Source organism: Bos javanicus, chromosome 3, assembly GCF_032452875.1.
Source record: "Bos javanicus breed banteng chromosome 3, ARS-OSU_banteng_1.0, whole genome shotgun sequence".
Classification (NCBI taxonomy): domain Eukaryota; kingdom Metazoa; phylum Chordata; class Mammalia; order Artiodactyla; family Bovidae; genus Bos; species Bos javanicus.
Window position 1 is genome coordinate 53493632 of NC_083870.1, and position 121896 is coordinate 53615527.

At 39.1% G+C, this 121896-nt stretch overlaps 1 protein-coding gene across 5 annotated transcripts; it reads right to left on the reverse strand.

Annotated features, from left to right (window-relative positions):
* Window positions 1-82981: 82981 nt before the first annotated feature.
* Window positions 82982-118544, reverse strand: ZNF326 (zinc finger protein 326). Of its 5 annotated transcripts, XM_061411281.1 has the most exons (12): window positions 118140-118544; window positions 115627-115671; window positions 107614-107649; window positions 107406-107517; window positions 104899-105304; window positions 102339-102537; window positions 96214-96325; window positions 94253-94400; window positions 93002-93101; window positions 89191-89321; window positions 88048-88143; window positions 82982-84157 (listed from the first exon to the last, which is right to left on the reverse strand). In XM_061411281.1, exons 1-12 carry the CDS (start codon window positions 118153-118155, stop codon window positions 83819-83821), a joined length of 1740 nt encoding a protein of 579 aa, XP_061267265.1. In that variant the 5' UTR covers window positions 118156-118544; the 3' UTR covers window positions 82982-83818. The 5 variants fall into 5 exon arrangements, with proteins under 5 accessions (XP_061267265.1, XP_061267268.1, XP_061267266.1 ...); XM_061411284.1 differs by lacking the exon at window positions 115627-115671 and having other exon boundaries at window positions 118140-118323; XM_061411282.1 differs by lacking the exon at window positions 107614-107649 and having other exon boundaries at window positions 118140-118323.
* Window positions 118545-121896: the final 3352 nt, after the last annotated feature.

Genomic DNA, 121896 nt, shown 5'->3' on the forward strand with positions numbered 1-121896 from the left:
GCTAATCTTTGCAGAAGTACATTGAAAATTACAGCAAACTGGCAGCAAGCTAAATATACATCAGCAAGCTAAATAAAAACAAAATGCGGTACACTCATACATGAAATACCACACACAAAAACGAACAGAATAACCTGGAGATAGCCAGATATAGACACATAAATGTAGATGCAGATATTCTTGTGTCAACATAGATTTCAAATAAACTATAGCATTGAGTAAAACATGCAAGATGCAGTATGAAATACCGTTGTCCCATTCATATTTTTATGAGGCCCTCAAAACAATATGATAGGTTGTTCGTGGATTGTATATAAATATATACATACAAATTGTTTAATGGACAGTGGTTGTCCCTCAGTAGAGAGGGAAAGAAACAAAACTCAAGGTTAGAAGGTACTTCAGCCAATTATATAATTATTTTAAGAGACTGGAAAAGAATATGACAAAGCTAACAATTTCAAGTGCTAGGAATAAGATTCCACTCCCCTTATTCTCTGGTACTCTCCTATACATTTTAGACTTCTTTTTTAAATTATTTTAAGCTGATAAAATAAGAATAAAGAACAAGAGTAAAGCCCTCAGTAAAAAGATTGAAATAGTGCTGGTGCAGTGACCATAGATTCCTCCAATCTTTAAGATCTTCATTGGTAGATGAATATATGTCAACTGACTATAGGGTCAATCCGTATTTAAAAGAAGATGCAAGAAATATCTACATATCCTAGGATCTACGTGCAGAGATGCATTCTTCTAAAAGTCAAGTTTTGAGATACAGAGCTTCAAAAAATGATCCTTTTTCTGGTCTCTGCTTCAAATCTTCAAATAAAATCAGGACTCCCATAATTTAAAAAAAAAAAGGGCTCAACCAAATCCCATTGCATTCATGTTCATATCATCTTGAGTTGGTTTTTTCCCAATACTCCTATCCAAACATTTTAAAAACTAACTGGAATCTCTAATGTCAAAGCCCAGATTCATGAGCTTATAGAATCAAGCTGGAAAATACAGGTTTGGGCTTGTTCAACAGAAGTAACTGGAGATATAAACACATTGTTCACAGGAGATAACATACAAATGGCTGTTAAATACATTTTCAAATGTGTCCTCAACTCTAATGGGAGGATTGTGATTTAAATTATACTGAAGTATCTTCTTTTTACCTATCAGGTTGACAAGATTCATTGTTTAACAATACCACTTACTGCATGCTCAGGATGTGAGGAATCAGACACTCTCATCCAGCACCAGAGGGATTATAAATCAGTACAACCTCCATGGAAGATAACTTGCTAACATCCATCAAAATTACAAATCTACAGTTTCTTTGACCAGCAATTACATATCTAGGTATTGTTCATACAGATGTTTTTGCATATGTGTGACATAGCATATGTACAAGGGTATTCTTACTGCAGTGTTTTTAACTGCAAAATGTTAAATTTCCATCCTTTGAAAAGTAAATTTTGTTACAATTATAATGGAATAGTACTGCCCACCCCCCCACCAAAAGGAGAAAGCTCTCATGATTTGAAATGGAAAATTCTCCAGGATCAGTTAGTAAGAGAATGAAACCAAAGTACAGAACAGTGCGTGAACACTGTCATTTGTAGAAAAGGGGAAAAACAAAATGGGCCTAGGATGTTTCTGAAAGCACAGACAAGAAAATGCTAATTCCAGTTACTTCTGAGGAGGAGCACAGAACCCGGCATCTGGGACACAGGGCTAAAAGCTAGACTTTTTACACTATATTCTGAATATTGAGCTATGCGAGTATGCTGCTTTTTAAACTAAGTTAAAATTTCAAGTGGCTACATAATTTTAGTTATAGTGGTGGGAGAACTTTGAAAGGTATCCTAAATTTTAACTAGAGGCTCTAGTAATATAAAGCGTTCCCCTTGCAACCTCTCCACCCACAAAGTGTATGAGAAGAAGAATTATGTCCCAAGGAGGAGCTAGGCAGGAAAACTTCCTCAGAGCGTGGAATAATTTTGTCAATTCTAGTAAATTATCTCTGGAGAAGGAAATGACAACCCACTCCAGTACTCTTGCCTGGAAAATCCCATGGACAGAGGAGCCTGGTAGGCTGCAGTCCATGGGGTCGCTAAAGAGTCGGGCACAACTGAGCGACTTCACTTTCACTTTTCACTTTCATGCATTGGAGAAGGAAATGGCAAACCACTCCCGTGTTCTTGCCTGGAGAATCCCAGGGATGGGGAAGCCTGGTGGGCTGCCGTCTATGGGGTCGCACAGAGTCGGACACGACTGAAGCGACTTAGCAGCAGCAGCAGCAGTAAATTATCTCACCTGAAGCTTCCACACAATCAATTCGTGATTTCTTAAAACCATGCCTGACTCAAGATACTAAGCCAACCCCTGCTAAATGAAGCCCAAATTCAAATCTGTAGCAAAGTTTAAGAGAAGCCTGGCAGGCTACAGTTCCATGGGGTCACAAAAGAGTTGGACACAATGCAGCAACTAAACAACAATAACAATAAAGCTTAAAAATCCGATAGACTATCCCTACCTGGTTTTCAGTTTCATTGTGAAACTCAGCAGGTGGAACATAAAATACAGAAATTATTTTCTCTTTTGGAAAAGCAAAATATTCATCTTCTTAGCTCAAACATCCATCAACATCTGTTGTGTAGAACCAATAGCTAAATCTAAACAACGTGAGCCAAACGTTTGAAGTAGATGAAATACAGCACTCACGAAGCATGAGCCATATAACGGGTCACCCTGAAGCAACAGGGACTGAGGCTTTATCTTAAGTAGCCCTGGGGGAAGCTGTTCACCTTAGCAGATAGTTACTGCTAATTTGCATCTAAATATTGGTATATGTTTTATTTTAGCCCATTAACAGGAAGGCTATTACAAGGTTAAGAATTCTACAAAAAAATTAATAAATAAGAAATGGTTATCTCCTTAAACTGGAAACCTCAAAGTGGATATTTCTGTTTTCTGGTATTATATTTGACTATGTTTTTATTACAGAGGAATCAATTGCTTTTGAAATGTCTGTATCATCCTGCCTTGTCATGGTTATTGTTATTTTTAATTTCTTCAGATGTATTGCTACCCAGTAACATGTCATCATCCAAACTGGAGAGCCAAAAATTATGAGCCCTGCCTTCCAGCTCTGACTGCTGCCATGGGTCTCCTGGCCGCCATTTGACAGTCTCTTACTGGATGAGGGCAGTTGAGTTTTTCTTCTGCTCTCAAGAGCAGTCAGTTCCTGTTTCCTTTATGAAGAAATTTCTCTTTCTTTGTGAAATTCCAGGCAGGAAACCCTTCCCAGGGTCTCCCTGAGAAGCTCGGTATGGAAAGGGAATGCCTTGTCTGTGAATTAATCAGCATTGACCTGACAGAGGGAACAGAGGAAAGAGAAGAATCTTATCGACTGACCTCAGTGTCATAGAATTAAATCTATATTAAAGGAAAATAGGAAAAATTTCAGTTTCCAATAAAATGACATTTTTCTACAAATTGCAAAATGTAATGTCCTAGAAATACAATGACAATTTCCCACACAGGCTTTCTTTTTAGAGACATAAAAAGACTTTTTAAAAATACCTGCCAAATGGACACCCGCACATCTTGAGAGTCACCCATGGAGCTGGCTTTGCAGTAAACTTTCGGTGCTTTTACTTAGAATGATACCACCCAGCACTCATTCATTTCAGCAAGCTTCTATCCTGTAAGACTTTAAAAACGAGTTGCCCGACCAGTCTTTGCCACAAGCTCCCACCCCACCACTTCCTCACTTTCGAAAACCCCACAGTCTCCCTGATTGATGCACCTGGCAACCTGGCGCTGCCTATGATAATAGCTGTGACACTCGCTTTTCTTCTTCTGAAGCTGTGGATTCATTTAAGAGCAAGCATTGCATCTTGCTAGAAAATGGGGTTGAGCCCACATTGAATGTTTGTATTCCTTGGCTACAAATGACAAATATAAATGACACACACAACCACATCGAAGCCTTCTGCAGATGCTACAAATCTGCTGCTACCCATGGGTGCCAACCTGAACCAGGACCTGTCGGTGGACTGCTACTCACAGTGTACACTTAAAGGTACAGTCTACATTTAAGGAAATAAATCCCCTTATCGTCTTTATTGACGGTGCTTGATGCTTTTCTTTTCTTATAAAATTCACCCCCTGCAACCTTTATCGCTTTCTTTTCTCGCTGTTCACTTTTTGAAAGAAACTGGAGTTCTGTATACAAAGTGTATTTCAAACCTGTGTCCCCCCGGCCACTTGCCTGGGCTAAAAATGGCCAAACTGACTTGTCATTTGGCTAAATAAAATAAATAAATAAATAAAATGTTCCCAGGTTAAGACCCTGCATTGCAAGTTTCAGCCCAGAGTGAATTTGAACGGCCAAGTTATAAACCCCTGAAAATAGGAAACTAATACCATGAGGATTTAAAATAATAGAAAATGTTTCACATAATATAAATCCATAAGCAGTGTATTATATTTAAGTCTTAATATCTACATACTCGGATTATCTTCTATCTTGACAATCACACAAAGTAATCGCGCTCCCTCGCCCCCTCCCTTTGACTCTGGGTTTCATTCCTATGTTTTAACAATGCTGTGGGCCATAAAATACTGTATTAATATTAGTTTGTCACAGCAGACTAAATTTAGAACAACTCATTAATATGAGAGAGTTAAAGGCAGTCAGCCAAGACTACCAGGGACTATAAGCTCTTAAGGCTATAAGTTATGCAGATATGCCACTTGAACTGGAGAGCAGCCATTCTTTTTGTGACTAATAAGAGATTCTATTAGTTCTAAGCTGATTCTCATTCTAATTAAGAAATGTGGGAAAAGGCAATTTTGCCATTGTAGGTATAGTTGATGTGCGACTAGCGTCAGCCTTATATCATCCCGCCTGGCTTTCTGGTCGCATAAGATTAGTGGCACGGGCGTAGAATGAACATTCCTCCTACATCCACATTAAAAAAAAACACACACAACTTTGTTGCTGTATTTGTGATGCTGTAATCATAATCGATGTTCCTGGAAGAAGTCTAGTAATCAGTGATTTTTCAAAGCAAACCTTTTGTGGCTCAGAATCACCCCAGTTGGACAAAAAGTTTTGACTTTTTACAAATAAAAAAGCTTTCAAATGGATACTTCTGGACCTGTTATGCCTTTCTTTGGGCTTGTCAAATATTAATTTTTTTTAAATTTAGTCCCTTGCTAAGCTACAAATATTCATGTTTAACACCAAGTAGCAGTTCAGGGGCTGACAACTTGGTATGTACCTTTTGAATGATGCATAGAAAGCAGCAGTTAGCACAAAGAAAAAGCCACCAGATTGGTCTCAGGGAAACCCAGTGTCTGAATTTTTCATGACTCCTCTAGCACTTAAAGAATAAAAAAACTGGCTACTAGTGTTGGGAGACCAACGTCGGGAAGGTCAGAGCCTGGAAACGTGCAAGAGATTCCAGACTTGCCTGGGGAAAGTCAAAAGGGATTTAAGCTGCTTAAGAGAATTAGAAGGGCGGGGGGGAGAAATTTCTTTTGCTTGGTTTTAGTATTTTATGAACACCTGAGTAGCAAAATAAAAGCTATAAAAAGGTACACAGTCCTCTCTCTCCCTAGGGCTCCTTATTTTTATGTCTCTAGGGACCCCCAAAACTTACCTTCACTTGTGGGTTTATGAGGATTATTGTTAAACTTCCCCAAATCATACCTTTGCTGGCGTATGTGCTCACTCATGAGTTCTTTCTCCTAAGGAAACCTGCGAAGAGTGGGAGAGGAGAAACAAGTCAATTATTTGTTTCCTTGGATGTGCTTGCAAACATCTCCCATGGAGGTAAGGGGCAAGTGGGGAAGACAATGTCTTAATCACCTAGATGCCCGTCAACTCGGGACTGAAAAATGTTCCCCTTTTGATGAACTTTTTCTGCGTTTGATAACAATGGATAGGAAATCTAAATCAAATCCAGGAAAACAAACGAGTGACTCCTACAGAAGGAAAAAAAAAACAACTATACAGTGTTTAAGCAACTGATGACTTCACCTGTCACCATCTCATTAAGCTCTTAATGAGTTCTTTTCTATTCTTGGTCACATCTGATTTTTTTTTAATATAAGTCCCTTTGAACAGCTGGGAGTAAGAATCACCTTTGATCACTGAATTCTTCTGAATTTTCAGTCAAAACGAGGCCATTTTCATCCTGACTTGGGGTATTTTTATGAGTTTATTTCCCCCCAAGTACCTTCCTGGGCATAGCTTTCCAGGCTGAGAAGAGCCTGAACAATTAATGTATACATTTTTACATAAATGTTTATAAATTTAACAAAGGGAGAGAGCTTTGCCACAAGAAGCCTCAGCTCTTTTGAAGGCGGTTTTCTAATGATGACCCTTGGCGTGTTGGACCACATGGGATTCCTCTGAGAAGAGTCGGATGAAAATGAGTCTATTCTCATTTCAAACAGAATTTTGCTGAAGTCCTGATCAGAGCATCAGCATGGAGTCCAGGGAGACAACACTCGCTACTTGATTCCCTCTGCAGCCTCCCTCTCCTGCTAATTGTTGCAGGAACACACAGTGACAAGGCTCCAGGATGTGAGCGGTCTGGATGTACTCCGGCTGTTACGCTCTGTTTAAAGATTTAAACCATCAGGGTATGATAAGGCTTTTTGATGTTCATTGAACACGGAGCTTGGGTACAGAAGAAGGGGAAAGGGCTTCACCAGAAGGCAATCATCTTTCAGAGCCACAGTAAGACAGAGAGAGGTGGGGAAATCTCAGCCTCAGCATAGACACGGAACAAAGGGAGATGAAAGGGGCAGGGTGAGGAAGGGGCCAGCTCTGGCTGTGAGGCAGAACTCGCTCTCTGAGAGTTCGACGCCTTAAAATGCAGGCAAAACATTTAGTGATCCTCTTTCATTAAAACACACTCCTGTTTGGATACGGAGGGGATAATGCCAGCTGCAAATTTGGATGGCTTCGGTTGACCCTGGATTTTAAAGAGCCTGCCCGTGGCTTATTTTGAATTTATTTAATGAGTATTTATTTTGAGTCAGATGAATGTCATTTCCAGCGCTCACCCCTGCAAATCTGGAAGAAGACCTTGCTGAAATTATGTTTTTAGGACCCTCACAGTGTTTTCTTCCCCCAAAGGTAAAAACCTGAATATTTGTCTTAAAGAACATAAACATCAGGAATGGGGAGGAGGGGGGAGTGCCCCCTACAAAACCCAACCCTATTTCTTCATATCCTCTTCTTTAGCAAAATGCTGGCTTTTTCATCCTGCTCACAGCCCTACCATGCCATGCTAACCAGGCCTGCACTTTGACTGTATTAATTAGACAAGAACCAAGATTTCTCCATCTTTTGTCTCCCTAGCCCCTGGCAAGCTTGCTGCACATACCAAAGTCTTAACAAATGTGTGTTGAATGAATGAATGTAAGACCCTGAGAAATGACAGGATAGATTTCAATTTATTTTCTGTGCCTCCATTTAAAGTTTCAGAGAATTGTTGCACATAGAAAGCAAAAAGTTGTGTTTTTTTCCCTCTTGCAAACTAGCACCAGCAAACAGCATGGCCAAGGCATGAATGCTGAGAGCTGGTGCTTCAGCTTCAGACATATCTGGAATTGAAGGAGGCATGGCTACTTACCTTAGGACTCTGGGAAAGTTATTCCACTTTCCTGAGCTTTGTTTTCCCCATCTTCAGAATAGGAATATTAAAAAAGAACTCCCTCTTTGGAGTGAGAAAATCTATGTAAATATCATGTACAATGTTTGGTGTACATTAACTTTCCCCCCAAAATGTAAGTACTATTATTAGTATTATTTCTATTATTAGTATTGCTCTCCAAAATGTTTTTAGACATGGTGGCATTAGAAGGGGATTTTAGAAATATACAATCATCAGTATAATTAAAATGGAGAATATTATAATGACATACTGTATTGAAGAGTTGTTTCCACACTTGTCTCTATCGTGGCATGAATAAAATATGCTGTGACCTGCTGACCTCCCCTGGTTTGACAATGTGCTCTTGTTCACACCTCACATAGATGTTCTCTAGAGAGGAAAGATCCTCTTCTCTTGGCTGTCAGCAAAGGAGCTAGAAGTGAGTTTGACCAACCAAACACCAGGAAACCAAAATGCTTTTTCCAGTCTCTTTGAACCTGGAAAGGGATAAACCAATCAAAAACAACACATACAGTGCTGCACCCATTCCTCCACATATTCCAGTTGAGTACAACATGATCACTGCTTCCAAGCAGGCAGAAAGGAGATGAGAGTCAGAAGACAATTCCATCCCATGGTGGCCATAGCCCGCCTGAGCCAGGTGCCCATCCCCAGGGAGCTGTGTCCCAGGAGAAGCTACCCAACACCACCAGAACCTCTCATCAGTCCTTACAACAACCTTTGAGGAAGGTAGAGTTCACAGATGAGATAAGTGTAGAATAACAATATCAAAAAATGACTTTTACTGCCATTTTTTATTCCTCTTTTTACATTTTGCTTAGCTCTCTACTCGGAGAAGGCAATGGCAACCCACTCCAGTACTCTTGCCTGGAAAATCCCATGGATGGAGGAGCCTGGTAGGCTGCAGTCCACGGGGCCGCTATGAGTGGGACTCGACTGAGAGACTTCACTTTCACTTTTCACTTTATGCATTAGAGAAGGAAATGACAACCCGCTGTAGTGTTCTTGCCTGGAGAATCCCAGCGACGGTGGAGCCTGATGGGCTGCCGTCTATGGGGTCGCACAGAGTCGGACACGACCGAAGCGACTTAGCAGCAGCAGCAGCAGTAGCTCTCTACTAGACTGGAGTAGAGCGCTCATTCTCTCTGACCCTCTGTACAAAGCCCTCAATTTCCCTGGATCACAGTGTCTTCATCTGCTTCACTGGGGTAGGAAGAGGGCGATAGGCATGGGGGTTTGTTCGAGCTCCACAGTCTATGATTCGTGCCAGGCAGCTGAACAACTCTGATGACACAAAAATCTCTGTGAGAACCACAGACTTTATATCATGATTTTCCCCTCTAGTTTCCCCTCCCTTTCCCACCTCCCATACAGGAAATGGGAGCACAGCAGCCATTACCATTACATAAAGAGTTTGTTTTAGCAGAGCTCAAATCTAGGGAGCATTACGGCCAAATAACCTGCCCCATGATTGAGACATAAGGGAATTACTATTTCCTTTTCTCTAGCCTGCCAACACAGAGAAAGCCAATCCTCTAAAAACAAATTGATTGATGATATAGCTTTAATATCTTCATCTGATTTCTAGTGGCAGAATCAATCAGCTGCTAACACAACCATCCAAGGTGGAGAAAAGAAAAATTGCACCAGTTGCTTTTCTTTTATTGCACTTCCGGGTACTCTAAGAAAAAACTCTCTCCAGAAAATCAATAAGGCAGATTGTGCCCAGCAGTGCCCCATTACAGAATTAAATCCATATGCCAACACAAAACAATGAAGAGACTCAACTAGCAAGGGATCCATTTGCTTTGTTTGACTTTGGCTGCCAGAGAATGAGACCACAAGACTGGCTGTAATTTAATGCAAACCTTGGCCTATCCTGGTCGTGCGTATGACTGACCCTCAGGGCACGACCATCAATTTTCTATTAAAGATCAGAGATTTGACATATCAAAGTCAACATCTAGCTGAATAACTGCAGTAACTTGATAATAATTCTTTTGTGGATTTCACAGTGGCTTTTCAGTAAAGTATCAGAAAGGTAGCCGATTTCAATCCTGACCTGGCAAGATCTGAATATGAAATAAAGGATTTCAGCTTGATCTCCCCATGATGTGAGGATGAATGTTCTGGTAAATGTTAACTTAGTGCTCTGAATAGCTCAGTAATAGATGGGTTTAGGCAGTAATAGGTTTAAAATGTCAACTTATTGAATAATAATTTCATGTTGTACAAATACTATGTGTAAGAAGGGATTTGTTTTGCAAATTTTGAAATAAATGAATGGATTTATAATGTCCTTGACTGTTTCATTGTTCCCATCAGAATTTTACAGGAGAATCAAAATTAGTTTTTTCTTTCTCTAGTCTTGCTGTTTTGCGGCATTCATCTCTATGCAGATTTCATAATTACTGGGTCTCCCTGAATTCTGGTCATTAATTGAGCTCTTCCTTGCTTTGGTCCCCAAAGCCAAGCTGATAACATTATTTTCTAGTGAAAAAATAAAAACTCAATTATCCCTCACTGTAAAATGTTTCATGACACCAATAGCATAAAAACCTTTCACCAACCCAGCCATAAAATGCTCAACTGTTTGAAATACAAGAACCGAATAAAATTCTGTTTCCATAACTGAACTCAGACCTTCTGTCCAATTATAAGCTGACAGCTCTATAAATCCTGGTGGAACACAGTGTGGGTAAAACAGTATTGTGATTGGGACCCTGAGGACCTGGGACAAACACTTCCATCACAACCTGTGGGAAAAGCCTTAGGTTTTGCAACTGCCCACGATATACACTTCCAACCGATCAGCTAAAGTAAACATGTTCTCAGGGAAATGGGAGAGGCCAAGAAACCATCAAGGTGACCTCTCTAAATACTTCAAGGCTGATGCTTGGCCCTTCAACTTCCTTCAGTTTCTCAGAAGACTCAGGAGGAGCCCACTCTTGCAGTTCACCAGCCTAGCACTTTGAGCAGAGTTTCTCTAAGGTATAAAGGATGTCTTAATTTCCACAAACCAAAACATCCTTCAGAGGTTTATAAGTGCTCACACCTGGAAAATACCTGCATGAAATGGTCCTAGACATTTCTGCTCAACCGTTGAGTTAATTGGTTGGCTGCAACTCTCACCTTGAAACCACAGAGAGGCTCTGTCCTAGTCCTTGTTCTTCCAGCAGCCATCAGAAGACAAGGATATGGGTGCTTGTAGTATCTGGCAGGTGAAGGAAATATTGGCAAGAGGGTAAAGGAGTAAGTCAGAGGAGCAAAGGCAATCAACAAAAGCCATTATCGAGCCACTTACCATTTAGATAACTGAAACTTAGTCCCCCTGGGGAGACTCTGAGACACTGTAGGCGCTAGAGTATTTTTACACCACCTCCCCTGTCAGTCACTGGTTGAGGGTGCTCCTGAAGGTCATTCATTCTTTGATAGTTCCAGCCTACCATATGGGTAAATGGCTTCCCAGATAGCTCAATGGTAAAGAATCTGTCTGCAGTGCAGGAGACACCAGAGATACAGGTTCAATCCCTGGGTTGGGAAGATCTCCTGGAGGAGGGCATGGCAACCTACTCCAGTACTCTTGCCTGAAGAGTTCCATGGACAGAGGAGCCTGTTGAGCTACAGTCAGACAGAGTCGCACAGAGTCAGACACAGCTGAGCTCACACACACTTAAGGGTAAGTAGAGAGCTTCAGAGGCCAAAGAAAATGCTCAGGAAAAAAATCCAGATGTTGGACTCTTGAAGTCAGGCAGTGTGCACCGAAATGGAAAGGGAAAGGAGTGGGAAGGGCACTCATAGCCTCTGTTGTAGACTCTGGCCTTTTACTAACTTTTGTAACTTTCCTAACTTGTTTTTAAGTTATGAAAGCTTATATGGCTCATGTAAAACAGCATCAACATATTTAATCAGTATAGAAAAACATAACTATCATTTATTTATTTTTTGACTGTTGGCTTTTCTCTAGGTGCGGGGAACAGGGGCTACTCTCTAGTTGCAGTGTGCAGGCTTCTCATTGCAGCGGCTTCTCACGCTGTGAGCATGGGTTCTAAGGCACTCGGATTCAGTAGTTGTGGCACACAAGATTAGTTGCCCCATGGCATGTGGGATCTTCCCAGACCAGGGATCCAACCCATGTCTCCTGCATTGGCAGGTGATTCTCTACCACTGAGCCACCAGCGAAGCCCAAGCATAACTAGTTTTTAAGGGACTTCTTCCTTCCAGCCATTCAGTCTGATTCTCAAGGATAACAATCTTTTACAGCTTCATTTTTCTCTGTATGTAAAACCTATATGTATATAAACCCACATTAGTTGAGTATCCTGTTTCTGCTCACAAATAAGGTCATATTTGACATTATTTCCTCTGGTTTGCTTTTTTCACATAATAAAATATCTTAGATATCCTTGCATATCAATATCTCTATATCTGTCTCAAACCTTTTTATGGATACTAATATGAACATATCATAAGTCATTAGGCATTTAGTTATTTGTTTCAACTTATGTGTGTGTGTGTGCATGTATTCAGTTGTGTCTGACTCTTTGCAACCCCGTGGACCACCAGGCTCCTCTGTCTATGGAATTTTCCAGGCAAGAACACTGGAGTGCGTTGCCATTTTTTACTCCAGGGACCTTCCCCATCCAGGGATCAAACTGTGTCTCTTGCTTCTCTTGCATTGGCAGGTGGATTCTTTACCACTGTGCCACCTAGGAAGTTTATATATATATATATATATATATATATATATATATATATATAAGCTGAAGCTTGAGTACTTTGGCCACCTGATGTGAAGAGCCAACTCATTGGAAAGGACCTTGATGCTGGGAAAGATTGAAGGCAAAAGAAGAGGGTGGCAGAGGATGAGGTGGTTAAATAGCATCACCAACTCAATGGACATGAACTTGAGCAAACTCTGGGAGATAGTGGAGGATGGGGAAGCCTGACGTGCTACAGTCCATGAGGTTGCAAAGAGTTGGCCACAGCTTAGCGACTGAACAACAGCAACGTGTGTGTGTGTGTGTGTGTGTGTGTGTGTGTGTGTAGGGCTTCCCCAGTGACTTAGTGGTAAAGAATTCACCTGCACTGCAGGAGCTGTAGGATATGTGGATTCAATTCCTGAATCAGGAAGAACCCCTGGAGGAGTAAATGGCAATCCACTCCAGTATTCTTGCCTGGAGAATCCCGTGGACAGAGGAGCCTGGCAGGCTACAGTCCAGAGGGTCGCAAAGAGTCGGACAAGACTGAAGTAACCTAGCATGCATGCATATAAATATATACTTGTATATACATGACGATGGACTGGAAGAAACACAAACTGGAATCAAGATTGCCGGGAGAAATATCAATAACCTCACATGTGCAGATGACACCACCCTTATGGCAGAAAGTGAAGAGGAACTCAAAAGCCTCTTGATGAAAGTCAAAGTGGAGAGTGAAAAAGTTGGCTTAAAGCTCAACATTCAGAAAACGAAGATCATGGCATCCGGTCCCACCACTTCATGGGAAATAGATGGGGAAACAGTGGAAACAGTGTCAGACTTTATTTTTCTGGGCTCCAAAATCACTGCAGATGGTGACTGCAGCCATTAAATTAAAAGACGCTTACTCCTTGGAAGGAAAGTTATGACCAACCTAGATAGCATATTCAAAATCAGAGACATTACTTTGCCAACAAAGGTCCGTCTAGTCAAGGCTATGGTTTTTCCTGTGGTCATGTATGGATGTGAGAGTTGGACTGTGAAGAAGGCTGAGCACCAAAGAATTGATGCTTTTGAACTGTGGTGTTGGAGAAGACTCTTGAGAGTCCCTTGGACTGTAAGGAGATCCAATCAGTCCATTCTGAAGGAGATCAGCCCTGGGATTTCTTTGGAAGGAATGATGCTAAAGCTGAAACTGCAGTCCTTTGGCCACCTCATGCGAAGAGTTGACTCATTGGAAAAGACTCTGATGCTGGGAGGGATTGGGGTCAGGAGGAGAAGGGGACAACAGAGGATGAGATGGCTGGATGGCATCACTGACTCAATGGACATGAGTTTGAGTGAACTCCGGGAGTTGGTGATGGACAGGGAGGCCTGGCGTGCTGCGATTCATGGGGTCGCAAAGAGTTGGACACGACTGAACGACTGATCTGATCTGATACATATATATAATTCCTGAAAGTGGAATCTCTCAGTTAAAGAATATACATATTTTAAAATTTGACAAATCATGTCAGTTATTTCTAAACAACATTTCACCAATTTACACTTCTACCCACAGTGCAGAAGTGCATTCTTTTTTCTTGTATGTATGCCAACAAAGGAAAAGATCACACTTTTTAATCTTTGGCAAATAGGTTAAAATAGTATGTCACTGTCTTTGTGCTTTTTAAATTATGAGTGAGGTTCCTCAATTATGCTTCTTTGCATCTTCACATACATCTTACTAACGTCCTCTTAGTCTTTTTCTTAATATTTCAAAAGCACTCTTTATAAGCAATTACTTTTCCAGGTTGGGTTTTATTTTTTATTAGTTTGTGGCTCTTTTATCTGTAAAAAAGTATTAAATATCTATGTTTCCAAATTGTCAATATTTTTATGTTTTCTGGGATTTTGTTTCATAGGTAATATGCTCTTCCTCATTCAAAATGATTTAAAAAATGCAACTATGAATTCTCTAGAATATTTACAGTGTGATTTTTATATTTAAGTCTTCAATCTTTTTTTGATGTAAGACATGAAGTAGAAATACGGTTGAAATTTTTTTCCAGTGAGCACTTGTCTCCAACCAAATCTTTTACTAAATTTTTTTTCAGCATTGATCTAACTCTTTTATCAATAATCAACTTCCATATTGGTTTAACTCTTTTTCCAGAATATCTATGTTGTTTTAAATGTTACAGATTTGTAGTATAGTTATCTCATAATGTTTGTCTTTTCTTTTTAATCCCTAGAATTTTTCCAAGTTTATTTTTCCAAATGAATTTATAGTATCATTTTGTTAAGATCACAAAAAAGCTTGGTGTTTTTATTTAATTACTTGAATATCTAGGTTAATTTAGAAATAACTGTCATGTTTACAACATCCAGTCTCCCTATTTAATAACAAAATGCATTTTTCCATACATTAGTCTTCTTTTATGTCTCCTGGCAAAGTTTTCTTTTGGCCTTTTTTGAAAACTACCAGAAGGGGTAGTGCCCACTTTAACAGCTGATCTTAGGCCAGAGAAGGAAGGAAGATTCTCTAGAGGACACATAATTTCTCTTGACTTGACCACAGGTATGGAAATGGGTGCAATTCAATTCAAAAATATGTATTGAGCACCTATGTATGTGATGAATCTATATAAGGGGGAAAAGCTCTTGAAATTAGTATGCAAGGCAAAAAAAAAATCTCACATGTTACTCTATCAAACTGTTGAAAGGGACTTTTCAATTATCTTGAAATTTAAACTGAAGCCCAAAGCAGAAAATAACAAATATTCATTTTAAAAAATATAAATCCTTGAAAGATACAAGATGGAAAAACTAGTTTTTTATTTGTGTGTGTGTTCAGTCGTGTCTGACTCTGTGACCCTATGGACTATAGCCCACCAGGCTTATCTGTCCATGGAATTTTCCAGGCAAGAGTACTGGAGTGGGTTGCCATTTTGGCTGTGATCAAAGTCCAGGTTTATAAGAGAATGTAAGATATTAGAGATGAAGATTGAGAGAATCACTGAAATTAAAAAGCCATCAAATGAGTCAGTTATACTGTGGCGTTTCCCCTAACTCTTTTCCTAGGTGACCCCTCCTAAGCCAAGTGAGAAAGAAGATTCAAGAAAGTCTTCAAGAAAGAAAATTCAAGAAGTGAGTAGTCTTACAAGAAGAGACAACAGACACGATAGCCTCCAAAAGAAATGCTGAGGTGAAGAGAGTGTTTGGTGACCCTGGACCAGAGCTGAGCCTGGGCAGTTCTTGGGAGACACTGACAATGTCCTTGCAAGGGAGATAAAAACATGTGTAGACCACAGTAACAAAGAAAGACAGCAATATGAGTGGTTTGTCCTTCCAGAATTTGGTGGGGGCAAGGTTGCTGAGCTTTCCTCTGAACTAAGGGTCCATCTCACTAGCTTCTGTCTTGAAAGGTCTCCACTGAAGGAAGCTACATGTCAGGGCAAGGCAACACCAGCAGAATGAGACTGTCAGTCTACCATCCTAAGCAAGAGCTGAGAGAACAGTTGTAGGAGCCTAATTAGAGAATGAATCTCCCACACTGAGCGTCAGTGCAGTGCCAAAGATCCCCAAAGTGATCTCTGAAGAACACACAAAAGTTTCCCAGAAGGAGAGAACCAACTCTCAGCTTTCTGCCACATGGAAGGTACCACAGCCAAATTTCATCCCCACTCATCGAGTACAGCAGTGCCTTAAACTCTCATCTCACCCTGCTTGCCCTAGCACAGGAGGAGCTGGAAGAATAAAGGGGTAAGAAAGATAAGTGAATAAAGCAGAGCAATAGTGAAGAAGCAAGATACTATACATCTTCACCTGCTGGATCTACAGATTATTGAATGGGGCTGAAGTTTAGTGGGAAGTGGATAAATGGAGATGCTTGAAACCGGATGAGAGAATGAAGCTGTGGTTTGAATGGGACTGGCCATTTTAGCACCTTAAAATGAGAGAATTCTGAAGTCAAAAGTCCCTGGAAAAGCTATGGGATATGCCCAAGATACTGCCAAGGTGTGAAGGAGACTCAACAGTCCATATTTGAAGGCAGAGGTGAGACACATGGCATAGTCAAAATTATGCTTGAAAATCTCTCAGGAAGGGTTGACGTTGGAGATTGACACCTCCGCATCTTTCAGTAATTCTGACAGAACAAGTTTTTCTTCAGCAGTGGAACAGATTGCAGCTATTTCAGCTGAGCAGAGATGAAGTAGTTGGCTGAGTTTAGCAGCCATGGTGCAGGAAAATTATGTACCTTTAAACATGAGAATCACACCCAGCACAGCAATATGCTCACTCTACAAGAAGCATAAGGACAAGGGGACTGCACGAGAGAATGGAAGCTAGAGGTGAGAGACTCCTAAATGCTGCTTATTCAGACCAGTAAATGCAATAGTGAGCGGTATCACCTACTTTCCATAATGAAATCTGCCTCCTTCCAGTTCTCAGCCTCTCTCTCTCGCTCCACCTCTCTCCATCTCTCCCTGTTTCTGTTCTCTCTCTCCATCACCACCCCAGGTACGTACAGTGAGATGCATCTGCACAGGAAGGATTCACATACAATGCAATTCCACTTTACCTCACCATTCGAAGGCTCGAAGATGAGTAAGCCTTGCTTCTCAACAAGTTCCTGGATAAGTGAGAGAGAAAACTATGTAAACAAATGTCTAATAGGTCCACTAGTAAGCGTAAGCTTAGAGATACAAAGCTTGTCTTCACCCTGAGGAAGAGAGAGATTCTTCAAGAAAAACAAAGTGTTCTAGCACAGCCCACCATCCTGAACAATCAGTGCCGACGCCCCACAGCAGCAGTCTCTTCCTTCCTATTGAACTTGGGAAAGTCTTAGAATGGATAGCAGCAAAAATGGCATCTTTTATTTAAAAAGATTTGACAGTAGTTTCTCCATTCCTTTCAAGGGGTTGGGTGAAAAAAATTGCAGAAGAGATTGAGTTTTGCATGAAGTTGGCAGATTTGGGAACCAGATTATGCAAGCAAGCCAACTTCTGATTCCATGCTCCGTATCTCACTGCCTCTGAAGCAGAGAGCCATTAACAAAATTTTTAAAACTTATTACTCCTAGAATAATATTGTATTGACAGCAACTGTAATCAGTGATTCATGTAACTACAAAGAGAAAAGAATGTGCAAAGCTTCAAGCATTAGAGGCTCCTAAAATGACGCTAATGGAAGCATAAGTCTTATGTCAAGGACAACCTCATCTATGGGAATATCAGGTCTCTTTTTTCAGCTTTGTTGATGTATAATTGACAAATAAGATACTTAAAGTGTATATCACGATGATTTGACATACATGTAATACATTGTGAGAGAATTCCCCTCATTTAGAGAATTAATACATACCTCTATCACTTCACTTTTTTTTTTGGTGAGAACATTTAGGCTCTATTTTGTTAGAAAATTTCAATTATACAATACATTGTTATCAACTGCAGTCATCATGTTATGCATTAGATATTCAGATCTCACTCATCTTACGGCTGAAAGTTTGTACTCTTTTATCAAACTCTCCCTAATGTCCCCACCTGCCCCACCCTCTGGCCACCACTTCAGGTCTTTACTTACAACCTTATTCCCACCTCCATGTAGCAAGGTCAGATGTACAATATCAGTTCCTTTGCTCTTTTGGAGTTGTTCCTCCAACCACGTGGGACCTCACTTCTGCCCTCTGACCTCCAGCACCCCTTTGGGAACACTTGGAGAACAGGATCCTGGCTTAGGAGTCTCTCTTTTGAGAGGTCGTACAGTGCGGCCTGGAAGCTTCAGTTCTAGCACAGGCCTTGAACTAGCCAAACGATTCAGGTAAATTCTCTGGGCCTCCGTCTCATCATCTTTAAAACTGAACTAATAAACCCAGAATAAGTATTATCGTAAGTATCCCTGAAATCCAGCCACTGACTTGTTCCATCAACAAGTTCAGGGTCTTTACCTGCTATCTCCAGGAATAGAAAGAGGAATGTGCCCAGGATTGTGCCAGTCTGAGAGTACCAAAAAGGTACCAAATCAGTAGCCTTGTGGAGAGAGACCCCCTTCCTGGCCAACCCCAGCTAGCCACCTGTAGAAAGCATACAAGAAGCCGTGTCTTCCGTTGTTGTTGTTCACTCACTAGGTTGTGTCAGACTCTCTGTGACCCCATGGACTGCAGCTCACCTGGCCTCCCTGTCCCTCACCATCTCCTGGAGTTTGCCCAAGTTCATGTCCTTTGAACTGGTGGTATCTTCCAACTATCTCATCCTCTGTTGCCCCCTTCTACTCCTCCTGCCCTCAATCTTTCCCAGCATCAGGATCTTTTCCAATGAGGTGGCTCTTCACATCTGGTGGCCAAAGTATTGGAGCTTCAACTTCAGCATCAGTCCTTCCAATGAATATTCAGGGTTCATTTTCCTTTAGGAATGACTGGTTTGATCTCCTTGCAGTCGAACGGACTCTCAAGAGTCTTCTCCAGCACTGCTCTGCGTTTCTTTATGGGCCAACTCTCGCATTCATACTTGACTACTGGAAAAACCATAGCTTTGACTATATGGGCCTTTATTGGCAAAGTGATATATCTGCTTTTTAATACAGAGGTTTAAAATTAGGTTTTAAAACCTAATGTCTAGGTTTGTCTTCTGACTCTACATCAACTGCTCTGCCCACTCTACCTCAGAGTTCAAACCCCTTAGTATGGAGTTTAGGTCCCCACTGATTGATCTTGATTTTCTTGTCTTGCTGTCAATCTGCATGGTTTTATGCAAATTTTTGTGGCCTCCTTACTGTGTCTCATTCTCTTTGTACCATTCATAAGCCTTTCCATCTTGTACATAACTGTCTGACAAAACTCTAATTGTTCTTTATCAGTTCAGTTCAGTTCAGTCGCTCAGTCGTGTCCAACTCTTTGTGACCCCATGAATCGCAGCACGCCAGGCCTCCCTGTCCATCACCAACTCCCGGAGTTCACTCAGACTCATGTCCATCTAGTCAGTGATGCCATCCAGCCATCTCATCCTCTGTCGTCCCCTTCTCCTCCTGACCCCAATCCCTCCCAGCATCAGGGTCTTTTCCAATGAGTCAACTCTTTACATGAGGTGGCCAAAGTATTGGAGTTTCAGCTTTAGCATCATTCCTTCCAAAGAAATCCCAGGGCTGATCTCCTTCAGAATGGACTGGTTGGATCTCCTTGCAGTCCAAGGGACTCTCAAGAGTCTTCTCCAACACCACAGTTCAAAAGCATCAATTCTTCGGTGCTCAGCCTTCTTCACAGTCCAACTCTCACATCCATACATGACCACAGGAAAAACCATAGCCTTGACTAGACGGACCTTTGTTGGCAAAGTAATGTCTCTGATTTTGAATATGCTATCTATGTTGGTCATAACTTTCCTTCCAAGGAGTAAGCGTCTTTTAATTTCATGGCTGCAATCACCATCTGCAGTGATTTTGGAGCCCAGAAAAATAAAGTCTGACACTGTTTCCACTGTTTCCCCATCTATTTCCCATGAAGTGATGGGACCAGATGCCATGATCTTCGTTTTCTGAATGTTGAGCTTTAAGCCAACTTTTTCACTCTCCACTTTCACTTTCATCAAGAGGCTTTGGAGTTCCTCTTTACTTTCTGCCATAAGGGTGGTGTCATCTGCATATCTGAGGTTATTGATATTTCTCCCGGCAATCTTGATTCCAGCTTGTGCTTCTTCCAACCCAGCATATCTCATGATGTACTCTGCATATAAATTCAATGTACTCTGCATATAGTTCAATATTAGGGTGACAATATACAGCCTTGACGTACTCCTTTTCCTATTTGGAACCAGTCTGTTGTTCCAAGCCCAGTTCTAATTGTTGCTTCCTGACCTGCATACAGGTTTCTCAAGAGGCAGGTCAGGTATTCCCATCTGTTTCATAATTTTCCACAGTTCATTGTGATTCACACAGTCAAAGGCTTTGGCATAGTCAATAAAGCAGAAATAGACGTTTCTCTGGAACTCTCTTGCTTTTTCCATGATCCAGCGAATGTTGGCAATTTGATCTCTGGTTCCTCTGCCTTTTCTAAAACCAGCTTGAACATCTGGAAGTTCATGGTTCACATACTGCTGAAGCCTGGCTTGGAGAATTTTGAGCATTACTTTACTAGCATGTGAGATGAGCACAATTGTGCAGTAGTTTGAGCATTCTTTGCCATTGCCTTTCTTTGGGATTGAAATGAAAACTGACCTTTTCCAGTCCTGTGGCCACTGCTGAGTTTTCCAAATTTGCTGGCATATAGAGTCCAGCACTTTCACAAAATCATCTTTCAGGATTTGAAAGAGCTCAACTGGAATTCCATCACCTCCACTAGCTTTGTTTGTAGTGATGCTTTCTAAGGCCCACTTGACTTCATATTCCAGGATGTCTGGCTCTAGGTGAGTGATCACACCATCGTGATTATCTGGGTCATTAAGATCTTTTTTGTACAGTTCTTCTTTGTATTCTTGCCACCTCTTCTTAATCTCTTCTGCTTCTGTTAGGTCCATCCCATTTCTATCCTTTATTGTGCTCATTTTTGCATGAAATGTTCCCTTGGTATCTCTAATTTTCATGACGAGATCTCTAGTCTTTCCCACTCTATTGTTTTCCTCTATTTCTTTGCACTGATCATGGAGGAAGGCTTTCTTATCTCTCCTTGCTATTCTTTGGAACTCTGCATTCAGATGGTTATATCTTTCCTTTTCTCCTTTGCTTTTACTTCCCTTCATTTTACAGCTATTTGTAAGGCCTCCTCAAACAGCCATTTTGCTTTTTTGCATTTCTTTCCCATGGGGATGGTCTCTGTCTCCTGTACAATGTCACGAACCTTCGTCCATAGTTCATCAGGCACTCTGTCTAGCGATCTAGTCCCTTAAATCTATTTCTCACTTCCCCTGTATAATCATAAGTGATTTGATTTAGGTCATACCTGAATGGTCTAGTGGTTTTCCCTACTTTATTCAATTTAAGTCTGAATTTGGCAATAAGGAGTTCATGATCTGAGCCACAGTCCACTCCTGGTCTTGTTTTTGCTGACTGTATAGAGCTTCCCCATCTTTGGCTGCAAAGAATATAATCAATCTGATTTTGGTGTTGACCATCTGGTGATGTCCATGCGTAGAGTCTTCTCTTGTATTGTTGGAAGAGAGTGTTTGCTATGACCAGTGTGTTCTCTTGGCAAAACTCTATTAGCCTTTGCCCTGCTTCATTCCGTACTCCTAGGCCAAATTTGCCTGTTACTCCAGGTGTTTCTCGACCTCCTACTTTTGCATTCCAGTCCCCTAAAATCAAAAGGACATCTTTTTTGGCTGTTAGTTCTGAAAGGTCTTGGAGGTCTTCATAGAACCATTCAACTTCAGCTTCTTCAGCATTACTGGTTGGGGCATAGACTTGGATCACCATGATATTGAATGGTTTGCCTTGGAAATGAACAGAGATCATTCTGTCATTTTTGAGATTCCATCCAAATACTGCATTATGGACTCTTGTTGACCATGATGGCTACTCCATTTCTTCTGAGGGATTCCTGCCTGCAGTATTAGATATAATGGTCATCTGAGTTAAATTCACCCATTCCAGTCCATTTTAGTTCGCCGATTCCTAGAATGTCAACGTTCACTCTTGCCATCTCTTGTTTGACCACTTCCAATTTGCCTTTATTCATGGACCTGACATTCCAGGTTCCTATGCAATGTTACTCTTTACAGCATTGAACCTTGCTTTTATCTCCAGTCACATCCACAGCTGGGTATTGTTTTTGCTTTGGCTCCATCCCTTCATTCTTTCTGGAGTTATTTCTCCACTGATCTCCAGTAGCATATTGTGCACGTACCGACCTGGGGAGTTCCTCTTTCAGTATCTTATCATTTTGCCTTGTCATACTGTTCATGGGGTTCTCAAGGCAAGAATACTGAAGTGGTTTGCCATTCCCTCCTCCTTGGACCACATTCTGTCAGACCTCTCCACCATGACCCGTCTGTCTTGGGTGGCCCCACAGGGCATGGCTTACTTTCATTGAGTTAGACAAGGCTGTGGTCCCTGTGATCAGATTGGCTAGTTTTCTGCGATTATGGTTTCAGCGTGTCTGCCCTCTGATGCCCTCTGGCAACTCCTACGGTCTGACTTGTGTTTCCCTTACCTTGGACATGGGGTATCCCTTCACAGCTGCTGCAGCAAAGCTCAGCTGCTGCTCCTTACCTTGGATGAGGGGTATCTCCTCACTGCCACCCCTCCTGACCTTGAACATGGAGTAGCTCCTCTCAGCTCTCCTGCGCTGCACAGCCGCTGCTCCTGGGACATGGGGTAGCTCCTCTCAGCCGCTCCTGTTGGGTAGCTCCTCTCCGCCAGCTTCTGCGCGGTCCGTCGCAGCCGGCGCGCTTCTGCGCGGTTTTTATAGCGCAACTCAAGTGACAGTTCTCTAATGAAGCCTTTCTTGATAGCCTTGAGGGTGGGCTTTCTCCCTTATGCTGTTCCCTTGGACTTTTTACTCCTCTCAAAGCACTTAGACATCTTGCTTTGTGTCATGATTGCATGTCAGTAGACTGCAAATTCCTTAGATCTATCCCAGTAACCAGGGTAAATTCTTCTACAAATAGTTTCAGTCTCAGGAAAACACTGCAACAATCAAGATAGACTAGGCTCTGCCAGAATTAGGAAACAACATTGCAGTGTTTCACTCAAGGCAAGTTTATCAGAACATCACGCAAGGGTTTCCCTGGTAGCTCAGTTAAAAAAATCTTCCTGCCGATGCAGGGGACATGGGTTCGATCCCTTGCTATGGAAGATCCCACATTCTGCGGAGCAACTAAGCCTATGAGCCACAACTATTGAGACTGTGCTCTAGAGCCTGGGAACTGCAACTACCACACTGAAGCCCACATGCCCTAGAGCCCATGCTCCTTAACAAGAGAAGCCACTACAATGAGAAGCCCTGGCACAGCAACTAGAGAGTAACTCCCAGCTTGGCCACAACTAGAGAAAATTCCGCCCAGCAACAAAGACCCAGCACAGTGAAAAAATATAAAATAAATAAATAAAACTATTTTTTAAAGAAAGAATCTCACGTGAAATGCTCAGTGCAAATTGTAAGTATGCTTTCATGATAATTTCTCAAGAATTAAGGAACATGCAGGATCAGTCTCAGATAGATTTACCAGAGCGTCTGTGATGCCTGCAAGGGACGTGAATGTGGAGAGCCAGTCCAGCACTGGCCCTTCAGTTTTCTACCCAGGGGTAACTCATGCCGTTTCTTCTCACATTTCACTGACCATGGCAAGTCACATGGCTATGTTTACTGTTAGGGCAGAATGGAGAAGGGTGATCCTTCCATGTGTCTGGAAGGAATAGGAAAATCTTAATATGGATGAATGTCTTAATGATACTACCACACATACCACAGTCTCTCACCCTTGACTTTGAGCCATCTTGTCTCCTGTAACTGGCACACTGCACCCACCTTGGTTGCCCTTCATCTGAATAGCTTCTTCTCATCCAGATGGTCTCATTTAGAGTTCCTCTAAAGACTTTGTTGGCCCCACCCTGAACTTACAACCATTACCACCTCCAAACCTGGATAGAATGTCCCTGCAATGTGTCCCAGTAACACCCAATAACTCCAAGGGAACACGGTCAGACCACTGAGTTGTGTTGCAGGTATTGTAGTTTGGCTTTTATTTGACTCCTTCCCACTAAACCAGAAACTGGCAAACCAGAGCCCAGGAGTAATTCCAGTCTGCTGCTGGTTTTTGTAAATAGAACACCATCATGCTCGTTTATTTACATGTTGGCTATGACTGCTTCTACCCTACAGCAGAGTTGGATATTGATACAGAGCCCATCAGGCCCCAAAGCCTAAAATATTTACTATCTGGCCCTATAAGAAAAAGTTGGTCAGTCCCTGCACTAGACCAAAGCCCTTTGAGAATGAGGGTTACATTCTGAGGACCTCCTATAACCCAGCACTTAACAGAATAATTGGCTCATATTCAGCATTTGATAACCATTGCTTAGATAACTGAAGAGTGGGCACACAAACGTTCACTGAATTAAAATCACCTTCAAGAACAAAGGACAGAAAAACCAGGGAACAGAGAGCATCCTAACTTCAATTTTTGGCAAAACAAACTCTTATACATTCTCTGTTACAGTACATATCCTATCACTTTTTAAAAAGTGAGTAAGTACTGGGAACCAACATTAATCCTCTAAGTGTCAAGGCAACTAGAATTTGCCACAGTCTAGTTAAAACAAATTAAGCAACTGTGACACTTACCAAATGCTTTAAAATTACAAAATTACTAAATCCACATTCATTTGCTCTGTAGAATATTTCATTCTCTTTGATTAACAAATCTGACTTAAATGAGGTACAGACCTTTCACACAGTATTGTACCGTTTTCAAAAGTACCACAACCGGTACGAACTGCCTGCAAGCTGAGTGTCTGTGAGGTAACGTCAGTACACTGGCTCAGAGCTTCTAGAAGTAAACATACAGTGTCTGGGCCCTGGTGATTTTGCAGTATATGGGGGGAAAAAGTCTTAACATACAGACAAATCTGGAAAGTACAGCACCCCAGCTTGTTTATAACAGCAATTTTAGCTAGTACAGATCCACAATTTATTTGCAAACAGATTAATTAATGTTTCAGCAGCTGTTTGCAGCCAGTCTGTGATCTCACTGAGCACAGATGACACTTTTTTCCTCTTCTATTCCATAGGGGCAATTTCAGCAACACTTAGATTAGGTTTTTATTATATCAACCCACATGATAAAATAAGCTGAATCCTGAAGCAGCCAAACTGGCTTTACAAGATCCCCAGGCCCGCCGGGCTCTGGTGATTCCCCCATGCCACCTTTCCTGGGCTTCCTTTTTATTATGCCCCCCGAATGCCAGTTTGCAAACAGATCTGCCAGATCAAAACCTGACATTTTAAAAAAATGGTTTTTTTCCTTCTACTTTTGGGTCCCTTAGGGTTGGTGTTCAGCAATGTGCACCACTGGGTGTAATAAAAGCAAATGCTTGAATATTTTTTCAGTAACCTGACAGAGAATAAACAAAGAGAGGAACAAATGCCAAAGAACTTACAAGAAACACCGTGTAAGCCGGGTAGATGGTTCCCGACAAAGCAGTGCAGCTCTTCTGATGATATTTCTCTTCTTGGAGGAAAAAGAAACAGGGAAGACGAGACGAAATCCCCAAAGCCTCACTAGGCTAAATTTCCTTCCTCTCCTTTGAACAGACTACACAGATTTTGTTGACTAATTGAGATCAATCCCAGTTGTAAATCGCCTCACTATCCTACAGCTTTAATTAAGCTACCAGAGGGAGCTGTTTATCAATTAACACTTGTTACAAATTATTAGTAATTATATGGACTTTGTGTGTATATACCATAGCCTGCAAGACCAAAACCACTTCCTGGTTGTTAGGGAAACAAATCGAATAGTTAATGGGCTGTTTGGATGAAGGCACCAGTTATCACCATAATTACAGAACTCCTTTTCTGGCAGAAAAATGTAAGGTAAGTTCCAGCACTATCAGCACTAGTTAAATAAACACCATTTTAACTATTTGTTTTGTCAGGGCTTTGCCAGATTGTATTAACTGGTGGACTTTCTGATATGGATTTCGGGTCTGTATTTACTTTTCTGAGGAACAAAATAATGAAGATGGGAATGTTAGGTAAAAGTTGATAATGTATTCAAGCATTAAAGCTACCTATTGCGGTCTGCACTGCATTCTGTGATAATTTTAATTGGCTTAATTGAGATGCGCAAGCCTGATTAATGTTTAATTCCTTTATATTAAAAAAAAAGAGTCAAGTAGTTCGACATTTCTTCAATTATGTTAGATCTTTCTAGACTTCAAAGGAATGTTACATTAGACAGCTAGATACGGGCGAACTGATTAAAGAATAAAGACTGCTCATTATAATCTAAGAGTACAAAATTGGTTTGTGTAGCCTTTGAAAGTCAAAATTATGAGCTAAAACTTGAGCTACAGTAATTAACCCAATTTATAGTCATTCTTGCTTATCTATTTGCTTATGATTAGTAATTTTAAATGATCCATGAGATTGATTTACAGATCTAACACCCATTCGGGGACCCAAAATGCTTTGTTCATTAATCTTAAAAATGTTGGAGGAATGTATTTAGTAGCATTGGTAAACACCTATCAGTCAGTAAAAAAAAAAAAAAAAGTATAAAAACACTTTATAGTCAACATCATTATTCTAGATGATACAATACTAAAATATTTGTATGATGTAATCTACTTGCAAAAAATTTTAATTAAACTTGCATTTTCTGTGACTGACTGGAAAAAAAGAAATCAGTATAAAGTGTGGATTTCTTAAGGTTCAGATCAGATCAGTCGCTCAGTCGTGTCCCACTCTTTGTGACCCCATGAATCACAGCACGCCAGGCCTCCCTGTCCATCATCAACTCCCGGAGTTCACTCAGACTCATGACCATCGAGTCAGTGATGCCATTCAGCCATCTCATCCTCTGTCGTCCCCTTCTCCTCCTGCCCCCAATCCCTCCCAGCATCAGAGTCTTTTCCAATGAGTCAACTCTTTGCATGAGGTGGCCAAAGGACTGCAGTTTCAGCTTTAGCATCATTCCTTCCAAAGAAATCCCAGGGCTGATCTCCTTCAGAATGGACTGGTTGGATCTCCTTGCAGTCCAAGGGACTCTCAAGAGTCTTCTCCAACACCACAGTTCAAAGCATCAATTCTTTGGTGCTCAGCCTTCTTCACAGTCCAACTCTCACATCCATACATGACCACAGGAAAAACCATAGCCTTGACTAGACGAACCTTTGTTGGCAAAGTAATGTCTCTGCTTTTGAACATGCTATCTAGGTTGGTCATAACTTTCCTTCCAAGGAGTAAGCGTCTTTTAATTTCATGGCTGCAGTCACCATCTGCAGTGATTTTGGAGCCCAGAAAAATAAAGTCTGACACAGATGAGCTCGATAAAGGACAGAAACGGTATGGACCTAACAGAAGCAGAAGATATTAAGAAGAGATGGCAAGAATTCACAGAAGAACTGTACAAAAAAGATCTTCATGACCCAGATAATCACGATGGTGTGATCACTGACCTAGAGCCAGACATCCTGGAATGTGAAGTCAAGTGGGCCTTAGAAAGCATCATTACGAACAAAGCTAGTGGAGGTGATGGAATTCCAGTTGAGCTATTCCAAATCCTGAAAAATGATGTGAAAGTGCTGCACTCAATATGCCAGCAAATTTGGAAAACTCAGCAGTGGCCATGGGACTGGAAAAGGGCAGTTTTCATTCCAATCCCAAAGAAAGGCAATACCAAAGAATGCTCAAACTACCACACAATTGCACTCATCTCACAAGCTAGTAAAATAATGCTCAAAATTCTCCAAGCCAGGCTTCAGCAATATGTGAACTGTGAACTTCCAGATGTTCAAGCTGGTTTTAGAAAAGGCAGAGGAGCCAGAGATCAAATTGCCAACATCTGCTGGATCAGGGAAAAAGCAAGAGAGTTCCAGAAAAACATCTATTTCTGCTTTATTGACTATGCCAAAGCCTTTGACTGTGTGGATCACAAGAAACTGTGGAAAATTCTGAAAGAGATGGGAATACCAGACCACCTGATCTGCCTCTTGAGAAATTTCTTAAGGTTACCAACTCTTAATTTCTCTGACAAACATGTTTTTTAAAGGAATATAGATTAAAATGTTCTATGCAGTGGCATTAGTTTGTATGTATCACTAATACTTCTACTAGAGTCACCTCTCTGACACTCACGTATTTTCCAAAGTGTTCTAAGTTCATTTCAGGAGTTGGGATTACAACAGCTTATGGTAGAAGTTGGGGCAGGAACCCTTGGGGAATCAGGAGATAGTATGGATGTATCTGTCAGAAATAAATATTTAGAGTGATTAGCACATTTGTTCCGGTAGTCCTGGGCTTCCCTGATGGCTCAGACAGTAAAGAATCTGCCTGCAATGCAGGAGACCTGGGTTCGATCCCTGGGTTGGGAAGATGCCCTGGAGGAGGGCATGGCCACCCACCCTAGTATTCTTGCCTGGAGAATCCCCATGGACAGAGAAGCCTGGCAGGCTACAGTCCATGAGATCACAAAGAGTTGGATATGACTGAGCAACTAAGCACAGCACAGCAGCACATTTGTTAAAATTTAAACATCTCCACTACCTCATTATTACAGAGACAGGAAAACCCCAAGCCTTCCATTTGATCAGGGACACATAGAAACCTGGGTCAGAGAGAAAAATATAACTAACATTTTTTGGGCTTCTTTCCTCTACAGAAAACACAAACCACTTCATCAGGTCTTCATTCAGGAGAGTTCAGGGGCTCAGAGCAAGTTATGTTTTCTGGGACATTTTTGTATTATGACTCTATGTGAGTGAATGAGTTATGTAACAGCATTTTCCAAAGTGGTTTTCATGGAACACAAATTCATCTAGATGATCCATAAAAAGGGGATTCCACAGAGAAGTGAGTCTGGGAAATTTTGCACTATATCCTTTTCTTGAAAAGTGATAATACCATATTTGGCAGAAAACAACAAAGTTCTGTAAAGCAATTATCCTTCAATTAAAAAATAAATTATTTTTTTGAAGTTGAAATACCCACTAGCATATTCAATACTCCTGAGATATTTCACCTGAAGCTGAATCTCCAAAAATTTGGCTATCTAATGTGAAGGGCCAACTCATTGGAAAAGACCTTGATGCTGGGAAAGATTGGAGGCGAAAGGAGAAGGGAGAGGCAGAGGATGAGATGGTTAGATAACATTGCCAAATCAATGGACATGAATCTGAGCAAACTCTGGGAGACAGTAGAGGACAGAGGAGACTGGGGTGCTACCGTCCATGAGGTCACAAAAAGTCAAAAGTTGGAAATGACTTAGCAACTGAACAACGATGACATATATTTTGCCACAGAACATTTTTTTCATTGAATATAATTACTGTTAACCAACATGTATATTATAATAATATGTATCTAAATAAAATACTGTTCCTTGTTTTTTTCAGATCAATATTGATCACGTAGGTCAAAATAATTGAACTTTTCCCATCTCACCTGCCTCATCAAGGGAACAAGATCAAATATCATGGCATATTCTGATGCCCATAACCTTCTGCAATCAAACCCTGGAGACCAGTGAGACTTGCACTCTCCCATTGTTCCTGGTTACTTACACTGATCTATATTTGTAACTCTATGTCACACATGTTCTAGAGTTTGCAAATGTAAAATAGATATATGAAATGTGTCCAGGAACTGAGGAGGAAAAGATGAATATTTTTTAAGCCTGATGAAAGTATGAATCCTAGAAATTTTTTAAAGTGTTAACCAAATAAAATAATAATTCCTTTTTCATTGCCCTGTGAGCTAAATAAGCAAAAGGTAAGGTTCTCGAGAAATAGAAATAAGATATATGTCTATGAGTGTGTGTGTGTGTGTGTGTGTGTGTGTGTGTGTGTGAGTTCTCTGGTTATATTTACTGAGAGACTAGAAGAAATGATATTTCAGTATTGATGAATCCATCAGCACCCAGATCTTGGTTTCTAAATGCCATTCTTCACCAAAAGGAGTTAGAGCAAATTGAAGAAACAACTAGTTTCAGGACTGGGATAGGATATGTACAAGATAAGTCTACAACATTTTGCTATACTAGAGGGTAACGAAATATTAAAAGACTGATGGAGATAGATCAAAAGGATACAGAATCAGCTTTAAAGGGCTCCCCGCAAGCTAAACCTAGGTCAGTTTGAGCATCCAAATAGGTACTTACAATAACGAATGACAACATAGAAGAGAACAGTCTGTGAGACCATAAATATAAATCAATCAGAAGGGAAAACTTTCCTTGAAGTAAAATTCCAATCAATAAATATAGAAGAAATAATGCAATTCAAAATCACTATTGACAACTACCATGGTAATAATAGTCTCAGGCAAGAATCATTAATGAATGCTAAATTTACTGGGTTATACCTTCATGAGAAATAAGATGTTTGCATAGTCTCAAAGTATCTCTCCACAAGATACCTACTGATTACCAAAGGAGAAATTGTAACTTTATGGTGGAGAAATCTAACCAAGTGATACCATGCTGACCAAGCGATCGTTAATGAGACATGACCAGTACTATAGCTGACAGCACATGCAAGCCAACGTGAAGCTGAGACTCAATCTGCCAAAAATTTACAGTCAGAATCTAATCATGAGGAAATACCAAACTCAAACCGAGGGACTTTTGAAAAAATAAATATCTTGTACTCTTCAAAAACGTCAAAGTCATGACAAAGAAAAATGACTCCAGATTAAAGAAAACTTTAAAAACATGGCAACCAAATGCAAAGAATAATCTGGATTGAATTTTGAATCAGAATTGTTTTTCTTTTTTTCATAAAGGACGTTAAGAAGATAATTGACAAGATTTGACTTGGGTTCGTAGATTAGACAATAATTAATACTGTATCCATGTTAAGTTCCTGATTTTGATAATTATTCTGTAGTTCAGTAAGATACTGTCATTGTTTTTAGAAAATACACACCTAAACACATAGGAGTAATGCGGCGTATTTGTGACATACTTTCAAATGACTCAAAAAAACATCGTGTGTGTGTGTTCAGTTTGTGTGCCTAGAAAGAGAGAATGGTAAAGCATATATGGTAAAAATAATCATGTTTGGAGGATTGTGAATATAAAAATGTGCTATTTTTGCAGTTTTTTCCATAAATCTAAAATTATTTTGAAATTAAAATGAAATAAAACGTTTAAAAAGAAGTGCTATGGTCTTTTAGGAAGGAATGAATGTGCTGGGGAAGAAGCCCTGAGATTTGTATACTTCATCAGCTGTATGCAAGGTTTTTAGTTAGATTCTCCATGGATGTGTCACCTGCTACTTGAAGGTGGTCCCAGCTGCTTGGCCTCTAAAAACACCTCTCTCTGCTTTCCACCCTCACCCTTTCCAAAGTCCAGGTCCTAATAACTTCCTGAAAGACCTCATGGAGAAGGCAATGGCACCCCACTCCAGTACTCTTGCCTGGAAAATCCCATGGATGGAGGAGCCTAGTAGGCTGCAGTCCATGGGGTCACTAAGAGTCGGACACGACTGACTGACTTCACTTTCACTTTTCACTTTCATGCATTGGAGAAGGAAACGGCAACCCACTCCAGTGTTCTTGCCTGGAGCATCCCAGGGACGGGGGAGCCTGCTGGGCTGCTGTCTATGGCGTCGCACAGAGTCGGATACGACTGAAGCGACTTAGCAGCAGCAGCAAGACCTCAACCCTAAAATTCACTCTGCACCTTCTTCAGATGATTCTTACTTATAGGTATGTGTACCCAGGGCACATGGCAAACCCCAGTATCAGCTCTCTCCCTTTCAAAACCCCATTATGTTTTATAATGTGCCCTATTACAGCAACAACAAGCTAGGGAAGGAAAAAAATAATCAAACAAACACAAAAGCAAAAAAAAAAAAAAAAACCTTGCTATGAATGGAACAAGATGGTAATTGCATGCTGTGTTAGTTGCTCAGTCATGTCTGATTCACTGCAACACTATGGACTGTAGCCCTCCAGGCTCCTCTGTCCATGAAATTCTCCAGGCAAGACTACTAGAGTAGGTTGCCATTCCCTTCTCCAGGGGATAGCTAAAAAATGGACACCAAGAAACAGAAAACTTTTTCCATTGGGTCCCTGAGTGTTCAGCAAAACAAACTACCAATATCAGGAAATTAATGAAAAAGATACCTACCAAGAAGAAATTAAGAGAGAGCACAGACTTCTGGACTAGAACAAACTTTAGCTCCTGCCCCCTCCCTCTTGTGTCTTCATAGACTGAATGCATAAAAAATACTCACTGAAGGTGAAAAATTTGAATACAGATTTTTTTTGAGGCATCAAGCCTTTATAAGTATTCTGCAGATTTAAGGATTATTCTATAACTTCCTTTCAGTGAAATTTCTCTAAATAAGGGATGTTACTTATGATGGAAAGCAGATGTCTCCAGAACTGCAAAGAGGGAGTAAAGGTATGATTTCTAGGACTTGTGCAAAGACCTCAAGGAAAAGCACAGCTGGAATTAGAATAACATATCTATGTTAGGAAACTTAAGTATAAATCAGAATCAAATTGTATTTAATCAGGGGATATTTGGGACTGTAGAGAAGCTAGAAAAAAAAAGTTCCTTAAAAATGGGTTCTCATTATGATTTTGCTACTAAACCATTGAAAGCTTTGAATAAGTTATTCAAACATTCCGGGCTTCCACCTCTCTGGCCACTGAATAGAAAACTGTGTAGAATGACAAGAAGGTATGGGGGGATTAATTAGGAGTCAGTTTCTCTAATCCAAGTGAGGACTGATGGTAGCTAGGGCCAGAATGGTGACCACATAAATGTCAAGTGAGGGAGCTGAACCAGAGTCAGTAACTCTGCAAGCCTGTGAAAGTATCTTTAGTACCTTCTTCCGACTAAAGGAAAGGGGGAAAACCAAGGCTGTGCCTTAGGTTCCCTAGGCTATTTATATCAACTGATTCATTCACTCAACAGCAGGCAATGGTTTATTTTACTAGGGACCAAGACCTGTGTTAGCTAATAGGACCTGTAGAATGTTAAGTAAGATAGATAGCATCTCAGCACCCTAGGAGTTAACACCTACTTGCATTCATGACAAGAAAATCAGCAATTACAGAGCAGTGTGACAAAGATGTGGTGGGAAAGTTCAGGAGCTGGGCTCACACGTGAGGTCCAAGCAACTCAATTTTGGGAGAATCAGAGAAGACTTGCTATAAGAGTTGACATCTAGACTGAGACCAAAAGAATGAAAAGGTATTACCTGTTAAAGAAAGGTAGGTAGAATGAAGGGAAGATATCTGGGCAGACAGAACAGCAGGTGTTAAGGCTCAGAGAAGAGAAAGATGGCAGACTGGAGGAGCCACAAGTAGTTCAGGATGGAGCAGAGTGTGTAAGGAAGGGGATGAGCCTTGAAGCCCGTGTTAAGAAAGCTGATCTGTATCCTGAAGGCAGTGGGGAGGGTTTGAAAGGTTTAAGCAGGAGAGTAACAGTTATTTGTTCACTATAGGGTCGCACAGAGTCGGATACGACTGAAGCGACTTAGCAGCAGCAGCAACAAATGATTAGTGGCCATCTACCATGTGTCAAAAACTGTTCTACAGACTTCCCTGGTAGAAGAGTGGCTAAGACTCCACACTCCCAATGCAGGGGGCCTGTATTTGATCCCTGATCAGGAAACTAGATTCCACATGCCACAGATAAAGATCCAGCATGCTACAATAAAGACCCAGTGCAGCCAAGTAAATATTTTTTAAAAGCCAGTTCTGAATGCTGGGGAAACAGCAACTAAATACAATCAGATTTGTGTCGAGAACAATAATTCTGGCTACCAAATGGAGAACTGTGTATAGAATGGCAAGTAGAGAGACAGGGAGACCAGTTAGGAGTTTGTTGCTGTTGTTTAAACATGGATTAGGCTTGGGCCTGGGAGGTGATGGTGTAGGTGGAAAAAACGTAAAGGCTTCAAGATTCACTGGCTCCTCAGACAAGAGTTTTTACTGCTGTGCTTAATAATAAGAGAAGAAAATTCTGTGATGAATAGTATTTAGTATGCTACACACTTCATCTTTGAGGAGAACAGACTCTTCAAGCCTCCTGGTGAAGCATTAAATTATTGCTTTGACATCCAGCATTTCATCAAGAACTTTACTCAATTCTTCTGTACTCACTCAGACAAACCATTATTAAAGTACTTGAAATCGGAAAGAACATCAGCCTGCCAGCATACCAGGTCTCCCTCCATGTACAAAAGTAAATACACCTCAGAAAGTGTCTGCTAAACATAACCTTTTTCTAAGTCACCAGAAATATTGTTGGCAGCTGTTGGTGACAACTTATTTCATTACATTCTAATGATGTAAACTGCTCCCTCAGGATGATTCAGCTCACTGCAGACAAATGCTTATTGCTTCTTTACTCAGGTAGAACACAAATGATCACTGAGAAACTCAAACCCAATACTGAGGATTTTAAGCTCACCTAACAAGCCAGCAGCATTCTGTGGAGAATAAAGACGATTTCACAGGAATACCTTTCCCAGCCCACACCACATTCTACACCTGCAGGGTATTAACCCAGGTTTCATTTTGAAGCCCAAGGTTTGAGAAACCAAGGGAATTCTTCGGCATGGTTCCAATTCTTCCCTAGTCAGATCTAGGTAATCAATGGATTCTTTATCAACAGCTGTGGGAAGAAATGCCTGCATGAAAACCCCACAATGCCTCCAGTGGGTGGGTGGCTTCAAGGTGTTAAGAGTTAGTTGCTCAGTCATGTCTGACTCTTTGTGACCCCTTGGACTGTAGCCCTCCATGCTCCTCTGTCCATGGGATTCTTCAGGCAAGAATACTGGAGTGGGTAGCCATTCCCTTCTCCAGAGGATCTTCCCGACCCAGGAATCAAACCTGGGTTTCCTGCACTGCAGGCAGATTCTTTACCATCTGAGTCTCCAGGGAAGCAGGCTTCAAGGTGGAGGTTTCTAAATACCTGCCAGAAGACCAGATGCTTCAGAATTTTCTGAGTTGATGGTTAAAAACATCGATTTGTTGGACATACCTGAGAGCACCTGAGATCCTCTGGAATTAGGACCTGGAAATTTGTACCATTAACAAGCCCCCAGGGAATGCGATGTGCAGCCAGCTTGGTCAGCTGCTTTCAGGGACCACCTGAGTAGGGCTGGGTACTTAACGCTTATCAGCATAACCCACAGAAACCAAAGCATCCAGTTCAGAGGTCTTCCTCAGAACAGCATGTTCTAGCACTCCTTCTTACTCTGGTTCCGACTTGCCCTGCATGATAAAGGCGCTCTCCTGCTGGTACCATATGTGACTATGGGCAAGTTACTTAGCCTTTCTGGGCCTCTGCTTCCTAAATACAAAAGCAGGGATAATGTCATAATCTGCAGGGTTGTTCTAAGAATTAAATACTACACATTAAGTACCTGATACATACTAAGCAATCAGTATTTATTAGCTGCTTTCATGTTTTTCTGGCTTTATGCAGGTCACACCTCTCTTTTCTTACTGGTCAACTCTATATTTGGTTTCTCCTTGAAACCCAGTACACCTTTATCCACCCCTTCTCCAAATCTGCAAATCTTCAGATTCTGAACTGGGATATGACTACAGGCTCCAGTCTTACTAAGTCTGGCCCCCTTAAAGCCACAAAAATACTATCCAATGACCTGATGGCAGGATTCTCCCTGAGTATTACCAGGTACAAGGGAGCCTGAGTGGTCTGGAACTCAAGACCAGTTTGTATATTAACTGACAATAGGAACTGCCAAGATGATATTCTTTATTCGCTGTAGAAAACAAGGACCTCTGAGCCTGTTGTATAGACTGCACAGCAGAGTACTGATAACACAAGGGTGATTGTCATATATATATATATAGTCATATATATATATAGTCATATATATAATAGTAGTTATATAGATAGATAGTCATATATATAATAATAATAACTACCACTGCTTAATTACCACATCTGGGCCAGGCTCTAAGTTAAGGACTACATTCAAAAGCACCCATGAGATCGATACTGCTGCTGCTGCTGCTGCTAAGTCGCTTCAGTCGTGTTCGACTCTGTGTGACCCCATAGACGGCAGCCCACCAGGATTTCTGTCCCTGGGATTCTCCAGGCAAGAACACTGGAGTGGGTTGCCATTTCCTTCTCCAATGCATGAAAGTGAAAAGTGAAAGTGAAGTCGCTCAGTCGTGTCCGACTCTAGCGACCCCATGGACTGCAGCCTACCAGGCTCCTCTGTCCGTGGGATTTTCTAGGCAAAAGTACTGGAGTGGGTGCCATTGCCTTCTCCGGAGATCGATACTACTCTCCCCAATTTACCTTTGAGAAAACTGAGGCTTACAGAGGTTATGAAACTCACCCAAGCTCACAAGATGTACTGGGTAGGATTCTAATGCATGTAGCCTGAATCCAGCATTATTTTTTTTTTAACCCTTGGAATATTAGTTCTGGCTCATACAGAACCAGTATGACTAAAATCATAAAGTATCTGGCATTCCACACAGAAACCTTGCTGTCTCACACCATTATTCAGATCAGATCAGTCGCTCAGTCATGTCCCACTCTTTGTGACCCCATGAATCGCAGCACGCCAGGCCTCCCTCCCTGTCCATCACCAACTCCCGGAGTTCACCCAGACTCACATCCATCGAGTCAGTGATGCCATCCAGCCATCTCATCCTCTGTCGTCCCCTTCTCCTCCTGCCCCCAATCTCTCCCAGCATCAGAGTCTTTTCCAATGAGTCAACTCTTCACATGAGGTGGCCAAAGGACTGCAGTTTCAGCTTTAACATCATTCCTTCCAAAGAAATCCCAGGGCTGATCTCCTTCAGAATGGACTGGTTGGATCTCCTTGCAGTCCAAGGGACTCTCAAGAGTCTTCTCCAACACCACACCATTATTAGCCCAAGTCAAATCTCCCTACCCATGACAGAAAATGTGCTGTGAGATAAATACCAGAAAAGTGAGAATCCCCCTCTGCTACTTACAGGTGGGTGCTCTTTGGTAAAGGCACATAAACTCATGGAGCCCCATTTTCCTTCATCAATGAAACAGAGAAAGTAATACTTACCTCTCATGATTGTATGAAAGTGAAAGTCACACAGTCATGTCTGACTCTTTGTGACCCCATGGACTATACAGTCCATGGAATTCTCCGGGCCAGAATACTGGAGTGGGTAGCCGTTCTCTTCTCCAGGGGATCTTTCCAACCCAGGGACTGAACCCAGGTCTCCCACAGAACAGGCGGAGTCTTTACCAGCTGTGCCACCAGGGAAGCCCTCATGATTGCATATACTTCTCATGATTGTATATGAAGATTAATTTAGAAAGTAAATGTAGAAATGTCTTAACATGGTATACAAATATTAGCTGTTACAGTTATTCACTCATTCCACTAATATTTATTCAACACTCACCATGTTCCAAACTCTGGGGATGTAACTGTGAAATAGACACAGTCCCTGCCTATCAACATAGAGCTTAGAGTTTCTTAAAAAGGCAAATACAATTAAAAGTAATAAGTGCTAAAATAGAGGTTGTAAATGATGCAGTGAGGTCATACAGGAATTAAATGTAGTCTTGACTTGCAGAGGCTAGGAGGGCTTCTTGAAGAAGGCAAAGTCTAAATCAAGATTCACCAGAGTAAGAATCACTAGGAGAGGAAAGAAATGCCACTGTTTATCCATAAAAAGAAGTGTGCATTTTATTTTTTGTCTCTACGGAGCTTTCTTTCAATGATAAAGCATCTTCTTTTTTTCTAAAAAAAAAAAATTATTTTCAACAGCTTTAGATACTGAATCATAAACAATATTTTTCTCCTCAAATAATATTTCTTCATCACTTTTTTCTCACAACAGCAACATGCCAAGGGTTTGATTACTGTGGAAATCAGATCTTTAGATAGCTCCTTCCTTGATATAGAATCATTATTTCAGTCCATGAATGATTTATTAGTTGCCTACCATATGCCAGGCAGTCCTGTAACAGGGCTCCAGGGACAGGACGATGAACAAGACAATTACTTCTCTTAAAGATCTATATAGACAGGTGAGGAAGCAGTATGATGGCCCATCAATGACCGTATCAGCCAAGATATATTGCAGTAACCAGCAACCCCCAAAACTCAGTGGCTAGAAAGCCACAAAGGTATATATCTGACACAGTGTCTGTTGTGTGTCTGTTGTGTGTCTTGACAACTCTCCATGGCAGCCGCCCTCCACGTGATGCCTCACCACTGCCTTTCCATTATCAGCAGGGGTCTGTGGAATTGCCATGGCAGAAAAGAGAGAAGGACATGAGCACAGAGCGTTTTGCTCACAAATTATCAGCCAAGTCAAACCATATGGCTTCACCGGACTTCCAGAAGTTGAGAAGGTGCAAACCTCTCATATGCTCAGAAATAAAGAAACGGGTGCTATTAGGGAGCAAGAATGCCTCCTACAATGACAGCGCAGGAGACAGGGTGTGGCAGGGGACTGGAGCTCTGTAAGGGCACATGGTGGGAAGGGGCTCTCAAGACTTGAGGAGTCAAAGAAAGCTTGCTGGGAGACACAGCGTTTAAGCTGAGACCCAAAAGATGAACATAATGTATTAAGTTAAATAAATGGTGAAAGGTGAGAGTCCTAGGCAGGAACCATTTATACAAAGAAACCCTGCTAGTGCTACAGAAGTTGCATATACAACATAGATGTGAACAGTGAGATAAAAGAGCTGCTGCTGCTGCTGCTGAGTCACTTCAGTCGTGTCCGACTCTGTGCGACCCCATAGATGGCAGCCCACCAGGCTCCCCTGTCCCTGGAATTCTCCAGGCAAGAACACTGGAGTGGGTTGCCATTTCCTTCTCCAATGCATGAAAGTGAGCAAAGCCAACACACACACACAATCACACACAGTCATTTATAAAAAATAGAGAGGTGAAGATAGGTTTCTCTGACATTTTGATGGTAGTGCCTGCCCCCACCACCCTCTAGAGAAAGACAAGAACACTGACCTGCTAAAGAATTCCACAGTTTCAGGACCAACATCCCTGGAGTTCACTGACAGGGACAAAGCTACTTCCCTAGCATCTGGGTCCAAAATAGAGAATTAAGTTCATTCTGTATCCCAACCTATTTCCCCTAAGAAAGCCCCACCCTCAAAGCACCCTCTCTACTCTGTTATTATACCCAACCTCATATGGTTACTGAGAGTATCAGGCAGCTTAAAATTAATAGTTGCTTAACACACAGCTTCAGCTATTATCTGTGACCCACATTGAATGAGGCACTCTTCTTCAGCTGCTGCTGCTGCTACTGCTTCTGCTAAGTCACTTCAGTCATGTCCGACTCTGTGCAACCCCATAGACGGCAGCCCACCAGGCTCCTCTGTCCCTGGGATTCTCCAGGCAAGAATACTGGAGTGGGTTGCCATTTTCTTCAGCTACATACCTTCAAACCTCCCCAGTAATAAGAACTATGAATTCCATTTTGCAGATGAGAAAACTGTGAATGATGACATAATACTCCCAAGGATGCACAGCCAATAGTAATAGAAGTAGATTAAAGCTAGGATAGTCTTAATTAACCTTGACTAAATTTGTGTTTAACTAAAGTACTATCAATAGAAGGAGAACTGGCAAGTTCGTTTGGAATAAGTATGATACTATATTTGACTGAAATTTTCTTCATACAGGTACATACATATTAAGTACAAACCATGAACCAATCATCAAGCTTAATCAACACTGTTAATGACAGTGACCCTCTGGCATAGACATCAAAGAAACGTGGCTTAAGTCTTCTGGTTTAATTTTAAAGTGTTCTCATACTTTTAAGACCCCTTTAAATTTTCTTAGCTGGCTGGAAGCAACTTAACTCTCAGAATCACATATCTCTTTCACTCATCTGAACACACTTGTTAGTGCAGATTAGAACTTGTTAAAGATTAATTCTTAAAGCATCCTCAAGCTTCCTTTTCCAACAAAGGAAACATCAATTATAGGCTCACACATAAACTTTGCCCCTTTCTTGAATACTTGCTGCCCTTTATAAATCTTAGATTTCTTCCCCTTGAGTATTCGTTCAAAGGAGAGATTTTATTGCCTCCAGGGGTTGTTAAACTGATTGCAATACTGCCTATTTAGAGCAGTTCAGTGGGAATTACGCTGGTTCAATGCTGTCAGACCTAGAATATAGCTGTCAAATAGCATTACAAGTAAAACACCCTTGATAAGAAATAATGACCAAATGTCAATCTGTTTTTCACCACCCTTACTACAGGCTTCTCCTGACACACAAAAAAGCAATGTTTTACACATTATAGTAATAGCACATTTCTGATATTTCAGTTAAAATTCTAGTAGTGTTTTCAAGGACAAAAAAAAAAATGTTCTGGATGTAATCTGGGCTCGAAAATTGATGGAAGCATATTCTTTCCTTTTTAATGAAGTATTTGGCAATCTGTTTCAAAATAAACAAATTTTGTTAATGTGTGTCAATGGAAGATTGTCTTAAAACCATTTTTAAGATTAATATTCATTCTTTCCACTAATATCATTGACCTCTGTGAGTTTGGCATTATGCTAGACATTAAGGTACAAACATATGGTCCCTTGTGAGCCACTCAAAGTAGTCTGTATTTAATCCTGCAGACAACTGAAGGAAAGATTTTAGATATGATCAGATTTGATCTTTAGAAAGAATAATTTGGCTCCAGCACCTTTTCTCTCTAACCTTGCTATTCTTTTTCTTTATAGCACTGATTACAATTCATATCCATAGATATGTTTACACCCAACTTCCCATTAAATAACACATCCATGAAATCAGGTATAATGTCTACTATGTTTGCTATAACAGACTCATAGCCTAATACACTGCCTGGCTATTATTTGCAGGATTAAATGAATGAACAGATAAATTTATTGAAGGGAGTGACACTGTATTTTTTTTCATTCTTTTTATTTTTTACTTATCAAACATGACAAATGGAAGATTGCCCCTGACTTTAAGGATCTTGCATGAGATAAACATGTAAATAAATGATTGTGTTCTTTGAGCAAAACGCCATGCCACTGGCAAGCATGTTAGCATTGAGAAAAACATCTTAATCACACTTGGGATGGAGAGAAGGCTTCTAGGAAGAGATGAGGCTTAGCTTGAATCAGTTCAGATCAGTTCAGTTGCTCAGTCGTGTCTGACTCTTTGGGACCCCATGAACTGCAGCACACCAGGCCTCCCTGCTGCTGCCCCTAAGTTGCTTCAGTCGTGTCTGACTCTGTGCGACCCCAGAGATGGCAGCCCACCAGGCTTGCCCATCCCTGGGATTCTCCAGGCAAGAACACTGGAGTGGGTTGCAGTTTCCTTCTCCAGACACTGTATTTTAAAATATAAATAAGACCACTGAAGTTTATAGACAGCTCATGGGAACCTAAAACAAGGCAGTGATGTTGTTGGCAAAATAGGAGTTGGTTGTCTATTTAATGTAAATGTCATAGGAAAGTGTCTAGAAAAACTCAGAAGTTTCTAAGTAGGCTAAGTGAATGTTGATACCCTCGAATAGAAAAAGAGGTTTGTGTGTGTGTTCAGTCATGTCTGACTCTTTGCTACTCCATGGACTGTAGCCTTCCGGGTACCTATGGAGTCTTCCAGGGAAGAACACTTGAGTAGATTGCCATTCCTTTCTCCAGGGAATCTTCCTGACATGGGGATCAAGCCCATATCTTTTGCATCTCCTGCATAGGCAGGTGGATTCTTTACTACTGCACCACCTGAGATTTAAGAGTAAATGACCACTCATCAGCTATGCCTTGATGAAACATTATTTCTAAATTTGTAGCATTATAGAAGGTGTAGAGGAGACAAATAAGATATATTATGTGACCCCATAAGAGGTGCTTATTATATCATTTTAAAAGAATTAAAAAAAAATAAATGATAATGATTTCAGTGATTTGACTCATTTAATTAATTAATGGTGTAGTATCACAGTGAATATCAACAATTAATCTTCCCCCTTTGCCCTCTCTCACTACCATACTCTCCATCAAGGAAAGTTATTTTTTAGAGAAGAGAAGAATAGAGGATCAGTCCACCAATAATGTCAAATCATTTCCTTTTCCTGAAAAGGTTATTATATCAGTACAACTGAAGAAAATCACAAAGTCCTGGATCTCATCCTACTGCTCAAAAACCTTTAATGGATCCCCTATTGAATTTAAAATTACATTCAAGCAGCTTTGCAATGCCAGCCTCTGTAATTTGAATCCTACCTGCCTTTCTAATTTAGCTCACATGCATGACTGATGTCACCCTCAGAAGCATTTCTGGAGTTTTTTTTTTCTGTCCATCATGAGAAAATTCATCTCATTACACTGTGGCCATGCTTTTTCTGTCTTTGACGACAATAGTTTGTTTGCTATTTCACCAGACCCATTTCTTTTTTTTTTTTCCGCGGCCTCGGCTGCCGCCATCTTCACCCGCGTCTACTCCTCCTCCGGCCGCCGAGACCCCCCCATTTCCAGACCCATTTCTTAAGGAACTTTGCTATTTCTCAATTAAACTTACCTCCCCCAAAAGGAAGATTTTTCCCTTACTGAAAACATCATTATGATGATTAATTTTATGTGTCAACTTGACTAATATAATTACCAACAACAACAAAAAGTGCAACAGCATTCAGAGGAAATTCTGAAAGACGTGTTCTATAAATAATGTAAGGATAAAATCATTAGAAAAGGTGTCTGCATTTCCAAGGTGACCATTTTGAAGGGACTCATACGCAGTGAAAGTCTCCAATTGGGTTTTTAAAGTCTTCATTTTCTTTTTTACAAAAGCTTACATTAATTAACAGGCTTACCAGGTGGCACTAGTGGTAAAGAAGTCACGCCCGTGCAGGAGACATAAGAGACGTGAGTTTAATCCCTGGGTCAGGAAGATTCCCCTGGAGGAGGACATGGCAGCCCACTCCAGTATTCTTGCCTGGAGAATCCCATGGACGAAGGAGCCTGGCAGGCTACAGTCCATATGGTCACAAAGAGTTGGACACAACTGAACCGACTTACATGCCTGCACATTAATTAATACAGATGGTTGGCTCCAGTTTGATGAATTCTTCCTTTTCCCGTTTGAATCAATTTTTACATTTTTAAGGTGCTTTTCAAAGAGTTAAACTACAAATAACAAAATTAATATATTAAGCAAAAGATTTTAATGTATTCAATATTCTCTGTAAGCAAGCATATAGAACAGAATAAAAAAGCTTTATTATGATTCTTACAGAATTTTTTTCATCAGAATGTTAACCAAGAAATTGATTTTAACTCTTTGATGTTACTGCTAAATTTATTTTCCAAAATCAAAACTAAAATTGCTAAATATTATTAAGTTTTTATATTTTATTACATTTAGTTCAAAGACAAGAGCATTTCCAAATAACAATAGTAATTTTAACTGTAAAATAAGGTATAAAATATAGAATATTTTGCTGTGTGTTAAGGTTAATGCTGTTGCCCTAAAGAAAAAACAATGTCAGGTTTCAGTCATGTTTCCTAGTTCATGTCCATGTTTCCTAGTCCAAACTGTCCAAATTTCCTGCTCATTTCAATAAGAAGGGCAACAGATATAAAATCCTGAAGATTTTTTAAAATAAAAGCTTTTAAACATGACTTTGGGACCCCCATGGACTGCCAGGCTCCTCGGTCCATGGGATTTTCTAGGCAAGAATACTAAGGTGGGTTGCCATGCCCTCCTCCAAGGGATCTTCCCAACTCAGGGATCCAACCTGTGTCTCTTGCATCTCCTGCATTGGTGTTCGAATTCTTTACCGCGGTGCCACCTGGGAAGCCCCACATAAAATAATGTTATGAATGATTAAAGCCAAATATTTCCATTTTCACAGGAAAAAAAGTTCCAGATCAGTGTGTTTTTAACGGCCCTCTTGAGTTCCCCTCAGGCTTCCCTGATAGCTCAGTTGGTAAAGAATCTGCCTGAATCCAAAAGATCCCAGTTTGATTCCTGGGTCAGGATATCCACTGGAGAAGGGATAGGCTACCCACACTTCAGTTTTTTGGGGCTTCCCTTGTGGCTCAGCTGGTAAAGAATCTCTCCGCAATGTGGGAGACCTGGGTTCAATCCCTGGGTTGGAAAGATCCCCTGGAGTAGGGAAAGGCTACCCACTCCAGTATAGTCCATGGGGTCACAAAGAGTCCGACACAACTGAGGGACTTTCACTTGAGTTCCCCTCACAACTGCTTTAAGCTGTCTTCTCAGCTTGGATGCATTGACTCCGCTACAACTCGACGGGTGCAGACCACTAGAACCCCAGGATCTGCTCTGCAATAATTTTCTTTTTTTTTTTATTTTATAATTTTATTATATTTTTATTTTATTTTATTTTTAAACTTTACAATATTGTATTGGTTTTGCCAAATATCGAATTCTAACCTCTAGTTAACAACCTTCCCTTCTCCATACCTTTGTACTCTTAAGCACAAAGCTTGTAAATGATCCCTTCCCCTAAAGGTTTTGGATGTCAGGCATTGGAAGTCCTTGTTTCTTCTCTCCTAATGTACATACATGTGAGCCTGTCCTTTCCATCTGCTCTGGGGCTAACTCACCCCAGCATGCTCCCTCTTCCGTTCCATCCTGCTCTGTCTGAGGCCTCACAAACTCAGTCACTCTCCCTCTTGTCTCGTCTCAGTGTTGACCTTTCCAACAGATCCTTCACGGCAACTTACAGGCACTCGTGCTTTTCTTCATGGATTTCTTCTTGATCCTGTTAATCCCTTTATCTATCACTTCTTTCCCTTGACTGCCCAAAATCAGTCTTCTTAGCTATTGTCACGTCCTCAGTTGGAGTCATTTCACAATTCATTGCAATCTGGCTTCTGCCTCCACCCACAGATTATTCCTCCTTTCTCAGAATTTCTGAATCTTATGATTGGATGATAGAGCGTTTTGGCAGTCTGATGAAGTTTATGGACTTCTCAGAATATTTTTCTTAAAACATAAAATGAAATATTTGGAATTGCAAAGGAAATCAATTTATTGAAATACAGTTATAAAAATATTTTTCCATTTGTGACATAGTAATATGTGTACTGCTTTATTAAAGCATTAAATGAAAAGTTGTCAAAGGATCTAATAACTACCATAATTTCAAAGTAATGATGAGAAATATGCAACAGCTTTATGTGGGAGAAAAAATATCTATAATTTCCATTAATGAAGTTCACAAGCACTAGAAGTACTCTTGTGGTTTGTTATCAATAATCATAATAAGTTCTATTTGATTTCTAGTCCTACATTTCACATTTAGCTCTCTAATCCATGTTGAGTTCAATTTTGTCCATGATGTGAAGTGGAGCTCCTACTGTATTACAGACACAGTTGGTACGAAAGTAAGCCAGTGTTGAAATGCTGCAAACGCACTGCAGCAAACAAGCTATCATCTCCCGTCCAATTTCTGATGCTACTACATATCCATGGATCTAGCTACACTGGGCTTTTTGTTGTTGTTGTTCCCGTTTTTTCCCTTTGTCTGTTCTTATGTTTGTACCACATGCTTTACTTTAAAAGCTTACACTGCACATAAAATACTATCTTACATCGCACACAAATACTAACTCAAAGTCAATTAAAACGAGCATAAGATCTGGAACCATAACGTTGCTAGACGAAAACGTAAGTGGCAAGTTCCTTGACATCAGTCTTAGTGATGATATTTTTGGATTTGACACCAAAAGCAAAAGTGACAAAAGCAAAATCAAACAAGTGGAGCTAATCAAAGCAACCAGCTCTGTACGGCAGAGAGAACCATGAGCAAAAAGGCAACCACCGAACGGGAGAAATATTTTTCAATCATATATCTGATAAGGGGCTAGTATTGAAAATATATTAACATAAAGAATCCACACAACTGGAAATCAAGAAAGAGCAGCCTGATTAAAAGTGGGGAGAGAATTTGAACGGATCTTTTTCTAAAGAATACACACGGATGAACAACATATACATGGAAAAAGTGCTCAACATCATTAACCACCATTAACTGCAAATCAAAATCACAATGAATTCTCACTTCACACCAATTAGAATGTCTATTATCAAAAAGACAAGAAATAACAAGTGTTGGTGAGGATATGGAGAAAAGGGAACCTCTGTGTGTGTGCTAACGGAGGAAACAGTCACCGTGGAAAATAATGTGGAGATTCTTCAAAAATTTAAAAATAGAAATGCCATATGATCTAGAATCCAACAATTCTATTTGTGGGTATTTATCCAAAGGAAACAAAAACACTAACTCAAAAAGATATCTGCACTCCTATGTTCATTGCAGCATTATTTACAATAGCCAAGATATGGAAACAATTTGCGTGTCCATCCATTGATGAATGGAAGAAGAAAATGTACAGTGGAATGTTAAAAGTCATAAAATATAATGAAATCTTGCCATTTGTGACAACATGGATGGTTTTCAAGAACATTATGCTAAGTGAGATGAGTCAGAGAATGATAAGTACCATATAATCTCTCTTAAATGTGGAATCTAAGGGATGGGTATATATGTGTGTGTGTGTGCGTGTGTGCGTGTGTGCGTGTGTGTGTATTTAAAAAATAACAGATTAGTGGTTGCAAGGAAGGGGACAAGAAATGGGTGAACTGCTTTTGTTTGTTCTTTTTAGCAAATAAAGTGAATTTTTTTATCTTAAAAAAAAAAAAAAAAAGAATGACCTCAGAAAGAGAGATGTGGAACAAATCCCTCAGAAGCCTTAGACCCTCCCAGGCAGCTATGGCTCTGTATTTGCTTCCTATTGCCCTTGAGAGGGACATATGTTTGTGCATTCCTCCAGGTTCACCCTTCCTGGAAGAATAATTCCATCATATCCATTAGGAAGATGATTTATTGAGGATAGTTCCTTTATAGGACTGGACGGGAAAATTAGCCTTGCAACCTGATGGGCTTATTTCCTCCATAAAGCCCTCAAAGATGAGCCTGTGGCAATTACATTGGATTTAAACTGAATGACAGGTCCTCCTCTAATTCTTTCTGCACCCTTATCTCGTAACACACAAAGGTAATCACAGTGTCCTGGTTTGGGGTGGATGAGAGTCGGGGGCTGGAGCTCCCAGATTTCTCACAGAAAAGCTTCTAGCCAGGTCACAGATATGCCCTGAGGGCAGGTGGGAGAAGCCAAATGCTGAGCAAGGTCACAATTGCACATGCCCTTGTAACAGTAAATATGACTGCAGCTGGGAAATAATTTTCTAGGAAGGCATTTGGCAAAATATTTTGCTTCCAACTATTGCTATCTCTGGGCTTCCCCAATAGCTCACCTGGTAAATAATCCTCCTGCAATGCAGGAGATGCAGGTTGGATCCATCAGTAAGAAGATCCCCTGGAGGAGGAAATGGCAATCCACTCCAGTATTCTTGCCTGAAAAATCCCACGGACAGAGGAGCCTGGTGGGCTTCAGTCCAAAGGGTCACAAAGAGTCACTGAGCACACACACATTGCTTTATTGCACCCTTTATTCCTTGTGAACCTCAGGGAACACTTAGTGGCTCGGTTCCCCATGAATGATAGTCAGAGGACAGCGCCTCCACACTCAAGCAGAGGGCAGTTTCTTCAAGCCCCCAGAGGTCGGTACAGAGACCCAAGATATGGTTGTTCACACCTCGTCCTGGAGAGAAGAAAACCTGTGGTCAGGGGTCTGGTTACACAGAGCTTGGGTGGTGTTAAACTGGTCATTCATGCAGACACCTCCTTTAAAGATCAAGTGGATGCAATAGTGGTTGAGAGGAATGAGCAGCACAGAGAGGATGAAGAGGCTGGGGTTCTGGTCTTGAATCTGTCACTAAACAGCCATGTGATGTTAAGTAAGCCATTTCAGCTCAACTATATATCTGCAGTGAGGGGTTTTGGACAGTATGACCTCAAGGTTTTAGTAGTAGGTTCTTCAGATTATATCTTCCTTAGCCCTAATAAAAATATATTTCAAGGCTGAAGGTTTGAAGTTGAAGAAATAATGATTTCTCCATAATTCTGTTCTTTATGTCTGTGTTTCCACTGCTGCTTTGCAAATAGATTCATCAGTACCATCTTTCTAGGTTCCACATACGTGCATTAACGTACGATATTTGTCTTTCTCTTTCTGAGTTACTTCACTCTGCATAATAGGCTCTAGGTTCATCCACCTCATTAGAATTGACTCAAATGTGTTTTTATAGCTGAGTAATATTCCATTGTGTATATGTACCACAACATCTTTATCCATTCATCTGTTGGTGGACATCTAGGTGCCTCCATGTCCTAGGTATAGTAAATAGTGTTGTGATGAACACTGCAGAGGTGGGAGGGAGGTTCAAGCGGGAGGGGACATATGTATACCTATGACTGATTCATGTTGATATATGGCAGAAAACAACATAATATTGTAAAGCAACTATCCTCCAGTTGAAAAGAAATAAATTTTAAAAAAGAAATAGTGATCTCTCTTTAAGTAACATGAAATCAAATTGTTTGATTCACAGTGGGAACTCTGTAAGTTGTAACCACTCTATTGTAGTTAAACAAACAAAAAGTTGTACCTATTTTGCAGGGTTGTCAAGAGGAAAGTATGAGTTAATAAATGTAAAGTGCTATTAATTACATCCAGACTATAGTAAGTAAATGTTGGATATTATTAACACATTTTCAAATGTAATCTCTTAGAGCAGCAAACAGCCTCAGGATAGATCTCTGAAGACCTGGGTTCTAGATCCAGGTCTGGAAGTAACTCACTATAATGACCTTCCACAAATCACTTCATCTCTCTTTGGGTTAATTTCCTCATGCATAAAATGAGACGGTTGGACTACAGTTTCTCTAGGTGCTTTCTAATTGTATGATTCTAATTGTATCATGTTCTTAATTCTCTATGAAAGAAAAGTTAAAACTGACATGTATTAAATGGAAATCAAGTCTCTAGCTCCATAAGCATTTACCAAGGCAGTGCTCAAAATAAATAAAGGACACACACTCAAAAAAATAAAGGGCATATTTCACTCTGGGGGAATTCACAAGACAGTGAAAAACTCAGTGTCGTGAGTTGGTCTGGACATAGGATTTGCCACAAAAGACTAAAAGTTGGAAGCATAGTTTGTGGTCTAGAGAAGCTATACCATAGATTCTGCTTCCAAAAACACATTAATTATAATATATACTGTACAATTCTCTGTGAAAGAGGCAAATCCAGCCATGGGCATCAGCCACAATGTACACTGGTCAATAGCTTCAAGTGTCTTTCACAATTTTACCTACAGTTGAGTCTTAACTGTCTTGTTGTTCAGTTGCTCAGTCATGTCTGACTCTTTGCAACCCCATGGACTGCAGCACACCAGGCTTCCCTGTCCTTCACAATCTCCCAGAGCTTGCTCAAACTCAGGTCCATTGAATCAGTGATGCCACCCACCATCACGTCCTCTGTCGTCCCCTTCTCCTACTACCTTCAATCTTTCCCAGCATCAGGGTCTTTTCTAATCATTCGGCTCTGCGCATCAGGTGGCCAAAGTATTGGAGCTTCAGTTCAGCATCAGTCCTTTAATGAATATTCAGGATTGATTTCCTTTATGATTGACAGGTTTGATCTCCACACAGTCCAAGGGACTCTCAAGAGTCTTCTCCAACATCACAGTTTAAAAGCATTAATTCTTTCATGTTCAGCTTTCTTTATGGTCCAACTTTCACATCCATACTTGACTACTGGAAAAACCACAGCTTGGACTATATGGACCTTTGTTGGCAAAGTAATGTCTCTATTTCTTTTTTTCTTTTTTTTATATTTTCATATTTTATTATTATTATTATTTCACTTTACAATATTGTATTGGTTTTGCCATACATCAACATGCATCCACCACGGGTGTACACGTGTTCCCCACCCTGAACTCCCCTCCCACCTCCCTCCCCATACCATCCCTCTGGGTCATCCCAGTGCACCAGCCCCAAGCTTCCTGTATCCTGCATCGAACCTGGAGTGGTGATTCATTTCTTATATGATATTATACATATTTTAATGCCATTCTCCCAAATCATCCCCCCCACCTCCACAGAGTCCAAAAGACCATTCTATACATCTGTGTCTCTTTTGCTGTCTCGCATACAGGGTTGTCGTTATCATCTTTCTAAATTCCATATATATGCGTTAGTATACTGTATTGGCCTATTTCTTAATATGCTGTCCAGGTTTGTCATAGCTTTTCTTCCAAGGAGCAAGCGTCTTTTAATTTCATGGCTGCAATCACCACCTGCAGTGATTTTGAAGACCAAAAAAATAAAGTCAGCCATTGTTTCCACTGTTTGCCCATCTATTTACCATGAAGTGATGGGACCAGATGCCATGATCTTAGTTTTCTGAATGTTTTGAACTGTGGTGTTGGAGAAGATTCTTGAGAGTCCTTTGGACTGCAAGGAGATCCAACCAGTCCATTCTAAAGGAGATCAACCCTGGGTGTTCTTTGGAAGGAATGAAGCTAAAGCTGAAACTCCAGTACTTTGGCCACCTCATGTGAAGAGTTGACTCATTGGAAAAGACTCTGACACTGGGAGGGATTGGGAGCAGGAGGAGAAGGGGACAACAGAGGATGAGATGGCTGGATGGCATCACCGACTCAATGGATATGAGTTTGAGTGAACTCTGGGAGATGGTGATGGACAGGGAGGCCTGGTGTGCTGCGACTCATGGGGTCGCAAAGAGTTGGACACTACTGAGAGACTGAAATGAGCTGAACTGAACTGAACTGATGGGACCAGATGCCACGATCTTCATTTTCTGAATGTTGAGCTTTAATTTTTACTCTCCACTTTCAATTTCATCAAGAGGCTCTTTAGTTCTTCACTTTCTGCCATAAGGGTGGTGTCATCTGCATATCTGAGGTTATTGATATTTCTCCCAGCAATCTTGATTCTAGCTTGTGCTTCTTCCAGTCCAGCATTTCTCATGACGTACTCTGCATATAAGTTAACTAAGCAGGGTGACAATATACAGCCGTGACATACTCCCTTTCCTATTTGGAACCAGTCTGTTGTTCCATGTGAAGTTCTAACTGTTGCTTCCTGACCAGCATACAGGTTTCTCAAGAAGCAGGTCAGGTGGTCTGGTATTCCCATCTCCTTCAGAATTTTCCACAGTTTATTGTGATCCACACAGTCAAAGGCTTTGGCATAGTCAATAAAGCAGAAACAGATGTTTTCCTGAAACTCTCTTGCTTTTTCGATGATCCAGTGGATATTGCATATTTGATCTCTGGTTCCTCTACCTTTTCTAAAACCAGCTTGAACATCTGGAAGTTCATGGTTCCCATATTGCTGAAGCCTGGCTTGGAGAATTTTGAGCCTTTCTTTACTAGTGTGTGAGATGAGTGCAATTGTGTGGTAGTTTGAGCATTCTTTGGCATTGCCTTTCTTTGGGATTGGAATGAAAACTGACCTTTTCCAGTCCTGTGGCCGCTGCTGAGTTTTCCAAATTTGCTGGCATATTGAGTCCAGCACTTTCAAAGCATCATCTTTTAGGATTTGAAATAGCTTAACTGGAATTCCATAACCTCCACTAGCTTTGTTCATAGTGATGCTTCCTAAGTCCCATTTGACTTCACATTCCAGGATGTCTGGGTCTAGGTAAGTGTGAGTGATCACCCCATTATGATTATCTGGGTCGTGAAGATCTTTTTTGTACAGTTCTTCTGTGTATTCTTGCCACCTCTTCTTAATATCTTCTGCTTCTGTTAGGTCCATCCCATTTCTGTCCTTTATTGAGCCCATTGTTGCATGAAATGTTCCCTTGGTATCTCTAATTTTCTTGATGAGATATCTAGTCTTTCCCATTCTATTGTTTTCTTCTATTTCTTTGCACTGATCACTGAGGAAGGTTTTCTTATCTCTCCTTGCTATTCTTTGGAACTCTGCATTCAGACGGTTATATCTTTCCTTTTCTCCTTTGCTTTTCCCTTCCCTTCTTTTCACAGCTATTTGTAAGGCCTCCTCAGACAGCCATTTTGCTTTTTTGCATTTCTTTTTCTTGGGGGTGGTCTTGATCCCTGTCTCCTGTACAGTGTCATGAACCTCTGTCCATAGTTCATCAGGCACTCTGTCTATCAGATCTGGTCCCTTAAATCTATTTCTCACTTCCACTGTATAGTCATAATGGATTTGATTTAGGTCATACCTGAATGGTCTAGTGGTTTTCCCCACTTTATTCAATTTAAGTCTGAATTTGGCAATAAGGAGTTCATGATCTGAGCCACAGTCCACTTCCGGTCTTGTTTTTGCTGACTGTATACAGCTTCTCCATCTTTGGCTGCAAAGAACATAATCAATCTGATTTCGGTGTTGACCATCTGGTGATGTCCACGTGTAGAGTCTTCTCCTGTGTTGTTGGGATACGGTGTTTGCTATGACCAGTATGTTCTCTTGGCAAAACTCTATTAGCCTTTGCCCTGCTTCATTCTGTACTCAAAGGCCAAATTTGACTGTTACTCCAGGTGTTTCTTGACTTTTGCATTCCAGTCCCAGACTTGGATTACTGTAATATTAAATGGTTTGCTTCAGAAACAAACAGAGATCATTCTGTCATTTTTGAGATTGCACCGAAGTACTGCATTTTGGACTCTTTTGTTGACTATGAGGGCTATTCCATTTCTTCTAAGGGATTCTTTCCCAGAGTAGTAAATTCAGTGGTCATCTGAATTAAATTTGCCTATTCCAGTCCATTTTAGTTCACTGATTCCTAAAATGTCGATGTTCACACTTGCCATCTCCTATTTGACCGCTTCCAATTTACCTTGATTCATGGACCTAACATTCCCTGTTCCTATGCAATATTGTTCTTTATAGCATCAGACTTTACTTTCACCACCAGACACATCCACAACTGGGTGTTGTTTCTGCCTCTTCATTAGCATAGTGGGCACCTACCAACCTGGGGAGTTCATCTTTCAGTGTTATATCTTTTTGCCTTCTCATACTGTTCATGGGGTTCTCAAGGCACTAATGCTAGAGTGGTTTGCCACTCCCTTCTGCAGTGGACCACATTTTGTCAGAACTCTACACCATGACCCGTCCATCTTGGGTGGCCCTACACGGGATGGCTCATAAGTTTCACTGAGTTAGACAAGGTTGTGATCCATGTGATCAGTTTGGTTAGTTTTCTGTGGCTGTAGTTTTCATTCTGTCTGCCCTCTGATGGATGAGGATCAGAGGTTTGTGGAAGCTTCCTAGTGGGAGGGACTGTGGTGATGGTTTAGTCACTCAGTTTGTGTCTGACTCTTTGCCATCCCGTGAACTGTAGGCCACCAGGCTCCTCTGTCCATGGGATTCTCCGGGCAAGAATACTGGAGTGGGTTGCCATTTCCTTCTCCAGGGGGATCTTCCCAACCCAGGGATTGAACCTGGGTCTCCTGCATTGCAGGCAGATTCTTTACCAACTGCGGTACATGGGAGGGACTGGCTGTGGGCAAAACTGGGTCTTGCTCTGTTGGGCAGGGCCATGTTCAGTAAATCTTTAATCCAATTTTCTGCTCATGGGTGGGGCTGTATTCCCTCCCTGTAGTTTGGCCTAAGGCCAAATTATGTAGGGGTAATGAATGGTAATGTCAACCTCCTTCAAAAGGACTTAACTGTCTACCATTACCAAACTCCCTCTGCTGATTCAGAAATCCAATACAAAACTCAAATAAGTCAATGTCATTAAACTATTGAGCCACAGGCTATGGCAGTACAGTTACTATGTGCTAAATGCTAGGGACTGTTAAGTGCTTTATAGTTATTATCTTCTTTGGCCCTCAGCACAAAATATGATACGGGTATTATTATTCCATTCTACACATGGGAAAACTGTCACATGGATGGGTTAAGTAACAGAATAGCTGTGAAGAGGTACAACCACAATTCAAACAGAAATTTGAATTGATTCTAATGTCTAAGTTCCTCCATACTATATTTGGCTTAATTTTGTATACATGTTACATGTTACTATGAAATATTACCAACAACATATATATACCTATTGTTCATCCTTGAGACTTTGTGGGACACTGAAAGTCAGGCCCTGTGCTCTGCATGGGGAAGGTGGACATGAATGAAGCCTTGTTCCTGGATAAATGTGAAGCTAGTAAAGAATGAAGCCTAATCAGATCACCTGGGTTCAAATCCTAACTCTACTTCTAAATGGTGTGCAAACCTTGGGGAAGTCAGCTAATGCCGTGCAACCTCAATTTTCCTGCATTTTAAATACAATAAGAGTTCCTACCACAGAGGGTTGTCAGGTGGAATCATGAGACAGATACACAGTGCCCAGAGACAGTTAGCAGAGTGCCCAGAAAATGATGGACACACAATAACATTAGCTAATCTGATTATTATCACTGACTCTCTGAGCAAGCAGGGCTCCTGGGAGGTAATCACAAAGCCTGACTTCACTGTTCCTTTAAAATTCCTGCAGAGGTGAAAGGACTGCCAATGGTCCTGGGTACAGTCTCAGACATTATCACATTTCTGAAGATTCCCAAGTAATAAAAAGAGTATTCAGATCGTTCTAAGTCATTAATGTGGCTGTGACACCAATGCTCAGTTGTCTCTAACTCCTTGTGACCCCATGGCCTATAGCCTGCCAGGCTCCCCTGTCCACGAGATTCTCCAGGCAAGAATACTTGAGTGGGTTGCCATGCCCTCCTCCAGGGAATCTTCTGAACCCAGGGATTGAACCAGCATCTCCTGCACTGGCAGGCAGAGTCTTACCACTAGTGCCATGCGGGAGTCCCAAATGAAATCATTAGTAACTATCTTAATTCAGAAATCAGAATGTCCAGTCCCACGTAAGAAGTACAGCCTCTCAAAAACCACCACAATATTGTAAAATAATTAGCCTCCAATTAAAATAAATAAATAAAAATTTTTTTAAAGTACAGCCTCTAACCTAGTTTAATGTGAGAATGTTTCTGGGAGCGTTCTGCTGAAGGCTGACTGTGTTTAGGGACAAAGACAGGCCTCACCCTTGCCCTCTTCTGCACAGTGCCCTCTCCCAGTTTCAGCATTTCCCCTTCTCCCCAGTTTGTCACTAGGTTTTCCACCCCGTCAGAGGCAAAAAAAAAAAAAAAAAAGTGAGAAGGAGGAGAGGCAGAGGGCAGAAAGTTTTTATTTTTGACTGATTCTCTTTAGGGGGAGTTTCTCACCTTTGGGGACAAACTTGCTTTGGGGTGTTTAAAGATGACCCTTTCTCTCTAACAATTTCACAGATTCTTCAATATTCTTAGGAATATTTGACTGCTCTTCTTCTGACAAGAGTAATGTAACTTTTGGCCTCTGACTGACCACTTTCTTTCTTCATGGCTCTCTTGTAGGGGAGCCTCCGCGCAGCAATCTTGGGAAGGACTTAAAGTAATGACTTCAGGGACATCCACGGCTGTCCCGTGGTTAAGACTCTGCTTCCAATGCAGGAGACATGGATTCAATCACTGCTCAGGGAACTAATATTGCACATGCTGTGTGGCATAGGCAAAAAAATGAAAAATTTTAAATAGAATAAAATGATGACTCCAGACACAGCTCACATTTGCTCCAAGGGAACTCTTGACTCTCCCCAACAATTTCTAGGAGTGTCTCCTTGCTCCTGACACCAGAGCATCTGGCCAGCCAGGTTTTTGTTGTTGTTGTTGTTCAGTCACTCAGTCATGTCCAACTCTTTGCAACCCCATGGACAGCAGCACACCAGGCTTCCATGTCCTTCTCTATCTCCCAGAGTTTGCTCAAACTCATGTCCATTGAGTCAATGATGCCATTCAACCATCTCATCCTCTATCACCCTCTTCTCCTCCTGCCCTCAATCTTTCCCAGCATCAAGGTCTTTTCCTATGTGTCAGTTCTTTGCATCAGGTGGCCAAACTATTAGAGCTTTAGCTTCAGCATCAGTCCTGATGCTGATTTCCTTTAGGAAGGTTGATTTCCTTTAGGACTGACTGATTTGATCTCCTTGCTGTCCAAGGGACACTCAAGAGTCTTCTTCAGTACAACAGTTCGAAAGCATCAAATTCTTTGGTCTTTTATAATTTCCAGGCAAGACTCAACAAGCCACTCTGTCTCCCTAACAGCCAGGGACATGTATCTCCATTAGTCCTTTTGAAACCCTTCTTCTGAAGGTGAAGCATTCTCCATGCTCCTCCTGGTAGGGAGGGAATACTCAGAGCACAGCTCTTGCAAAAGAAATCCCTCTCAAAAACCTCTCCACAATGTTACTCTCTTGATCCTTCAATGTCATAGTGTGGGTGGCGTTTTTTTTTTTAGTCAACTCATGGAAACTTGCATGAGAAACTCATGGAAATTTGCCTCTTTTGATGTTATCTCACTTTGAAATTTCATACTTATTGCATTCTAGTGCCTCAAACAAAACTCTCAATTTCATATTGTTACATTTTAAATTATCATTTTTAGTGAAATATAAAGCAACTATCATATACTGGGGTAAGTGGTATAATACAAATATAATATTTATGGTAGTATAGAAGGCAGATAAATTTTATCCAGAGTTGGGAGTAGATGTCAGACATGGAAGTCTTCACGGAGTAAATTACTTTTGAGTTGAGCCTTTAAGGATCTATTTACTCATCTAGCAAATATTTATTGAGCTTGTATATGTTCCAAGCAGTATTTAGGTGCTTGGGATTTATCAGTGAACAAAACAAAGATCCCCACACTCATGGAGCTTACATTCTAGTAGAAGAATGGGAGAATGGACAACATAATAGATAGACTGTATAACTTGATTTAAAAAGTGATAAATGCTATGAGGGAAAAAGAAAAAGAAGGACTAGAAAAACAAGCCCATGAAACAGAAAAGAAGAAGGCCCTTCTAAGGGGAAAAACAGTATGAACACAAGACCTGGAAGTACAAGAGGAATGGCATAATCAAGTAACTGAAGACAGTGTGGAGTATAGAACAACATCAGAGATACTCAGGGCTGATCCTTCCGCCAGCTCATCTCAGTGTGACCATTAGCACTGAGCACCAGTTATCTGCACACTGCCCCCTCCTTCCTCCTGGAACCCAGGAGAGTTTTTCCTTTGTACTTATCCTCATGGACCCATATCTAATGCCTAAAAAGAGAGGAAGTACAAGTAGAAGAACTGGGGGGAAATTGTTTTAATTTATTTAAAATTCTATAAGACAGTGAGCTGAAGAGGCTTTGGTGCCTCTCCAGCAACAATCAAAAAAAAAAAAAAGATCAAGCATCAAAGACCCATGGACCCATATCTATGCCTAAAAAGAGAGGAAGTACAAATAGAAGAACTGGGGGAAAATTGTTTTAATTTATCTAAAATTCTATAAGACAGTGAGCTGAAGAGGCTTTGGTGCCTCTCCAGCAGCAATAAAAAAAAAAAAAAGATCAAGCACATATTCCATAGCAAGCATAGTGCTGGTGTTACAGATACGGTAATATGCAAGGCAGAGACGCTCCTTGTCTGTGTAACAAAGCAAAATGCAAAGGGAGAAGCAAGCCCCACAGCTCTGCATGGGGTCAGCATGACTGGCACACAGAAGGGCAACTAAGACCCACTGCTCAGGTGCCCAGTGGTGACACCACCTGGTGACAGACAGCACAGCTCAGCACTAGAAGCAAATGAGAGATCTCTGTGCCACCTGCTTCTCAGGCAAGCTAGACAGTAGACAGAGACTGAAAGGTAAAAAAAAAATAAAAGTTTTTAATGGAGAGGACTACAAGAACTGCAATAGTGAGTCAGGTTACACACCAAAGAAATATAAGTTCTATTTGTGAATGTGGTTTCATTTACCACACTTACCCCAGATCAATCTGACTAAAGAAAACCAGCCAACAGTAGCAACGAGGACCGTGGACTGTGCTTTTATAGACTGAAGCCATTACAGCAACTGCATCTTGAAAATGCTGCTGTTGTAGACTCTTTTTTTTTTTTCTTTAAGTACAAACCACTGTCTTCAGAATAGAGTTAGCTCTCAGGCTAAAACTCCCCCTTAAATATCTAACCTAAAGCCTTCCACTGAAATAGCACAGGACCTTCACCAGTAAATGGTTTCCCTGTTGGCTCAGACGGTAATCTGCCTGCAATGCAGCAACCCAGGTTCAATCCCTGGGTTGGGAAGATCCCCTGGAGAAGGGGATGTCAACCCACTCCAGTATTCTTACCTAGAGAATCCCACAGACTGAGAAGCCTGGTGGGTCATAAAGTCCATAGGGTCATAAAGAGTCAGATACGACTAAGCGACTAACACTTCCTTCACCAGTAAGTTCTTGACTCCTTTCCTTAAAAAAGTTGACAATCACCTTGGAGACACACTCCCCCAAAGTAAAGGTTTGGATTCATTTGCTACTCAAAGACAGCAACTTAAGAAACAAACTATGTTCTCCGACTTGAAAGGAGGATGTGGTTTCATTAACAAAAAAGATTCAAGGAAAAATCAAACAAAAAACCTTTCTTATCAAGTTAGAGCCTGAGCTGCCTTTGAAAAGTGGGACTCTGCTGCCCCCTGCCTTCCACTATGAAAAATGCTAAGGATAGAGTTGGAAATCACTAAAGGACACTTTTTTTTTTTTTAATTAATTTTTTATTGGCGTAGAAGGCAAAGGCACCCCATTCCAGTACTCTTGCCTGGAAAATCCCATGGACAGAGGAGCCTGGTAGGCTGCAGTCCATGGGGTCGCTAAGAGTCAGACACGACTGAGCGACTTCACTTTCACTTTTCACGTTCATGCACTGGAGAAGGAAATGGCAACCCACTCCAGTGTTCTTGTCTGGAGAATCCCAGGGACGGGGGAGCTTGGTGGGCTGCCGTCGATCGGGTCACACAGAGTCGAACACGACTGAAGCGACTTAGCAGCAGCAGCATAATTGCTTTACAATATTGTGTTATTTTCTGTTGTTCAGTTGCTTAGTTGTGTCCAGCTCTTTGTGACCACATGGACTGCAGCACGTCAGGCCTCCCTGTCCTTAACCAGAGCTTGCTCAAACTCATGTCCTTGAGTCAGGGATGCCATCCGACCGACTCGTCCTCCACCGTCCCCTTCTCCTCCTGCCTTTAATCTTTCCCAGCATCTTTATCTTTCCCATTAGGGTCTTTTCTAATGAGTTGGCTTTTCACATCAGTTGGCCAAAGTATAGGAGTTACTGTACAGCTAACTCCCCTCTTTTTGTGGATTTCCTTCCCGTTTAGGTCACTAGAGAGCACTGAGTAGAGTTCCTTGTGATACTTTCTCTCACATGTATATGCATGCATGCAAAGTCGCTTCAGTCGTGTTCGACTCTTTGTGACCCCATGGACTGTAGCCCGCCAGGCTCCTCTGTCCATGAAATCCTCCAGGCAAGAATACTGGAGTGGGTAGTCATTCCCTTCTCCAGGGGATCTTCTCGACCCGGGGATCGAACCCGAATCTCTTTGTCTTCTGCATTGGTAGGTGTCCCAGGACCACTAGCGCCCCCTGGGAAGCCCAACATGTGCACATACCCCAAAACATATCCACAAACATCCTCCATCCTCTTAGCACAACTGTTACCTGAACACAGGCTACCTGCTTGCAGTGATAAGCAGTATGAGGCCCCAGATAGTGGCAGCTGGCCGAACAGACCTGACTCCCAGCACCTTCCCCTCTGTGCTCTTCCTGCCACTATGCTCTGACTTGACCTCTTGCTTCAGGATGATGGAGAATCTCTTACCTTAACCAGCCGTGCTTCACTCATACCTGGATATCCAACACCTTCAAACCCCAAATGACTAAAACTAGCTACATTTTCCCCTCACAAGTCAAGCAACAGGAAGTTGTTTTTTTTTCAATGAGCTCAATTGTTTTAACAGCACTACTGCTATTGTCACTAAAGTAAAAAAAAAAAAATCGCACACAGTCTTTGACTTTCTTCCTCTCCCTAGGCCCCAGCATCACATGAACTGCAAGCTTGTTCATACCTACTGCTTCTCCATTGTTAGCCTGGGTGAGGCTTCACTGAGCCCTTTACTTTCCATCTGGAATGTCCCACTAACCCTCCATCCACAGTCTTCACCTCCTACCAGCTTTTCTTTACTCCAGTACACCTTAAAACTGCGGAAGGGTTTATCTTTCTGAAGTTCAGCTTTGCCCAGGACACCCTACTCTTTCCCTCTGGCCTGAGAATAAACTGCAAACACTTCACTCTGCATCGAGGCCTTCCAGGATCTGCCACCATCCGATTCCGCTACCGTGGGCAAGTCCCGCACTGCAGCCACGTGGAGGCTAGTGCTGGTCCCCAGACAGTCCAGAGGTCCTCTGTGCCTCTCTCTGGATGATACCTCTTCCTTCAGTGGTTTTCTTCCACCACTTCCATTTCCCCAGTTCTTCATCCAAGTCATTTGCATCTTTCAAGTTCTAGTTCAAATGCCACTTTTTCCACACAGCCTTCTCTAATTTCTTCAACTAGAACAAAAGCTTTGTCTGAAGTCCAATCACATTCTATCTATTCCTTTCTTCCGTTCAAGTGAACAAATATTTATTGAGCTCTTATAGTGTAAGGGAATATTCCGGCTCTGGGAACACTGAGGGAAACACAAACAGACATGGTCACCATCTTTGTGTATCTTACAGTCTAATATTTACACTTTCCAACTTGTATTCTCTTCCTGTGTATATATTTCCCTTCTAGTCTGAAAAATTCATAAATGAGTATCAATGCTTTGATCTCCCAGACACTTTTTAAGCCTCTCTCACACACAGCACAAAGCAGAGTGTATCACATGTGTTTATTATTCAGTAAGTATTTGAATAAACCAATAATTAAGGGTACCTAGACAGCTGAATGTTAGGGTCATTATTCACTTCCAAAACTTAAGAAACTGAGTAACTCTAAGCTCATTTCAGCTCAGTCGCTTTCTCATGTCTGACTCTTTTCCATCCCATGGACTGTAGCACGCCAGGCTTCCCTGTCCATCACCAACTCCTGGAGCTTGCTCAAACTCATGTCCATCGAGTCGGTGATGCCATCCAACCATCTCATCCTCTGTCGTCCCCTTCTCCTCCTGCCTTCAATCTTTCCCAGTGTCAGGGTCTTTCCAATGAGTCAGTTCTTCGCATCAGGTGGCCAAAGTATTGGAGTTTCAGCTCCAGCATCAGTCCTTCCAGTGAACATTCACAATTTTTTTCCTTTGGGATTGACTGGTCTGATCTCCTTGCAGTCCAAGTGACTCTCAAGAGTCTTCTCCGATACCACAGTTCAAAAGCATCAGTTCTTCAGTGCTCATCTTTCTTTATAGTCCAACTCTAACATCCGTACATGACTACTGGAAAAACCATAGCTTTGACTAGATGGACCTTTGTTGGCAGAGTAATGTCTCTGCTTTTTAACATGCTGTCTAGGTTGGTCATAGCTTTTCTTCCAAGGAGTAAGCGTCTTTTAATTTCATGGCTGCAGTCACCATCTGCAGTGATTTTGGAGCCAAAAAAAAAAAAAAATAGTCTCTGACTGTTTCCATTGTTTCCCCATCTATTTGACATGAAGTGATGAGACCGGATGCCATGATCTTAGTTTTCTGAATGTTGAGTTTTAAGCCAACTATTTCACTCTCCTCTTTCACTTTCATCAAGAGGCTCTTTAGTTCTTCTTTGCTTTCTGCAATAAGGGTGGTGTCATCTGCGTATCTGAGGTTACTGATAGTTCTCCTGGCAATCTTGATTTCAGCTTGTGCATTTTCCAGCCCAGTATTTCACATGACGTACTCTGCATATAAGTTAAATAAGCAGGGTGACAATATACAGCCTTGACATACTCCTTTCCCGATTTGGAACCAGTCTGTTGTTCCATGTGAAGTTCTAACTGTTGCTTCCTGACCTGCATACAGATTTCTCAGGAGGCTGGTAAGGTGGTCTGGTATTTCTATCTCTTGAAGAATTTTCCACAGTCTGTTGTGATTCACACAGTCAGAGGCTTTGGCATAGTCAATAAAGCAGAAGTAGATGTTTTTCAAGAATTCTCTTGCTTTATCTATGATCCAACAGATATTGGCAATTTGATCTCTGGTGTCTCTGCCTTTTCTAAATCCAGCTTGAATATCTGGAGGTTCACAGTACACATACTGTTGAAGCCTGGCTTGGAAATTTTTGAGCATTACTTTGCTAGCATGTGAGATGAGCATAATTGTGTGGTAGTTTGAACATTCTTTGGCATTTCCCTTCTTTGGGATTGGAAAGAAAATGGACCTTTTCCAGTCCTGTGGCCACTGCTGAGTTATCCACATTTATTTGCTGGCATATTGAGTGCAGTACTTTCACAGCATCATCTTTTAGGATTTGAAATCACTCAACTGGAATTGCATCAATTCCACTAAGTGGGAGAGTGCAAAAAAATCTATGAATTCTTGATTTTAAAATTATTTACCTATTAAAGTGTACTCATAACAAAGTTGAGGGCACAAACTTCAGAATCAGATAGAACTGGTATGAATTACAGCTTTTCTATTTACCACCTGTGTGTACTGCACTATGATGGATCTGGGGGAATAACTTAACTGCTCTGAGCCTCAGTTTTCCTGAGCCAAGTTTGGATGAGGATTAAATAACAATAAATGCAAGGCAACTAACACAGTCCCTGACGTGTCCATGTTTGACCAAGTTGAGGCTATTACTATAGCTATTTATTTATTGCTATTGCTTTCCTCTGAATCACAGCATATCAAAACCATTCCCCAGGGCTTGTTGGGAAACTGACTCAACCGTTTTTGCCAGTCATCTTCTTTCTTGCCATCTTCCACTCAGCAGAGCTAGAGATGGCCAGTGATCAATTCTGGCCAAAGAGACATAAGCAGACATCTGCCAGAGAATTTCCAGAAAGATATTCGCCTTCCCACTAACAGAGATGGATATGTCTGGGAACTGCCTTCCTGCCAGCCCTTCTTCCTGCCTTAAATGTAGATAACACATTGCTTGGAGCTGCAGAAGTGTCTTGAGTTGATGAGGGAAAGGCCAGAAGAATTGATAGGCTGACTCAGACAACACTGAGCAGCTGAGCCAACATCAGTAGTTGTCTGACTCCAGATTCCTCATGTGAGAAAAGTAAACCTTTTTTGTTTAAGCCAATGTAAATCAGTTTTTATCTTTGCAATAAAACACAATCACAACTGCTTCAACCTCTTAAAGTACTTTATGATATGGGTAAGAGAACATTATTAAAAGGCAAATTAGAGCTTCCCCGGTGGTCCAGTAGTTGAAAGTCTGCCGTGCAATGCAGAGCACACGAGTTTGATCCCTGGTCCGGAAGATCCCACATCCTGTGGAGCAACTAAGCCCATGTGCCACAACTACTGAGCCTGTGCTGTGGAGACCAGAAACGGTAACTACAGAAGCCCACACACCTTAGAGCCTGTGCAACAAAAGAAGCCACCGCAATGAGAAGTCGAGCACTGCAACTAGAGTAGCTCCCGCTCGCCACAACTAGAGAACGCACACGCAGCAGTGAAGACCCAGCACAGCCAAAACTGATTAAATAAATAAATCTCTTTTTTTAAGCAAATTAGTAATAGCTCTGTTCTTTAAAGACCCTCCAAAGGACAAAAGTCGAATACTTTTATCAAAACTTTGTATAGGAGTGTTCTACCTTAAAGTCTAAGACAGATTAAAATTAAACTAAGAGTCATCCTGAAATCAACTAATCCTGAGGGGAAAAGCTAGGACTCATTACTAAAATCTGAATTGTCAGGGAAGGTTTCAGTGTGACTATCACCTAGATATGGCTCCTGCTCTAGCTTATTGTTCTATGTCTAAATAGAGAACTGTGAGCGAAACTGAAGAATCTGTGTGAACCTTTGGGTTTCCATTCAGCAAATACTCAACCCCTTCCCACTGCAGGTGTATTTCCCTGCCCTTTGACTTCGGTCTTACCTATGTGTCTTGTTTTTTCAATTGTATTTTTGAGAATGTGACAAAAGCAGAAGCTTGAAATATAGTAGCATGATTGGGTTTCCCCTTTTGCACATCTGCTTCTCATCATGAATGGACTCAGGTGGCCACTGATCCAAAGAGAAGGAGAGATACTAGGAACAGACTGGATCAAATCATCAGCTTGAAGTCAAACCTTGTCCAACCCAGCCAATATTATATCAAACCCAGGAAAATTGCAGACGTGAGAAAAACAAAATGGAAAACAAAACAAAACATGTGTATTGCTGTACACCATTGAGTTTACGGTATATTACTCAACATTATCATAAAAATAACCATAAAAAACTATGTCTCCAACAACTCTATAAGATACAGATGTTCAAGTTTCCTGGCTTTGGATCACTTTAATAAAGTGGTTTTCAACCAGGAGCGATTTTTGCCCCCAGGTAGATATTTGGCACATCTAGAGACTTGGACAGAGAAGCAAGAGTCAGACATTACAGAACCACCAAGCACAGCACAGAGACATTTTATGGGCTTCCCTGATGGCTCAGATGGTAAAGAATCCGTCTGCAATTCAGGAAACCTAGGTTTAATCCCTGGGTCGGGAAGATCCCCTGGAGAAGAAAATGGCAACCCACTCCGATATTCTTGCCTAGAGAATCCCATGTAGAGAGGAGCCTGGCCGACTACAGTCCCTGGAGTTGCAAAGAGTCGGACATGACTGAAATGACTTAGCAAGCAGCCAGTAATTTACTACTAGCAAGCTTGTAGTAAATTAGGATGGGTAGCATCCAGTGGGTGGATCCCAGGGACACTGCTAAACATCCTACAATGCAAAGGACAGGCTCTACAGCAAGGAATTATCCTGCCCAAACTGTCAGTAGTTTTGAACTTGAGAAACCTTGTCTAAAAAAGTAAAATGCTAATAAGGATGACATATTCTTTCCCATTTTGCCACACACCTCACCCAGCCAAAAGAACAGCTGGGGGTGTATATGTGTGTGGCAACATTGACTGAGTAACTAGTTACATGAATAAATACTTAGTGAATGCCTGTCACCATTCCAGATGCCAAGGAACCAGGGTTGAATTAAAAGAAGCAATTTTTATTTTCATGGACCTTACATTCTCCTGAAGCAGACAGGTGATAAACAAGTAAAACAATTTTAGATCTCGTGCTGTCATGCATGCATGCTCAACTGTGTCTGACTCTTTTGCGACCCCATGAACTGTAGCCGGCCAGGCTCCACTGTCCGTGGGATTTCCCAGTTAAGAATACTGGAGTAGGTTGCCATTTCCTTCTCCAGAGGATCTTCCTGATGATTCAGGGGTCAAACCTGCATCTCCTGTGTCTCCTGATCAGAAGGCAGATTCTTGACCACTGAGCCAACTGGGAAGCCGTGGTTTTAGATCTAATGAGTAGTAAAAGGGTAATGGGATAGAGGATGATTACATGGGAAGACCTCTCTGAGTTTAACATCATAATGAGGAAAGAGACCCAGTCATGCCATGGTTTGGGCAAAGAACATTCTGGGCAGAGAAAACACTAAACACAATGGCCATGAGACAGAAGCAAATGTGATATCAGTGGAGCAGAAAGAAGGCCAGTGTACCTGCGGCATACTGGGTAAGGTAGAAGATGAGGTCAGAAAGACCTCTGCAGATTATTGCTGGCAGGATACCAAATGCAGACTCCAATGAAGCTCTGTGAGATGCCACGCCGTGGACAGCTCGGTGTCTGGCAGTGACCACAAGCAGTGTGCGCAAATATGCATGAACACATGGGTAGAATGTTTCCCTGGTATATGTGGAAAGCTGGAGTAGGGGTGAGGACTTTACGCTGAACTAAAGAGAATAAGTTAATAAGCAGGTAAGGGTGAGAGCGGGAGAATTTGAATTATTTTTGTTACCGTATCCCACAGCCAGCCAATTGATCCTAATGAAACTTAGGGAGGCATCTGAAACTAGAGCAGAAAGAAAACTGTTCTGCACTTTCTTCTCTCACACATCTTGTGCTTCCTTGGATTGTGCCTCTCCATTCCTGGCAGGCCCTGTGTTCCGAAGACCAGAGCACTGCCTCCTGACTACTTCCCAAAGATAACCTCACGGCTGTTGGCTCCAGATTTTCTCCTCTGGTGTTCTGGAGTGTGGGAAAAGCTAAAAGAAATCATTTAGGATCTCTGAAGCAGAAGGGAAACCCTGAAAGTCTAGAGGCCAAGTTTATCACGTGCCATGTATCCAGAGGTGGTTTATAGGCACACACAATTGTCATTTTTTTATGGAAACCAATGCTGTCAGATAGACCTAAGTGAGCAGATCTCTCCTGAATTGTAATTGCCCCACTTCAGGCTCAGTAAAACTTCTGAGGACAAGGATTATGTCCATTTATTTTTAACTGTATCCTCAGCTCCCAGTACTAGTGTCTGATATCAAATAAGCACTCAGTGTATGTGAGGTGAACAAATGATGCTTCTTGGACTTCCCTAGTGGTGCAGTGGAGAGGAATCTGCCTGCTGGTACAGGGGACATGGGTTTGATCCCTGGTCCAGAAGATTCCACATGCCGAGAAGCAAATAAGCCTGTGTGCCACAACTACTGAGCCCACGATTTAAAGCCCCCAAGCTGCAACTACCAAGTCTGTGTGCTGCAACTAAAGCCACATGCCTAGAGCCTGAGCTCCACAACAAGAGAAGCCACAGCAATGAGAAGGTCATGCACCACAATGAAGAGTAACCCCTGCTCCCCACAACTGGAGAAAGCCCATGCAAAGCAAACAGGATTCAGTGCAGCCAAAAATTCATAAAATTATTTTTTTAATGCTTCATGAAAATAGTCTCCAACTTATAAAAGTTAGATAACACAAAACACAAAAAAATAGCTGGACACATGTATTCTCAAAAAGGTCTGTATATTTACAGATATATACTTCCAAGAGAAAAATAACTGTAACATTCAGTCATACGACCAGTTCATTTTTTTGAGCACCTACCATGTACAATGCATTGTACTAGAAGCTCATTTTTTTCCGAGGCAGGGAAAAAAAAAAGAGTAAGTCATAGATGCTTCTGGGATGCAGAGGCCTACAACACAGAGTGGAGAAAGAAATACCTACAGTATGGTTTATTAGTGAGTAGAGAGGGAAAGGTCAAAAAAGCCCACACATGCTCCTTAGAACTGAATCTAAGGCTGCCTTTTTTTTTTTTAATCTTAATATATTTAAGCAAAATATTTACAGTTCAAATTCCATACCCAGCTGTTTTTAATATATCTAGATCAGTGGTTCTTAACTAGGGAAGACTTTGCCTCCAAAATGACATTTGCCAATGTCTAGAAACATCTTCAATTGTCATGACTGGCAGTATCCTACTGGAATATATGAAACAGAGGCCAAGCATGTCGCTAAATATTTTAGAATGCATAGGACATTATGTTGTGGACAGCCTTCCACAACAAAGAATTATTCTGTCCAAAATGTCAACAGAGCCAAGATTAAGAATCCATGATCTTGAATGAGAGAAAAATTAGGAAGTACCACAGAGATGATGGAATTCCAGCTGAGCTATTTCAAATCCTAAAAGATGATGCTGTGAAAGTGCTGCACTCAATATGACAGCAAATTTGGATAACTCAGCAGTGGCCACAGAACTGGAAAAGGTGTTTTCATTCCAATCCCCCCAAAAAAGGCAATGCCAAAGAACGCTCAAACTACCACAGTTGCACACATTTCACACACTAGCAAAGTAATGCTCAAAATTCTCCAAGCTAGGCTTCAACAGTACATGAACTGAGAACTCTCAGATGTTCAAGACGGATTTAGAAAAGGCAGAGAAACCAGAGATCAAATTGCCAACATCTGTTGGATCATAGAAATAGCAAGAGAATTCCAGAAAAAACATCTACTTCTGCTTCATTGACTAAGCCAAAGCCTTTGACTGTGTGGATCACAACAAACTGTGGTAAATTCTGAAAGAGATGGGAATACCCGATTACCTTACCTGCCTCCTGATAAACCTGTATGCAGGTCAAGAAGCAACAGTTAGAACTTAACATGGGACAACGGACTGGTTCCAAATTGGGAAAGGAGACGTCACGGCTGTTATTGTCACCCTTCTTATTTAACTTACATGCAGAGTACATCATGCGAAATGCCAGGCTGGATAAAGCACAAGCTGGAATCAAGATTGCCAGGAGAACTATCAATAACCTCAGATATGTAGATAATACCACCCTTATCACAGAAAGCGAAGAGAACTAAAAAGTCTCTTGATGAAAGAGCAGAGTGAAAAAACTGGCATAAAACTCAACATTCAGAAAACTAAGATCATGGCATCTGGTCCTATCACTCCATGGTAAATAGAGAGGGAAACAATGGAGACAGTGACAGACTTTATTTTCTTGGGCTCTAAAATCACTGCAGATGGTGAGTGCAGTCATGAAATTAAAAGATGCTTGCTCCTTGGAAGAAAAGCTATGACAAACCTATACAGCATATTAAAAAGCAAAGACATTACTTTGCCAACCTAGGCCCATGTACTCAAAGCTATGGTTTTTCCAGTAGTCATGTAGGGATGTGAGAGTTGGACCATAAAGCAGGCTGAGAGCTGAAGAACTGACGCTTTTGAACTGTGGTGTTGGAGAAGACTCTTGAGAGTCCCTTGGACTGCAAGGACACTTGCAAATCAGTCAATCCTAAAGGAAATCAGTCCAGAATATTCATTGGAAGGACTGATGTTGAAGCTAAAGCTCGAATACTTTGGCCACTTGATGCAAAGAACTGACTCACTGGAAAAGACCCTGATGCTGGGGAAGATTGAAGGCAAGAGAAGACGACAGAGGATTAGATGGTTGGATGGCATCACCAACTCAATGGACATGAGTTTGAGCAAGGTCTGGGAGATGGTGAAGGACAGGGAAGTTTGGCATGCTGCAGTCCACAGGTGGCAAAGAGTCAGACATGACTGAGGGGCTGAACAACAACGACAAAAACAATGGAAATAAAAATACAAGTAAATCATTTAATCAAAGTTTCTCTAATATAATTAATGTGATAATAGGATCATTTAATAGCCAACCCAAATGTAAGTCAATAAAACACAAGTAATGAAACAATCTATTTTTTTGTGATAACTATGAATAAAGTCTCAAGATATGTACAGATTAAACATTTAATCAGCCATGTTCCTCGCACTGCATATCAAACACAAGGTCTTAGGAAAACACTGCTTGATTAGAATTCCAAAGTGAAGAATGTCACACAAACAGAAATTGTGGGTTCTTTTATAGCTTTCAGCTTATAGGATGTAAAAGGCTTAGCACATTCCTTTTGAGTTTAAAATTACATTACATAGTCGTATGTTCAGCATCCTTTAGCTGGATACGTTTGTTCCCTGTAGGAAGTTTATAACTTGTAAAAGGAGTTTTATGCAGAATACAAATTGGGAGTATTACATGACTACCTCTTGAGGACACTGAGTTGTGCAAACAACATCGTTTTATCTGACGTAGTGGCTCTGGATTGGTCTGTCTGTTCACCCCAGGGCTGTCTGGAATTATAGATCAGGGACATCACTGTCATACCCCAGCTGCTGCAGAAAGCTACTGAAAGAAAAGGAGATTTATGAGTATTTTGGTTATACTGAACCAAGGATACAGGAGCTATACAACAGGGAGCCTGGTGGCTTTAAATTGTAGGCATTATGCAAAAAGAAAATGCAGAGTTGGGTGTCAAGGGAGCCCTCCAGGAGCAATAGGACATCTTTGTAAAATCTCTGAAGAATAAATTTAACAGTTATTAAAGAATACCACCCTGTTGTTCCAGGCACTGAACTTTATATCCCATGAAGAGATACAAGGGATTTGCAGGCAAACATCTGTCATTTAACAGTGAGATTGACCTCGGCTCTGACAAGCAATTCAAACCCCAGTTGAGGAGAGTTGTTTAACTCTTTGTGGTGGCTGAGTTTGGAGCTCCAATATTAGCAGGTTAATAATATCCTTAACAGCAGAGGACCTCTGATACTGAAGGAAAAAAATTATTAGGAACAACTATGATTGGTTCTGTTATACGAGCCATTTATCATTTCTCTTTATATCAAACTATCAGGTCATAATTAATTTTGCCTAAAGGCCTATGCAAACATTATGGAGAAACAAGTCGATGTGATATAATCTCCAAAACACATGATGAAAGATCAGGACTTGGTTAAAATAAATGTGAAAAAAAAACCCAAATTTTTGTATTAATTTTACATAAAGATTTACCAAGCCAATACTTCCTTTTCTCTCTTTTTTTAAATGAGCAATTTTTTTATTATTTATTTTTTTAATCTTTTGGTCATATCACAGGGCATGTGGGAACTTAGTTCCCTAACCAGGGATCAAACCCAGGTCCCCTGCATTAGTAGTGCGAAGTCTTAACCACTGGACTGCCAGGGAAGTCCCTTCTTTTTCTCTTTTATCTCTAAGTAAAAATAAATAAATAAACTCTGACATTTAGGTAACAGTAAGAAAAGTAAAATGTAAATGCTGAAAGCCAGCCAAGCACCCCAGACAGTACTAGGTGTTAACTTATGCTCATTTAATCTTTGCTTCAGTCATACAAGGAAAATAGTGTCTTTATTTTATGTATAAGAAAACTGAAGCTTTTCTTAATTTAAATGTTTTTCTCAAAATAGGCAAAACTAGAACATGGTACTGCTGCCACAGGGGTGGGGAACAGAGGAGAAGAAAGATCTGTTTCATTCCAAGGCTGAGAAGCGGTGTTACACTGTGCTGCCACAAGAAATTATATTTTTTATTTTTGTCAGACACATGAATATTAAACTCATCACTTGAAAGAGAAAACACTATAAGTTGATTATAAGCTCCCCATAGCTCCATGCCCATGTATCCAACTGCTTACTTGGTATCACCATTTCAATATCCCACAGGGAATACCAACCTATCATGCCCCCAAATTCATTTATCATCCACTTCACCTAAACTTGTTCTTTTTGTATCTCCTACCTCAAGGAACAGTATTAACATGGTTATATCCTTGTTTAGAAAACAAACAAACAAGCAAGCAAATAGAGTTAAAAACAAAAACTTACTGCTTTCCCAATGGAACTTCCCACTTTACATTTAACACTATTCTTTCAGACTTTTTTCTGTGTAAACACATTTATGCATTTCTATACAAATATAGTGGCCACCAGCCACTTTCCTGGCGGCTCAGTGGTAAAGAATCCACTAGCCAATGCAGGAGACGTGGGTTCGATTGTTGGATAGAGAAGATCCCCTGGAGAAGGAAATGGCAAACCACTCCAGTATTCTTGCCTGGAAAATCCCATGGACAGAGGAGCCTGGTGGGTTACAGTTCATGGGGTTGCAAAGAGTCAGACATGACTTAACAACTAAACACCAACAACATACAAATATATAGTTGGGAATTTATATATATATATATATATATATATATATATACACACACACACACACACACATGCAGTTTTTCCAAATAAAATTCTAATATATCATTATTATCTAATATATCATTAACTGTAACTTGTCTTTGGATATTATTCCATGTCAAAATGTACAGGTCTCTCCCATTCTTTCTAAGGGCTATCTAGTATTCAACTGTCATGATTGTACTATAATTACTCCCCTTATTATTAAATATTTAGGTTGTTTCCCATTTCTCATTATTACAAATAATATTGCAAAGACCATTTCTTTGGATATATTCTGCTTCAGTAGTTTCTAGACACATTTCCCCCCTCCCCCATAGTTTATCATCTCTGGAGCTAGAATGCATTTTACAATTGATGACTTTTCTTATGATTGCTGTTAACCAGGTGGCATTTTTTTGACACCTTCTGGTAATAGTAAAAAAGCATCAACCTCAATACATTTTAGATTAGATGTAACAAGTTATCTTTGCATTCATGTGCATTTCAGATTTCAGGAAAGTGAATAGCTACTTATGAAGAGGGCTGGATCAAATAATCTGTGCTTTTTAAATTTTGCAAGTTACTTCCAAATTGCCCTCCTAGATAAGGTGAAACAATTTATTCAGCCATCCACCATCTGAAAGAGGGCCCACTTTCCTCATCCAAAGTGGCTATGATATTTGAATATTTATCAACATAATGGCTGATAAATTGGAGCTCTTTGACTTAACCTTTGATCGCTTATACATATTACAAATATTTCCTCCACTTCCGTCACTCCTTTCAACGTCATTCAGGGTGTCTTTTACTCTGCAAGTTTCTTTCATGTCCCAAATTTGACAGCATTTTTCTTAATGTATTCTGGGGTTTATATCTTGCTTAGAAAGACCACCATCCCCAAAATATAATGATTTTCCTACATTTTAACTTAGTACTTGTGCAGTTTTTTTAACTACGTCTGTTTTATCCATTTGAAATTTATGTATAGAGTGACATAGGTATTTACCTTCTTCCAGTGTGACTGTTCTATACTGTCAGTCTCCAAATCAGTGTACTTTATCTTTTACCCTTGGTTCAAATTGGTATCTTCACTGTATAGTATGATTCTATATATGTCTGTTTCTTTAATCCATTTCATTGATCTACTGATCTATTTATCTTTAATGTATTACTGTAGTTTTGTTGTTCATCTCTAGTAAGAAACATAAGCCAAATTCTTCTCGTTGTTGTATTTTCAAGTTTGTTTTTCTTGGTTATTTACTTTGTGTATGAATTTTTTAATCAGTGTAAATGGCACATGCTGCTAATAGTACACCAACATCCATTTTCACCTTCCCTATAAAATCTGAATAAAAAGTCCTTGCTTTTTACCAGAAACATAACAATATAAAATATATACAATTTCCCACCTTCTTAACAGGTGTGTTCATGTGGGTGTTTTAAGCAATGGGATTAATGGAAGTAATATTCACATACTGAGGTGTGGGGAAGTCACTCTACCTGATACATAATTTAACTTGAACTTTAGGCTAATCAAAACAGCCAGTTTGTGGTCTATTAAACATGCATTGTACACCTGCTTCAACCATTTAAGAAAAGAATGCATTTAAAAATCAAAATGGAGTGACTATGGTTCAAACATTCAAAATGGAGCTGGGTGGCCATTGTGGACAACCCCTTGGGGTGGTAAATTCATTAATTCATTTGAAGATAACTGACATCTGGACAATACTGAGCTTTTACCAACGAAAATATTAAATGTTTATTTTTTAGCTGTTTTACATCCTTCATTGAAGTGTACAGTTTTCCTCACGTGGATCTTATACTTTCCAATTGTTTATTTGTAAATAGTATATATAATACAGATTTTTATTGCAAGTAGGATTTTTTAAATTACATTTCAAATTGGCTCTTACCAACCCATAGAAAGCTACAGGTTTTTGTATGTTCAACTATTAAACAAAGCTACCTTTCATAATTTCTAATAGCTTTTCACTTGAATCTCTTAGAGGTACTACCTCCACAATCACATTACCTGAAATGACATTATTGTCTCTCCCTGATATTTCTATCTCTTGTGGTTAAATGATTGTTGTGTAACCAACAGGCTTGATCCTGACTTGAATGTGGACATTTGCTGAAGGTTTTTGGTAGATGTCCTTAGCCAATTAAAAAAATTTTTTTCTCTATTCCTAGCCTGACAAGGCTTAAATCTGCAGGGAGTGTTCAACTTCAGAAAATGTTTTTCCAGCATCTGTTGAGATTATCATATGATTTTTTCCCATTTAATCTGCCTTTTATAAAAGTCATAGTATTGAATTACATTAAGAGTATTTGGTATTCTTTGAATAAATCCTACTTTCCCATGACCGTAGTCTTTCAGACTTAAGTTGCTAATGTTTTTTTCAATGATTACATTTGTTCCTGAGATTGCTTTATAGTTATCTTTGACAGACAACATTCTGGAATAAGAGTAATGCCAGTCTCAGAGACCAAATTCAGAAGTGTTTCAAATTTCTGTATAATCTGGAATAGCTTAAATAAAATGGAAATTCTTTCTTGAAATTTCATTTTTATTTTAAAGCAAGCATCACAAGGAAAGTTTTCTGATTTGATTTTTATTATTATTTTTATTAAATAATAAAATAATTATTTTTATTATTTGATTGTTATCCACCTGTTAATTTCTACTTTATTATATTGTGATAATAGAATGGAACCTATATGACTTCTTTGTGGCCTGCTTTATGATTACTTTTCATAGTATTTGAAAATAAATATAACTATTAAAGTTTCAGAAATTTATGATACAAAACCTGTGTCCTCAACTTTGAACTCTTCATCTAATAATTTTTGAGAGCCATGTTCAAATACTTAGCTATGATAACAAATTTATTTCACAGTTTTTCATCACATCATTAATTTGATTTCAGGTTATTGAGACATCACTTTGTCTACAAAGGTCCATATAGTCAAAGCTATGATTTTTCCAGTAGTCATGTATGGATGGAAGAGTTGGACCATAAAGGATGAGTGCTGAAGAACTGATGTTTTCTAATTGTGGTGCTGTGGAAAACTCTTGGGAGTTCCTTGGACTTCAAGGAGATCAAACCAATCAATCCTAAAGGGAATCAACCCTGAATATTCACTGGAAAGACTGATGCTGAAGCCGAAGCTCCAATACTTTGGCCACCTGAATTGAAGAGCTGACTCACTGGAAAAGACCCTGAAGCTGGGAAAGATAGAAGACAGGAGGAGAAGGGGACAAAAGAGAACGAGATGGTTGGATGGCATCGTTGATTCAATGCACATGAGTTTGAGCAAACTCTGGGAGACAGTGAAGGACAGGGAAGCCTGGCATGCTGGAGTCCATGGGGTTGCGAAGAGTTGGATACGACTGTGCGACTGAACAAACATGTTATTGAGTACTTAGTATGACAGTTAATTCCCAAATCCTTTCATGTTCTAGAATTTCTAAAATGCATTCATTGTGTACTCTCTCAAAATAAGTTTAACTTGATAGAATTCTAAATTCCAAAAAATTTGTCTTCATACCTTTAAAAGTAACAGTTTATCTTTTAGTATCTCAACGTACAGATAACAAGTCTGCTGCTGCTGCTGCTATGTCGCTTTAGTCGGTGTCCGACTGTGCGACCCCAGAGACAGCAGCCCACCAGGCTCCACCGTCCCTGGGATTCTCCAGGCAAGAACACTGGAGTGGGTTGCCCTTTCCTTCTCCAATGCATGAAAGTGAAAAGTGAAAGTGAAGTTGCTCAGTCGTCTCCGACACTAGCGACCCCATGGACAAGTCTGAGACCAGTGTTATTCTTTTCCCCTTATAAGTTTTCTTTAGATACTTCGAGATTGTCATTTTATCCTGGAATTACATAAACTTTGTCAGGGTTTATTTTTCATATGTCTCCTTTTCCATTATTTTTTCTCAGTACTTTTTAATAGGCTTTTTAATACGAGATCAATCTCTCATCAGAATTTTTTAACTGAAGGAAAATTGTTTTACAATGTTGTGTTGGTTTTGGTTATACACCAATACAAATCAATCATAATTATGCATATATATCCCTTTCATCTTAAACAATTAAGTTTTTTTTCCAAATTTTTTTTTTCTGTTCTCACCTTCTGGAACTCATACCCATATACATGCATGAATCATTCATTCAAAAATATTTATCACTTACCGAACACCTGGCACTGTGATGTATGCATAGTGAATTCTCTCTATATATGGCTCCTAAGCTTCCCAGGCAGCCCAATGATTAATAATTCAACTGTCAATGCAGGAGACTCAGAAGTGGGTTCAATCCCTGGGTCAGGAAGATCCCCTGGAGGAGCAGACGGCAACCCACTCCAGAATTCTGCCTGGGAAATCCCATGGACAGAGGAGCCTGGCAGGGTACTGTCCATGGGGTCTCAAAGAGTCAGACAAGACTGAGCAACTGAGCACACAAGGCCTCTAAATTCATCAGGTTTTATTTTAAATGGATGGTATTTACCTGGATCTTCTATGTCTCTTTACATTTCTATTTTTCACCTATTTGATTTTATAAGATTCTGTAATTATTTCTTAGGTCAAAATTCTAGGTCAGTATTTGATTTTCAGTCATGTTTATTCAACTACTTGGCCTAAGAGAAATTTTAATTTTAGCAACTATTTTTTACTTTCAAGATACTTCCTTTTCATAGCAGTTTGCATTTTAAAAATTAGCTCTCTCAAATCTCTTTGAAGATTAAAATACATAACACTGTCCAAGGATTACATATAAAGTTCATTATTATAATTACTAATTATTATTTCACATAATACTAATTATACTTACTCTGAAGTTCTTTTTCCCTCCTGTTTTATTTTCCTAGGAATTACTTTTGCTTGTTAAGATTACTGCCTTTCACATTGCTCTTTCCCTTCAATTTTTGTTGCTTCTAGGTTGTTGTCTAATATGAAAACCTAGGGACCAGCAATATTTTTGTAAAGGGCCAGTTAGCAAAGTATTTTAGGCTTTGAGGGATAACTGTCATGTAGTTCGTTTTTGCTTCCTGCTGCTGCTGTTAAGTCACTTCACTCGTGTCCGACTCTGTGCGACCCCATAGTCGGCAGCCCACCAGGCTCCCCCATTCCTGGGATTCTCCAGGCAAGAACACTGGAGTGGGTTTTGCTTCCTAAAGCCCTTTAAAAATGTAAAATTCATATGAAAACAGGCAGTGGGAGTCTTACAGATGGTAGTCTGCCAACTACTAGATTCTTCACTATTGTTACCTGGTTTTTTATTTCGAGGAAGCTAGCATTCTATAAAATTTGTTGAGGAAGGTGGGAAGCCAGAAAGAAAAATGGGAAATGGACAGCCCCCAGGTTTTCGTTTGCCTGTTTTCTAAGTATGAGGAATCAAAGCTTCCTGTGGTATCCAAAGAATACATAAGGTGTTGCCACACTTCGATGGCCCTTAGACACAACCTCTGGGAGTCTCCTACATCATAAGTTTCACTCCATTTAGCAAAAGCAAGCTGTGGCAATGGCTTTCACTTGAAGGGTTCTATGAACCAAAGAGCTCTGAGCTTCCCTGTTCTTCACCATCTCCCCGAGCTTGCTCAAACTCATGTCCTTTGAGTCAGTGATGCCATCCAACTATCTCATCCTCTGTCAACCCCTTCTCCTCCTGTCTTCAATCTTTCCCAGCATCAGAGTCTTTTCTAATGAGCCAGCTCTTCTCATCTGGTGGCCAATGTATTGGAGTTTCAGCTTCAGCATCAGTCCTTCCAATGAATATTCAGGACTGATTTCCTTTAGGATTGACTGGTTTCATCTCCTTGCGGTCCAAGGGACTCTCAAGAGTCTTCTCCAACACCAAAGTTCAAAAGCATCAATTCTTCAGCACTCAGCTTTCTTTATGGTCCAACTCACACATCCATATACGACTACTGGAAAAATCATAGCCTTCACTAAATGGACCTTTATCAGCAAAGTAATGGCTCTGCTTTTTAATATGCAGTCCAGGTTGGTCATAGCTTTTCTTCCAAGGAGTAAGTGTCCTTTAATTTTATGGCTGCACTAACCATCTGCAGTGATTTTGAAGTCCAAGAAAATAAACTCTCTCACTGTTTCCATTGTTTCTCAATCTATTTGCCATGAAGTGATGAGACCAGATGCCATGATCTTCATTTTGTGAATGCTGAGTTTTAAGTCAGCTTTTTCACTATCCTCTTTCACTTTCATCAAGAGGCTCTTTAGTTCCTCTTCACTTTCTGCCGTAAGGGTGGTGTCATCTGCATATCTGAGGTTATTGATATTTCTCCCAGCTGTCTTTGTTCCAGCTTGTGCTTCATCCAGCCTGGCATTTCCCATGATATACTCTGTATATAAGTTAAATAAGCAGGGTGACAACATAAGAGACTTGATGTCTCCTTTCCCAATTTGCAATCAGTCCGTTGTTCCACGTCCAGTTCTAACTGTTGCTTCTTGACCTGTATACAGATTTCTTAGGAGGCAAGTAAGGTGGTCTGGTATTCCCATCTCTTGAAGAATTTTCCAGTTTGTTGTGATCCATGAAGTCAAAGTCTTTGCCATAGTCAATGAAGCAGATGTTTTTCAGGAATTCTCTTGTTCTATGATCCAACAAATGTTGGCAATTTGATCTCTGGTTCCTCTGCCTTTTCTAAATCCAGTTTGAATATCTGGGAGTTCTCAGTTCACATACTGTTGAAGCCTAGCGTGGAGAATTTTTAGCATTACATTGCTAGTGTGCGAAATAAGTGCAATTATGTGGTAGTATGAACATTCTTTGGCACTGCCTTTCTTTGGGATTGGAATGAAAATGGACCTTTTTCAGTCTTATGGCCACTGCTGAGCTTTCCGAATTTGCTGCCATATTGAGTGCAGCATTTTCACAGCATCATCTTTTGGGATTTGAAATAGCTCAGCTGGAATTCCATTACCCCCACTAGCTTCGTTTGTAGTGATGCTTCCGAAGGCCCACTTGACTTTGCACTCCAGTTTGTCTGGCTCTAGGTGAGTGTGAGTGATAACACCATCATGATTATCTGGGACATGAAGATCTTTTTTGTGTATTTCTTTTGTTCTTGCCACCTCTTCTTAATATCTTCTGCTTCTGTTAGGTCCATACAATTTCTGTCCTTTATTGTGCCCATCTTTGCATGAAATGTTCCTTTGGTATCTCTGATTTTCTTGATGAGATCTCTAGAATTTCTCATTCTATTGTCTTCCTCTATCTCTTTGCACTGAGGAAGGCTTTCTTATCTCTCCTTGCTATTCTTTGGAACTCTGTATTCAGATGCTTCTATCTTTCCTTTTCTCATTTTTACCTCAACCTCATTCCTAAGAGAGGACTATGTTACATGATTATATACTACTATAAAATATAAGATACAAATAAGTATGTTCTACAATAGTGTGATATTGTAGAATATAAATAGAATATCCAGATGTTATAATATAGTCAGGTTATAGTCAAATCTTGGCTACTCTAAAAACCACTCCTGTCTCAAGTAGGATCATAAATTCAAAAGTTTATGGGGAGAGGCAGTTAATATAAATATGTTAAGACTGATATTTAAGGCTGAAGAAGCAGAAGAGGAACAAAACAGAGTCACAGATGCCACCCTAAAAGATTTGGATGTTTATTACACTGACTGGTATTGAAAGCCAATGAAGGATTTTAAGTAGGGGAATAACACAAGAGGAACCTCGTTATATGGAGAAACCACTCCTCCTATTATTATGACTTTATAAAATGCTTCTAAGAAATAATTCAGTAAGAGGAGAAAGAACAAAAACAAGACCCTTTTCTGACTCCGGAGGTCTGTAACAGGTCATTCCAATGCTTTCATAAAATATTATGGAGACTCTCTTAAACTTATAACAGCTTATTAAAGGACAAATGCTCCTCTTTGATATGAGAGTTTCAGTAGATTCACTAAAATTTCTGTAAAAGCACTACAAATATTCTCAAATGCAATCAGTGAGACTACCCACAGAATCACCTGGGATACCTCTTAAAAACACAGCACTGCCCAAAATATGACCTAGGATATCTGGGGCACAGGTGCCCCTAAATTCGCACTTTAACAAAAATTAAGAACTACTATCCTTATCTTTCCTCAGAGCAGCCTCTTCTAACATTTAAGGTACCCTAAGGATGAAGTGTCTACTAATGAAAGCTGACAGGTACAGGTTCCAGAAAATGCAAAGTTCTGAAGACAGGCAAGTTTCATTAAAAAACTAAAAAAGGCCATCAGAGCTGGCGGCAAGAATGATATAAAGTCAGAGATCTAAACAAGGCCTGACTGCCATGATAAGGAGTTTGGATTGTACAGGTACCAAAAAAGCCCCCAGAAAACTAACATTATCTGAATTACATTTTTAAAAGATTATACTTTTGTGTGGAAAACTGAATCCTAACAAGGTAAGAGTGGAAGCAAGATTAGTTAGTAAGCTATTTCAATAGTTCAGGAAGGAGATGATGCTGACTTGAACTGGAGTTGGTAGCAGCTGAGGTGAAGAGTGAGCAGATAAATTCAGGAAGTAGAAAACGCAGACCTCCTGACAGACTGGAGGCGGTGGTTATTGTTTAGTCACTAAGTCATGCTTGACTCTTTTGCAACCCCGTGGACTGTAGCCCACCAGGCTCCTCTGTCCATAGGATTTCCCAGGCAAGGATACTGGACTGGGTTGTCATTTCCTTCAACAGGGGATCTTCCTGATCCAGGGACCAAACCTGCATCTCCTGCTTTGGCAGGCAGATTCTTTACCACTGAGCCACCAGGGAAGCCCAAATGCAGAGTGCATGACACAAAATGCTGGGCTAAGTCACTCACAAGTTGAAATCAAGATTGCCAGGAAAAGTATCAACTTCAGATATGCATATGATACCACTCTAATGGCAGAAAGTGAAGAGGAACTAAAGAGCCTCTTAATGAGGGTGAAAGAGGAAAGTGAAAAAGCTGGTTTGAAACTCAGCATTCAAAAAACTAAGATCATGGCATCCAGTCCCATCACTTCATGGCAAATAGAAGAGGGAAAACTGGAAGTAGTAACAGACTTTATTTTCTTGGGCTCCAAAAACACTGCAGATGGTGACTGCAGCCATGAAGTTAAAAGATGCTCCTTGGAAGGAAAGCTATGACAAACCTAGACAGCATATTAAAAAACAGAGATAGCACTTTGCCAGCAAAGGTCCATATAGTGAAAGCTATGGTTTTTCCAGTAGTCACGTACTGATGCGAGAGTTGGACCATGAAGAATGCTAGGAGATGAAGAATTGATGCTTTCAAATTGCGGTGCTGGAGAAGACACTTGAGAGTCCCTTGGACTGCAAGGATTCAAACCATCAGTCCTAAAAGAAAACAACACTGAATATTCATTGGAAGGACACTGGAAGTAGATAGTGATAAAAAGAGAATACTATAGGTTAGTCCCTAGGCATCTCGTTTAAACAACTGTGCATGTTGTATATAAATTTCTTTGGTTACAGAACTACATGTTTAGCTTTTTGATAAAGAAAACAAATAATACTTGGATAACAGAAGTTAAAAGTGTATTAAAGTGTTACATTTATGTAATATCACAAAAATATTGAAAATATAAACACTAAGGATCACAAAAATTTGCCTGCAAACTAAACTGCCTATATACAAATTATCTGAAAAGATATACAAAATTTAAACCTCTGAATTAAGCACAACACAATATATTTTATTAATACTTTGCAAATAATCTGAATAAATGTTTTTACATGTTTCTGACAAAAATTACTACTTAGATGTTCTTTATCTCTCATTCTAAAATGTTTAGAAGTTGTTACAAAACTCTTGTTAAAAAGAAATCGTTCCAAAAGTTTCTCATATCAAACTACCTGGGACCCCTTTTTTAAAAAAAGTACTCTACTAGTGTGCCAAAAGAATGCAATACAGTCATCCCTCAGTGTCTGCAGTGGTTGGTTCTAGAACCCTCAGAGATACCAAAATCCAGATGCTCAAGTCCCTTATACAGAATGGACATTTTGTTGTTGTTTAGTTGCTAAGTCAAGTCCTACTCTTTTGAGACCCCATGGACTGCAGCCCATCAGGTTCCTTTGTCTATGGGATTATCCAGGCAAGAATATTAGAGTGGGTGGCCATTTCCTTCTCCAGGGGATCTTCCTGACCCAAGGATGGAACCCACATCTCCTGCATTGGCAGGTGGGTCCTTTACCACTGAACCAATTGAGAAGCCATAACATGGACACAGTATTTGCATATAACTTATGTACATTTTTTCCTGTACTTTAAATCATCTTTAGGTTACCTATAATACCTAATACAATGTGTTATGTAAAATGTAAATGCCACATAATTGTTGCCAGTGCTTGGCAAATTCAAGTTTTGCTTTTTGGAAGTTTCTGAATTTCTTTTTCCCAAATATTTTTGATCTGCAGTGGGTTGAATCTGGAGATACAGAACCTGTGGATACAGAGGACTGGCTGCAATTCTAATCTAAAGAGATCTAGTCTCCTTTTATGTTAATCCTTCCCCCAAATTTTAAAATAAATGAGAAATAGGAAGATCTATCAAATCCTATAACTTCAGAGCACAAAGGCTCTCTGGTGTCTCTTTAAGTAAATACAGACTCCTAGATAGGATCTAAATTTCTCTAGTCTTCAACTAACCTTCTCTTATTTGACACCCAATCCCAGCTTAAAGGAGATCAGTCCTGGGTGTTCATTGGAAGGACTGATGCTGAAGCTGAAACTCCAATACTTTGGCCACCTCATGCAAAGAGCTGACTCATTGGAAAAGACCCTGATGCTGGGAGGGATTGGAGGCAGGAGGAGAAGGGGACGACAGAGGATGAGATGGCTGGATGGCATCACCGACTCAATGGACATGAGTTGTGGTGAACTCCGGGAGTTGGTGATGGACAGGGAGGTCTGGCATGCTGCGATGCACAGGGTCGCAAAGAGTTGGACATGACTGAGCGACTGAACTGTACTGAATCTAGTCCACTACAATAAACCCAAATTGACCTAAAAAAAATCTATTTTTAGAAGTCTGTTGTACACAAAAAGAGAGATTACCTGTGAAATTCTACAAATGCCCATACATTCACCCACTTAATGCCTTAAAATTACATACCCATATGTTCATCTATCCAATGCCTCAAATTTTTCAGAAGCTAATTTCACTGGAAGAATCCCCCTCTCAAAAGATTCCTTACCAGAGTTAAGATTCAAATAAGAGCAATAGTTTTTTCAGTGACACAGTCAGTCATTTGAAGACAGACAATCTATCAATCTATCTTCCCCAATGGCTCAGTGGTAAAGAATACACCTGCAATGCAGCAGACCTGGGTTTGATCCCCAGGTCTGGAAGATTCCCTGGAGGAGGGCATGGCAAACACTCCAGTAGTATTGCCTGGAGAATCCCACGGACTAAGGAGCTTGGTGGGCTACAGTCCATGGGGTCACAAAAAGTCAGACATGACTGAAGTGACTGAGTACACAATCTATCAATCTCATCTTCTGAGTATGAAGCATATGAGCTATAAAAAGGAGAGAAATAGTCAAGAGAAATAATTCTTTTTTTAAAAAGTGATCGTTTGCTTCTTGGTTCTTCAGCCAAAAGCAGGCATGACAAAAGAATTAACATCACTATGAAAAATTATTTGTATTCAAATGTATTTCCAAGAAGATTTCAAGATCTGACACAGGCACAGAGAAAATGAGTGAATTAAAACAAGTATAAACAGGTCAGTTACAGGCTGATCTCTAGTTAAATTATGTTTAAAAATATTTTAATCATACTTTAAAAAAAGTGAAATAAATTTTTTTCTTTAATTCAAGTCAATTTAATTATTTTAAAACACTCATATACCAAGATGAACTCATATATTAAGGCAAATTCCAATTTTATATAGTCATTTGATTAATTGTGTTTCATTTTAAATTGCTAGTCCAGGGAGAGAAATTTTGTAAAAAACATTTTATTGCTACAAAGGGAAACATGGTCACAAAAAGCCTTTAAGCGTATCTTAACGCAAATTACTATATTCAATGTCCAATGCAGTAAAAAAATACACAGAGCACAAAATACTTGCCCAACTTATCTCTTCTAGGGTAAGTATTCAAAACATTAATGCACACTTGAATATATACTCCCAAGAGCAGCATTTAAGTTCAAATGATTAGAACAGACATACTAACAATACACATCTGTTATCCTCAACACCAATAAAGTAATAAAAATTAAGCTTAAAAATTATACAAACAATTTCTTGAAACTAAGTTAGGTAGCTATAAAAACTAAACTAAAATAGTCTTACCTTCATTTTATTAAACAAATGCCAAACATTTAGAAATTATATAAAACAAACTGTAATGTGTGGAATGCATGCAACATGGGTGTTAACTCTCATATTTTAAACTACTGAAATTCTTACCCTTTTCCACATTGGGACAAAATTTAAAGCTTCTTTTAAAACTGACTAATACTTTATATTTAATTTTCTTCTGCTTGGTCAACAGAAAAGCCGACAGGCTCTTCCTTTGCTTCTTCTTCCTCTACTTCCCCTACCCCCTCCCCTTCTCCCTCCCCTTCCCCCACTGCCCCCACCTCCCCCTCTCCTTCTACATCCCCTCCTTCCTCTGTGTCCCCCACTCCTTCCACTCCTCCACCTTCCCCTACTTCCTCTGCTTCCTCTACTTCCCCCACTTCCTCCTCTTCTTCCTCCTCTTCCTCCTCTTCTTCCACAGGTTCGTCAATCTTTTCCTCTTCCTCCTCATCTCCTTCTATTTGTTGATCTTGAGAATGATCTTGAATTTCAAAGGGATTCTCACCCTAAAAACATGAAAAAAAAAAAAGCTTTTAAAAGAGCGCATTTATTTTTTAATCAGTGAAATTTTTATTTGCTATATCATTAAAAATAAATACTATTTGAAACTTAATTTCAACTTATATTAAATCTATTTAATATTTTTTGAGTATCTATTTCATACCAATGTGGGCATATATATTGCTGAAGTCAGTACTTTATACTCCATAAAACAAAGAAGATGAAGATTCATGTTCTAATTAATTGTATCAGTATTCAATGCACTACTGTTACAAGTTCTCTTTAAAAAATTCAAATGAAAACCAGTACGTTTGAAAACTCAAATGAAAATCAGAAACAAACTAAGTATCATACTTTACTTTTACTTTAAAAAAGATAAATCGGTAATTCACTAAACATTCACAACTTTAGTATTTTAATTTACTTAAATAATTATGTATCTGGATTATGTCTCATAAATTAGAGCATATCAGAAGGCTATATTAATAATATAAGAAATGAAGAGACAATGAAGGTTATTAAAACAGGGAAGTATAAGACTGGTGCTACACTTTAAGACACACTAGGTAGGAAGATGCAGGTTGAGTGGCTGTAGCAAGAGAAAAAATATTAGCACTGGGCTACTCTAATAGCCCAGGAAACGAAAGGGTAAAAGTGACACCATTGACAGAATGGGTAAATTAAGATGGGGAAAAGCAGCAAGTATATACTATATATAATTTGAATTTAAGAGGTCTAAATGTTTAAAGGGCAACTATAAATTTGCAACTCAGAAGAGCAAAGACTTCAAAGTCAGATATTTAGATTTGTGAATTGCTTGCACAGTGAATAGTGAAGCCAGGTCTTAAAAAGGATAGCCCAGGGCAGAGCTGAGGAAATGAGAAAAAAAAAAAAATGGCTGAGAATAAAGCCTACTGAAAAAGCTTGTACACAGGGACAGAAGTTAGAAAATGAATACTTAATGCAGAAACTTAGGATTATAAAATATCATCTAGCAAAACAAAGTTTCAAGAATGAATTAATAGATCAACACTGTTATATGACGCAAATAGGTAACAGTAGAAAACAACCGAAAAAGTTCACCAAAGCTGGTAATAATTAGAGCTGAGGAAAGGTACCTGAGGGATTTATTGTACTATCCCCTTAACTTCTGTATGTTTAAAATAACAAACAATAAAATGTTACAAATTTTTATTTGAAAATTAAATTAAGTCACTGGTAATCTTAGAACAGTTTCAAAAGTATAATGTAAATGGAAGTTGGATAGCAATGATTACCCATGAATGAACTTCACAATTCCCTCTTAAGCTCTCAAAGCACTGGCCCAGAGTCCATAACTCTGTATTAATTTAATCAAGTCCTGAAGCTCTTGCTAGAAGCACAAAATGAAATAATTTCAGACCTAAACCTCTTGAATCAAGTGTCCAGGAAAGAAGGTTGGTAATCTGCATATTTAAGACGCATTTAGAGATATCTTTATCAGAAAAGTTGAGAAGCCCTAATTCAAAAGGTCTTATAAGGGGCCTGGGTAGCTTTTAATTGATTTTAACTTCACAGGGGATTCTAATCATACACCTCCTATTGGGAAATACTAGATTAAAGAGTGAATAATATATAGGAAGTAAAGAGCACAATGCAGGGTAAACCACCTTTTCAAGTATGATGGTAAGAGAAGAGATAAGAAGGGCTAAAGTCTAGGAAAAGTTCAGTCATTTTTAGTTTAAGAAACTCATAAACATGTCTCTTTGGGAAAAAGTAGTAAGATAATAAATGGAGGAAAAAATCCGATAAAAATAAGGCAATAACTGATGAAACAAGAACACAGATAAAGCACAAAGAAGAATATTTTCCTTCGCATATAACAATGAGAAAAAAAATACATAATTCTAAAGGAGAAAGGAGAAAAGTTAGAGTTCACATCCAGTGGTCTTCAATCTCCCTAGAGCTAGAGAAGAGATAAGAATATGGTAAGTGAAAGGAGTAAGAATAAAATCTGGATATGTGAAGAGTGAAAAGTTTGAAACAGTCACTACAGGAAGCGCATTACATTGATTGATAGCAGGTAAAATTATTGTGAACTGCAGTGAAATCTGGCAAACATAATACTGGCACAATTCCATGATATTTTTAGCAGGAAAGACAGTTAGTAAAGCTAACCATAAATGGCAGAGCTGAGAACTAGTAAGCAGTAGAAAAATTAAGAAAAGAGTTTCAGAATGGCAGCACTGCACTGTTATAAGGGCTGACCATGAATGTCCAGGCCAGAGTGAAGGCAGAACATATATAAGTGGAGAACTGGGAGAAATTGATGAACTGATTATTTCACAGGACAAAGATTTAAAACGGTATTTTGTCATTCTAAGCACTTAAAGATCGAAGTGTTTTAAAGCCATGACCAGAGCTGATTATGAGCTGAAGTTTTCTGTGGACTCTAGAACAGCAAGAAATGGAGCTGGACAAAAAATGCCAGACAAAGAGCATCTCCGAGTAATGAGACACCAGTGCTTCTTGAATTTTAACATGCGTATAAATCAACTATGATCTTTTTTTAAAATGAAGATTCTTATTCAATAGGCCTGGATATGAATTGATACTCTGCATGTCTAAAGAGCCTTCAGGGTGATGTCAATGCTGCTGATCCTTGGATTGCGTGGAGTAACAAGGTTCTAGAAGATTCTCAGTTAAGTTACTTTCTCCACAGTATGTACTTGAGGCAAGATATCCCAACATCTCCCATTCCATGAAGCTACACTCTAAAGTGTAGCTTGAACACCTTACACAGAAATTCTACTTTGTATTCTTTTCTCATTACAAATTACCTTCATACATCATTGGAAACAATTAACCTCTCAAGTTTGTGATATAGCAAGAATAATAAAAATCTAATCTTTCCTAATTTAGCTATGATGCTTTAATCTTTTTGACACCATATCTCCAACAAAATATGATTTCAAATTAGGGCTGTATTCACCTTTTAAAAACAGTGTGCAGTAAACAGTGCCAAATACAATAATCAGAAAATAGGGCCTTCTGGAACAAGCAGAAAGAACTGAAATATATTCAGCTTGGAAGTCATCTGGTTGAGGAATAATATGTAAAGAAGGATCACTGGAATAATATATGGCAAAAATCCTGAGAAGCAGTAGGCCAAGTATACCTACCTAATTGTTCACCTCTGAGTTTCCTAACTGAAGCAAACCTCCTTCCTTCTGGTCTTGTGATGCTACGAGCAGGAGCTTTGTTTCTGAAGCAAAGTTTCTGAACTTCCTGCTTCCCATCCAAGTGTTATCCAGGAATGACTTATCTAACTGGTATGCTTAGAAGAAGAAATTCCAATTGGATAGGTCATTCCTCTTAGGAATTTCCCTTCACTAGGAATACCAAAAGAGGGGACAGAAGGGATTCACTTGGGCATCAAGACCCTCTTTCATGTCTTCTAAGCAACGGAAAGGGTGCATTCTAGTCTGCTCTGTCATGTGGTCGACTAAGCGAACCCTACTGCTGTCCAGCTGAAGCAGTCACAGAAGTTGGGGGGAGGTAAGTCTATCTAGGAGTGAAATATTAGAAAGTCCACAATAACTATCTAAACATATCATCCAAGTCACCTTTAAAAAAAAAAAAATCAAGGATAAAGCTGACATTTGGGTCTTCTATCAAGATTCTTGTGTATCTCTCAAATGACCCAGAGCTAGAAAGGGAATGAGAAAGGAATGGCGTCTTGCTCCTGCCCCCAACAAATCCCAACAATTACGAAAAAAGACATTTTACCTGTATGTATGATATCAAGTAAAATTCTCCTAGTTTTGTGCTATATTAAATATCACAAAGAGTTACCATGCTATATTTAACTGTTACAACATTACAATATAACCCAGTTTTTGCTCTCAAGTCTTACCTTAATAAAACGTTCGTATCGTGCCTTCACTATTGGATTATTTAAAATGCTTGTAGCAGTCAAGACACTCTCTCTTTTTATTTGTTCCTTATAAGCCTATGGAAAACAGAACACACTGAGACACCTGAAAACGATGCCATGAAAAATATTTCCTTAATTAAAATGACTGCATGCTCAAATTCTTAGAATTAAATGACTTAATTTCTGGCAAATAAAGCTATAGAACAACAAAAGCTATTGTGACTACAATCCAAATGATCTATGAATTAAAACAATGAAGATTCAAAAAGCCAGTGAACTTCAACAAAAAACACCTAGTCACTAAATGCTCTTTAAGTCCAGGTCTACTAAACACTTGCTTTCTCTCCTATCTATTCTGGAGCTACCTTTCCCAGCCCCAGCTACTCCAACTATTAATTTTCACGCTATCAAACTAAAGCCTTTAATACTTGAATTTTTAATTTGCTTTTCAAACAAATTTCTCACAAAATAAATATTTTTATTTGAAATAAATTTGACTAAATAAAACTAACCAACATAGGAGCAAAATAATACTAATCAAGAAGAAAATAGTAAAACTTTCCTAGAATTTCTGAGTAAATTCTACTAAAAATGTAACAATAGAAAGTAACTGGCTTTTTATTGTTCCCAATCATCAAAAAACAAGTCTTTCTTTTTTGTTCTAAATACACAAACACACACTCATAAAACAATTTTGCACTACCTTAAAAAAATGTTAACAATAAAAAAAGCAGTTCAATAACAGCTATGATTTCGTGAATACATACTATGTGCCAGGTACTACTTTAGATGCCTTTTACATTTTAATTAAACTAATCCTTAATCACATAAGATTTATCCATCCTCATTTTATAGATAAGGAAACTTAGACAAAGAAAAGTTTATTACTTGCTTAACGTATGTATGTACTGAACCAGGATTCACAGAAGTCTTGCTCTGGAGCCCACAATACTACACTTAACCACTATACTACACTGCCTCTCTAAGTATCTTTACACTAAGTCACTCATGAGATTAATTGGATTGTACACAAGTAGGCAGGTGTGAAACAATAGCCTTTAAAGGGCAATAAGGGATTAAATAAATAATTCATTGACTTCATTAAGGTAGATTAAAACTGACCTGCTTTCCTTTGATATGATCAGGAGATTTTAAGTGCTGCTGAACTGAGCTATGTAAAGCAGGGATATACACACTGCAAGCACTGCAGTGAACAGTCTCTACTTTCATCATGTGATCGTCTGCAGTAACACCTACAAAAGAAATGCAACTATTAATAAGAAAAGCAATGATTCATATACTTCTGACAAATCAAGTTTTCACTATTTCATTTCCATTATGATTTATACTCCTTCTTCCAAAAAAAAGGACCAGAGTATAGAGTTTTTCTACCTTATCTCATAAATCTGCATAGATTAAAAATGAAAGGATAATTATTTGCTTTCATACTTTATTCAAGATTCCACATGGTATTTAGCTGCACTGAGCAGCTTCAGAATGCATGTAACAAAACCTGATAAATTCTCTCTTCATTTTTGTTATAGTTTCCTTGTTATGGCTGCTTAGATACACACATCAATTAAAAGTGGACATTTAGTTTCTAAATACATGAGGTTTTTAAAGTATCTTTGATATTCATCTCTCATTTTGATATTAATTTCTCATTTAAATGTTTTCTTCTCTACAATCATCACCTGTGTTTTTTCAGCTTGTGAACTTTATTGAGGCTTTCAATAGCTAAGTCAAAGATCTCTCTTGGTAAATGTCACATTGCACTTTAAAATATGTGGGTTATTTTCAAGTATCTTTTGATATTGATTTCTAACATAACTACACAGTGACAGGAGAACAGACTAGGATTTCAATACATGACATTTTTACACCTTGTTTTATGTCCTTGGCTTTGTTTCAGTGTCTCCTGGTTTACAGTCTACGGGACGTTAAAAAACTATATGGATAAAAGATTAAAATTATAAAGTATAATTACATTATATTTCCTACTCATCTTATACAATGATTTTCTGAGGCCTGTAAGTTCAACCCCAAAAAATATAATATAAAAATGTTGACTCTGTAGTAAAATAAGAATTTTCATGCTTATGAATGTGGGTGAGTAGAGACGGAAAAAAGAAGTCAAACTTGGATTCATAAAAGACAAAAATATATGTTAGATCTTAAAAACAGTGATTGAGGGTTATTACAAGTGAAGGCTACTTTATATGTTTTTAAAACCTATTTTATTTGTTGATTTCTACACATCTCAACAGAAAGAAAATAACAGCTTTGGCTCCCAGGCTTATCACTGTATCTCTGGTTCCTTGGAACAGTGCCAGCCACATAATAGGACTTTAGTAAATATGTTAAATTAGTAAGTTATATGGCGAAGGCAATGGCAACCCACTCCAGTACCCTTGTCTGGAAAATCCCATTGACGGAGGAGCCTCGTAGGCTGCAGTCCATGGAGTCACGAAGAGTCAGATATGACTGAGCAACTTCACTTTCACTTTTCACTTTCCTGCATTGGAGAAGGAAATGGCAACCCACTCCAGTGTTCTTGCCTAGAGAATTCCAGGGATGGAGGAGCCTGGTAGGCTGCTGTCTATGGGGTCACACAGAGTCGGATACGACTGAAGCAACTTAGCAGCAGCAGCAGTAAGTTGTATGTACGTTCGTAGGAATTTTCTTTAAATGCTGCATATGAAAAACTGTTAGGAACACACCAGTTTCCTTAGAATTATATCATTTTTAAAGAATCATGTATTTTTTTATGTTGAGAAAAACTGATTTGGCTCTTTCTTGGGCAACTGAATTTATCATGACATTTGATTAAGAAAACAACAGATAACATGCAGCTTCAACTAAATAAAAAGATCTTCATGATCTTTCACATGTCATTCTTGAAGTAATACTGTAAGGTACTATACGGTGACCATCTATATCTGCTGGTTCCAGCTCTGCAGATTCAACCAACCATGGACAGAAAATATTAAAAAAAAAAAAAAAAAACCTTCTAAAAAGTTCCAAAAAATCAAAACTCCACACTGATAATTATTTATATTAAGTATCGTAAGTAATCTAGAGATGATATAAGAAATATGGCAGAAACAATACAATATTGTAATTATTCTCCAATCAAAAATAAATAAATTTAAAATAAGATTGAAGAAAATGTCTAAAAAATAAAGTATATAAGAAGACATGCATGGTTTATATGCAAATACTACACCCAATTTACATAAGGGATTTGAGCATGACAGATTTTGGTATCTGCAGGAAGGTCCTAGAACCAACCTCCGCCAGACCCAGAGAAACAGCTGTCTATGCAAAAGAAAGATCTAAGAGAAAATGGCACTTTCTGGGAACTGCAAGTAATTCAGTATTGCTGGGGCACAGACTAAAGAAGGAACAAAAGGGAAAAAGAGCAGGGCCAAGATCATGAAGAGCTTTGTATGCCATGCCTAGGAATTTGAACTTCATTCTGTGGAGGATACGGAAGCCACTTTATTACTTAAATTCTTCAAGTAATAAAATCATGTAGTAGAATAAGAGGTAAGACTGAAAGGAAGGAAACTAATTAGAAAAATAGAACACATAAGATTTAAACAAATTCAGTATTTAAAAAAGACGTAAAGAAAACAGACTTGTTACGTATTCAAAAGATAGAATCGAGAATCGACTGAACAAAAATACTACAGACATAGTAAAGCAAATCTAAGTACTAAGATTAACTGCACAGTTCTGGCATTGATAGGGCCACTTTCCAAGATAAATGAAGGAGATACCTGTTAAATTTTGTCTTGTTTTCTTCATGGGGTGGGGGATACTCAAGGGAAGGATACATTTTTTTAGTATGTTCAATTTGTGAGACTGCTAAAGAGAGATGTCAGTAGGCAGCTAGATGTAGGAGACTGGAGTTCAGAAGAGATATCTGTGCTGGAGATATAAATCTATACGTAATCAACATATAGATGTTGATTTAAATTCTGTATATAAATTAATTCATCAGGAAGAAATATATAGAGAAATGTTAACAGGACTGACAGAATACTGAAAAATATCAACTTCTAAAAGCTTAGTAGAAAAAGAAAAGCACAAAGAGTAAAAATGACAACGGAGTAAAGAGAGGCAGTGAGTACCACAGAAACCAAGGGAGGAAATAGATTCATAAACAATAGAGTTATCAGTGGAAAACGCTGCCGAATAAAACTGAAGTTGGTGTTGGTGTCCTCCATCATAGCAGTTTCAGTACACTAACGATAGCAGAAACTTGTCCACCGTGGGTAAAGCAGTGAGAATGAAGAAAGAGACAGTGAGGACTATGCTTAAAGAAGTGTGGTTGTTTAAAGAGAAAGGCAGGTTGTAGAGGAATTAGTGTCTATGTTTTTCTTTTTCTTTAGGTCTTTTTTAATTTGTTTAAGTAAGTGTATAGGCTTCAGAGACAAAATCAAAAGACAAGGAAAGACTGAAAAACAGAAGAGAAGAATTCACGATTTGAGCAGAAGTCTTTAAGGAGATGAGAAGGAATAAGAGAGATAGATGACATATACAAGTACAGGCAGCCCTCTGTATCCATGGCCTCTGCATCTACAAATACTGGAAAACCAACTCTGGGCCTTGAGTATCTGCATATTCTGATACCTCAAGCAGGTCCTGAAACCTCTCTCTCTCAGATACCTAGGGATGACTGTATCTTCCATTAGAGGCAAAGCGGATACTTTCTCTATGAAGGAAATGAAGTGAAAGACGTAAGAGAAGGTAGTGATAAACTTGTAAGCATGAGAACAGGAATCAAAGGAGTTCATTTCTGATAACCCACTCAGACCTACCATATATGACTATGTACTGTATCACTCTAATGGGCATCATTTACAATGAAATAGGTTATGGTATATAAAATATATATGTAAATTTCTAAATCAATTTGTTAACTTACCTTCCATAACATCCTTTTCTATTATTTTGACTGCCTCTGTTTGATTATTTGTCTGTTGCTTACGAATAGATGTTTTCTTGAATTTATTTACCATACATTCCTAGAAAACAAAATAGAATCCAAAAAGTTTTTAGTGAATACACAGTATAGGCCCAGCACCATGCTTGGCCTATGAAAAATAATAGTACCTGTTATATAAAACTGATGTTTTCAAGGCGCTTACAATCTAATTGAAAGGACTATAATGAAGTACCAGGAAACTACAAAAAGTATTTACTTTTCAAGATGTATTAATATTTTAGGCATATATATAGAGAGGGAGATCAAAGACAGCTGGAATAGACAAGAAATCTCAGAGCAAGTGAATACTTATGTCCTAAATGACAGGAACCAGTTAAACAAAATTACAGAAGAAATTTAATTAAGGTACACAATTCTCCAAGGATACAGAGGATACAGGATCACTGTACTTCTAACCTTCTAACAATTCCATCTCTTTTGCCCAAATTAATTGCAAGTACAGTTAGCAGTCCAGCTCCAGCCCTGGCCCAAACTATCCTACCCTTCTCCAAGTCACTTCTACTTACACTATCACTCAGGCCTCTTCTACTTAATAGTGTTATCTGTGTGCGTGTGTGTGTGTGTGTGTGTGTGTTTGATTTCCAATCACTGTTAGTTCACTAAAGGCAATGTCTGTGTCTTCAGTGTCTTCAGGTGCTGTGCCTGCATAGCACCTGCTCTTAAGTATTAGAGAAAAACTGTTGAACTGATGACCACATCCTGATAAAGGACGCTAAACAATCAGGCTCTCTGGCTCTGAATTCAATTCAGACTTCCATTTATTGAAAGTCACTAAACTGCTCTGAGCATAATCTTTTAGGATAAAGACGAATTGGTATAAGGTTGAAGTGAAATATGAAGAAAAATACCCAGCACAACATCAGGTACATAGAAGCCTGTTAATAGACGATAGCTGATTTGGTATCAATAAACAGCTGTTAAAGGAATTTTCCTGACACATGTCAGAAACTTCTGTAAAAAATGTGAAAGGTACTCTCAAATCACAAATCTATAATCTATGAAAGAGGAATTCACATCTACTTCTAAGCTAAGTTTAACACAACTTTTTTTAAGTGAACAGTAAATTGAATTCTTAGAAACATAGAACAGGGGAACTATGGGTAACGATGAAAATCTAAGAGAATTCAAATGTCAGATCAAGTGCCTCTCACTTCAAAAATAACTACTTACATGCAAAAACTCCATAACCACTTTATCAAATTTGGTTTGTTTTTGAATATGATCTAATGTTTCCTGATGTGAAGGACTTTCCAGATGGAGTTCAATATCTTTTTCTTCAAATGTTCGAAATTTACAAAATGAACATGTGAATGCCATTCTGTAAAGGGAAAAAAAAAAGTTTTTCTTTAAATATTACCTTATTTACTTAGAAAGCATTCATAAGGCTATACCAATGAAATCAATTTTACCAGCATAAATGATTTCCTCTCCTCCAAGTAATGGCTGATTTAAATTTAGCTCAAGTCAGAAAAAAAATAGCATTTAAGTACCTGTCTGGACAACACTGTCATCATACTAATTGGCCTTTCTGGACCACACTGGAGTTACTGGGTATGAAAAACAGAATCAGTGGACCTATTTCATCTAACCCTAACTATCCACTTCAAGTCTAGATCAGAAAGCCAAAGCAAACTTCAAGCAGTATCAAGTTCCAAAGTTCCACTAACGTTACACTCTTCTATCTTCAAGCTTCCAAATCACTGAAGTAGAAACAAAGGTAGGTAGGACACCAGAAAACCATAATTCACTCTATTAGAGCTCTCAGATGATCAAAAATCACTTCAGGGTGAATAACAGGCCTGGACTGGACATATGCACTCATTGAAAGGCTCAAGAGTCACTCCAGAATGAATTTTCCCTTTTCTCCCATTTAATTATTCTTATCTCATATATCCCTGTTACTTCCTTTTTTTCAAATTATGACAATACTCTCTTAATGGGTTTCTTTATCTTGAGTTTCCATTTTCCACCTAATTCCTTAGAGTACTATTATATTTATTTTCCTGAGTAAGAGTATAGAATCTGAAATCTACTGCTGGGTTTATTTCTTAGCACCCTTATGTGACTTTAGGCAACTTAAATTCCCTGGGTCTTAGTTTTCTAATCTTAACGAGGTGAGAACCCTCAAAGAGCATCCTCACATTTTGGTCTTCCAAGGGGTTGGGGATGTGGAGGCTGCGTAGAAGAGGTGGTGATCCTAGAACCAATTCACTATGCATATCAAGGGATGACTGTAAATATCAAAAAATCAAAATCATTCCTATATATCTTTGATCAATCCTCTTCATTTGACTCTCAGGAATTTTTTCACATCCCAATTAATTTATCTGCCTTTTCTAAGAAACATGTTTAGGTGTTTTTTTTTATTTGATGCTTAAACATAGTATTTTATTGATTCTAAGACATATTTTTTCTGATCGCATTTCTGAAATCAGTCTGTATCATAAAATTAATGAAACATCACAATCTCTTTTGGCCAGATAGATTATTGCTTGTGCACAAAGAAAAACCAGGAATTCTAGTTGTAAAATCTATATAGAGTGATGGTCAGCGGCTTGAAAGTCTCAAGGACAGTAATAAAGCATTCTTTTAGACCTTGAGGAGCAAATAGTTATGGAGGAGGTGGAGAGTAGCAAACTGAACATATCTGTCGATATCCTTGAGACAGATAGCAAACATAGGCTAACTCTACATGACTGTAGAGTAACTGTAATACCAGGTTAAAACACCAACAATAATAATTTTTTTAAAAATACAATCTTTTTTAAAATTTGATTTTTAAAATCTTTTAAAAAATATAACATTGTGTAAGTTTAAGATGTACAACATAATTATTTGATATATGCACATATTATGAAATGATGAGCACTATGATTTTACTGTCCAGCACCTCACTAGTTGTAATTTTTTTCTTGTGATGAGAACCTTGAAGATCTACTCTCTTAGCAATTTCAAATATATAATACAGTACTGTCAACAACAGTCATCATCTGTACAATATATCCCCAGAACTTATTTACCATATAACGGAAGCATGTACCTTTTGGCCATCTTCATTCAATTTTCCCACCCTCAAATCCTGGAAACAGTTTTTTAATGAGTCCAATTTTCTGACTCTACTAAGCACAAACCTGTATCCATCTCCATATTTCTCACTGTTTTTTTCTCTTCTGCGTCTTTGTTTCTCTCGCCGAGCTTCAATTCGCCGCTTTTCTTCTTCTTCATTTTTAGGATCAGTTTTTGCTAGGGGATCAGGCAAAAAAAGTTAAAACTAAAAATCACTTCTCCATTCTCCTTTTCCAGTCCCCAATTCATAAACTACAGACAGATGATTTATTTGGTGGTCATTATCTAAACTGAACTCACCAGAAAAATCAGAGTTTGAGATTACTCAGTATTTCTGAAACTTCATTCACATGAATACCTTCCTCATAAATTCTGTCTATTTACTTCTCACCTATGTTTATTATTTGCTGCATTATTTTTCTCTAGACCCACTCATTTTTTCTTTTCTTCATTTTAAGTAATAATATCCACATTACCTAAAATAATTTTGAATTATCCCACCTTGGCAAACATTTGACAAATAACCTGACCTTGCATGAAAGTGGAAAAACAGTGAGCACTAGAGAGAGCGCCTTGGATGCAAAAACTCAGTATTATAGCAGCTTTCTTAAAATTTCTTAAAATGAATAAACTCTAAAAGCAGGTTCTTCCTCTTTTTCTCAAAACATGTCTTAATGTGAATATACAAAAATATGTACTATTTTAGCCATTTCAAAGTGTACAAGTTAGTGACATTAAGTTTATCACAAGGTCATGCAACCATCACTACTATTTAGTTCCAGAACTTTTTAATCAGTCCAAAGAGAAGTCACTAAAGCACCTGGTAAAACTATTAATCTGCTTTCTGTCTCTACAGATTTTCCTATCCTAGATATTGCATATAAAAGGAAGGATACAATATGTGGCCTTTTTTGTCTGGTTTCTTTTATTTAGCATAATGTCTTCAAGGCTCTTCCATGTGTTGTATCATGTATCAGTACCTCCTTCCTTTTTAAAGCTCAATAATATTTCATTGTGCAAATACATCACATTGCCTTTTCATTCATTCATCCGCTGATGAACATCTGGATTCTTTCAACCTTTTGACAACTGTGAATAATGCTGCTATGAACATTTGTACACAGTTTTTGTTTGAATACTTCTTTTCAGTTCTTTGAAGTACATATGTAGAAATGGAATTGTTGGTTCAAATGGTCAGTCTACGTATAATCATTAGAGGAACCACTGAACTGTTCCCCACAACAGCCACATCATTTTACATTTTCATAGTAATGTATAAGGGTTCTAATGTGCCCACATTGTCATCACTTGTTATTTTCTCTTTTTTGTCAAGACCATCAACTTCATATGTGATAGGAAGTAATATCTCATTGTAGTAAAGAAAAAAAAGGTTCTTTCTTACAATATAGTTAATTTTAGACTTAAAAACAACTCATCTGCCCTCAAACTTTTCCTTTTATTCACTGTTTATCCTTTTGGATTACCTTTGGAAAAATATCTAATACAAAATCATGAACACCTGGGGATTCATGAACTTAACAATAAACAAATATTAAGTACGTGCTATGCATACAGCAGGATGTCTCAAAACCATATAAAATCAATACCTTAAAATTCAATATCTAGATTATTTTTCATCATTTTATAAGAGGTTAAACATATGTTCCTATTTTATTAACCATTTTCAATATCCTCTTTTGGTTTCCCTCAAACCCTCACTCTATGGAAAAAACTGGTTGTTTATGACCTTAAACTAGAAGCAATTTCATTTTCCTTTCACATGCTAAAGCTGATATACACTGTACCTCTATCCAAATGACTGAATGATTCCTTTCCTACTGCATTTCAACAAATCATACAGTCTATATATTATAGCGTAGCAAGACTTATTATTCCTGAATACTCAGCAGTTACCATTCAGAATGTCTACCTCATGCCTGACAGTGAAAGCCTGATTTGACTACAGAATTTTGGTTTCATTCTTAAGTTATATACTACACTACTCTCAAGTTTCGTTAAAAAGAAAAAAAAAAGTTAAGTCACATATATCTGCTTTAGTGACAAATAAGTATCTATATCAAATTTTGTAATATTTATTTAACTATACCTGCAAAATACACCTTTGAAATCTATCCCAAGAAGATCAACTGAATTGCCTATTCTAGTAATAGTTAGAGTACACAATTCAGTAAATAACAATCCATCAAGTAACAGTATAAAACTTATTCCTACTAACACACACTCTAATCAGGTTTCCAGAATTCCAGAATATTGTTATTTTTTTTTACTAAATAATATAGATGTCCAATGCAAAGCATGGCAGGAAAGTAGATTTAAAAATAATATTTAAAGTGTTACTGAGTTTTGGATTATAATTCATAATTTTGAGGAAAAATCCAATATTTGCCATTTCAAATACCATATTTTTGATGTGATACATTAAAATGTCTGTAATGTTGTAATTATAAAAAAAAAGTTGTTTTAAATAAGGATAATATAATACAAAGTAATACAAAGTAATTTTCCATTATAATCACATGGAGCTTTACCTGATGGGTCTCTAGAGTAAGACTTGCCCCGAATAAACCCTGGCTTTGCCAGTTGTTTGACCCAGGCAGCAAATTTATCTGTTCTGTTCCTGTGTTTTTCAGCTGTAGGGGGTTTGGTACACTGCCTACATCTGAGCAGGCTGATGTGAGAATTACACAAGCAATGCCTGTTATGCCCTTTAACACACTGCTGCCTAGTGTGCAGTAAGCATTCAGTTAAGTGCTAGTTTACTAACAATTGATACAATCCTTTTGTCAACTTGGATACATTTATTAATCCTGAAGCCATTTAAATAGAAATGAAATTCAAAGAACAAAACAAATATACTGTCAGTATCCAAAAATATACAAAAAACATATTTTAAAGAGGACTTATCCAGGCCTCCTTGCTTCTTCCCTTCCACCTTCTTTTTTAAATAATTATTTGAAGCCTATCATGACTTGTTTGGAGAAGGCAATAGCACCCTACTCCAGTACTCTTGCCTGGAAAATCCCATGGATGGAGGAGCCTGGTGGGCTGCAGTCCATGGGGTCACTAAGAGTCGGACACGACTGAGCGACTTCACTTTCACTTTCCACTTTGACGCATTGGAGAAGGAAATGGCAACCCACTCTACCGTTCTTGCCTGGAGAATCCCAGGGACGGGGGAGCCTGGTGGGCTGCAGTCCATGGGGTCGCAGAGTTGGACACGACTGAAGCGACTTAGGAGCATGACTTGTTTAGCACCTCCAACATCAAAGGAAGTAATAAATTCATCTTAACAATTAATGTATCTTATTTTTTAAACTGGATGCAAAGATGTTTTAAAAACTAGATCACAAAAATTTGAAAAATTCATTCATTGCAATGATCTTCACCTTGCCCAGGCCCAATAATTATAGGTAATCCAATATTAATTCTAAAGAGGAGAGAAAATTTTAATCCCTTGTAATGTCAATTTGGAAAGATAAAATACCTTCCAATCATCAAGGCAAAAATAAAATAAATATAAAAAACAAAACATAATTCAGTGTACAGTCAAAAATAGGTAAAGTTGTTTTCACAAAGAATGCTGAAAAAGAAATTTCCTTACCTTTTATTTATGTATATTCTTGACAATCTATTTTGATCAAATACACTTGATTTCATTTATATATTACAAAGTTAAATAAAATACAGTAACAGAGAAAGTAACAATAATCCAGCTCAAATGTTTAAGATTTATTAAGACATATTTCATACCATATGATTCACCCTTTTGAAGTATGTAACCAATGTTTTTCAGAACATTCACAGATATGCGCAAACATCACCTCAATCAACTCTAGAACACTTTCATCACATCACAAAGATATCTGGTATCCTGTTATTTATTTCTCCCTATATACCCCCACAGCCCAAAGCAACCACTAATCTACTTTCTAACCCTATAGATTTCTGTATTCTAGACTTTCAAATGAAAAGAATCATATATGTGGCCTTTTGGGACTAGTTTCATTTTATTAACCTTTTCAAGGTTCATTTAAGTTCTAACATATATAAGTAGTCCATCTTAAGGCTGGAAAATATTCTACTGTATGGATGAACCACATTTTGTTAAACCATTCATCCACTGATGAGCATTTGGGTTGTTTATACCTCTGGCTACTCTGAATAATGATGCTATGTGTATCCATACATAAATTTTTGTGTAGACATTTGTTTTCATATTTCTTAATACATACTTAACAGTGGAACTACTAGATCTTATGGTAATTTGTTTAATCATTCGAGGAATTGTTTTCCAAAGTGCCTGGACCATTTTACATTCCCACCAATGGTATATGAAGATTTCTCCACATCCTTGCTAAGGCCTGTTATTATCTTTTTGATTCTAGTCATTCAGGTAAGTAAAAGTGGTCAATCTCACATGGTCTTGATTTTATTTCCCTGCTAACTAACTGTTGAGCACTTTTTTATGGGCTTATTGGCTATCTGTATATCTTCTTGGGGAAAAAATGTCTGTTCAGATGCTTTTTTCAAATGGGCTATTTGTCTTTTTATTGAATTTAAAAATTCTATATATTCTAGATACAAGTCTCTTAGAGGTATAATTTGCAAATGTTTTCTCCTTCTCTGTGAGCTGTCTTTTCACTTTCTTAATGTGTCCTCTGAAGCACAGAAGTTTTTAATTTTGATAAAATCCAGTTTCATTGTTGCTTGGTCAGTAAGTTTTTAATTTTGATAAAATCCAGTTTCATTGTTGTTTGGTCAGTTTGTGTCCAACTCTTTTGCGACTCTGTGGACTGTTGCCCACCAGGCTCCTTTGTTCATGGAATTTCCCAGGCAAGAATACTGGAGTGGGTTGCCATTTTTCTTCTCCAGGGGATATTTCTGACCTAGGGATCAAACCTGCGTCTCCTGCACTGGCAGGTGGATTCTTTACTGCTGAGCCACCAGTGAAGCCCAAAGTCCAATTTACTTGTTTTTCATTTGGTTGCTCTTTCAGTGTCAGATGAATTTCTTGCCAAATCCAAAGTCATGAAGACTTACTCTTGTTTCCTTCTGAGAGTTTTATAGTTCTAGCCCTTGCATTTAGGTGCTGTATGTTAGTTTGTGCATGTGGCTATCCAGTTGTTCCAGCAGCGTTTGTGAAAAAGACTATTCTCTCCTCACTAAATAATTCTGACATCTTGGCTAAAAAAAAACCAAACATTTTACCATAGATTTATGAGTTTATCTCTGGACTCTCAATTCTATTCCATTGATCTATATGTCTGTCCTTGTGCCAGTACCACTCTGTCTTGATTACTGTGGCTTTGTAGTTAAGTTTTGAAATCATGAAGCAGTAGTCTCTCTGTTTTCTTCTTTTTTTAGGATTGTTCGGCTATTGTAGGTTCCTTGAAATTCCCTATGAATTTTTTAATCAACTTGCCAATTTTTGCAAAGAAGTCAGGTGACATTCTGACAGGGATTGGGCTGAATCAGTAGATCAGTCCGGGGAGTATTACCATCTTAACATTAAGTATTCTGTTCTGTGAACATTTATTTAGTATCCCATTTATTTAGATCTTCTTTCTTTTAACAAGGTTTTATAGTTTTCAAAGTGTAAGTTTTGTACTTCTTTTGTTAAATTTATTCCTGAGTATTTAATTCTTGATGTTACCATGAATTGTTTTCTTAATTTCACTTTCAGACTGGCTCTAAATTTTTAACAATGTAAAAATGGAAGTATGATTATCTCTAAGAATAATGTCCAGAAGACAAAAGGCAAATTAATTTTCTAGAATACATATCTTTTCCTGGCACCAAGGGCAATAAAAAATTTCTTGCCTTTGACCTCATGAAGGCAATTCTATGTAATGTAGCATACCACTTCCTCAATAATTACCCAACAATAAATATAACACCCATGAATCAAAATCATGTGTAAGATCTTTTTAAAAATATAGATGTTCTGGTCCCACCCTAAGTCAAGATTTAGGGAAAAGGGGTGAATCAGGGCCTGTGAATTTATAAGTATCTTGGTAATTTTGATATCCATGACTACAGATCTAATTTCTACAACTGTAATTATTGTACAATTTGTCTACAGAAACATGAAAAAATTACTTAAATGCACTGAGTTAAAAAAAATAATGAAAACTGCCTTAAAGCACAGCAATTATGTTTTCCAACTTACTGGGTGATTTGCTGAGGCTCATCTTCTCCACAGGTTTTGCTAGCTTGGGTTTCTTGATAAAGGTTCCACCAGGCTTATTAAATGGTTGAATCATTTTTCTCTTTATTCCTCTTGCAGCAGCAACTGTCACATTGGTGGGTTTATTTTGATAGTCAACAACAATTCCAGGTCTATGAATGCTTCCAAAATCACTCATATGCTGCAAATTTGTGAAATCAATAAATATTAGCACAATATCCAAAGAAAAAGTATGAATTCATATATAGATTACATTTTATCTATCTAGAATTTTTCAAATGAAAATTCCTCAGAATGTAACTAAATTTTACAAGTCCACTCTAAATACACTGAAAAACTCTGTAAATTATTACAGGAACTCAAATCCAGTGAATCAGTCTTTTTATTTCCAGAAGAACAAATATGGATATTTCCTATTGTTTGATTATGATTCAAAATTACTTGAGATCATAAACAACGTTATGTGCCTGTCAGAATATTACCACTTGTACAACTCTCTGACAACTCCTCTTCAGAGTTCCTAATCGATGTTTTCCCATGAAAAGACCTTAAAAGAAATCTTTACTTTACTAAAACCTGGCTTAAAACTAAAATACACAAAGAAGACCATATCTGAAGTTTGAAGTTAAAAAAGATCCAGAAATGATTTAGGATTTCTCCCTGTTGAAAAAGGGATGAGAAGGCGAGATGGAACATTAGTATGAAATAGGAGAGTTAAAGCATAACCATGCATCAACTTCCAAGACACACTTCAGATCAAGAATTGCATCTGACGTTCCATTCACATTCTTACCTAGAGAAACATATTCTCACCCAGAAGCCCAAGAAGCAAAAGTTTACAGACGAAGAGTCATGCAACCAAACGACTCTTTGTGTCCTTTCTTCTCGTCGTTAACAAAACCCACTACACCAAGAAGCCACATGTTCATACAAATTTATTCTACTAACCTTACTTTAGAAGATAAAGATTCAGGAGTAATCTGAAGAGAAGGATCCAATGGGAATTGTACAAGTGAAGATTAAAAAGGAAAGACCTATTGGTTCATCTATTTCATTAACAGGAAGAAAGAAAGAAAAGTCCACTTCGACTAGAATGGTGGAAACAATACCTGTTTTTCTATCATGAAAACAAAATTGGTATTTGAAGTCTCTTTGAGGAAAAAATCGTTTGCCTAAAGTAATACACAGCATGGAAAACATTAAGAGTTTTCCAAATTTTCAAACTGGAGTAGATTTTTAATTTCAAAATCCAAAGCCTGTTATCCCAACTATTTTCAATTAATCTACAACCATAAAGCATGGTAGAACAGCAACATATTAGTTGCTTACATTTGTATATTATGCTTAGGAATACCTATCTAACCTTGAATAAATTAAGTGTTTCCAGGTGATTCAAATAGTCACATCAGAAAAATCTTTATTAATTATCCATTAAAGGTGCAATGCATTTTACATGAGTAAAGAGTAACTGTTATAAATGCAAAATTTCTACACAAGTATGACAAACTATGCTAATGTACCAAAGATTAGTGAGCAGTCAAAAATATGTGCCCTACTACATTTTTTTAACAGAAGCACTTTCCTCTGCAAAGAGAATATTAAGAGCAACTGACTTCAAAAAAAAACCAAACCAACAATTCTTACATGATGGCAAAAATACAATATTCTTTATAAAATCAAACTACATAATAACTCCACAATCTATGTACACTTCCTAGGTAAAATTTCTTGTCGGTCAAGTTACCTAAGAATGTAAAGGCATAACCTTTATACTACATATCCTGAAATCAAATATTTGAAGACTAGCATATTTATTCATTTAAGCAGTAATTTACAAAATATTACTTCCTGGGAAGAAGCCATAGACATGTTTCCATAGGGAAGAAATTATTTCTCAATAGTAAAACTAGTGACAGAGGTAAGACAGAACACCCAGCAACAGAACATACTGTAAGAGAGTGAGTTAGCAAAATTATACTGACCACAAATCATCTACAATCTACTATACATATCAACTTCTTCACCATGTAAACCTGGCTAAAGTACCCTCAGCTATCACCAACTGTTAGTCTCTCTTGTGTTTAATGTGAAATATGAAGCTTTGAAGAAATTCTATGTGCTGGAGTTTAGCAGCGAAGTATATACGTTTTATCATACATTGCACCTTTAACCTACTCAGAAACTCCAAAAGGGTTCATTACCTTTAAAATAATCCATGAACTGTCCCACTAGCAAAACTGCTAGTGTTTACAAGGAAAAATGCAACTCCTTTTAACCCCTTTTAGACCAAACCTAATATCCTCACCTTTTTAATAAAGGGAGATTTAGCAAAACTATATGAACAGTCATCTCACACTGCCATGTATTTTCTGAGGTACTGGGAAAACTTTTACAGGCAACCTAAAAATTATGCTTATGACTCAGCTTTTGCTTCAAAATACACTGGGATGAACAGTGTTTATTCTAATTGAAAACCATGGTCTTGAAAGGGTTTAAAAGAGTGACTAGTGAAAAGAATCTGAAAAGATTCTGTTGTACTTACTCCTCGGCCTCGGCCTCTGCCTGTTGATGGTCCTCCAAAAGCATCATAGTTTCTGCTTCCAAACGTACTTTCAGGATAAGCAGGCGTTCCTCTCCCCCGAGAGCCTACAGGTGCAGGCTTCATATGGGGTGAAGAAAAACTGCTGTAGGAAGAGTAATTCTCTCTTCCTCTGTCCTCCATAAACCCAGGCCTCAATTTTGAACGGGAGTAAGGTGCTTCCCAGCTAGACCCGCCCTGGTTTCTACCTCCGAAAGAGTCAAGGCTATTCCGGTAGGAGCTCTCAAATCGACCACCATAACTACCTCCGAAGCGGCTTTGTTCGGGTTCATTAAAACCATAGCCAGATCTGTACAGATCTCGCCCACCCAGAGAAGACCTGGAGTCGTAAGACTCATAAGGTCCAAACCTGGAAGAGTTGCACAGTGAGGGAAAAAACAAAAGTAAGCTTACTAATGTTAGACAATTCAAAAGACAAATTATCAGATGACATTTATCAACTAAAATTCATTTATACCATACTGGTTTGCAGTTCTACTTTTATTCACACTTGATTAGGGCTGGGCAGTTCAACATGAGACCAGATAGAAAGCTATCTGAGTCAGTGTTTAAATATGAATTGAGTTAAGTAACCTTAGCTTAAATATCTGCTTTTTGGCAGCTTTCTATTTTATTAGAAAAGATTTGTCTGTCATTATTTAAGCCCAGCCCTAGTCTTGGAAAAAGTCATTTGTTAAAGTTCACAGACTACTCAAACTTTCTTTTGAACCCATCTCTAATACTGTAAAATACAAAATATTTACAACATTTTGGCTTTCAATAGGGACACAAATTGAAGACTACAAGGATGTAGGCTACTTGTGACACAGAAGAGATCCTTTTGCACCCCCAATAATCTATATGACAAAACTGCTTCATTATGTCTATAGCAGTCAAAATTGGGAGAATTATCTGGTTATAAAATTTAACAACCTGCTAAACTTTGGTTAACGTTAATAATCAATTCTTAGTCACTTTTCACTTGTATACTAATAAATCTACAAATCTAGAAAAATAAGCACATAAAACAGAACATAAAAGACCACCAATATATACCCTTTGCATATGAATTTTCAAGGCAGATTAGAAAGAATACATTTTATAATGTCTTCAATTATTTGAAAAATTATTCCCTATTATCACATGAAATTATCACATAAAGCTATTCTAAAAAAGGGAGCACACAGTCTCCACAAGGTTTTAATAGAGTCAACAGAAGAAACAAATCATACTTCTCACCAAAGCATGGATTACAAAAGTTGCTTATCTTACAACATAGTTTTATAAAGGCCCACAATTACATGAGATAAATTATAACATCTACATAGTTCACACACATTACATTTACAATGTAACAGGGCAGCAACTGATAAAGTAAAATATTTAAATGTGTTACATTACTTCAATTATTTATCACTAAATAGAAGGCACTTTACTTCTGAATCCTAGTAACCATATAAAAATCATTCCTCCTTTCAACTACATTTTTCAAAACATCTATCACATAAGCAAAATTGTTGATCTATTTTCCTGATTTTTCTCTACTATAAACCATAATGGCACACTTAAGCAGAAAAAAGGAAAGTAAGCATCATTCAATCCATCCTTAAGGAAACCAGATCCTTCCATTTATGAAGAAGGACAATACTTTCAAAAAGTTTCCTAACTAGTTTTACTTATATGAATATTTCGTAGGAATCTCTGCACCTCAAAAATCTCTGCGCCTCCTTGGCCTAAAATGTGGTCAACCCTAAAGCCTACAGCAGTTCAGCTAGGTTTAAGCTTTACACAGCATCAACAATGAAACATAAGTACAATCAAAACTATACTGCATTAAAATAAACAAAGATACTGTACTCATTCATGACTTTAATATAAAGCTCCTAGTCTAGACCACAAGTGTTTCTGGCGTAAGTAGAACCTGCCAATAAATAACCTAAACATGATTTAAAGAATATTTTTATTATTACAATATGCTCCTGTAACTCACATTAAAACTAAAATTAAAAGAATAACTATCTTAAATGTTTCTTACAAATTGAGTGTTGCTAGACAGATTTGGTTAACTTCATTCTAGTCAAAGACTGCTTTGCTACTCTATAAAGCACTCTACATTAGTGAATACATTTTTGAAAAATCATAAGAAAAAGTTTCACAAATAATATTTCCAATAATATTTTTATATCATTTGTTTAGGGCATTTTGACTGACAAGGAGTTAAAAAAAGTCACTGCTAAAGACAGAAAATCTTACTCTAGTATAATGAAATAATGGTTTTCCTGAGGTTTTCCTAAAGTAATGTCTGCCAATGATGTCAAGACAGTTTTTATAACCACTAACACCTTTAAACATTTAAGGTGATTATTCAGTTCTAAATATAGTTTAAATATCACAACATGCCTAAAGAATACTTAAATTATCTAGAATCTTATAGTCATCTACTTATTTGGCCAAGTGATGAAGCAATTTACCTGCTACCCCCACCACCACCACTGTGATTGTCCATGCCATATGACTGGTTTAGGTAGGAGTCCATGGATCTTTGACCCCCATAGGATCCATGGCCATAGTCACGATCCATCCCTATAAAGAGTTTAAAAAGAAAAAAAATTAAATGATGCTCACCTTTAGTGGCACTCAAAAGAAGAATTTTTAGATAAATATCCTTGAATGCCAGACCTCCGTAAGATCCAGGGCCATAATCACGATCCATTCCTAAAAGACAGTCAATAACAAAAAGTCAATAAAATACCATTCTCTTCAGGAATCTTTGTATAAAACACAAGATATTCATATCAGTCACCTGAAATGATAATTCATTGTTAACATTAGCTAAATTCACACTAGACACTGAGGGAAAAACCATACAGATTATAATCTACTGAAAAACCAGATCTGCTAATGAAACCTAATTTTTTTTAAAAAAGGTATCAACTAAGAAGTTCTACATTAAAATTATCTTCAATTTAGCCAATATTTACACAACAAGGGTACTACCATAGGGTCCTATGTCATATAATCTACTGAAAAATCAGATTTGCCAATAAGACCTGATTAAAAAAAAAACATCAACTAAAATGTTCTATATTAAAATTATCTTCAATTTAGCCAATATTTACATGACTAGGATACTACCATAGGGTCCTATGTCAGGTGCTACAATGGTAAATAGTCAATAATTCCTATTCTTAAGAAAATAAGGTATTTAAAATATTAAAAGGAAAGAAAATTTTATAGTATCATTTTCTGCATCTGCCGCTGCTGCTGCTAAATTGCTTAAGTCGTGTCCGACTCTGTGCGACCCCGTAGACGGCAGCCCACCAGGCTCCCCGTCCCTGGGATTCTCCAGGCAAGAACACTGGAGTGGGTTGCCATTTCCTTCTCCAATGCATGAAAGTGAAAAGTGAAAAAGAAGTTGCTCAGTCGTGTCTGACTCTTCACGACCAACATGGACTGCCGCCTACCAGGCTCCATGGAATTTTCCAGGCAAGAGTACTGGAGTGAGTTGCCATCGCCTTCTCCTTTCTGCATCTAACTCCTCTCAAAACATCTAAAAATCCAAGGCAGCCTCATTTTAAATCTGCCCAATTGACATCAGTTCATACACTAATTGAAATAGATATTTTTAAAAAGTAAAATCAGAATGGGGCCATTATGTGGTACGCTGCATATAAATGACTCAAATATTTAAATCCTCAAATACTTTGAATAAAGAGAAGGAATGTGAATTCCAGCAATGTAAACACTAAAAAAATTAAAATATAATCAAAGCACTAAGTGTATTTTATTACAATTCCTGTAATTCCATCTACATCCCCACCTCTCACATGAAAGAAAAATACAACAAAAAAGGTAATAAAATGAATTTACTATGATTATAAAACTGAAAAAATTTAAAAACCGTTTACAGTGTGTTTCCTATACAGTCCTTTAAAAGTCTTCATTTATCACCCTCTCCAAGTTTTATGCACTAAGAGTATACACAAAGCAAGTACATTTATTTTTATTTTTTAAAAAACACTAAATTTAAATCATAATTACATAAATATTCTGGTCCTAACAACAAAATCTTGCAACTTTAAACCTGAAAGCAACCTAAATGATCAAATTTAACCTTTTCATTTGATAGATTATGGAACCAAAAAGATGAAATGATTTTCCCAAAGTCTTATAAATATCCACCACTTTAGCTTCGCACTGTTGCTTCTACATGAAATGCTCTCTCTACTGCCCAAATAGTAGCTTATTGAAATTCTTTAATTTTTTAAAGTCCATTTCAAATACGAACCCTTACTGATGTTGTCTCAAGTGATTATCTCTTTCTTTTGAATATCTGCAAAAGTCTGTAGTTTTTACATGGTGTTTATGATACTCTGCCTTATACAGTATTCTGCTATCTGTGGCCTCATTTATTTAATCTTTTTTTTTTTTTTTTTGACTGCACCACGCGGCATGCGGGGTCTTAGTTCCACAACCAGGGATCAAATCCATGCACCCTGCAGTAGATGTGTGTAGTCTTACACCACCGGACCTCCAGGAAAGTCCTGTGACCTCACTTTAAATGTACACTAGTCTGTGGTCAGGGTCTCTTTTTACTAGTTTTTTATGTACCCCAGGCCTGCAGGTTTCAATAGCCTGTTGACCACTAGTTGCCAGGACCCTTTCAGGGGATCCACAAGGTCAAACTATTTTTATAAACATTATTGATACTAAAACATTATTTGCCTTTTTCACAGTGATGAAAATTTTTTTGCATTGATGATACAAAACCACTGGTTGGTAAAACAGTTTTTGCTATAGTACACATCAAGGCAGTGACACCAGATCACACTAGTATTGATAGTTGTATTACACACTTGCAGTAAAAAAATAAAATACAAAAGATAATAAAAATAATAAAATAATCTTCACTTAAAGAATGTCCTTGATGAAGAAGTAAAAATTGGCAATTTTATTAAATCATGACCTTTGTGTATACTTTATGATATTCTGGATAGTAAAATGGAAAGTATACATAAAGCAATTTTGCTGCATATCACTGCATAAAGTTTCATTAAGTGCCATAGTTCTCTTTAGGAAAAGCCACTGAATTAGCCATTTTTTACAAGGAATACTGTTTTTACTAAAAGGAAAGACTGACATTCAAAAACTATGGCTTTCAGACTTGAGCTTCTGGCAGACACTTCCTCAAAAATGAAGTGGAACTGTCACTTCAAAGAAAACAAGTGATAGTACTTGTTGCCAAAGATAAAATTCAAGCACTCATGTGGAAATTAAAATTTAAAACTTGAGCTTGACAGTTTCCCAATACTTAAAAGGCTTTTCTGATGAAACTGACACTGGTATTACTGAATATAACTTTTTAATTTCTACAATAAAATCTGCCAATATTTGAAAAATCTGAATAACTCTATAAACCAGTATTTTTCAAATAACTAATACCTGATATTACAGGATTACACATCATAAAAAGATCCATTCAAAGTACAAGGCATACCAATGGATTTTAATGACAAAAAGTTTACCAATATACAAAAAGTACTAATGAGATATTCTAAATGTTTTTTGTCTATACTAAGACTTCAAATCAAGTTCATATTAAGACAGCACACCTCAATTCAGACTATCCACACTGAAAGTACTCAATAGTCATACATGGCTAGTGTCTACTAGTGTCTACCACATCAGATAACAGTTTCAGACTAATAAAAGTCATTTGTCTTTAGAGTTGATAAGTATACAATATAAGTTGCTCATAACTCTCAAACAGAGAACAATTTCGACATTAAGATGAAGACTTCAAAATAAAAAGCTTTCCTCTAAAAAGTATTAAAAAGTAATTTTAGAGTTAGGTTCAGTTAGGTACACAAAACCAAAAAACTTAAATTGCTATTTCTGCTAATTTCTATTTTCAGTCAGCAGAGGCTGCCTTTGAATACTAAATCCTTCAGTTTTTTGATTCTGTATATTTTTACTTCACTACAAAGTCATAAATTACTAACATTTATGGAACACTCACCTTTTCCCAGGCACTAGAGAGTACACAAAGATTAATAGAGCTATCTTTACACAGAATGTCTTTTGGTTTATTGTTCATAGTACTGTCACTAATCAGTTAGTTAAAAAGGAAAAGAGTAAAAGTCTTTGTAAGTACTGCATATAATCAGTGTTGATTATAGGGATAGAGTCTATAAGAGGACCATGACCATTTACATATAAACTATATTCTTCCAGGTTACTGAATGAATTTAAAAATCCCTTTAAAAATAAAGTTATTAAGACTATAACATATCTTTCCTGTTAATAGTAAATGAGAACAAGGATATACTGTACAACACAAGGAATACTGCAGTATAACCTTCAAAAATTGTGAAACACTGTTATACATCTGACATATTTAGCATTCCATCAATTATCCCTGAATAAAATATATATTAAATAAGAAAGCTATTCACTCAAAATTAATCTGACATATTTTAAATCAAATCTACTCTACTGATTTGATTACACCCTTCTGGCTGAGCTGGTAAAGAATCACAATGCGATAGACCTGGAATCAATCCCTGGGTTGGGAAGATTCCCTGGAGAAGGGAAAGGCTACCCACTCCAGTATTCTGGCCTGGAGAATTCCACGCACTACAGTCCACGGGATTGCAAAGAGTCAGACATGACTAAGCAACTTTCACTTTCACTTTTCATAAATGATAAGCTCAACAAATGTTAAGTTCACTTATAATTAAATCACACGAGGTGTGGAGTAGTATGAAAAAAACAACTGACATGATCAAAATAACTAACAAGTTGGGTAACACTAAGTAGCAAATGAGACCACTTTTTATCACCTCCACACTACTATCATCACGGTACAGGCCAGCATATCTCACCTACATTACTGCAACAGCCCCTCAGCTGATTTTCCTGTTTTCATTTCTGCAACCTTTCTGTTCATTCTCAAGAAAATGGCTAGAAGAATTTTGTTAAAGTGCAAGTTAAATTATGTTCAATGCCTAGTACCTTCCAATGGCTTCCGAACTTACTCCAAGTAAACAAGCCTTTAGATAATCTATAAGACCCTATATCAGTGGTTCTTAACCATGGGCAATTTTGACCCCCAGAGGGGGTCAAACAATGAAAACATTGTTGGTTGTCACCAAAATGAGTAATGGGTGCTGCCTGTATCAAATGACAAGAGACCAAGAATGCTCCTAAAACATTCTACAGTGCATAGGACATTCCCCCACAACAAAGAATTATCTAGTCCAAAATGTCAACAGAGACAAAGTTGATAAATCTTTCCCATCACCTCTTAACTTGATCTATTTCCACTTAATTTCATCATCTGTGATCTCCCCTTATTCACTTCACTCTAGCTGTACTAGGTCCCTTGCTGTTCCTAGAGTACAACAGGTATACACCCATTTTTGCCCCTACTATTCCCTCTGCCTGGAATGTTCTTCCTCTGTATCTGTGTTGCTCACACCCTCAATTCTTTAAGGTCTTCACTTTCTATTACTTCTTGTGTGTTAAGCAAATTGTCTTTGCTTTCACTGACTTCCGGCTACATACACCTCCCTATTCTAACCCTGTTTTAAGATCACTCAGCAAAAATCATCTGCTGTAGTCAAGCCCATTTTCTTAAGTCACTCTGAAGCACAATGCACTCAGCCCTACCTGTGTTCCTGCTTTCCCTCTATCAGAAATGCTTTCCTTTTTTTTGTCTATTTATATAAGAAGAAGGAAATGGAGACAATGGCATGGCTTGCACCTTCATCTCCCTCAACTCTATGCTCAAGTTACCCTGTTAGCGATTCTTTCCCTTGCTAATCTCTTTAAAATTGTAACACACACACACACAAAGCTGTCCTGTGTTATTATTCTCCTAAGCAATTGCTGCAATACAATAAATATTACTTCTTGTTTACTATTTCACCCAACTAGACTGTACACTTCAAAGGCAGGAATATTTGTCCATTTCATTCACTACTGTATTGCCAGCTCCAATAACACTATCTAATACAAAACACTCAGTAAATATCTGTTGAATGAAGTCAAATTACATCCCTGAAATAATTTTTTATAAATTATTCATTTATAAAATGTAGATAACTCAGCCCTCAGTGTTGTCAAGCAGTGTTCTTTAACCAGAGGTGCATTCTAAAATGATTCAAAGTATCAATAGTTCTTAAAGCTGACACAATTGGGACCATTTACCCTAAAAATTAAGATTCAAGAGGACTAGAGTATGACCTAAATAGATACATTTTGAAAAAGCTCCACAGGGGAGTCTAACAATCACCCTTAAATGAAAACCACTATTGGAACTAAAATTAAGAGAAAAAAAAAGTCTAACATTTAACTGTTAGAAAAAAATCTAACTTGAAAAGATATATGCACCCCAATTTTCACAACAGCATTATTTACAATAGCCAAGATATGGAATAATCTAAGTGTCCATCAATAGATGAATGGATAAAGATGATGCAGTGTGATATATATGTATGTATATACATGGATTACTACTTTGCCATGAAAAAGAATGGAATCGTGCCATGTGCAACAACATGGATGGGCCTTGAGGGCATATGCTAAGTGAAATAGTGAAGTAAGAATGATAAAAACTGTATGATTTCATTTATATGTAGAATTAAAAAAAATCAAAACAAAACAAAGCAAAACAATCCAAGCTTGTAGACATAATGAACAGACTGGTGATCGCCAGAGAAGGGGGTAGTGGTTGAAACAGGTGAAGGGAGTCGAAAGGAAACAACTTCCAGTTATAAATAAGTCATGGGGATGTAATATACAGCATAGTGACTATAATTAATAATAGTGTATTGCATATTTGAAAGTTGCTAAGAAAAATAAATCTTAAAAGTTCTCATTGCAGGAAAACTATATGTGGTGATCAAGGGTTACCAGACTTACTGTTGTGATCATTTCACAGCATATACAAACATGGGATTGTTACGCTGAAACTAGCGTGTTAGATGTCTACTACACCTCAATGCACGTGTTTTCAAAAGAAGGTCATAACGTCAGTGACAGAAATATTTTAAGCATTTTTTTTTTTTTCGCAATCCTGTATGTTAAGAAAATAAACTTCTGACCCTCTATGATTCTGTATTTCAAAGTCCTATATTTAGGCATAAACTCAACTCTCTGGTACATACTAATGGAAATCATGGCCTTCTATCATTCCAAATCTTTTTGGTAAAAGTACTAGTCCTGCTCACTCCAGTTTCCAATCCTGGATTCATTTTTATGCATCCCTCTCAATTTTCTACTCACTACTAGGCAGCCTGAAAGTTCTGCTAACTTTCTCAAGAAACGGCTTAATATTTTTAAAATTACTGTCATCACCTCCCAAGGCGTAAAATTCTTACACCTGAATTTATGAAACTTGATAATTTTCCAGTTTTCAATATAACCTACATGTGGATGAAAATTAAACTTCTTTTGGTAACTTTATTATATCACTCTCCTGCTCAAAAATATGTTTTCCAGCACTCAATATATATTGACTATACCTATATGTTTAACCTTTTTAGCTGACATCAAATTTGAAGTTTCTCTAAATTCCTACAGATGATAAGTAACAATTAACTGCATGGTAATTATTCTCATGAAATGACACAGTCTTCTTTGTTTAGTAGTACATTTGCTTCAGTTTTATTTTGTGAATATATTACATTCTGTACAACAGTTGAAAGTTGCATTTTTCTGGCAATCACGGAATTTAATTCCACTCTCTGGGGTCCTTCATATAATGCTTTTATAACCTCTTGAAACTGTTCCATGCTCTTCTTTATGTTCTTATCCTGTCTGGCAAATCCTTAACTCTAATCTAAATTATCAAAACTCCACCCCAATTGTATTCTGTATATGTCATGATTTTATCTAGCTCTTTAGTCACTATGATGTTATACTTATATTGATAAGGCTTCTTTACATACTCTGCTGCTGCCAAGTCGCTTCAGTCGTGTCCGACTCTGTGCGACCCCATGGACTGCAGCCTACCAGGCTTCTCCATCCCTGGGATTCTCCAGGCAAGAACACTGGAGTGGGTTGCCATTTCCTTCTCCAATGCATGAAAATGTAAAGTGAAAGTGAAGTCGCTCAGTCATGTCCGACTCTTAGCGACCCCATGGACTGCAGCTTACCAGGCTCCTCCATCCATGGGATTTTCCGGGCAACAGTACTGGAGTGGGGTGCCATTGCCTTCTCCCTTATATGCTCTAGACAGTTCTTAATATACTAATACATTTAGACACATTAAAGCAAATGACCTCAAAAACAAGGTCAAAATGAATTATGAATGCAGCAATATAAAACCAAGCCAATAATCCACTTAATCTACATTACTCAATACCAAAGCCTCTAATTCAACAAAAATAACTCAGCTAGTTTCTTACAACTCATCACTCAATACAGTCAGGGTCTTTTGGAATAAAGAACTCAGAATTCAAATAAAGAGTCAAACAAATCTGAATAGCCCTAAGGTTTTCCGATTCCAAATTTCCTAACTTAAATACTATACATAGTATGACAACATTAACACTAACACATCCAAAGACTAAACAATGACTGAAACAAGGCAGAATTTCCTTTTTACACTGGTACTTAAGATGGGTGACAAAAAACTGAGATGCATTCCCTTAATGTATTTTACATCAAATGAAAGAGGATACTCACCATTAAAGCTCTGATAAGTATTTCTGCAAGCAGAGTGTGTATAATCTATGAAGACACATTTAACAGAAAGGAATTAGTGCAATATTAGCAAAAATCTTGAATTATATACCCCTTTACTAAAAACAAACACAATTTTTAAACTGCCATTAACTCAGCTATCTGCAAAAACAGGGCGTTAATAATTATATATAATTCATAGAGGAAAATATATATCCCTTTCATTTCACTATCTCCCCAAATGGCAGGTTTATCATCCAAATCATAGTAATGTAAAAATTAGTTAATAAAACCTGATATATAATTACAGCCAAAAAAGGAGATCCAGTACTGATTTACACAGCATAACAAAAGGGAAGGCAGATAAATTATATATCAAACAATGCAAAAAACAGGGACATGTGAGAATTTATTCTATATATTTTTTTCCCAACTTACTATTTCTCTTAGCACTTAATTTGCTCTCTGAAGAGTTCAAGATCTTATTTGAGAAATGCACATGCATATATGTGTACACCTGTGTGTGCTATTTCTATCCAGGATGTGGCATCATCACCAAAGATCATAATTTCTTTGTCAAAACTAATTTGGCAATTGTTAAATCCTTTAGTTAATTCTACTAACAAATAGGAATTGAACAGAGCAGTCCTTTGGATACAATAGACTCCAACTACACTATACAGGATTAGAGTTCAACATATTGTCAGGCAAATTCCATCCCCCAGATAAAGCAGTAGGGGTAAGGAGGGAGCATGAGAGAGGGAACATTTTATCACTGACATTGTTTACAATTTTATGCTTCACACTGTTTAGAACTGTGAGCAGATGGTGCTAATAAAAAGTAAACATACTAAGACAATGGGTTCCTTCATGGGGGGAGGGGACCATTCCCGTCACTCCCTCCTCCCACACTGGTAGTTTCTGCTGCACCTTGGGTGTTGGTACTGTCACCAAAGTTTAGTGTGAAAACACAGCAACATATTTTTAAAATTCATTCCCAACTCTGGCATTTCAAATATTCAGTTTAAAGGTAACGATATCAAAATGAGTCAAAGTTCAACTAAAACAAACACTAGAGTGTGCTACTGTTAATATCTGAACTTCCTATTTCAAAGTAATTTAAAAGTATCCACAAAAGGTTATTTCAGTCCCCTTTCAAACACTTAGCTTCCCTGGTAGCTCAGACGGTAATGCGTCTACCTACAATGCGGGAGACCCAGGTTCGATCCCTGGGTCGGTAAGATCCCCTGGAGAAGGAAATGGCAACCCACTCCAGTAGTCTTGCCTGGAAAATTCCATGGACTTTCCTGGTAGGCTACAGTCCATGGCGTCGCAAAGAGTCGGACAAGACTGAGCGACTTCACTTTCATAGACTTAGCAGCTTTAATTCTTTGAGGCATGAAATCAAATCAAAGGTCAAAAGATCATTTAATCAGGCTCAGCATATTCAAAGTTAATGTTCTTGGTTGGGTTAGAGGCTTACGACTAATTAGTGAAGCCATTTTATTCAGAAACGCCCGGTAACTCAGGACTAAATTCAGTTTATTCACATCCCTTTTCATGTCTCCCTAATGCTGTCATTACGTACTCATCTTACCCTGACACCAATCACTATAAAAGTTGGGCAAGATTTGAAGACAATATGAAAACCAAATTAATTTTATTTCGTGAGCGTATGAAACGGTATAAAGAACTGGAGTAAGAGACGACCGAAAGGTACTGCTCATTTAATTAAACAGCAGTCCATCCCAGGCGGCTGTGTGTAGGTCTGAATTTGAAGGGCACGTGATGCTGTGCCAGAATTTTGACTAACTTAACACACTGTCCAGAGAAAACGCTTTGGTTCACAGAAGCATTTTAAATTTAGGGATTAACGCCCGGGCACTGTTTGTTGGCGGATAAACATCCCACTTTGCTAACCAGAAATACCTTAATGTTCCATTCTGGATAGAGATCTACTATACTTAATCACTTACAGACGCCCTTTAAACTCATCTTAAAAACTAAGACACCAAGGAACACGATCATGAACAAGCCTCAGAAAATCCTATCGGGCGAGTAGTAACCTGGAGTTGGGGATTTACTAAAAGGATGATCTGGGTCGCTAGCTGCCCATCTGGCGAACGCGAGCCGCGGCGGGGGAGGCCCGCTCGCCCTCTCGCCCAGAACGGGAAGTTGGAGGCTTCCTGGCAATTTGCTCGCAGCGGGGCGGGGGCCGATCTGGGGACTCCGGAGGCCGCGGCGCTCTGGGAGCTTCCTTCCCCGCGCCGAGGCCGGAGCGGAATTCAGGGTCGCGGGCCGCAGCGGGCGCCGGGCGGGGCGATCCGGGCGACCCGCCGCGCGGGTCCCCACCGAGGCCGACTCCAGGCACCGGGCCCGAGGCGGGCAGGCGGGCGGACGGCCTCTAGGCCCGCAGAACAAAGCCCACACGGCCATCTTGAGACGGTAAACAGACCCCGGGGGCAGGCCACCCCGCCTGCCGCCCGCCGCGGTGACCAGCCAGAGGCCGCGCTTACCGTCCTCGAAGTCCATGGCGGAGGCTCGGGGCCAACGGCCTCGGCGGCGCTTGGCTAATCTGTGGCCGGAGAAGAGCACCCGTGACCCGCGGTTCCACACTACAAGTCAGCGCGACCAAGAGCGGCGCTACCGGCCCGGGAGCCGCAGGCCACAGCGAGGCTCGGGGGCGGGCCCGGCCGGCGCTGCCAGCCGCCGCAGCGCCGCCCGCGACTGGCTGGCGCGGGCTGGTGGGCGGGCCCTCGAATGGGGGCGGGAAGCAGGTCCGCTGTCACGCTCCCAGGTGCTGACCCTCTCGGAGCCGCCGAGGGGTAAGGAAGGTTAAAAAGGAGCCCCAAAGACTGGCCGGGCTCAAGGGAAAGAAAGCCGGGTTTTCTGGAAGGTCGGGCTGAAGCCCGCCATGTTTGATTCTGGCAAGAGCGAAAGGATCTGCTTGGAATACCTTCCCCCTGCCCAAACTAATATACCACGTGCCGACCTTTCCCTTTTTATTGGCTGATAATGACTGATCGGAGAATGTAAAAAAAAAAAAAAACCTTATGGAGTTTCTGCCGTGGAGATTCAGAAGGCCAGGATATTTTTAGACCGCTGTGAGCAGAGAACAAATTGCTAAATAGGAAAGTTACGAGTGTGATCCAAGACAGAACACAGTCGAGTTCTGAATTTCAAGGTGCAAAATCAAAGTGTTGTAAAAGTTAACAAAGGGGAGATTTTTGGAAGGAGTCATCCAGAACTTGAAGAACAACCACAGGCAAACACATATCAACACATATTGATACATATTAACACTGTATTTGGAGAAGGAAATGGCAACCCACTCCAGTATTCTTGCCTGGAGAATTACGTGGACAGAGGAGCCTGGCAGGCTACAGTCCATGGGGTCACAAAGACTTGGACACAACTGAGCAAGTATCACTCAGCATTGTATTATTGTCACTTTGGAAATAGTGTTGAGGACAGTGGGAAAAGTCACTCGCCCATAAGACAATGTGGGAAAAGATAACTGTTTGGTCATTCTAATCGTGGAGCAGCTTGAACTCCAGGTTAGATAATATTTTTTCATAGAGCAAATCGTGTCAATGATGAGTTGATCACAGGATAGGAAATCATGAATCAAGCCGTTGGCCCTTCTTTGAGGTCCAATGAGTTTCCAGAACCAAGTTCCAAGAAAACAGTCTCTGGAAACATGACTAAGGAAAAACTCACAGGTATACTAAGGTGTATGACTGTAGCCCCCGTGGTGCAGAGGTAAATAATCCACTTGCCAATGCAGGAATCACAAGCAATGCGGGTTTGATCCCTGGGTTGGGAAGATTCCCTGGAGTAAGAAATGGCAACACACTCCAGTATTCTTGTCTGGAAAGTTCCATGGACGGAGGAGCCTGGCGGGCTACAGTTCATGGGGCTATAGTTCATGGACACGACTGAGCACAGCCCCAGATCTGGGTAGGCCACTGTTCCTTCCTCATCTCTTTCCTTCTCCACCCTCATTGATTCACCCAGTTCTCCACCCTTACAGTGTTTTCTTCTTTTTTTTTTCCCTCCTATGCATGTTTTCTATTCACCAGAGCAGAACATGTTGAAAACTGAACTCATAATTTCCTCAAACCTGTTTATCTTCTTTTATTCTTTCATCTGTGAATAATGCTGTGTGAGTGGCATCATGAGCAACCACCCACTACTAATTCAGTCAAGACTCAGCCCTCTCCCATTCTCTCATCCTCAATCCATACTGAAGTCTTTCATCTGCTTATTACCTCCTAAAATGTCTTATTAATAAGTTTTCCCGTGATCTCCAATCCACTGCACTACCTGAGTTAGACTCTCATTATCTTTCTCCTAAAGTGTTGAGATGGCTTCCTGAGTAATTTCTCTGACTTTCCACCTTGACCTTCTCAGGCTCCTCAGGGCCTCAGTGATATGAAGGCAAATCTGAACGCATCATGCATCTCTTATCACAGATTAGGTGAAGGCAAAGCTTCTAACATAAAGCACAACCAGCAGGGTCTGGCCTCTGCCTACCCTGCCACCTTCCTGCATTTCTCCATCCTCCTCTCTCCCCTATTCTTTCCCTATTGATTGGCAATTTTAAGCTACGTACAGTTCCCAAAACACCCCAATAGTTTTTCATGACTCTGAACTTTTGTTTACGGTTTTCTCTCTGCTGCTCAGTCGTGTCTGACTCTTTGTGATCCCATGGACTATAGCCTGCCACCTCCTCTGGCCATTGGCTTTCCCAGGCAAGAATACTGGAGTGGGTTGCTGGCCATCTCCTCCAGGGCATCTTCCTGACCAGGGATCAAACCCGAATCTCCTGCTTTGACTGGCAGATTCTTTACCACTGAGCCACCTGGGAAGCCCCCTGGTTAACCCTGCTGCTGCTGCTGTTGCTGCTGCTAAGTCGCTTCAGTCGTGTCCGACTCTGTGCGACCCCATAGATGGCAGCCCACCAGGCTCCCCCATCCCTGGGATTCTCCAGGCAAGAACACCGGAGTGGGTTGCCATTTCCTTCTGCAATGCATGAAAGTGAAAAGTGAAAGTGAAGTTGCTCAGTCATGTCTGACTCTTCACGACTCCGTGGACTGCAGCCTACCAGGCTCTTCCGTCCATGGGATTTTCCAGGCAAGAGTACTGGAGTAGGGTGCCGTTGCCTTCTCCGTGGTTAACCCTACTCATGCTCAAAACAGTTCAAAACTTATTTCCTCTAAGAACACTTTCACATCCCACCCCTGCTCCTAGACCGCTGCCACCGCTAAGTTGCTTCAGTCGTGTCCGACTCTGTGCGATTCTATAGATGGCAGCCCACCAGATTTCGCTGTCTCTGGGATTCTCCAGGCAAGAAGGCTGGAGTGGGTTGCCACTTCCTTCTCCAATGCATGAAAGTGATGAAAGTGAAAAGTGAAAGTGAAGTAGCACAGTCGTGTCTGACTCTTCGGGACCCCACGGACTGCAGCCTACCAGGCTCTTCCGTCCATGGGATTTTCCAGGCAAGAGTACTGGAGTGGGGTGCCATTGCCTTCTCCTGCCCCTAGACCAGTGCTTCTCAAATATTAATGTGCATATGATTCACATTCAGTCAGTCTGGGTTGAAGCTGGAGGGTCTGCATTTCTCACAATTTTCCAGGAGATGCTGCTGCTGGCAGTCAAACTATACTTGAAATAAGAAGCAAGGCCCTGGGCTCTATTAAAAGCCACTCCTCTAAGTTTCCTGGGACAGCCTCTGCTCTAGCACTATCTCCTTTGCATCAAATACTATGTCTCTCCACGTTAAAAGCCTTTTGAGATTAGATCCAAGTCTTGTTGGTACCCTAAGTGCCAAGCACATAAGTTTTACAATTAAAACTGAGCTCTCTCTGAGACTTTTACCTTTTTTTCTTGTTATCAGAGTAAAGAAGTGATTTTATAATCCAAGGTCTTCAGGTCTTGGCATGAGTGGAAGAAAATAAATATTGGGTCACTTCGTGAATCATGTGCATATATGTGCGCATGCGCGCGCGCGCACACACACACACACACACACACACACACACACATCCCTTATTTCCCTGAAAGAGAAAACTGCCAGATCAGAAACTCATAACTCCAGGAAATACCAGAATACATGGATCTTTTCCCTCCTTCCTTCTTCCTTCCCTAATACAAAGTGTTCTTGCAGAGGCAGGTGGCAATACCTGAGGTACTCCAGAATACTCAGGAGACTATCAAGTCATTCCCTAATTCATTTATTTGGGGTTCCCTAGCAATTAGGTGGTAAAGAAT

Excerpts from the sequence above, each read along its gene's own strand:
- ZNF326 (XM_061411281.1), bottom strand. Across the intron at positions 107,518-107,613 it reads TGGCCCTGGATCTTACGGAG|GGATGGATCGTGACTATGGC; the intron begins GTCTGGCATTCA and ends AACTCTTTATAG. Across the intron at positions 105,305-107,405 it reads GGTGGTGGTGGGGGTAGCAG|GTTTGGACCTTATGAGTCTT; the intron begins GTAAATTGCTTC and ends CAACTCTTCCAG.